Source organism: Rhinolophus ferrumequinum, chromosome 19, assembly GCF_004115265.2.
Source record: "Rhinolophus ferrumequinum isolate MPI-CBG mRhiFer1 chromosome 19, mRhiFer1_v1.p, whole genome shotgun sequence".
Taxonomy (NCBI): Eukaryota; Metazoa; Chordata; class Mammalia; order Chiroptera; family Rhinolophidae; genus Rhinolophus; species Rhinolophus ferrumequinum.
In genome coordinates, this window is record NC_046302.1 from 49,381,141 (window position 1) to 49,525,319 (window position 144,179).

Consider the following 144,179-nt stretch of genomic DNA (forward strand, 5'->3'; position numbering starts at 1 on the left):
GACTACTCCATCATGTGCTCTCAGAATGGATGGTTTGGGCTCATGTGGAAGTTATACGAGCTATATTTAAAGGGGCAACTCTTTTCCCACTAGGGGAAAGAAGAGAACAAATTTCCGTGAGAAAGCAATGGGCAGAAAGGACAGCTTTGGAATAAATGCTTTGGAGAAGCTAGATCCTCAGGGGCGGGTGTCTGCAAATAATTGGTTTAGTACCTTGGTAATTAGCCACTACAGAAAAACTGCTACAGAGAATGGCATTGCACAGCCCACGAGCGGTATAGTTCTTAGCTGACAGTTCTATTTCCCGTGAAGCCTATAAACCCACTGTATTTCTTGACAGCCAGGGTCCCAGCAGCGAGGAGACGAAGCATCTCCTCGCAGGAGTCTTTGGAGTTCTCAGAAATCAGCCTGGACTTGTTTTTCATTTTCTTTGAGATTTGTCTGTCTGTGTGTTTTTCCTGATGCAGCCAAGGTTGGTCCTGGAGTGGATTCATGACTATAGGCAAAAATTCACAGCAGGCCCACCCCATCTGCTGTAACCCTGATTCAAACCCCAGCCAGGGTATCAGGCACGGTTATGGCGTGCCACCCCTGCCACCTGGTGAGGCAATTTCCTCAAAGAGAAATTGTCAAAGAGCAAATTCACTGTCTGAGGCCATAGTTCTGGAGCATGGACCACTAATTCAACGCCTCTTTGCTTTGCTGATCTAGTGGCTAATTTTACTTGTGAAATCTTATCGTGTGCATTTCCTTCCTAAGGCTCGCTCATTGACTGTCCGTGTAAAACAATTGTCCTTATGCAGTCATTATTACCGTGGGGCAGGGGCAGGGAGCCTTGCCACAGCTGTAGTAATATAGCTCGGGCTGGTAAACAGGTCAGAAGAGCAAAGAATGGGAACATATCTCTATGGAGCATTGGAATGTGCCAGGCTGTCACTTTATGAGCATGATGTCATTGAGTCCTCAGCACCTCCCTCTGCGCCCCCTCCAACCCAGGCACAAGTTCAAGGACACTCAGGAACAAGGATTCAGGATACAGAGTCCCCTTTCTATATCCCTGCCAAATAAAAAAGATGCACCTTTACCAAATTTACTATAAAAGCAATTATCAGTCCCTCCATTCTCAGAAAGGTTATAATGGAGCAAAAGGCACTTAGGAGGAAGAACAAATATTTTGCAGACATTCACAAAAAGAATTTCCTTCAGCAGTGTTTTGCACATGTGGAAATCGGGGGCTGCGGATCAAACCACAGTTTGTTATGCTGCCAATGATGCCTTCTCCCGCTACTTGCCGATAGCAGCTTTAAAAGCAGGAAGAGATGGCAAATACTTGTAAAGCATGAACTGAAATAAACCCAAGTCACCTTAAGTGCGTACAATGTGGTCCTCACAACTCTACACACTTCACGTTCTTAACTCATTTAACCTTCACAAAAACCCTGTAAGTAATATTAGCAGTCCCATTTCATGGATGAGGAAACTAAGGCACAGAGGATCAGCCAGCTGCCAAAGGTCATAAGGCCAGTCAGTGAGCAGCATAGCCAGCATTCGAACCCAGTCTGGCTGCAGGGTCCACGCTCTTAATAACTATACTATTTTGCCCTCTACATAACTGACTAAGCAATTACACCATAAAGAAATACAAAGCTCTCAACAGTCCAAACTGAACAAAATAGGGCAGCTTCTGCCTGGTTCACTTCCCGTGTCATGGCCAAGAAAACCCAGAGGAACTGCTGCCAGCACCAGGCGACAGTGAGACAAATGTCTAATTACTAGAACAAAATGTATTGTTTAAACCCAGCACACAATTCTCTGTGCAGGTTCTGTTAACTTAATAGGAAGCCATCAGGGCGTGATGGCCCTAACGCTTTGTATCTCCATAAGCAAACTGGAAACTAAGCCTGTAAATATAGCTAACCCACACTATATTAGGTTAAGGAATTGAAGCCTGAGGATACCCAATCACAGCCAAAGAGGCTTGAAGCTACAGCCAATCACAGAATTACCTTTCTTTGTTTCTGCACCTTCTCTCTATGTCTCCCCTGGCTCCTGGAAGTGGGCAGCTCCTTACTCAGTTTGGTGCTACCCGAGTCCAATAGATTTTTGCTCAAATAAATTGTTAAAAGTTTTCATATGCCTCAGTTTACCTTTTCACTGTTCTAAATATAGCTGGGTAAAGGTTCACATTTTAGTTGGAAATGACCAGAGGCAAAGCAACTATTAAAAATAACTTGAATGGGACCACTGTTGAAACTCTTTAAATTTCATTGGATTTCCTTTTTTAGAGGAATACAGGAGCTACTGCTGAGGTCAAGTAGTTGAATAAATGTTGACGTTTGCTCACCCGCCCTATGAAGGGGACGATGCCTGAGTGAAATGCAGAGCATTCTTAGTTGTACTCCAAGCACCCAGCAACAGCCAGTGGCATCCCGTCGAGACTTGTTCCAGAAATGGAGTCTTGCTCTCCCGCCACCACACTGACTGGGAGTCTGGACATGCGTGTGAAGAGGTGATGGGCAACCAGATACACACAGGGACTTGCAAAATGTGCCAAGGGCACTGCTAATGCATCCCCACTCCCATACCCCTGTAATATGGAATGATCTCCCCACTTTCCTTCTTGAGCAGGGAAGTGGATTTGAGGGACCAGTGACAGACCCTGGGCAGGATATACTCAGAGCAGGTAGGTGGGACTGTTGGAATGTTTCATTCCTTCCTTGTTGTAATAGACTAAATGTTTGTACCCCTGCCAGAATTCAAATGTTGAAACCTAATCCCCAATGTGATGCTATCTGGAGGTGGGGCCTTTGGGGGTTGATGAGGTCATGAAGATGGAGCCCTCATGAATGGAATTTGTGCCCTTGTCATGGAGACCCCAGCGAGCTCCCTCACCCTTCTGCCCTGCGAGGACACAGCGAGCAGCCTGCTGTCCATGCACCAGGAGCTGGGCTCTCATCAGACACCGAATCTGCTGGCCTTTGACCTTGGACTTCTAGGCTTCAGCACTGCGAGAAATGAATGTTTGTTGTTTTAGCCACCCAGTATTTGTGTTATAGTAGCCCACTGGGGGATATTATTCAACCCACAATGTCTGGATAACTAGGAAAGGGGTGTGGAGTGATTTTTGCATGCAGACTCAGCAACTTGCTGCCCTGTCATTTAACCTCCCTGGACTGCAGCTTTCTTACTTATAAAGGAAGGAGTTAAATTAGACAGTGTCTTCCAGGCCTAAAGGTTTGGAATCTGTTTTCTCCTCTGATGTGTCCTCTGCTTTTTCCTTTGATTCAAGACCCGGGGCTGCTGCCCACAACTGCCCGCCTTCCCTTTCAGTCTGCTTGCGAGTCTTATAGTTGGCAAGGATTTTTGTTTGGTATTCCAGGTCCTTCCCTCAATTTCTGGTGTAACGACAGAACAAACAGCCTCCGTGTGCACGCAGAACCCCACAGCTCTGTCCTGGCCTGGCAGCCACGTACCAGGTAACTCATCCCATGCCTTTCATCAGGTTTCTGCCCTGACCAGCCTGTCTTCCTGCTCCTTTGATTTATTTCTTGTCCCTTTCTCTGGTCTCCCCTACACACCTGGCTTCCAGTCTCTCTTTCCATCCATTGTTTAGCTGCCAGTCGGCTTAAGCTCTCTATTTTCTGCCTGTCTTCCCACAAAACCTGTTTACATAACACACACAGAGTTTGGCATCTTGTCTACAAACAGTCTGCAGGCCGCAGGTGTGGTGGCGTGGGCTCCAGGCTGAAACACGAGGACAACGTTTTTACCACGCGGTGCTGCTGCTGGTGTGACGGCCACTGCCCTCGTGCCTCAGTTTCTCCTGTAGACAATGAAGGACCGGGACGCGATGGCAGTAACAGGCACCAAATAAGCAAACAAGGGTGAGGAAGGGATGTTTGACATACCCTCCGCCGACCTCATGTTGACCCACTCACTCCAAACTAACAGGCACAGCTGCACATTTGTGGTTCCTGGGACGGGGCGAGGGGGAGGGCTGGACTGACTTCTGATTATCCAACACATTCCCCAAGCATCCAAATAAAAGCTACTCAGTATGCCCGCCTCCTCCCCACCCCCCACCGCCCCCAATCAGGTTTTTCAGAATCCTAGGGATCAAACCCTGAAGCTGCAGACCCCTGACTCATCAATGCAGACCCCTGCATTGAAACAGAACTCAGGCCACCTATTCTGACTCTCCATTGTCGGAGGACTTCTGTGAGCTGCTGTGTAAACTGCACGAGATAATGCTGCGTCATGTAAAGCGGTGCAGGCAAGATCTCTAGGCAGAGGCAGTGTTTACCCTTGTTACATGGGCAGAAGGTCAACAAAAATGGAAGTCCCTGCAGAGCCTGACAAGCAAGGTGAGAATAAGGGAGGAGAGGCAGGGGGTTCTGACCACTTTCCCAGCAAATTTGTCCGGGAAAGGAGGGAACCGTAGTTACCTCGGTGCCCAGGTCTTACGCTGGGCCCTCACGCGCATGATGTCAGTTCAGCCTCATAACTCTTGCCGGCATTCTTATCACTGTTTTTGTTTCTGTCGTTGCTGAGAGAAGAGAGTGAATCACAGTGAAAGAGACCGCGAAGATTTGAACGGGACTTCAGCTCCTGCTTTTCCTGACATGCTTCGCTCTCTGTGCAGTACGAGGGGAAGGACAGCAGTGTGCTCATATCCAAGGAGCTACACGATGCATGAAACGATTCTGTTTTTATGTCAGGAGAGAAGGTGTTTGCTGGGGAGGAAAAGGAGCTAGAGGAAGACGAAGAAGAGAAGGGAGAGGAAGAAGAAGTGCCTTGCACTTGGACCTTGCCACCGCCTCAGACTGGCCAGTGAGATTTCTCTGGCTTCCTTGCTGAGTCATGGCCAAGTTTGCCTAGAAAAGCTCAGATACATATTACTGACTCAATGTTCATGCTTTTCTCCCTCACCACCCGCCTTTGCTACCCCAGGTGAAGTGTCCGTAAGAAAACAGGGAGATCAATGACATACAAACAGAAAGAGGGCATAACCTGGACCAATTTTAGTATGAAAAAGTTGGGAAGATATTGCACTTTTGGTTTTGATTTCTCTGCCATCAGTGGTTCTTGGTCATCTGTCCTGCAGGGTGTCATGCAGGTTCTCAGCTCCCGCTCCCCACATAAGAACGCAGGACATGGTGAGGCCAAAAAGGAACACCCATACAGCCATAGATAGGGGAGTCACACCACTATAGTCTCGCTGGCAGCTGGGTTGGAGACACAGGAAGCAGGAGCCACATGATCTGCAACCTGCCGTCCACTTCTCTCTGCCAACCAACCTCACTTGCTAGCTGCAATCCGCCTCTCTGCAATCCGCAATCTGCAATCCACACTCCACAATCCGCACTTGCTAGCTCAGCCACGGCAGTTATATCAGTGGCTAATGGCTAACCAGTAACAGCTGATGGCCACCTAGTCACAGCTGACGGCCGTCTACTACCCGAGCCAGCACCTTTCCACTAGAGGCCGAGAGCCTGGAAACTGCTCTCTTGACTCTGTCCCTACATCATCCTTACAGAACGTTAAAGCCCCAAAATGACACCTTTTATTACTAAGTCTCCTACACACAATGCTAGACATTATTAGTTCCACTTCAGAGGTAAGGAAACTGAGTCAGGGAGAGCAAGCACCAGACCTGTCTGAGCTCAGTGGAGACAAACAGGCAGAGTTGAATAAAAGCCTCAGAGAAAGGCTGAAGTTCAGTTTTCCAGCAATGGGCTAAGGTATATTATTTTGTCTAGGGTAATAAAAATCAGGATTTTAAAGTGTATTCCCTTACTTACCCTGGAGGGTTCAAGAATTCTTTCTTCTTGCTTTTTATGACTCTGGTTTTGCCTATAGAAGTAAGTGGCACAATAAATCCCAAATAGCTTCCTACCTGTGGTTCCTCCCCACTGAGATTTGAAGTGATTACTAGATATGGTTTCAGGCTCTGTAGAATGACAGGAAACTTTAGAGAGCTTTTTTTCTGCTCAGGTTTACCAGGGAGAGAGAGTAATTTAAATGGCATTTTATTATCTCAAAAGTGGTGGCAGTAAATACATTGTTACCAAGAACAGATACTTAACTAATTTCAACATTACTGGAGATCTTTCTATTGGTATTAGGGTAAAACTCCCAAGTTCAAACCATTTGCCTTTCCTGATTACACAATCGTGTACTACATTGTCACTCTTGAAGACCAGCAGCAGTTGGAAATCATCAATCATTTGAACAATGGGTGGAGGCAGAGAAGAAAGGAGTTCAGCACCTTATTGCCCTAATTCCTATACTGCCCGACTTATGCTGGACTAAGGAGGGCCGCCTACGCCTTCCAGATGAGAAAGAATTGGTTGACAGTCTGCAAGTTGTCTTTGTTGGGAGGAGGAGGGTTAATATTGCTTTATCACGTCATATAAGTTTCAGGTACACAACACGTTAACTCAGTATCTGTATACAGCCTAGTGTGCTCACCACCAAAAGTCTAGTTTTCACCTGTCACCTTGACACCCTCTACCCTTTCATCCTCCCTCTACCACACTTTCCCTCTGGTAACCTCCAATCTGCCACCTGTATTTATTAGTTTGTTTTTGTTTTATTTTGTTCTGTTTTGTTTCTTTGTTTTATATTCCACATATGAGTAAAATCATACAATTTTTGTCCTTTTCCACCTAACTTCTTTCATTTAGCGTAATACCCTCAAAGTCCATCCATGTTGTCGCAAGTGGCAATTTAATCTTTTTAATGGCCAAGTAGTATCCCTTTCTATATATAAATACATTACACATGTATATACATATATCTAATGTTACTACCTCCCTACATTGTTGTGAGGAATATATATATATATATGTTTGTGTGTGTGTGTGTGTGTGTGTGTATATATATATATATATATATATGAAATGGAATATATGTTACACCTTCTTTGTCCATTCACCTAGCAATGGACATGCTTAGGTTGTTCCCATATCCTGGCTATTGTAATAATTCCACAACTAACACAGAGGTGCTGTGGGGACAGAGCCAGGAGTGCAGTTTCCAGGCTCTCGGCCTCACATAGAAAGGTGCTGGCTCAGGTAGTAAATGGCCATCAACTGTGATTAGATGGCCATCAACTGTGGCTAGTTGGCCATCAGCTGTAGCCAGTGAGCCATTGGCCACTAATATACCTGCTGTGGCTACACTAGCGGTAAAAATGGGGGCTAGCAAGAAGATGGTGGCTGAGCTAGCAGGAGCAGATTGCAGAGAGCAAGAATATAGTTGTATGACTCCCCTACCTATGGCTCCGTGGGTGTTCCTTTTTGGCCTCACCATGTCCTGCGTTCTTATGTGGGGAGTGGGACAAGAGACCCCGTGTGACTCCCTGCATGACAGGTGCATATATGTATCTTTTCAAATTAGTGCTTTCATATTCTCCAGATAAATATCCAGAGCGGAAAAGCTGGATCATATGGTCGTACTATTCTTAACATTTTGAGGAAGCTCCACACTGTTTTCCGTAGTGGCTGCACCACTTTACAAACCCACAAGCAGTGTACAAGGCTTCCCTTTGCTCCCACATCCTCTCCAACATTCACGGCATCTTTTCAAGAGAACACCACCTGCTCCAGGCCCCAAGTTATTGAGAAGTACACATTAAGCCAGAATCTCGTTATAGATGTCCGACTTACAATGACTGACAGCTGGAAAGTCTCATTATGCACTTCTGCAGGATGGCAGCAAAGCTTTGATTAGTATTTAGGCATTCGCATTTGGAGACACAGCATTTTTCTTTCTCTTAAAGAATATTTGGTAACGCTGAGGCCCAGCGTTGGAACTCGATAACGTGTTGAGGACGAGGCCAGTAGTATACAATACTAAGGTATGTTTTGGTTTGTTTCTTCTTAATTTCATCCTGTCTAGGTCAACTCTGGTTTTCCTTCTCTTGGACAAAGAAGGGACTGAACAGAAGTTATTCAGCCTGCAATTCATGCCAGGATATCATAGATTTGGTCTTGACCTCTGAAAAACCTTTCCAAATTCTTACATGTAATAGGAATGAATGATGAAGCAGGCAGTTTTAAGATAAATAAATCAAAGTGCCATCTTTATTTGCACCCAAGAAAGCTCATATATATATATATCTGGTTAAATAAAATTCCATAGTTGCAAGAAAATTAGCATGTAGTCAGTAAGGGGATTTTCACAGAATCTTGACTTGATGTTTAAAGTCATTGGTGACTAATGGTGACAAATGAGATTTTTTCCCCAAAAAACTATTACTATAGCAGAACATATGGTGCGATTGTATTATAAGGCCATGAGTTCCACTCATTAGAATAGTTTTTGGAAATAGTGATTGTGCTGGTTATTAAGCTGTTGCTTTTCCGCTCCAAACCCATTATTCTATATTCTCCTTGGTGGTTCTAGGGCTGGGATGCTGCACACCCCATTTCTACTTTGTTCTACTCTCTTAAAATAGCCTTTAACTAATACAGCATTTTCTTTTACTAATATCTGTTTCAAATTTTAAAATATTTTTGAAATCTATTATCGGGAGTGTTCATTCCCATCAAAATTCTTCCAAATGGGGCATTTGATGGAAATGAAATGTGTACGGAAGCCTCTAGGATCCAGGATCGCACTCTGGGTCAGGCTCCATCAGTGATACAGAGCATGAAGTAGATGAAAAGGCAGCAGTTCCATCGGAGAAAGTCCTGCTCTTTCTACCAGTATCTCGTGGAAGATAGATCAGTACAGAAAATTATCGCAAACCTCCACGATGACATGAAACTACCTATCCCCGGCAATACCCACCTGCTATGGTCTGAATACCTGTGTCCCCCCCAAATTCAGATGTTGAACTCCAAACCCCCAAAGATAACGGTGTTAGGTGATAGGGCCTTTGGGAGGTGCCTAGCTCATGAAACAAGGATGGAGCCTTCATAAATGGGATTCATGTCCTTTATCAGAGAAGCTCCAAGAGAGCTGTGGACCCTCCACCACGTGAGGACACAGGAGAAGGTGCCAGCTCTGAACCAGAAGGGAGACTCTCACCAAAATGAAATCACCAGAACGTGGTCACGATGACACCTTGATCTTGGACTCCCAGCTCCCAGAACTGTGAGAAATATGTTTCTGTTGTTTATAAGCTACCCAGTCTGTAGCATTTTTGTTATAGCTGCCTCAATGAACTCAGACACTACTCCAGCTAACCATTCTGAGTTAGGAAGAAGTAACCACTGGGAAATGTAGAAGCCTGCAGGGCCCTGACGAATCTTTTTGAAAGTTTTGCACAATGGAGCAAGTTCCCAGGTCACTTTTGTGACCCAAACCAGAGCCCTCTGCATATTCCTAAACAGGAGAGAGGGCAGTCCAAGAAGCTCTGGTGAGTCAAATGGCCGAGAAGATGTGAACGACCAGGAGATCAAATTCCATCTTCAAATCCTCCAACTGAAGTTCTTCATTCCCATGTTAGCAACTTCTGATACATTGACATTTATGACAGACACTTTCTAAGACTTTCTCTTGAAGTTCCAATACTCATAAATACTACTGATAATTGGCAGGCCACTGAAGCATAGTCCCTATAAAACACATAAGAGAAAACACAAAGAAACGGAGCCACACTGAGACTCAGATGCTTGGTAAGCCACTCTGAATGTGGAGACGGGTCCCACTCCCAGCCTCCTAGGTAAGAGATTCAGATCCTGTGTCAGCAATTTAAATCCCTGAGTCATGGCTCTTCCAGGGCACTTGTTAATGGTGCCCAAGAATAGTCTAGCATAGTCAAAGCCAAGTTAAATCCTCAAATGCCAAGGGTCTAGGTTGTATATTGACCTTAGCTAGTCTCTTTTGATTAAAATCTAGTAACTAAAGTTCCTACAAAGTGAGAATACAGCATAATGTATTAGAAACAGAATGAAATTTGGAGGGTAGGTTTTCCATATAAGTCCTCGGGCACAGAATTTGACCTCCCTGAGCCTCAGTTTCTTCATCAGTAAAATGGAGCTGATAATAATATCTACTTCCCTATATTGTTGTGAGGATAATTGCAACATTTCATGCCAAAACACTCTAACACAAGGACAACTTCTGATCCCAGAAACCACTTTAGAGCTCTTGATAACCCCCATGGCAAACACAGTATTTGGCATGTAATGGGTGTTCAACAAATGTTTGTTGACTGACTGAATGAACGACTGCATTCCATAGTTTATTGAAATGTCCTGATAGTACCTCTGTGCTATGAAGAAGTTTATATAGCTCTTAAAGGAGCCCATGTCAGGGGAGAAGCAACCCTGAAATTGAAAGGATCTGGACCATTTACAGTCTTAGATTGCGTTGTAATTCATTTCAATGTGATCCTTCTTCTGAGAAGCTTTAAGAACTTTCTAAAAATTATATCATTAATCACAAATCCTCCTGATAAGAAAGAATGCAAGAAAAAAGCATATGCCAGCTACAACATCTGTATGACAGCTGAAGAACTGACACACAACCAATTTACCCTGATCAGCTATCCTGGGCCCTGTGACTTCTGGTACTCAGAGATTGACTCTGCAGAAATCAAGGATAAAAAAGAGCAAAAACCTGTCTTTTGGTTATAAGTAACCTACGTACATTCCTGCTGACAGGCCGCATTCTAATTTCTTCTCTCCTCTTCTGGAAATGAGAAAAGAAACTGATGTTCTCCACTGACTACTGGTATGACTAAACTGGCAGTAGAATTTGCTCAGTAAATACAGATGCACGTTCCAGCTTTTCTGTATAACATCCTCAATACTTAGATAAAATAGGGCATGGAAATCATCTGACCACTTAATTCTCTGATTAACATCCGTGGCCTCAGTGCCATGCTTCTAATGAAAACAAGACCCCACCACTTAGAACCTGCAGCGCAAAGGGAAAGTGTCTGTTTGGTGCTGACTCCCGCCCCGGCCCCACCCCAGCTCTCTTTTACTACCACTCACGAATCCCTTACAGGCCAGATGGATTTCCCAAGTGCTGTCAGTGAAAATGTCCAGGAATCCAAAGATTCTTTTTATGTTGCTGAACGCACTGGGTATTACACTTAAACGTTAGGCAAAGTGATACACAAAACTCAAGCTTATTTATATGTGGCATTATTCCTTCTGAATCTTCTTCCTAAAACACCAAACACCACCAAGCCTCTCACAGCACCAGGAAAGGATGGTCCAAGTCCCACCAGCACCAGAGGCTACTCAGGAGCATGAAATGACATATCAAGGCGATTTGTTGTTGGAAATAGAAGGTAGTAAGTAATCTGTGATAAAAGAATTGCAAAAAAGATGAGTGTTTTCTCTGACCAGCCAGAATGCAATCAAGGATGCTAAAAATAATAGTTTGGGGTTCTGTCCTATAGTCAAGAGAGATTCTACTGGTTCCTAATAATAGAGATTCGGCGGTTCCTAATAATACACGAGTACTAAATCTGTGACTGAACGTACCATCGTAAGTAAATTACAGTGAATTGCGCAGGTGCCTGTCACTTTCACTTGACCATGAGCTTCTTGAGGGCCTAACGTAGAGTAGATGCAGGGAGAATAAAAGGAAAATTTAAGTAACTAGTGTAAAGGGTCAGGGTAGGGAAGACCCTGGAAGTCTCTATAGGAAACCCTCTGCTGAGGGTACAAAGGACCGTCTAACAAACGGAGGAGAGGACTCTGGGAGGGGCAGAGAGAAGCAACAGTCGGGGTACGTTATCAAAGGTGACCAGCCCCTTTGGAAAAAGAGCTCAGAAGTCTGCTTGGCACAGGGCAATAAATGACAGAAAATTATGTTTATGTTCAACGAATATTTATCACTTACACCACCATTGTCTTAGTTCGTTCGGGCTGCTATAACAAAAATACCACCAACTGGGTGGCTGAAATCCAAGATCAAAGCACTAGCAAACACATTGGGTGTCTGGTGAGAGCGCGCTTCCTGGTCTGCAGATGGCCTTCTTCTCGCTGTGTCCTCTTGTGGCAGAAGGAGTGAGAGAGCTCTCTGGAGACTCTCATATACGGGCATTCATTGCATACGTGAGGGCTCCACCTTCACGATCTAACCACCTCCCAAAGGCCCCACCACCTAATACCAGCACACTGCAGGTTAGAATTTCAACATACACATTTTTGGGGGGACACAATCGTTTGGCCCATAATAACCATCTGTTCCCTTGGCCCTTCTAGACCTGGATGCTTTCTTTCATGTCTTCTTAAGCTGAGCAGTGACCAGAATCTGGGGAGTACCAGGGAATCCCAGATCTGCCATTTGCTAAGTGTGGGAATGTAAAGAAGTTATCTCATCTCCTTGAACTTTATTTTGTCACCTGAAAATAAGGATAATAACAACTACCTAGGAATTCTATGAACCTTAAGTGTCCAAGGAATTCACTATCATAGTTTGTGGCACTCAGGAACTCAATTAAAAAAAAACACACACAACAAAAAACTATTGTTCCTGTGCTATATTCTAGCAACCTCCTACAGCTATGGGGCTGACAGCTGTCAGATTCTGGAACATGAAGTGTGGCCAAGAAGAGTTGAAAAATAGGGATCACTGAAGTAGAGTATATATATCATCTAAATATCCACACCCACCATACTTATCACTCAGCGAGTATTAGATTTTCCTTCCTCAAATATAATAAATGATTATAGCCCACTATGACTTTTTAGGGTCACAGAGTGGTGATTTAATGGAGCAAAAGACCCACGAGTACACAAAAGCCCTGTTTCTCCTGTGAAAATTCAGACCAAAATCTGACCGTTTCATGTAGAATAGACAAATAAAGATGCAAAAGAAGCTTCTCTAATCTATATGCTCATCACTTAATCAAATGATCGCAATGGTCTGTTTAGAAGCACTGGGGAAGCACTGCAAGGGTCTGACGAGAATCCTTCTGTGGGAAACACCAAGCAACAGTGTGGACGGGAGACCAGAGGCACAGGTTCCCAATCTAGCCCTGCTTTTACTGGCCATTGAACTGTAGGCAGCCTGCCCAACCTTGCCTCAGTTTCTATCTCTGTAGAATGGGGTCATTCATGTATACTTTGCAAGGCTGTAAGGAGATTTCAATGAGATGAGGCCCATCAAGCCTCCTCTTGAATCCTTCTTATTATAATAGCATAACACGGGTTTATGCCATATCATCAATGATTAGCTTATTCCATCCATTCTTATATAAGCTGATCACGTGCCTTTTACTTAGGGGCAATGCATATCATTAGACAGCACGCAATTTGTCCAAGAGAATTAAAGAGATCTAGCAATGGTCTCAACAGACCTTCTATGAGATAAGCTACTAGAGCACAAGGAAAATGTGTTACGCATCTTTACATCCCGCAGAGTGTCAAACACAGTGCTGGTCATGAGGCAGGGCTCAAGAAGTATTTGTGGGAACTGGTCAGTTTGTCTCAAAACATTCAGATCTTCCAGTTCATTAGTTCTACATGGCATCCCCAAAATAAATCAGAGCGTCTCAGTATTTATAAGACGCAACTTGTTCAGTGGTACCCACCTTGAGCTTTTCAGCTCTTGGATTTCCAAAGGAATCTATAGAGGCGAGAAATTTGGGAACCGTGATGTCATCTGTTTGTTCCTTTTACTTGTTGTTTCCCCCGCGTTGGGCAAGGCAGTGAGTAGAATCACCAGATTGTGTCACAGGATCCCAGGTCTGCCATTTTCTCTCTGGGGAACTGTGCACATGCATCGTCATCTCTTCCAATTCAGATTATTATTCTGATCTTATCCAAACTTATTGAATTGAAACAAAAGGGCTGGATCTATCATTCCAGGGATAAATGTAGTAGTTTCTGCTTCTGGCTGTACTCAGCCTGGCAGAACCATTTTTAAGTGTAGATTAAAAAGGTCAGTGCATATAGGTCTTTGAAGTGTTCCCTCCAGCCCAACTCACAGAGGAATAATTCCTTATTCTCACTAGCTTGTCCAGGCTTCCAAAATTCCCGGTACTAGAGAGAGATTCATTCTGCAAGGTTAAAGCATTGTCCATCTACCATCCTTTCATTCGATGTCAACAGTCAGTCTCTTGTCTTACAAATTTCCAGCACCAAGTAACAGATACATCTTCCTTCAAGGTTTTGGAGGCACTGGGCACTTTTAGATCTACCAGACTTTGAATTTCTTTCTCCCTACCTGGAAAACTGTTTCCTACCCATCATAACTGCTGTTGTCACCCCCGCTCCACTTTGCCCAATCACTCCTACTTCTTACCCTACAGGTCCGCTTTGCCCCAGAAAGCCCTCCCTGCCTTCTTCTGTGTTCTCATAGCACCTGTTTGTTTCCCTATCATAGTCAATTACTAGCCAATGAAACAGGAGCTATTCACGACTATGCAGGTCCCATTACACTATCATCCTCAAGTGACCAAGGACACATCTGTCTTATCAGTTATTGTTTCTCCAGAGCCTGCCACTGCCCCATTTACCATTTATAGCACCCACACCCATCAATGTCCATTTTAAAAGTATCTCCATACCAAATTGCATATACTAAATAAAAACTTATTTTGGTCTTTGCATTAATCAGTGACATGAAATAAATGTATATCAACCTCTGATCAGCACAAATCAGTCTCCTTTGGTTATAAGCAGTAGATACTACGATTACAACAGTGGATTGGTGGGATACCTGATGGCACAGTTACTGGAGATCCAGACCTAGAAACTTGGATCTATGGCAGGGGTGGTGGTCAGAGAGTTTAGATCGCTATTTACAATCTTATCAGGGTGCTGCCTCCGGAAACTGTGGGTGCCAAGTATTTTCAGACTTTTTCTCATTCCCCTCAAAATGTAAACTCCAGGATAGCTTGGTCCATGATCCCAGCTAGGGGAAGACAGGATATGTTGAGTAACAGCCTCACCAAAGTCCATTAAATGGGGAGGAAATAATTCCCCCAAGCGAACTGAAGTACTATTACTAAAATAGGTACTGGATGCTCGATAGCAAAAAGTATTCTGACTTTCCTAAAACATGCAGGGTTATCACACCCAGTCAAGTAAGTTAGAATCAGAAGCAAATATATTTAACAGTTTTTTTTTTAACCTGAGTAAACTTATGATGGATAATAGTCTTGAAACAAAAACTTATTTTAATGTACTTTAAATTAAGTCTTGAAAAAGAGTAACTGGAAAAGAAAAGAAAAAAGAGTAACTCAATAGGATACTAGCAGAAAACAACTCTATTCTTTCCATTTGAGCTGTTTCTATCCCATGCCCTCTTGGATGAACCCTTAGGGACTTGTTCCCACATCTGTATCAGGAACCCTTAGATAAGAAAAAGTTCTCCAATCACTTTTAGGACCAAGGACAGACAGCCTCCATTCAGTAGCTAGAATTCCTCTCCGATGTAGTAAATAAAACTGAGCTCCATTGAAAGTCCTCACCTCCACAAATTCACTCTGCTCCTGGCTGAAAGCCTGAGGGGGACAGGAGTTGCAGGGCTGACTTCTTCCCAGTTCCCCTGTGTTTCCCTTCCTCTCCCATAGCTGGGCAGCCTAGATATATGAATCCTTCAGGGTTGAAGCTTGAAGGTAGAACTTGGGGGCCAGCCACTGGGGAAAAAGAGAAGCCCCGGAAAAGCATACTTGGCTGCTACCGTCAAGAGCTGCTCAGGTGTTCTGTGACTATGGATGATTCCTTGCTGACTTCCTCTCATGGGGCACCTAGTACAAAGACCCACCTGCAGCTCTCTTGACTGAAAAGGCAAAGGCTCCCTGAGCTGTCTTCCTGTGACAGGCCTATCAGCTTCTGCATCCAAAAGAGCACCTCCAGCTTCTTCCTGGCAGGATGCCATCTTGGGTGAGCTCTCCTCTCAGTGGCCTATGTTTAGTCTGCAGGGTACCTCTGCCTTGCCATCAGCAGAAACCCAGCTTTCTCACAACAGTATTACTTCAGCGCACGGAAAACGCCATAGCATGCCAACAAACTTATCCAAAGAAATTCTCCCAACATCTTCAACCCCAATCCTTTTATACACTTCAGGGAACAAGATAGGCTTATAGAGACCTCACTTCCAAGTCCTGCAAAGGTGGTCTAGCACCCCACTTTGAAACACGAGGGTACTTCCTATCTATTATTTTGTTCCGAGTCTTTGAGAGAGTCCCATTTTTAAAATGTTGATGTACAAAGACCTATTACCTTTTGTGAATGTTGATCACGCACCAGGCACTGCTAGTTTAATGGGAATCCAAGATAAATGAAGCTTCCTGCTCTCTAGCAGGTCTTAAGATACACTTTAAGGTGTATGTAAAAAATATACTTATGGTCATCAAACCTTCTTAGTAAATATGATCTTGACAAAACAATCGGTCTTTTCCAATCCTTTAAAATCCTTTAAAAATGAGGCGTGGGTTCCTCGCAAGTTTAAACATAGAATCACCATCCGATGCAGCAATTACACTCCTAAGTACATACCCAAAAAAACTGAAAGCAGAGACTCTAACATATCTGTACACCAATTATTCACAAGAGCCAAAGAGTAGAAACAATCTAAGTGCCCGTCAACGGATGAATGGATAAACAAAATGTGGTATATATGTACAATGGATTATTATTCATCCATAAAAAGGAATAAAATTTTGACACATATGACCACATGGATGAACCTTGAAAACATTGTGCTAATTGAAATATTCCAGACACAGAAGGACAGATATTATATGATTCCACTTATGTGAGGTACCTAGAATAGTCAAATTCATAGAGACAGAAAAATAGAATGGTGATTACCAGGGACTAATAGGAGAGAGTAGTGGAGAATTATTGCTTACTGGGTATAGAGTTTCTGTTTGGAATGAAGAAAAGGTTCTGGAAATAGATACTGGTGATGGTTGCAAAACACTATAAATGTACATAATGCCACAGAATTATATGCTTAGAAATAACTGAAGTAATTAAATTTTTAAATTTAAATTATTAAAATAATTTTTAAAAATTGAAAAAAATTATGTTACGTATATTTTATCACACACAAAAAATGAAGGTCTGGAAATGAGAAACCCCCCACATTTCAGTTGGATTGTAACTTTAAATTCTCTAGGTATGGAAATTGCTACTATGAGGAAATTATTTTTGGTTGATTACATATAAAGATAAATGTTCAAATTCTAATAGGAAAAAAGGAAACTATCTATCCATCAAATTCACCTCAACCTTAAAATGAAGAGGTGGGAAATGGAGTCAGATGATGAGGCAACATAATTCTTATTCTCAGAAACCACAGCTGTCAGGGAGCTGTTTAATTTATTCATTTATTGACTGTGAAAACCTCGGCTAAATGTCTGAGGTGCAACTTCTCATCCAGAAAGTTCAATTACATGGTGTGAAGAATAGAGTGAAGCAATGTTTTCTGCTGGAGGATCATGGCAAGGGAACCAAGTTTTAAATGGATTTTTGGAAGGCAGCAGAACTTGGAGAATGAGACTTATAAGCTGAAAAACTGAGAATGTCACTGAGCTGCCACCTCGGGTCTGGAGGATTAATTGGCTATTTTATTTTCAAGGAAATTTCAGGAGACAGTAGATGTGAGAGCCCAGGAATTCGGCTAACCATAATAAAGCCTGAGGTTTTACCACCGGGAATAACGTCCACGACTGGCTGCTTGGCAGACTTAACTAACACTGAATACTTCACAAGTCTCATTTCAAAACATGCATGTGTTTGGGCCACAGTTTTGTGAAATGTCACACCTCCAACTCCTCAGCGGCAGAGTCAGTTTAAAAGAGACGGTGATTGGAAGCAAAATGGGCCACAGAGAGAAAGGAAAGTGGAAAATGCAGACTTCTGACAATACAGAATAGGCCTGCCCAAAGAAAAAAGCATTTGCCAAGTTTCTAGCAAAGCATGCCACATCAGAAATCTCTGCTTCTTGCTGAATTCTTATGCCCTAAATCACCTCTGCTAAATTGTTTTTATCCCAGCTCACTATAGAGAGATTAAATTCTGAAGACAGGTTTTCTTCTAAATGAGTAATGTTAATTATCCTTGTCTGAGAGTTGGGGGACGGGGGAACGCCTGCATTGATGAACAGCCTTATCTGGGGAGAGCAGCCTTTCAGGACAGCAAGCAGGATTTGTAGTCTGTCCCTTTGCAGTGTCAGCTGGGTTTTGCTGGGGACTGGCTCTGCCACCTCATACCACGTTAACAGCATTACTCACCAATGTCACTCAGCTTGGAAATCTTGCATGACCCTTTTGTTGTATGTCCACTTCCTCACTCACAGACCATGCTCTATTCTATTCGTTTGGGCCACAGGTTCTCCTCTTGTTGAGGCTGCACATGTCTTTTTGGACTGAAAGTGGCCTCCATTTTCCTTAACCCTGTTTTCTCTCCCTTGGTAATGTGCCCTGTGCAGTGGCTGCAGTGACAGTGTCTATACATGCTGGTGGAAAAGAGGTCTCTGCCTGAAGGACAACTGTATTTCAATTTTCTCCACCTGAGTTAGCCTTTAACACAATTTTGGAACACAAGTGTGAAACAAGAGAGTTGGGTTTGAATTCTCATTCCATCATTTGCTACTTAACTTGATCAAGTTACTTAACCTCTCTAGGATTTAATATTCATGTTCTAGAAAATACAGTAATAAGACATATCTCAAAGGATCACTGAAAGAATTTAATAAAATGATGTATGTGTCAAATGCCAACAACAGATTAATACATAAATGGTACATCAATCTCCTTATCAGTCAAGGCTTTTCAATATATTGCTAGCCTTGGCAATTATTTGAAAGATGTTATTTTTGTTTGCTTGGCTTTTTTTTTATTTTTATTTTTTAGGATCATGGCTAACTTTTATTTTCTTTTCAACACTTTCTGTATTTTTCCAATATTCAAGAGTCAGCATGTATGATTCTGTTATGAGAGATAAATTTTAACATAACAATGGTTAACCTTTAGATTTAGTATACGGATGTAGGACAAATTATCAATATAGAAGTTAGGAGATTCACCATACTCTAATGCTTTAGTCTGCTTTGCTTTTTTAAATAAACGTTGGTACCATCTTATACTCCCACCAGCAATTCTAGTTGCCCCACATTTTTGTCAACATTGCTATTGTCATTTTTTTTTTATTTTAGCCATTTTAATGGATATGCAGTGGGATCTCATTTTGGTTTTAATTTGCATTTCATTGATGACTGATGTAGGCAGCCTCTAAGATGGCCTTCAATGTCCCCCACCTCCTGGTAGTCACACCCTTGTGGAAGGGACTGGACTTAATGACTTGCTTCTAATGAATCCACTACTGCAAAATTGATAGGATATCACTTTTGCAACTAGGTTACAAAAAAACTGTGGCTTCCATCGTGGGCTGCTCCTCTCCTAAAAGCAATCTGCCATGGAATATTCTCAGGCATTATCGTTTTATATATTTCCTCTGTTCTCACCCCCTCCAATTTTTTTCACCTCCATTTCTGGAATTTGGAGGAAATATTAGAACTTCTCACTTTAGCTTCCATGTATCTCAACTTCTTTTAAATATTTTCAATCTCTTTGTTTCTCTCTGCTGTATTCTAGATCATTTCTTTGAATCTTTCTTCCAGTTCATAATTCCCTCTTCAGTTGTAATTACTCTGCTTTGAAACATGAATTTCTCGATTACAAAGACTTTCATTTCTAAAGTTCTATGGGTTCTTTTTTATTTTAAATTTCTTGCTGTTTGTGCATGTTTTCAGTCCACTCTTTTATGTCTTTAAACATTCAGTCAATTTATTTTCTGTATCTGATCATTCTAACATCTGAAGTAGTTTTATACCTGCTTCTACTATCTGTTATTTCTGCTAGCTTGCATTTACTGGGCTTTGTTTCCTTGTCATTTTGTAATTTTTGACCATTTACTCATATTCCTTAGAACTGTGGCTTAACCAACAGAAATTTACTTCTCTAAGTTCAGGAGGCTGGGAAGTCCAAGAGCAAAGTACCAGCAGACCTTGTGTCTGGTGAAGGCCCTCTACCTGGTGTGCAGATGGCTATCTTCTCGCTGTGTCCTCATGAGGCAGAGAGCAGAGAATGCTCACCTCTCTCAAGTCTCTTCTCATAAGGGCACTAATCCATTCATGAGGGCACCACCCTCATGACCCTGTCACCTCCCAAAGGTCCCACCTCCTAATATCACCACCTTGGGTACTGGGCTTCAGTGTATGACTTTTGGAGGAACACAAATATCAGTCCATAGATGGCTTATGGTTTTCCAGTGACATTTATGTGGTTTGATCTTAAGCAGTTGTACACGTAGCTCTAAATCAAGAAGATGCAAAAGATAAAGGGGAGGTAGTTGTGCTTCCTTGCTCATCTTAAGTAAACCTTTCAGGAAGATATTACTTATACTCCTCAACTTCTTTCCATATCCATTCCCACACAAATAGACTATTAGAATATTCCCAGACATCCCTAATCTGGATAGAATGACCTTTGATCCCTTTGCTTTGCTAAATATGAATCTACCTAGGAAAATTTAAAAGGTATTAGTCTAAACATCTTTAGACAGCTTTACAAGAAACCTGGCTACACAAATCCTCAAAAGCTCTTTTAGATCATGGAATCAGAGAGGTTTAGAGCTGGAGGTCATTACTCCAACATCTCATTCATTAGCTAAAGGAGTTGAGGTCTCAAGACCTCAGCTGGGAGTAAACCTGCACATTGTACATTATCTAACTCACAGGAAGCAACTGGGTTTGATCAAATGGCCTGAATCCCAGTCCTTTTCTCTTCCCATCTAGCCCTACTGCTAATAGCACTATTCACACAAACTGAGACTGACTCTCTGGAATAACCTTAGGAATTTTGTAATGGAAACATTCCCTCAGAGAAACTTCTATTTGTAGCCTAATAACACACATAGAAATATTGTTAATTTATGATTTAAAATGAATTTCTGCCTCTATTTTATGTCACATCTTTGATTTGGCCATTTATAATTTTTATGTGCTATTTGTGCATTTTATAGCCCATTGGAAGCCTGTTGTATAAAATGCACAGTGCATTTATGTCCAATATATAGGCATTACTATTTTAATTAATTGAAGAGGTTAAGAGTTTTGTATATTTGATTTTATAGTACATATTTCGCATATCCATTATTTACTTGATCTTACATTCTGGATCAGAAATGTAATCCCCGATTATAATATGGTTCCCATGGGAAAATATAGCTTGCTTTATGACAGTCACTTTATGACAACAATTTCTAGAAATGAATTATTGTCTACCTATAATTTGTAGCATCAAGTTTATGGGTAAAAAAAATCAGAACATGTGGCTATAATTTGAGGGGCAGTGTCATCAACAGCAGAATTTTGACACTTTACCATGGGAAACCAAGATTTTATAGTATTTTGGTGGAGAAGGGATTGGAAATAAAGCATTCAAAGAAAGATTACACATTATTAACTAATGCAAGATAAAATTATTTCATCCCTCTAATAAAGAATGCTGACTTTGTTACCTTATAGCAGGGAGTCTTTTTCCTAGGGAATAGCAGTATTGGTAGTTTTTTTTCATGGGAGGGGGACTGGAAAACTTCGCTTAATTATACAATTTACAAAGCAACTTTAGAAAAGGAATAATAATGACTCAGATGTGTATCTGTTTTAAAGTAGAGAAGGTTCATTCAATATTTAGGATGTTGGAAAATGTCAAACGTGAGTTATGGAAAAGGACGCAATATAAAAATAAGCAGAATCATAATTCAAAGGAATTACGTCAAATGCTGACATAGCATTAAATACTTCCAGAAGTTTGTATTTGATTTTGCTTCTTTTCTTGTATCCATAATTCTAACAAAGACTTCTATCACCATTTAATATTAACAAATCATTGAGCAAACATAATGACCTGTTATGGTCGCCCATGTTTGCTTAGTCAGCTGCGAAATTCTTAACACGCAGCATCTGTAAGAGGAGGTGGTGATAGATGAGCTCTATGTTCCTTGAGCAGCAATTTGGCCTCAAACAGTGGTAAGCTTAACCTGGGAATATTGGCAACTGGTCATCATCACATGAATAATTAAAACCCATTCTGACCATCTAGTTATCTCTTAATCTGACAAGTATTGCTCACCACATTCCTAAAATAAGTCCCGTGAGATTTTCTGTTAAGTCTAGTTCATAACTAACGTAACATTATTAATATGGTGGCCGAGCAGGTTTATCTGCTTCTTTGGGATCATGAGCAGCCCAGTGATGGACGTGTCCAAGAAGAAGATGGAGGATCTCTAGGGTCCCTTTCAATACTACACTTCTCATTCTCTGAAGGAAGGTGTACATGACAATAAGCTAGAGCTGGAGAGGCTCAGATGGCTGGAGAATATAGGACACAAAGAGCAATCAAAGTTGTGGATTGCCACTTTACGTTGAAGCAAATTCAGCCTGAAATTGCTGGTATCGCCAGCAAAACATTCATCCATCGGGTATAAGGAGAAAAACATTGGCCCAAAAGTCAAGAGTTCTAGGTTACAGTCCCAGCTCTGCCACTAAATAATTGTATGCTCTTAAGCAAGTTTCTTCACCTTTCTGGCCTGAGTTAGGACTCAATAATCCTTGCCAGCCTCAACACTTGCCTGGTACTTGCCTGTTTAGAGTAAACCAACCTATTTCACATTATTCAAGGAGACATTTGTCCACATCAAGGCTCACCATCTGTCTCAGTAGAGAATTCAGGGAAAGTATTAAGAGTTATACAACCTGCCTGCAAAGACTTTATAATCGAACCCATAGCTCAGATGCTTCTCACCCACAGGGAAGTCAGAACTAACCTGTTCACTGCTAAGTATAAAGAGTCCAAGGCTCCCTTCTTCTAAAATTCAATGCATGTGTTTCAGTCCTTACCTGGATGGACCACCAGGCAGCAGTTCATCCCACTGATATCCTCCTCCTCCTTTAAATTGTTTCTGTTTCAACACACTCCCGATTTGTCTGCTACCTCTCGGTCTCACTCCTTGCTCCCCACTTTAGGCTCCTTCACGGCTACTCTTCCTGTGTGCATAAGTGCTCCCCACCCCTTCCATCCTGGCTTCTCTTTTGTTCTCACTCTGCACACTTTCTGAGTGACTGCATACACGCTTTTGGCCTCAGTTACCACCATATGCTGACAATGCCCAAGTCAACATCTACAGTTAGAGATCTCAGTCCAGAACTTTACACTCATATCACTAGCCTTCTGGACATCTCCACTTGAATGTCCCACAAACATTGCAAACCCAGCATGTTCAAACTCAAGTCCAGAGACTTCACCTATAAACACTTCTGCTGCTCTCATGTTTGCCGCAAACACTTCCACCATATAACTAATTGGCATGAAGGCCATTTTGCCATAAAAGATAAAATAATGGCCCAACACGTTGGCTTACATTTGGCAGACTTACTGTATTTTGTCAGTCTGGTTTCCTTTCCCCACTGACACAGTTCTTGCAGTACTCCCCTCTTCATGTTATGTAAATCTTAGCCGTCATAATGGTCTATACAGCGACGAGTAGACATGGTGGCCTTAAAATAGTGGATGATCATCACTACGTACAAAGCCAGATCGCACACGGTACTAGGAAATGACCACACAGCAGCTTGCAAGTCCATCATGAGCACCGTCATCCCTCCCACCCACCAAACCCCCAAGTTAACGAAGCTACGGCAAATAGAAGAGGCGGCTACTGATCACGAGTCTTCAAGAGCATTGATTACAAGGTTTTTCAGTTGGAAATTGATACCTCTCTTAATGAAGGAGGAAATTTTAGGTGGAAAAAAAGTGCAATGCCAAACAAACGAGGAGACAAACCAACAAGCAAAAAAAAAAAAAGTGTAATACTATGAAAAACTGCTAAGATGATGTGTTTTCATTTTTGGAATAGTCTTTTTATTAATCTTTTCATATTCTGTTATGTCCTCTTTAATGTCCCTCTTTTGTTTTCCATTCTTTTATCTTTTACAGCCAATTAGTTATGCAGCTAAAATGCCGGAAGCACATTTGCTTGTGGCAAAAATGTTTAGTGTGAAACTAGCTAGAAACTATGGTCCAAGCTTGAACTCATTTTGGCCCCTCCCACACACACACACACACACACACACACACACACACTAACTCCTCCTCCAATATGCTATTTGTTGAAATGACAGAATTACTATTAAATACCAAACCAAATAATTCACATTATCTTTTACTTCTCCCTCCCTCTCATGCCTATTTCCCATCAGTTATGATCATGTCGATTTACTTAGACCTAAAGGGAAATTGGAAAATCCCCAGGTTAGGCCGGTGCTCCTGAGAAGAAACTTTATGATGCTCTGCTCATTCAAGGGGCCATTGATAAGCTTACCAGTGCGTCAAAGGAAATGTTTTATCGGTAGTATGATCTGTGAATTGGGAAAAAGAATTTGAATATTCAGATGATTGACAATCACTGGTAATAAGTGTTTGGGAATGATGTAGTAACCTGGTGTCGAGTAGGTTCTTTAAAGTCTGCTTTTGAAACACTTGGATTGTATTTCTTGCAAAAGTGTGTATTTAATATTGGCAAATGTGACCAGTTACTTCTAAAAGCCTCAGGAACAACATCTGTTGTTAGTGGTAAGGCATCAGTTGCCATGCCCCAGAGCCCTGATAAGTAGCAAGGAGGCAGTCAGCTGGAGTTTGCCGGGAAGGGCTGGTTGAGACAGTCTCTATCTCCTTTTCCAAACCCTGTTGGAGGCTGACTCAGATTTTCAGAGCCCCTTGAAGCTCAAACCCATGGCTCACTCACTTCAAGCAGGAAGTTGCCTCATCCTACTCTCCAAGCTCCTGCTTCCCAGACTACTTGGAGCAATGAAGCCATAGAGGGGGTGGTGGCAATAAAATTCATGAAACACTGTTGGCTAGTGAATCATCTTTGCTGTGACTGAAACCTCTTACAGGGTGGTATAGATTGAACTGTGTCCCCAAAAGATATGTTCGAGTCCTAACCCTTGGTACCTATGAATGTGACCTTATTTGGAAAAGGGGGTTCACAGATGTAATCAAGTTCAGGTGATGTCATACTGGAGTAGAGTGTGTCCTAGTCAATGACTGGTGTCCTTGTAAGAAGACAGAAATTTGGATATAGAGACACAGGGAAGAATGCCAAGTGAAGACAGAGGCAGAGATTCGAGTGATGTGTCTACAAGTTAAGGACCACCAAGGTTTGCCAGAAACTACCAGAAGCTAAGAGGGAAACATGGAACAGATTCTTCCTTAAAACCTCAGAGGAAGCCTTCGTTTTAGACTTCTGGCCTCTAGAACTGTGAGAAAATACGTTTCTGTTGTTTTAAGCCACCCAGTTTGTGGCGCTTTGTTATAGCAGCCCTAGGAAACAAAAACAATGGAAAATCCCGGGATGGGACAGAAACAGGAGCCAAACGGGAGGCAGGCCTCCAAAACCTCCACCACAGATTTAAATGGCAGCCTAACCAATACACTGTATCTTAAATGGCTCTCAGGTTCAACCAGTTCTCCCGACTAGGCTTTCATGCCATCTCGGCTGGATTTCCTAAGTCTCCTAACTGGTCTACCTACTCCAGTCTTACACCAAGGGTTAGGGGAAACCCTCACAGGAATAGTCAAATTTAATGAGAACTACGTCCCGGACACTGTCTGAAGCAGCTCACATAGTATGTAAAAGTACAGGCAGAATCCCAATGCAGACCCTACTCCTCCTCTAACTTCATTTCCACACCAGTCCTCTGTGATGAGTAATACTGTAACTACTTGGAGCCAGGTGGGGCATAAAGAGACTGCAGCCCAGGGCAGTGCAGTAATCAGGCGAAGGTCTCCCAGCTAGAATTTCAGCTCGGGCTGGGCTAACTGTTACTCTTTATTGTGATACTACTGGATTGCAGAGCGGGCTGGGGGACCACAGTCCAGGGCTTGAAGGAGCAAGCAGAGGCCCAAAAAGAGATGGAGCACCCATCTTGAACAGTTTTTTCAAACCGGGAAGAGGCATCATTCTTATTTCTCAATGGAGACGCTGAAATCTGAGATTTGCCTCACGTCCTTGTGTGAGTCAGAACTTGGACCAGAAACTCCACTTTCTACATGGTCTCTCCATCTACCAACCACTGCTGGTTCCTTCTTCGGGCCCCCTCCAGCCTGGGTTGTGAGTAGAGCCTGAAGGATCCCAGGGCCCCAGCCAGCTGCTGATGAGCCTCCAGGGGTGAACCTAGCTCTCTCACTCAGCCAGCGTGTTATCAGTAACTTTCCCAAGAGTGCAGTGAGAGTTAATGTTTATAAAGTGCTCTGAAAGCCTCTGATAAAAGGCATAAAATGGCATTAATAGAACCCATTCTGCAGGCCCCATGTCTCACTCAGGGTTGATGGATACGCATCCCTCTTGCACAAGGAGGTGGACTCTTTTCTTCAGATGAATTGAGCTCATTAATTAGGATACTGCCTGCAGTTTATTGTGAAAGACGCAGTTGTTACGGTAATTAGGACCCGGAGCCAACCCTCGGACTATCTCACTGTAAACATATGGGGGGAGGGGGACGTCTCCTTGAAGGCATTGTGCTCCTAGTGGCTAAATTCAAGCCCATTATCTTGCACAGACAGGCAGCCGAGGCTCTAGGAAAATAAGGAGATCGCTGATTTCGACAGTGCTTTCTCAGTCAATTGGCATTGGAAGCACAATAGTGATGAATGCGTTGCTTAATAGTGCTTCCCTGTTTCCAGACATGAGCTCAATTCTGGACCTGTAACACCCCTATACATCATTTCCACTCAACATCTAATAGACATTTTAAAGTGAAACCAAGCTTTACCCACTTGCCATCAAGGCGCTAGTTCCATTAGCCGGAAAAGCTGCAGTACCTTTAAGGCAATCCTTCACAAAACTAGCTACACACTAGAGGCCTCTAGGGAACTTCTAAAAATACAGATGCCCAGGCCTCAGCCTCGGGAATTCTGATTTATTTGGTCTGGGGACCAGGCATCAGTATTTGTGTGTGTGTGTGTGTGTGTGTGTGTGTGTGTGTGTGTGTGCCGGCACCTATCTTTCTTCCTTCCTTCCTTTCCCTTTTCTTTCTTCCTTCCTTTTTTCCTTCCTTCCTTCCTTCCTTCCTTCCTTCCTTCCTTCCTTCCTTCCTTCCTTCCTTCCTTCCTTCCTTTTTAATTAACAGACTTTATTTTATTAGAGCAGTTTTAGGCTTCCAGAAAAACTGAACAGAGTTCGGAGAGTCTCCACATACCCATATACCACATAGAATATATGTCTTTTAAATACCCAGAGTGATTCAACTGTGCGAGCTGGGCTAAGAATTCAGCTTTAGTGCAATCATTACCTACACAGGTGGAATCCAACAGTCTTTTAACAAATAATTCCTGGTCAAACCACAGACCAAACTCTTTCAGATTTTCTCAATACTTTTCCCTAATGTGACGTCCCAAGTTTGAGGATGTGACTGGCGTCCATTCAGATGAAGATGACTCTGTTCACCATCATGGTTTGTGCCTTCAGACTGTATAACAAATGGCCTCAGCGGCTATTACAAGTCTTGGAGGGCTCTCTTCCTTGTTAACAGGAATCTACATAGATATAGTACAGGCAATGGCAATCTAGAACTCTTTAGAATGGTTTATGATTTGTACAACTTAAGCAAAATTAACATATTCCTTCTAAAAAGGAGTTATTTGCATATTTTTTAACAATGGTAGTCATGCTGGAAAGATAATTAAGTAGAGTGAAGGCAGTGATTCGTTTGATAAAAAATAGAAAATATGAAGACATGTTTTACAGTACCCAAAAGGGAGCTACACAATTAACCAAGTCTTTTCATTCATTCATTCACCAAGTATCTATTGAACACTCACTATGTTTCTAGGTGCTATGGATAAACAATGAATCGAACAGGCAATAAAACTGCTCTTACAGAGTTTACATTCTGGTGGCATGTGTAAACAATAGTATAAATGGAGTCACTTCAAAATGGAGCCAGAGCTGCCGGGCCACAGGAACTGCCTTGCACGTCTTCTACTTCAAAACTTGGAACATGAAACACAGGGCAAAATAACCACTGGAATGGGCATAAGCCACCTTATTTCCCAAAGAACTGTTTGCAAAGATAACAAGAAAGTAGTTATGATGACTATTGGAATGAAAATGAAGAACATAGTTTAGAATTAACATCACTGTTATATTCTCTGTACCAACAGAAATGCCTTCCTTCTACTGATGTAATTGTTCTTCCTTTCTCATAAATGCCCATTGCTTTTGTCTCCTATTTCGAACATCATGTGGGCTTCTGCCTGAATTAATGATTCCTGAATAGCCATTCTTATTGATCTCAATAAGCGCTTGTTTGCCTCTCACTTTGAAAGGCCTTTTTATTTTAGGTTAGCACATATTAGAATGTATACGCTTCCATTTATCCAAATACTGTTGAAATTGTCTAAATAACAGCAGTTGGATAGTTTTGGAAATGTGAAACATTATGCAAATTCTACACGTTAGTAATATTGGCATCAGTATGGCCTTTCATTGTATTGACATCAAGATACAAACAACTCTAAAATTAACTATGAAATACTCTTAATTGTTGAATTTTGACTTTATAGAAAGTCAATATGCTTTGATATTTGGTGTCTTGTAACAACTGAATTGCTGAAGTATAGATCATAAATCATATAAAGTATAGAAAAGCAACAAATTCAAGTCATTCATAAGGTTAATAGCTTATGGGTATGTTGGGTCTATTTAAGTTGATAGACATATTTTAGAATCCTGTTAGGAGGAAATAGTACCTTTGTTTATTGAAGGGTACTGGTATCTATCAGTTAGCTTAGGCTGCATAACAAACTTCCCTGGAATGAAGTACCTTCAAACAATTACCATTTTATTTAGCTCACAATTCTGTCAATCAGCTGGGAGTTCCTTCTAGGTAGGCCCAGCTGATCTCTGTTGGGCACTCTCATGTGCTATGGTCCACTGCTGAGGAGACCTCACTCCCACCCATGACGAGTGGCTGGCAGACTGGTTGGTTTCGGGCCCTCCAGCTGGGATGGCTCCTCTCTTCTCCATGTGGACTCGTACCCTCTCTAGCAGGCTAGCCCAGATTCCTTCACATGGTGGTCTCAGGGTTTCAAAAAAAAAGAAAAATGGGAGAGCAACTCCCAACGCTCAACTCATCTGAGATTGTGTATCATTGACCAAAGCAACTCATGTGGCTAAGCCCAGAGTCCATGTGGGAGGGGACTACTGAAGGGCAGAGAAGGGAATCATTGTGGCCATTTATGCAAATAATCGACTCCAATGTCCCATTGCTAAGATACAGGCTTTTACGTGAAAATCTCCAAGAAATTGCTATTTCATAAAAGAAGTTCCCCCTTTGGTCCCAGGCCCCATATCCACTCAGGTCTAGTTGTTCCCAGTGAATGCAGCCCAGGGAAGAAGGCACCTTGCTGCATCACTACCCTTTATGCAGTTCTGGGCTCTGGAGGTGCACACTACTTTCACCCCCTGGACTGTACTAAGTTCCACCTCTGGGACTGTGCTTGCCTATCGCAAAGTGGCTTCATAAATTTCATGTATACCCTTAATCTCCATGAGGACCAAATTCCCAACTCTTTAAGAGAAGAGAAATATGTTTGTGATACTGTTGTGAATATGTCTCTCTCAGGACTCAAACCCAAACTATCTTCCTCTTCCTTAGGCCAAAACTCTGATCGAATTACGTTAGAACCACTTATGGGATTCTAGAGAGTCAGACTTCCTAGGGACCAGGTCAAGAAAGAGGCTCGGGAAAGAGAGAAGAATATACTACGTCCTGAGCAGGCTCAGCCCAGAGCTCTTCCCTCAGAGACGAGAGAACGTGGAATTAGGAGGAGAAAGCCAGAGAGTTTCTTCTATCATCTGCACCTCCTCATTTAGAATTTGATAACATTTATTAAAAATTTTCTTCTGTCTGGGCAAGTGCCACACTTGTGTGTGGCAAGTGTTAATACACGAGCGTCTCCCTATACTTGTGCAGGAGGTTGTGTGTCACGCGGTTAGAAGAGCAGACTTAGCGGTTAGAAGAGCAGACTTTCCTCAAGTCTACTTCCACCACTTACTACCTATTACCTGTGTAACCTTGAACAAGTTAGCCTATGTAAGCCTCAGTTTTTCCAGAGAAACAGACCAATAGGTATAAATATGGCTATGGATATAGATATTTTATATGTGTACGTGTGTGTGTGTGTATATATACATATATATGTATATATATGGCCAACCCTCTCTCTCTCTCTCTCTCTCTTTTTATATATATATATATATATATATATATATATATATATATATACACACATATATGTGTATGTATGTGTGTGTGTATATATATATATATATATATATATATATATATATAGAGAGAGAGAGAGAGAGAGAGAGAGAGAGAGAGAGAGAATGCAGTGCAGATTTTAAGGAACTGGCTCCTGCAATTGTGGGAACTCACAAATCTGAAATCTATAGCACAGGCTGCAGGTGAGAGTTCTCATAAAAATGGACGTTGCAGTCTTGAGTCAGACCTCCACAGGGCAGCAGACTGGTCACTCAGGTAGGCTTTTTATGTTGTGCTCTTGAGGACAATTCCTTTTTCTTTGGGGGGGTTCAGGGCTCAGTCTTTGCTCTTAAGGCTTCAACTCACTGGGTGAGGTCCAAATTATGGATAATAAGCTACTCTACTCAAAGTGTGTTGATTTAAATGTTAATCACATCTAACCAAATACCTTCGCAGCAACACCTAGGCTAGTGTTTGAGCAAACAACTGGGCACCATAGCTCTACCAAGCTGACACATAAAAGTAACTATCACACTGTCCGTTAAAGGGAAGAAAAATAGTACATACACCATAGAATTGCGATTCAACGAAGCAGACAAAGCAGTGAGAGCGGATCCTAGCATTAATCTCAGTGGTCATCATTCTTATCCATACCCCACAGATACAATAAAGATTGGTCATCCATGTACATTAGGGCTGTCTAGTTTGGGGAGCAGAAGGTTTGGTGGATTGTTTTATTCCTTATAAAACCAGGGCATAGCATCGGGGGTTAGTTTTAAATTGATGTTTGTTTTCAAAAGAAAAGGAATTTAAAAAACAGCTTTGAGCCTTTAAGACTGAACTGTTGCTTTAGAGACCCATCACCTAGCAACAGGAAGATAATACCTTCTCTCCTCCAACAGGTAAACCTCTGGCTTATCTAATTGAAATTTCAGGCTTCCTGCCACACTCCTGAAAAACTATCACTTTAAAGGGATCAAACCGTACAAGCTAAACAAAGTCAGATTTGACTGTGCTACTTTTCAAATGGCAGACTAATGAGATTTTCATTGGGAGAAGAGATTTGAAGCTTTACATCTCATAATTTAAGTAGCTTTGTTCCACTGGCATTCAGTGAATATCACAAAAAGTGTCTGCACCAAAATTCCTTTGTTGATTCCTGTCTGGGGAATCAAAGGTAAGTGTTAGAAGCAGAAACAAAGTATAAATTGTAAGAAAATAAAGAATTATCTAGACGTTTCACTAGGTTGAATTATCTCTTATTCTTTTTTCCCTATCCCCTGACCCTCCCCTCTCATAGTCATTACAAATTCTACTCCTACAATGACTGCTCATTTTGTGCATTTTTCATTCCACTAACACTGCCCTTTTCAGGGCTCCTAATTGATCTCCCTGACCAGACAAACTCTCCCCAATCTAATCTACTCTTCACACTGTTGGTCAGTTTACTCATTTTAACACAGAGCCTTTCCTCCTTTTACTTTTCTGCTCTAAAGTTTCATTAGCTACTATTGCTTTTTTTTCAACAAAGTTCAAACTCCTTGGCCTGGCATTTAAGACTCTCTGTGATCTGACCTCAAATTTTCTTAGTTAACTTATTTCCATTCTTTATACCCAGCAATTCTTGCCAAACACAAATTTCTTGTCCTCCTTTTGCATGTCCTATGTCTTTTTGACTCCATACCTGTTTACATTAAAATCTCAAATGTCCTCCCCTTGAAGTCTAGTAATTCAGGTAGGCCCAGATCAAATGCCGTTTCTTCCAAGAAGCCTTCCTTGATTTTCCACCTCCTAAGTTCTACACTCTCACCTTTCAGTTACATCTCTGTTGTGATATTTATCATACTTAGAGATGTCAACAGGGCACAGTAGTTAAGAGCACAACTTTGGAGACAGAAATCTGGGCCACATGCCCAGTCTAGATGGGCAGCCACTACCCACCTGCTACGTAGGAGAGTGGGACCTGTGTTCCTGGAAAAGTTACAACTCCAGATATTTATAAGAGCCAGATTTTTTAAATATTGGCAACTAAGATAAACAAGGTTGCAGGTCAAATAAAACAGTTTCTGTCCGAACTGGACTGGTACTTTGCAACTCTGACCCAGGTCAGCACAGTGGGGAGCTTGAGAAAAGTTCTTTCTTTTCCTTTCTTGGGAGTCTTTGCATTTTAAACAACTCTAGTTTTATTGTACGCAGAATGTATTTAACCCTGACTAAATTGATAAGATATAGTGCATTTACTTTGCATAATTCTTTAATTTTGAAGAGGAAATTTAAGATATTCCTCCCCGGCTCATAATTTTGCTCTGTCAACAATAATTGTCCTGAGCTGCTGCCTCACTGGTAAGAGCTGTTGAAGAGGGGTTGGCCATGATTAATTAAACTCTCTTTGCTGAGAGCAAATGGCAGAGCCCTCAATCACGCTTCACGTGTCTGGCCGCCTGAGGAGGAAGCTGTTGTCCTGGATTATAAAACTGCATTCCTCCCCATTTATTTTATTTTTGTTTTAAACTGTGGTAAAACATACACAATATTTACCATTTTAACTATTTTATGGCATTAAGTACATTCACAGTGTTGTGCAACCGTCACTACTATCCATTTCCAAATCTTTTTCATCATCCCTAACAGAAACCAGGCACCCATTAAACACTAACCCCCCATTCCTCCCTGCCCCCCCAGCCCCTGGTGACCTCTATTCTACACATCCTGTCTCTATGAACTTGCCTAGTCTAGATACCTGTTATAAGTGGAATGATACAATATTTGTCTGTCTATGTCTGGCCTATGTCACTAAGCAGAAGGTTTTCAAGGTCCATCCATGTTGGAGTGAACAACCCATTTTTATTTTGTTCCACCCCCCATGTTTCCTTCACCCCTTTCTCTATTTTAGTGGTTTATATATACAAACATGATCACGCTCTTCGCATAAAACCACCTCTATACACATCATTCAGAGCTTTAATTCTCTTTGTCCAAATCTATGGTTTTCAGATGACCTGGACCTGAATCCCAGCACCACCATCAACTACGTGTACGGTTCTAGGAATGTTATTTAACCTTTCCGTGCCTTAGACTCATCTGAAAAACCAGGATAGGAATAATTCATCTGTGTGCTAATATCCAATGTTATATGTAACACGTGTATACATGAACACAGTGGCACCCGTTTATTCAAAAAACTTTTAGTAATTATATTTTCTTGAAACAATATAATTACCGAAAGTTCATTATATCTATACACACACACACACACACACACACACACATACATACATATGTATATGTATATATTTAAGTAATTTATTAAAAGAAGTCCTTGTTAGTAAATACAGACTATTCGCTAACCAAGCACTGATCAGGGACCTTGGACTATTAGTGGTAAGAGATGCTGCTGCCACAGCCCATGCACGTCTCCCTGTGAGACACAGGGAGGCCCCATCCCCAGTCTTGACAATGAAGTTTGGGAGCAGAGGACACAGTACACAGCAGGATCACAGCGACATCTCTCATAGGGAACATGACAGAAGTATGTAGAAGGAAAAGAGGAAAGAAGGAACCGTGGGAGGAAGGGTAGTAAAAGGAGGAATCCAATCCATTGAATGGGGCCAGTCAATGTCGGGGCAGAAATCCTGACATACCTTTTATTAGCCCTGGAGAGCATCCATTAATCAGGAGAGGGGCAGACTCAGGGGTCTGCAGTTTTTGAAAGAGCACAGTCGCATTAGTGAAGAGGATAAAAAACGGGTGGTGGAGATAGACCAGAAGGCAGGAACATTAGCCAAGAGTCGACTGGAATCTCCTGGTGAGCATCTAAACTGGGCCATGAGGATGTAGAATAAAAATAAACAGATGCAGTTCTTCTTTTATTATCCCTCACAGTCTTTAAAGTCTTTCTATTTAACAGGTATTTAATGAACATTCAAGGTTCAGTGAAGCATTTCTTTAACACATGATGTATTTTTAAGCTTTTTGAAGCATTTTCACAAGCTTTATTATCTTGCTTCATCCTCAGAGTAACTATGTGAGGTAGTAAGTTCTATCACCCCCATTTTACAGATGAACAAACTGAGGTTCGGAGAGATGACCTCATTTTCCCCAAGGTTACACAGATAACAAGCTGCAAAGCCTAAGCTTAGACCCAAACCTTCTTACTCTGGCCCAGGTGACATCATAGCTCGAAACAATTTTCCTATTTATGCATCTGCAGGAAATGAAATCTGCTTGGCAATGGGTTATTATGAGTCAGGGAAATGGAAAATTTCAAAGAAAGCCGGAACGTTTACCAGACTGTAGAGTTCTCGGAGTCATTGATCTCGACACAAATGGCCCAGCCAATGGGAAGGCATGCAGGACTGTTTCCAGTTTGTTGTTTAAATAAGCAGTGAGCCGGCTTATTCATGCAACTCTGGCACAGTTAATAAGGAGGATTTACCGGGTGCCTGACAGGATGCCTTTGCCTCCTTCCTGCTGCCAGGATGAAGTCTGTAAAACCTCTTCGTTAGGGGGAAAGGCTAATCGACACAAGGATCCGTCTTGATCACCGAGGAAAACCAAAGAGCATCGGGTGGCCCATTTAGGCTTAATTGCTTCTAGTTTCCTCTGCCATCTGTGGGAGCTGGGAGGTGAGCTTTGTTCTGTCCATTCATACACACTAATTTTGTCCGGTGTCTCCATTCGCCTGCGTCCGAAACACAAGGGCCTTCAAACACGCAAAGTCACATCGTCCACCACTTGCTCAGTTGTCATTTGTGGCTCCCAGACCTCCAACGTCTTCCACACTTCCTTAAGAGTTAAACCTGGCTGATTCGGCTACTGTATGTGTGGGACTGGGTGTGCGTTTGATCTCTGTACAAAGGGATTAGTCCTGCTGTAATAGAAACAACATCCACTCAGAGAGCATGCTGGGCTGAGAGGCCTATTCAACCATAGGGATCTGATGCTGCTTTTCTAAAATCAGCCCCTGGTCCCATCGAACTTTGTGAAAATGACAAATGGCCTCCAAGTGCAACCCCCACAATAACCTGGTAGGTCGAACAGCCTTGAAGAAGACGATGTTGGCAATTTGTTTCCCGAACCCCCATGGGAGACGCTGCCCAAACCTCGAGTTTAGACCCACATGAGAGACCACCGGATTAGCGGGGAAAGATTGGCTGGAGAAAAAGTAGAGTAGAACTGAAAAGCACCTTAGAAATCACCAAGAGTGTTTTTCAAGTTTATTGCTGCCAGTAGAACTCCTTTGACCAGATCAAGTATCTGCTGGCCTGCTGCTGTGGCCTCAGTCTTCACCGACCCACCCCCTCTGCTGGTGGTCCCTGGCCTTCCCAAGGGACATTCTTTGAAAAACTCTCCTGCAGACCAACTTTCTCATCTTCTCAGATAAGAAAATAGAGGTCTAGGGAAATCTATACGTTTGGAAAAAATGAAGATATATGTATTTTTTAAAAAAGAAACGAAAGAAAATGGAGGTCTGGAGAGGCGAAGTGACCTCCTCAAAGGCTAAGATCAAGAGACAGGGACAGTGTGGTGTCCTAACAGGTCTCCTCAGCGAAGATGGGGCTTCAAAGGAGGAAGAGAGATGGCATTCTGGTTCCTCTTTTATTCTTTCGATGTTAGTTCTTTCCTCCTGCGTGGGAACCGTCAGAAGATAGGTAGCTTGGGTGTCTCTCCAGTTTGTTCCTTCCTGACCCCCTGGTAGTGGGGATTAGCATCTTCTTTTCTTTTTCTTTTTTTCCTTTTTTTTTTAAAAAAAAGATTTTATTGGAGAAGGGGAATAGGACTTTATTGGGGAACAGTGTGTACTTCCAGGACTTCTCCCAAGTCAACTTGTCCTTTCAATCTTAGTTGTGGAGGGCACAGCTCAGCTCCAGGTCCAGTTGCCGTTGCTAGTTGCAGGGGGCGCTGCCCACCATCCCTTGCAGGACTCGAGGAGTTGAACCGGCCACCTTGTGGTTGAGCCCACTGGTCCATGTGGGAACCAAACCGGCAGCCCTCGGAGTTCGGAGCATGGAGCTCTAACCGCCTGAGCCACCGGGCCGGCCCTTCTTTTTCTTTTTTGTCCTTGAATACTGGTTAGAACTACTAGAGACCTTCCAAGGACACACAGAATCATCCACTCCAGAGCCTTCTCCTTTGTAAATCACAAAATCAACAGACATCCGGGGGACAGAGCCAGGCCTCTGGGTGCCCCCTCACTGAGCACAGGGCTCCTCTCTGACTGTCCCATCCTCCATCAGGGATTTCTGCTTTTGCCGTGTGTCAAATAAATAGGCAAGCAGTGTGAACCTAAAATGTCAGCATCCAAGAAAACTGTAAGACCAACCTGCTTAACCAAGCATTTCTGGAAGGGAAGAGTCCTTTTGATGAATGTTTTCAGACTGTTTGCTCGCTATCCATCTATCACCACTCCTTGTTTGCCAACCCCTAGCAGATCATTTATATGTGCCCAGAATCCCAGGGTAATGGGCATGCTGTAAAAATAAATGGAATAAATAAATTAGGGCTGGAGCTTCTCAAATAAATCCAGTTGAATTAGATGTACCTCAAGTCACTCAGTCTTGAAGAGCAAAGTGGAGACTGGACTGGAATAAGAAATGGACTTTTTGTTCCGGGAAAAGCAAAAAGAGGGGGAAACCTCACTCAACAGGCATGAAAAAATTCAGAAATAAAGGGAGTCCTATATGCACAGTTAGTCATTGTTATATTTGAGGTGTTGCCTCCCAAATGCCTTTTTCCATAGCCTCAATTCACCTTATAATTTCTAGAACCTTCCATTGAGATTTGCATTCAGGTCTTTTCCAAAGTAGAATCAGTGACAGTTACTTGACAATTAATGTAGATGCCCAAAGAGAAGGTAAGGTTGTTTCACCTCAATTACCCCTCAGAAAGGAGGAAGTAGCTCAAATTTTCACATCTTTATTGTCTTTCCTAATAGGGGATTTATATACTTGGTTCTTCTTGGGTTAGATACATGAGATAGAAACACACACACACACAGACACACACACGCTCGCATGCGCACACTTAGCCTCCCTTTCTTCTCCCAGAGCTGGGACTGGGGTGAGGTGGCTGAGGCCTCCCTGAGAGAGAGCACCTCCCAGAGGCCGCACTTGCCTCACCCTCATCCAGGCCCTGCCCCCTCCCTCCTAAACACACAGCACATACCACAACTAACTAGAACAAAATAGAGCGTGATCGTGTATTCAATTGAACAGACTATTGGGAACGCACAACATCTGGAGGTGGTCAAAGTGAAAGGGCTGGTGTAGACTTGACATCAGTGAATTCTGATTAACAAGCAAAGTTGCCAAGCCAGTGAGCTTGAGAATGAACATTTTGAGGAAGAGGAAATGACTTTATCGCAGGAAGACAGCTGAACAGGAACAGCTCATTAAAACGGGTTTGATGGGCAGGCAGGAGAAAGCAAACCATTCCCCATAGCAACCGCAAGAATCCAAGGGCAGAAAGGGATGAGATCTGCAAAGAAGGGAGCCCCAACCACCCAGGTATTCCAAAACCGCCAGTGCCTCCAAAGCCGGCGCTCCTGAGTTATCGCAGCGGACAAGACGACTCACACACTCATTCATCCAGCACATTTTTCCGGAGTGTCAGTCACTCCCCTGGGTGCTGGGGAAGGCTACGGTGAGTGCAAAGCATGGCTGGGTCCCAGCCTCTCAGGAACAGACCCCAGGCAGGATCCACAGGATCTCCTGTCAGTGGCCCCCAGTTCAAAACCTCTTGTAAGAGGTCTTTCCCCATTGAACCCCACATTCACTCATTCTGCTTCTCTTCAAAATTTACATATTCAGTCAATCCTTTTTTTTTTTTTAAAAGCAAAACCCCATTTGCCAGAATTATATAAATTGAAGTCATGCTGAAATTAATAGTGGTATTCATGAAAATAAAAACCACCAAATATCCTCCTTACAAAAGACTAGGGGAGCTGGGCTGAAATTTTAGGAGGTGCAACCATTTTATTTTGGAACTAATGTTACCTTTCCGATGGTTGGCGGATGGGGTAGATGAGCGTGGGATCAAATCGGGACCATTTCTTGGTTGCCCAACATGTAGCTAGGAAGGAGATTTGATTTGTCCTAAGTGGTGGGGGCGGGGGAAGGTAATTTAACAGGGAACTGAACTGTGCAGTGGGGACCATATAATAGAAATTCATAGGAGAGCCTGCAGTCCTTACGTAGCCTATATATTGAGCATATTTGAAAGTAAATATTACAACTATTGATTTCATGCCATGAAATTTATATTTCTATTAAAGTAATGTTCTATGAAATGAAGAAATAATTTATTTATGTTTTGCATATGTTTATAAATTCCTTCATTTGCCTAATCCCCTAGCAGTGGTTCTCAAAGTACTGCTTGGGGGTGGGGGTGGGGTGGGGGGTGGCAACAGGTCTTCCTCACTCACGGTTGTACCCACCAACCCAAAATGTTTTCTTAACTGCCTGAATGAGATTAACTCATTAATAACTGCCTACCTATGTTTTGCTAAATTTGGTGTTTTTAAACTAAAATGAATGCTTTTTAGAGTTTAAGCATGGCTCCAAGTCAGTACTTTACTAATTCAGTATTTTACTAATTCAGTATTTTACTACTAACACTGCAAGGCTCCTACTGCACATGGGCATATAGTACGAGTATGCAAATTGTTGAACTCCTACAATTTGGGGGAAAGATCCGGATTCATTATCAGTACTGCCTGGAATGATCATGTTTTTTAATTGTTGCTCTTCTTGCTTCTTAATGGCAAATTACTGTTAGTTCTGCTCATCATTATCAATTTACTTTGTTGTGTGTTGTTTGTAACGTACTAATGAATATTTATGAATTTTTAGGCTATAATTTTCCAAAACTACTCTGGTATATATGCACTGTGCTCAAGTATGAATCATCCATACCCTTATTACTAAAGCAGATGTTACATATATCCCCCTATAATTTGCTAATGTGAGAACATTTCACTAGTAATGTGTGCAGTGCATGGAATTTCAGCATGCAAATTACAATCCGCCATCAAGGTAAATCTAACACAAGTACTGGGTTATTTTACATTTGCATGATACAGTTTTAAAATAAAGAAGCAAACATATGAGCTAATGATTTAATCTCATGACATAAATAATAAGAACTTAATGCATTTTTTTTGCCAGATTTTATCTGGAGAAAGTCAAAACTATGAATTATTCAGAATTAATATTCCCCAAACTGTGTTCTACCAAATGTTAATAGGTGTTCTGCAAATAATGGATTCTTTACTCAGAAAAATTGGGGGAAAGTGATATGTAATATGCTCCCCTTTTAGAGATTTGCAATAGTTAGTATATTGTAATAGTTAATTTTATGTGTCAACTGGGAGAGGTCACAATACCCAGATATTTGGTCAACATCCACTAGTCTGGATGTTGCTGTCAAGGTATTTATTAGATGAGATTAACAATTAAACCAGCAGACTTTGAGAAAAGTAGATTGTTCTCCATAAGGAGGGTGGGCCCATTCAATCAACTGACAATGTTAAGAGAAGATTGACCCTCCCACCCCACCCCTGGAAGAGGAATTCTGCCCACACGCTGCCTTTGACTGAAGCTGCAACACTAACTCTTCTCTGGGTCTACAGCCTACTGGCCTCCTCTGAAGATTTTGGACTTGCCAGCCTCTACAATTAATTATGTGAGCCAATTCCTTAACATAAATCTCTCTATAGATGATTATAGACAGATAGATGATAGATAGATAGATACATAGATACATAGATAGACAGATAGATGATAGATACATAGATTGACAGATACATAGACATAGACAGATAGATATGTATATGCTTGTATACTATGTATGATATACTCATATGTATATACGATAGAAATGTATACATGTGTATATATATGTATATATGTGTGTATATATATGCACACACTATGTACACATATACACATACGTAGGTCTCATGTATATATACATACATACATAGGGGGGCAGAGAATACACCTACACATACACACACACACACACACACACACACACACACACACACAACACACACACCCTATTGGTTCTGTTTCTCTAGGGAACTAATACACATGATAAAGCGCTGAAAAGTTCTACAATTTAAAACACTACCTGTTTAACTCAGTGCTTTCCCAGTTTATTTAACCACAAAATTTTTTCATGTGAAACCCCTACTGATATCTCAAAATATAGCTTGGGAAATGCTTTCCTCAAGACCGCCTTACGGTGTCTCCCCGAAATCAAGACCTAGCCGGACCATCAGCTCTAATGTATCTTTTGGAGCAAAAATTAACATAAGACCCAGTATTATATTATATTATATTATATTATATTATATTATATTATATTATAGACCCAGTCTTATATTATATTAAAATAAGACCGGGTCTTACATTAATTTTTTTCTCCAAAAGACGGATTAGAACTGGAGGTCCGGCTAGGTCTTATTTTTGGGGAAAAGGTAGACAGAGGCTGCTCTGTAGCCTATGTCAGCGAGATCAGACTCTAAAGTCTGTTTGATTCAGAAACTAAGCATAAGTATTGAAACTAAAGATTCCACGTGTCCTTTTCTCTGCACATGACGTATGCAGAGGAAAATAGCCGCGTGTTATGCAAGCACAGTGAGCTGAAATGCCCACTGTGGGGCTCATCTCACACAGTGATGTCTGATGAAAATATGTTCCGGTGAAATGGAGCCATACTGTGCTTTTGTAAAACGCTCCTTTGTGGATATTCTTGGGGACTGGAGAGTCATACTGAAATATCATCCATTGCAGTGTCACATGGCACAAGGCAATGCCCGAATGACAGGGAGCCGAACAAGGAAAGCCAATTCTGTCTCCTAAAAGCCCTCATGCCTCCTTTGTCTTTTATTGTCCCTTCTTGAATGTTGAATGTCTTTCTACAAATGGTCCTCACTGGCCCCAATTTGTCCTCCAGATCTTATGCTAGAAGCCACTTCCTCCAGAAAGCCTTCTCTGACTACGTCCCTACCCTGACGCCACCAGGTCACCTTGCCCTCTTCCCTGTTAAATGCATTCGAACACCATGTATCTCTCTCTGCATTGGACACGAACATCATTTAGTTATTAATGCCTGTCACCCCTACAAGACGGTGAGGCCCATGGGGACAGGGGACATTTTTGTCTTGCTGGTCTCAGCAGCTCTAGTACCTGGTGGTCAGTGGGAATGCTGAGTGATTGAAGGGGAACTTCTTTGTCTCTAATTGTCCTCATAATTCGAGAGAGATACTCTGATCTCTCTCTAAAGATCTTCACTTTTTCAACCTTAAAAAAAAAAAATCTGTGCCAAGAATCCATGAAATGTTCATGTGTATGTACACACACACACACACACACACACACACGCTTATACACATGCACACACACGTACTTCTATACATTCACTTACTCTTGCAAATAATAATAGTAAAAGCACTCATTTATCAAGCACAATAGTGTGAAGAAAGATGGGGAATGCAGGGAGCAGTAGGGATGTGGAATGAGAGACTGATTTCAATGACAGCTCTATCATTTTTTTGGATCAAGTAAAATTGTGCAAAAATTTTCCCACCTGTAAAAAGCAGAAGCTCCGTCTAATTCTAGGACCAGTTCCTCTTCCCTCAGTTTATCAGCCTTCGTGCTACATTGTGTACACCGAAAATGGGCCTCTCTTCCAAGAATTATCACTGGAAACAAAAGCATTCAGAAAAATGAAGGCTTGGCAGATAGGCAGACTTTCATTTCAAGAAATTTGGCTGAGTATTTAGAAGGGGTGTTGTATACGTAAGGACTAAATGTAAAGGTGACATGCAATGGATGCTGGGATTGGCTCCATTCACACACCCTTTGCCACCCCACTCTGGACTTTCAGCTACTCACACTCAGTCCTCCTTTGCAGGGAGGGGCCAAAATGGCAATGATCTTGGAGCTGACATAAGCTCACCCTCTCCTTTCAGCCCTACCCCCAGAGGCAGAAAACCTGTGCCATCCAAATAGAATGTCATCTGAAGAAGTGGCCAAAGTTGGTTATCCCCAGATAAGACACACATGTAGGGCTCTCCCATGATGCTCTTTCCTTTGCCCTGGCTCCCATTACGTCTACAGAGACGCCTCCTCCAATCTAGCCCTGGAATGGAGCAGCTAAGGAATCTCTAACAGAAAAGCTCAAGCATGAGCAAGCAGCTCTCTAATAAAAGAATCGCTACCCAACCCCTACCACTTCACTTGAGACCAGGGAAATCCATACCAGAATTTCTAAAATATGCTAAATAAATTTTCACTTTCAAAAATCTGGACTCCCTAATACAAAGCTTGCTTTTTGGTACAAGAAATGCATATTGAATACAGTAACCTCTCACTTTTTAAACCATGGGGAATATTTATTTCTGAGTCAGAGCGTGCCTATACTAGCACCCGTGCACATTTGATTATTAACCCCTTCGTTATAATCAGGCCACCTGCTAAACTGAATTGAAATTCCTTGAGGTGAGTTAGAGTTATTGAAAGACAGGATCCTTTTATTTAAAAAAGCCTCTCCATACAGCATTAGGAATAAAGACAGTGGAAATGTAATGGCTGTGTGCGATGTCAGAGGGATAGTGGACGGGGGGAAGGGGGTTTGCACAGTGTGAGGGATATAAATGATAAACATCTAATTATTACTTTGTCTTGTGCACCTGAAACTAATAAAAAAATAATAAATACAAAAGGCTCTCCAAACCCCCCTGTCCCACAGATGAAAACCATTTATTGAAGGATAGCTTCTCAGACTCAGAGCCGAAGCAGGTCACACTGCCTCTCACAACACATGCATAAAGTTGTTCTATACTCAGTACGAGATGGTCCACCTGGGGCCTGACACACATGGAGTTGTTTCTAAACAGTGGAGGATAAAGGTAGGGCCACCAGAAGCCACAAAAACATGCTCGGGCTTCCTCGTTACAAATGAGTTCTTTGGCTTCTCAGAGAAGCCACTTGAAGGTCACCTCCACTTAAAATCCTTGGCTCAGGAACTCCTTGTTGCTTTATTATCCTAGTCTATTAAAATTCTAAGAGTAGCTGACGATGGAAAATTCCAGTCAATTTTTTTTTTTATCTCCCTGGGGTGGGGGAAATGGAAAACCAACACGTGAGTCTATTTGAAATCATTTTATGAATTTTAATCATAGCAAATGTGTTTTAACAGTAGTCATAAAATCAACATTACCACATATACAAAGGACAAGACACCAGTTTGGCATACAAAAATACCATATATTAAAATTGGGTTCATTGGAAAAACTCAGGACTTACTAAGACACCATCTACAACAGAGAGAGCAAGCAAGAATGCTTTTAAGACATTCAGATTTATAAACAGCGGCTGGATATCCCCTTTATGAAGTCAATATTTGGCAACATTTGGACAATATTTTCTACACAGCCCAGCAGCTCACTTATCTGTAGGGCAGTTTGGCCCTTTAAAAGAAAAGTTCCTAAAATAAATAATCCACATAATTGTAAATGAAACACGTCAAGGACTTGAGTTAACAGCCTCTGAGCAGCATAAATCTAGCCATTTGACTGGAGCATCAGTTATCAACAGGGCCAGGGAACCCACCAATGGAACCGTAAGAATGGCAGGAACCCCATGTAGCAGCTGCATGGCTTATGTTGGGAGTTTGTAACATCCCAAGCTGAAACCAGCCTCCCCACCTGCAACTATCAAGTGAGGCAAACAGAAACAAATGGTGGAAGAAAAAAATGTAATAAATGACAACAGCAAGGATAGAAACCGAATAATCTTGAAAGAGTCTTCCCAATAGTATTAACCTACTCAAATCAAGATACATCCATAGGCATAGGCGTGCATTCAATGGTTAAGAGGATGTTATTGGAGTTTGTAATGATTCAGCAACCAACTCTAGAGCAGGCTCTGAAATTGCCTAGTGTGCTGACAACACAGTGGGGCCTCATGGGACCCTTTCATCAGCCGAGCACATTCCCTGTATGTCTTCAATTTAAACATCTTGAATTGAATTTGGTAGGCCATACTGGAATGACAAATTATGCTTGGCCAAGTTATTCCCAGTTGTCCTATGCTTCTTTCTCCAGCTCCTATACAATTTGTTCTGGAGCTATAATCCCATTACAGATTTCCTTCCCTTTTATGCAAATATCTTCTCACTCTCTGGGCAGATCCACCCATCTGTTGCTATGGACCCAAAGCCACATCTCCACCTCTTCCTACACAGGATCTACTTAATAGATGGGTTGTCCCTCAGCCAGGAATTTTATGAAACACAGTGTAAGATACCAGCTACTCCATCCTCCCATTATTTGAATAGAGATGACACAGATGTCAACTTGTTCCCCTTTCAGGGTCATTTGCCTCATCTATTCCCTTCTTCTTGTATCCCATGCTCCTTCACCACCATCCTATCCAACCTTCTACTTCTGGATTCTCAAAAAGCAAATGTCAAATTAAAAACTGAGCATGCCTTTGGAAAACTCTTGCTAGAACAGCCCAATAACTCACACCCCCGGGAGACCACAGAAGACTTTCACATGGGCTCCTAGCCCTACACTCTGAGGTGATGAATTTAGAGCAGTTCTAGAAGAATAGGAACAGCTATAAGAGAACATCCCCAGGGAACAAACAAAGAAAACACATGCTGTTGCACACTTCAAGAGACCCCTCAGTACATTGCCACAAATATTAGTGATTGTCCCTAAAAAGGTCACTATGAATAGTATCAAAAACTTTACACTAGAATAATAAAGTCTAGCTAACGAAATGAGTGTTTTCAAGCACCACTACATCATAAGTGAAATATACATAGTGGGATACCCCAGGCAGTGAATTCTGAAAAAAAAAAAAAAAAAAAAAAAAATCATTGGCCTGACTGTGCAAGGAAACTTGAGCAGAAAAATCAGAGCCATATTGTAAGAGTTCAGGAATGACGGTGATCTACCATGACCACTTAAGCAGAGTCAAACAATAAGCCATTTCAAAGACAAAAATTAAATGCCCCACCCGCCTATGTTCTTCAACCATCAATGGCTTTCCAATAAAATGCATGCCAAACCCACCTCTTCATATATTTGAAAAGTCTCAAGAGTTTCGTTATATGGATATTCCCCAAAATGGTTGGTTGGACACAATGTAAGCAGCCTATAGAATTTGTTAAGATCCTAACATCTAAATTCAACATTATATAACCCACAAATTGGAAAACGTGTAACATTTTTACTTGATTTTTAACCCCTATTACTGCTAAATTATATATATATACATATACACATATATATGTGTATATATATACATATATACATGTATATGTATATATATTCAGAAAAATGAATGTCTTGAATTTCCACTTATTTTTAAGTGTTTCATGTTTAACAAAATTCAGCAACTCACCATCACTTTTGAAATAGACTATTTTCAAAACAGTTATTGAATTATCTTGACTATCACATTCTTTTTTGGAGTTTGTTTTGGTAAGGATTATTTTGCGAATGATATTTTACTGAGAATGATGGAAATGATTAGGAACAGCCTCTTTCTTCTAGGTCACGGATGACAGATCAACTGACTGATGACATATCTTGTGTGGAAACAAAAAGCTGACTGGTTAGCAGCATCATTTTTCTCAGAGAAGATAGAAATTCAAGCCTTTTGCATATCACTCCTCTCATACTGATAAACTTTGGACTTCTAACTTCCTTGTAAGTCCAAAGAAAAACTCCTATTTTGGCAATTTTTTTTTTTTTAATTTTTAAAGACAAGCTGAAAAGAACAGTCAGTACCCATCCATGAGTTCTAGGAGGGGAAAAAATAAACTCAATTCTGCTAAATTGAAGCAAATGTATTTGGCTCACATTACATTTAGAAACAATGGAAAGCAGACTAACCAATTTTGACACAGTATGGGTTTTCAAATAAAGCTATGGCAACTCTTTAAACCAAAATCTAGACTGGAATAAATACTGTACTATCAGGAAGAGTCTGACCTTTCCATGAATATATATATATATATATATATATATATATATATATATATATATGTAAAATCAAACTGAATTTTCAGCTACTCTTTACTCACTTACAGAGCAATTTTAGTAAATTTAATAACCCTCAAGTCTTTGAATTCCATGGGCAATGTTTTTTAATGTTAAAAAAAAAAGTGCCTTTGTGCCAGTCTGCAAATCTCAATTCTTTCAGTGATAATGAAAAATTTTAAAAACCGAACAAGACTAAAACAATGTCAAATTTCACCCTAAAAATAGTACCTATGTTTTAGTCTGGCAAATGAAAAATGATGCCTACACCAAACACAATGACAAGCTGGCAGACTTCAAGGGCAAACAAAAGCACTCTCTAAGAACATTGCAAAACACGCTGCTCTTATACTTCACACCTTCCTAATGCAGCAATGAAGTCTGGGTAAGATGTTGGAAGTGAAGAGGAATTTCATTAGGCTTTTTTTTTTCTTGCCTAAGACTGCAAGACAGACCCTAAACACATTTTCACAGTACAGGTCATGCATAGTTTGCAAGTCAAACGTTTTACAGCTACTGTCTATTATTTTTGGACAACACATTCACATGCAGCTAATGATCCCAGAAAAGGGGCTTCATAAAGCACTCCTAAAGCTTCACTGATCATTCCTTGGCCCAAAGTATGTAAGCAATAATCCCAAAGGGCAATAAATAAATTTTTACTGACATACTTGAGATCACATACTTTTTAAGCCCAGAAACGATTATTTTTTTGTTTTCTGGGTTTTTTTTTTTTTTTTTTTTTTTTAGCCAACTGCATGTTACTAAACCACAAACTGTCTTCTTACAGTTTGATGTTACATCCCATTGAACAACACTTTGATGCTACATCCCATTGAACAACCATCCAGAACTGTGTGGTCCAATATGGTAGCCACTAGCCATGTGAGTGACTAAATTTAAATAACTTTAAATAATAAAATACAAAATCCAATTCCTCAGTCGAACTAGCCCCATTTCAATGGCCCCATAGCCAAGGTGGCCAGTGGCTAGTGTATTGGACCACATAGGTTATAGAACATTTCCATCATCACAGAAAGTTCCGTTGAACAGTGGCCAAGCTAGAAGATCCCAAGGGCTGCATCAGCACACGGTTTAACCTTCATGGGACCCACTCTTCAGTCATGTACAAGATTAAACTTAATTATATTCTTAAACAAAATACCTTAAAGCTTTCTGATCATAAAGTGCAACTGGAACGGAGAACTGATTTGCCTTTTCATTACCACTTGTGCCCCAGGTCATTATACAAAAATTTTCCAAAGACAATGCTTTCTGACAGCATACTTGGCTCTACTTAACATATTATGCATTCTCTTGCTTATGTCAAGATCATTAATAAAGATGAAAATTCATGCTTATAGTTTACTATTTACACAACACTCATTGTCTTTTACATAAGGGGGGCGGGAGGAGTGGGGGAAACCAATGGTTTGCAATTTCAAAAATTCAAATTGCATGGTCTTCTTTAAAAGTCTATATTCATCCTTAAATCAACCCTCCTTTCATTTCCCAGAGGTAGACGCTAACTAAAATGAATACGTAAATCTACTAAAGAAAAAAACCCCAAAAGTTTAAAGCAAGAGCTGAGTTAGTAAAGGGTATTCACCTACCCTGAAAAAGACCACAGCCCAATGGAGGTGTCTACAGGCCTAGGAGGGAGCAGGAGGAAACTGCAGTGCAAAGGCCGTGCCTCCCTTTTGCTGAATTACAAGCTGCCATGCACCTCTGTGGGCCTCAGGGGACTCGTCTACAAAATGAAACTATCAGAGGTTGCTTTCAGCTCTAACTTTCTGTGCTTTCAGTTGGAATTTTTTCATTGATGTGCAACTGTGAATTCTGGCCAATTGTTATCACTGGACTTTTGTCACATGGGGTAGCTGAGTTGCTAGTGTTATGGGTTAATGCCAGCAGAGACCAGACAATGGGATGCCAAATAACATTAAAACATCATTAAGTCTATACAAATTCTATTAGGCAGGATGAGACCCCCCTCTCTCTCTCTCACACACACACACACACACAGAATGCACACTAACAAACAGGTACACAAGGAACTGCAGGCAGAATTCACATAAACAATGTTTCTTATGTCAGTAAGACTCACACAAAGAATTCTGATTTTCATTATTGTTACCTTACATTGTAAAGTCAAGAGTCTAGCATAGAGCTGATTAATTTTGCACTGCTTAATTGCAGCTCCAGCATGGGATTGTTTTCAAGTACAAGTTACGTGGACATTTTTACACTATGGTTTTGCACGAAGGAAAACAGGGCACTGTGCTGTCACACACATTAGTGTCTGTGTATAACCTACTTAACAAAGAATTCTATCACCTACTATACTACATGGCCAGTCATTTCATACTGTTCATGAACAATATAGGTATCAGTTACAAAATTAATTTGAACATGGCATGTACGTGAGATGTATTCTTAATGCTATATTTCTGTCAGTTTTTTTTTTTTTCCTTCCAAGAGAAATAGAAATTAGGTCAGACATGTGTTACGGCAGCCTGGTTGAGTCTGAGAAATTGACACTAACCCAACAGTATATTATGTTATGTAACAGAGGATAAAATTCAGCTAATATGATACCTAAATTATTAATACCAAATAAATCCTAGATTTGTTGTATAATGCCCAATAGCTTACACAATAAAATGGCATTTTAACCTAATTTCTAGTTTGAGCTTTCAAATACATTTCCTAAAGGTCTTACGAAAAAATTTAAAAACCCAAATTAACATTTTTATATTGAATCCTCACACCAATGAACAGTGTTAGCTTTGGATTCTAGTCATTATATTGTCATTTTATCTCATATAATTTCCATCACTTTAATGTGCATATTTTGTGTGCTTGAAGGTAATAGTTAGCATATAAGTAAATTAAATTATCTCCATCTTACAGGGTTATTTCGAGCCTTGCTTTTTGCAACCAGTCACTGCCTACCTTTCTCTCCCCTATTTTCGTGGATTCAATGGAACATAAATAGATATATTTATGAGTGGAGTCCTTGTCACATACCACTTGTTTCGTGACATAAATTAGAAAATAACTGTAAAGCTCGCAGCTATTTCTGAATGCACACACATCCAGGCATAGGAATTTATCATTGAATACTAGCAGATCTTTCTTCATGCATATCTACAATTGTGCATTTAAGAATATTTGATAATTTAGGAGGGACTGGTCCACTGAAACTGGGAATGTGAGCCAATGGTTTACCTTGCCACTTTCCTCAATAAAAGCATGTTTCAAAATACAAGAAATATTCTTACTTATACAACGAGAGGAAACTGGATTTATGAATGATTTAACTCTCATGGAACAATATGTTTCAAAAAATAATCATAGACCGTCTATTAAAATGCCAGCCCGGGTTTGTCATCAGTGAAAAATACTCATGGTGATGACAATACCCCAAAATCGGGAGAAAAGACAGAATCTTCTGTTATTCTCCGTTTGTGCCTCACAGAATACAGGACTTGAATACACAGTAAAAGAGCAAGTATTGGAAGTGATGAATATGTGACATCCTAGTGGGTGGGTCCTGATGCCCAGGAGGTCACCACCATTTCAGACCCTGGACTCATTCATGTCCTCAAAGTCTTACCCCCAGGATTCTTCTAAAAAATTCAAAACCTGAGGTAAATCAAATTACACACGCACACATGTGCGCGCCCGCACACACACAAATACACAATATTTACATTTAAAATTCTTATTTTGAGATGGCTTGAAAATTGGCATATAGTTTTCCTGTGGGATTAGGCGCTTCTCATTGTCACTCTGTTCATTGCCCCCCTGTTGGGCTTTCATTTAATAAACACATATCGAGCTCTAATTACAAGGGAAGAAAAATGAAGGTACATGACAAAAACACAACACATTGGAAACATTCAAATGTTTTCTTCAAAAATGACTGTCTGCTTAACTTACTTTAATTTGGGTGCCATCCCAAAAGTGTAAAAAGCCTTAGCAACTAAATGAAGACGGGTTTCATTTTTAAAAAAGGAAAGAAACCAGCACTGCATGTCATCGCTGAATTTTTACATGGATTTCTCAGGTTTAATTCTACTTGTATACATAGCATCTTTGTTTTAATCTACCACATTTAGAGAAGATCACATTGTATGCACTTGCACAGTTTAACGTCTAAGTACTTTAATGTCTATCTCCTAACATGATTCTGAAAAATCATAAATTACAGTCCATTGAATAAACAACTATGAGGATGCATGCAATCGTCTTCGAAGCTGCTGCCATCAGTACTCAGAGCGATCCGCCTGGTACCTTGTTGAGACCTCCCATTCCGCCCTTCATGTTTGTCTTGGGTCCATCAAGGGGCAGCCCAGAGGCCAGCGCTCAGCACCAAACGATCAGCATCAGCGTCGCCCCCCTCTTCTCACCTCCATCCCATCACCAACACTTGCTCGGCCCCTACGTGGCACCCACAAGAGCCTTCCCCGCCGCCCTCTTCAGCCACAGGATATCACAGTGAAGCGCTTCGAAATGCAAGACATGTTGTGGAGCACGATGCCCAGAAGGAAGACCAGGACACAGGCCACCAGGATCACAGTGCACACGCCCGACCAGGTGGAGCTTTTCACCACGCCCCGCCTGTCTGGCTCCTCCTCCACCGCCTCCTGGGGAGCCCCGCCCTGCAAGGGTTGCTGCTCGGCGGGGATGGTCACCACGGTGACAGGCTTCTGCTGGCTCCCGGGCAGCAGGCGGCAGCCCATGTCTCCTGGCAGCAGTGCTCGCTCCTTGGAGATGGGCAGGGGCAGCATGTAGCACCCATTGCTGGGAAGTTTGATGAAGACGGGGGTGTGCTCAGAGGCGTGCGGGATGGCAATGACAGCGAGGACCTCGGGGTCGTCGGGGAGCTGTGACACGGAGAAGCCTGGGGGCAGCTTGGTGATGCCCCGGCACCAAGGGCACCTCACGTCCTTCTGGCTCGTCCTCATCTGCTGAAGGCACACCGAGCAGCAGGTGTGTTTGCAATCCAGCAACTTGGGCCTTCGCCGGGGGCTGTAATAATTGAAACAGATCTGACATTCCATCAAAGAATCTTGGGAGAGCGTCTCCATCGCGGTCTGGGAGCAGGGACGTAAAGGCTCAGGGAAAGAAGCTGGTTCTTAGAGTCCACTACTCCGGCACCTTCCTTCTTTGAGTCTTTCCAAAGCCGGGAGGTGATCGGAGAGCTCACAGGCGTCTAGCACACTCAGGTGTATTCATTTCTGAAGGAGACAAAAAAATGCACACAAAATTAGTTACTTCAAACAAGCTGAGATGTCAACATAGCCGATGGATTTATGCCACAGCTCAGAAGTCTTGACACTGGGTCAAAAGCGTAAAAATTTCCCACTCGTGAGACTGTAGAACTCCCGTAATGTCCAATGGCAGGTGAATGACTTGTCTCAAATAGCTTGTCATGGCGAATACTTTGCTCTTTTCTAAAGAAACGAATATCTCTGTGAGGAAACACAGTGCCCCCATATTTTGTAAAGGGGAGGTCTGTTTTTTCTGTTTTGTGCATTTCAGTGGACCTGGATTATTCTTCTTCTAAATACACCGTAGAAATGATCTAAATACACTGGAGAGATTATCTTGCTTCCAATAAGTCTGTAGCATTTTTAAAAGTAAATGTCTTTCCTTCAATCTTCCGACCTTCTTTTCCCGACTCTACTTACCCTCCTATAAGCATTCATTGCCAGATGCCCGTGGCTTTATGATCTAGGTACTTCATGTAACTAGTTCGCTCATTTTATATGGGTCAAGACTGTTCCTCTCCTATAGGTCATGAGAATGATGCCACCAAAGAAGCACACACAGGCATCCATTATCTTTTCCACCTAATCATGTGAGCCGAGGTAATTCTTGTCAATTGGTTTTAAGAGACAAAAATGAAACAAGAACAACAAAACCACCAGCAGCAATGAACCTTCAGACAGGATCACAGGATCGTGAATATTCTTCAGGCAGTTCTTTTAATTTCATTACTATTTAGGCTTGCACCAAGTAACATCACCACAAGCAAAGACTATGAATTAACTGATCCTAATCAACTCCTATACAGTGAAAGGTTGTGAGAGAAGACTGGCAGGCAGCCTTCACCACAAAACAAACAAACAAACAACAAACAAACAACCGAAAAACAGGAATAGTGTTAGCCTCCTGGTATTGACAGGAGGCAGAGAAACTTAATTCAACTTAATTGGGAACCTCCTAGAGCTCCAGTCGTGTTTCAATAAAAGCTGCCCAACTTTGTTTCCTATCGAAAGCATCCAAAGTATGTGTACTTGGATGAAGCCATGATAACGCTGAGAAGAACTGTTCAGCCACTATTGTAGAAATAATTGCTAGTCCTAGAAACTCACCTATACCCAGAGGCAGGAGCTAACAACATAGAAAAGCTCCTTCACATTTTTCTTAAAAGGCGAACCCTCTTTTTCTTTCTAACTTCTTTTGTGAAACTAAAAATGCACCCCTCCCCAATGATATGTGATTTGTTAAAGTCAAAATTAAGAATACAGAAAAAGTTTAAAATAAAAAATAATAATCAGTGATAAAAATTAATAATGACGATCAAAAGAGCAACATATTTTTAAAATATTTTAGCCGTAGTAAGAGCCCCTAAATTCAATTATTGAAAGTAAAATATAGTAATACAGCATTCAGAAAGCTCATAGCATAATCAACTATTTATCTATCCACTTGTTCAAGAAATATTTATTGAATAATCAAAATTTGCTAAGAGTAGAACTTAAATGTTCTCATAAAAAAGATAAATAAGCGAGGTAATGGATGTGTTCGTCAGAGAGGTGGTAGGGAATCATTTCACAATTTACAGATCAATCAAATCACCACGACATACACTTTAAACAATCTTACAATTTTATTTGTCAATTATACCTCAACAGAACTGAAAAAAATGAAAACAATAAAAGGAATATCTATTGAGTATCTATCATGCACGATGCTAGCTCATGCAGGATATAAAGATGAATCAGATCCAAATCCTACTCATAAGCAATTTAAAGTTAGGTAAGAATGAGTAAATATATTTTCTCTTCCATTCGTTTGTTCATTCAAATTTTCATTGAAGAGCTATCATGTGTCAAGCCTTGTGGTATGTGTTTTTATCCCTCGTAACAAAGACCTTGTCACTGCCCATAAGAAACTCCCAGCTGAAGTAAATAGTGGAGGGACTTAAACAGCTATTATATAAATACGAAGCCATACAGGAGCTGGAGGAATCAGGACAGCTCAGTGACAAGCCTGGATTACGGGGGAGGATTTAGACATGTAAAATCAGAGGGCAGGTTATTTTCAGGTCAGAAATCAGCATGAGCAAAGGTAAGGAAGTGAGCAATTACAGAATTATTTCTATGGTCTAGCTGTGACACTGGCTACAGGATTTTTTCTAATCCAAGAGTAATTTAGAGATGCCTTCTCTAAAGTTTTATAGCTTTAGCTCTTACATTTAGGTCTTGGATACAGATGCCGTCTACAGAGTTCTCACAGAACCTGCCAGCACCCTCCCACAGGCCCAGCCAGGGGTGGGGGGAGAGGTCCTCCTACAGGAAGTGGGGAAATGAGCATAGCCAGACACAGGCTGTGGGCCAGAGACCACAGACCACAGACAGCCTTGAGTGCCAGGCCACAGATGTGGGACGTTCTACTGGGCAATGGTGCCAGTCTCTACTCCTGAGAGTACGAGAGTGATTCATCAGGTAGCTCTATTCAGGAGAGATTCCAAAGGCCTGCTGAGAAGCTATTATAATATTAGACAAGAGTGATGAGTAGCTGAAGTAAATAGTGGCAATTAGCTTGAAGAGATACAAACTACGGAAAGGTCTTCCAGAAGTCCAGTGGGATCTGGCTGTGTGCTCTAATGAGGCTGTGAGAGGGAAGAAGAGAAAGACAATGAGTTCTATTTTGGCTCTCTTGTATTTGAGGTGCTTGGAGATAGAAGAAATACGTTATTCAGGAAGAAATTAAAGAGTCAAAAAGAAGCGGAAAACGTGGGGTTGCTATTGCAGAGAAAAGACAGGACTGGACCCAAGAGATCTAGGGACCATCCACAGTGAAGAGATATCAGCCAGAAACAGTCAAAACAGAAAAGAGAGACGCTTAGGGAGCACTCATATTTAAGCCCCGTGGAAAGGAAGAAGAGGGCAGAGTGGGAGGAAACCATCGACATGTCCCAGGCAAGCGACTTCTGAGCAGCATAAGGCTGTGGGGGTGAACGCCGAGGGAAGACCTCAGGGTTAGGGGACCAGGAGGTGGTTCGTATTGTTGAGTGGTTTCAGCAGGTGTGATGGAGACTGGAGGGGGGCTAGAATGTAAGAGCCCCGTCACGATGAGAGTCCCTGTGAGGCACTGTGACTAGAGGAGGACAACGGGAGCTCAGAGGGAGGCGAATCAAGAAAGCTTTTAATGCTTTTCATTTTCAGATTAGAGAAATCTGAGTGACAAGGGGCAGAGGAGGCAGGCTAGGGAGCTCAGAGACAGGTGGTCTGGCCTATGCTGTCCAGCACGGTGACCACCAGCCACAGGTACAAGCGAAGGTCATGTGTGGAGCTTAGAAGTGGGAAAGAGCGTGGACCGCTGCGATGGTAAACATGGAATGGAAGAGAAATCCCAAAGGTGCTGGCGACAAGGGTAGAATTCTTCTAATAGTATAATCAAGGTACTGACTTTATTTTTGCATGTTGGTTTATTTCGTAAAAGAAAACACAGGGTTTGCTGTGGAATATTGGCAAATTCTCTTATCTATCCTTATGTTCAAGCTCCTTGACAGAGGCTGGGCCATGATCTTAGAGACTGTAGCAAGATGGGAATGTGCCTGGGCGGGAAGGATTGATCACTTTGAGCTCCAATGGCAGAAACAACAAAATTGGGGAGGGGTACCCCAAAAAGCATAGATTTCCTCCAGTTTCGTGAATTGGGAGAGAACTTTCCTCAACAACAGCACTCAAGATAACAACCTTCCAACTAAATGCAGCTGAGAAACAAAAACTGTGACCGTGACCACCGATTTATTTCTTAACCTTTCTTCTTTCCATATTATTTACCTTCTTTCCAAAAAAAAAAAAAAAAGGAGCTTTGCAAAATGAGAAGAATGAAGGTTTTGGCCTCAAAGACTCTTGAGTCACATCCTTGCTCTCTCACTGGTGGCTGTGACACTGGTACAAGTCATACCTCCTTGGAGCCTGCTCCCTCCCTGGCCACGCCTGCTTTCTTTTTACATTTAATGATGGAGTTGTGGTTGAAGGTCACGTGAGTTCCGGGTTCACATACTGTCAGGTAGTAAAGGACTCGGTGCCAGTTCTCTGCTCCTCCCCTCTCCCCACACTGCTGCGTGTGCTCTGCCCGCAGGCACTTCCAGGCTCTCAAAGAACCGCCACTTTGAACAGCTTGGGAGGAGTGCACGTGTTCTCCTGAGCCCTGCCCCCTGACATGCCAACACCATCATTTCTCAAGAAAAACAACATGCAATTTTATTCACGAATTTATGTTCCAAGCAATGTTCATTTAATTGCTGCTGAGCTCCCTTTTAAACATTAGATTATACTACTCGGTTTCCAGCTCCATCCAAGTAAGCTCTAGGCCTTACAATCCAGTGGAACACAAAATGAACAGCAGAACGGTAAAACAGTTCCTATTTTCCGAGCTCAGCCACTCAAGCTATTGTGACAGCAGCCTCTCCGACTTACACGCCAATTTGTTCTCTATTAAGCCAGCTTGTACTGCATTCCAGTTTACTTTCTGGAGCATAGCTAGTAATGATGATGACTAGTTAAGTAAAGAGAAGAAAATTTATGCGGCTATAGACCAAAGCTAATGATGAATCATTCTTTCTCCCTTTCGTCATCAACTCAAAAGATGTTCGTCAATGATAGAAGAAAGGGACTGGAAACAAGGCCCACATTAGGTAGAAAAGAAAGTCAGAATCCCTGGTCAAATACATCCACAAGCACACACTGGCAACTGCTTTAGGCACCTGTGTGTTGGCAAGACATGATGCTCAAATGAAATACTTATTAAATTTCAAAGGAAAGAGTACCTTGCTGGAATGCATAAGAACAAGCATATACTGAAGTACATTGGAACAATTTTTAACTGTCACTACAATTTATTTTGAAAGAACCTAAAGCAAAGATTAAAGAGAAAGACCACAGAAAAGAGGCACAATGGCTAAGGGAGGTCATTCTCAAAATAATTATGGCTTACAGGATAAAATTTATACATTCAAACACATCTTCCTAAAATGGTACTTAGTTTCATATATAACGTCAATTACACAATCTGCAGATAAAAGGCCTTGAATAATCATTGAAAGTGATACTAACACATGCCTTGGTTTTAAAATACTTTAATAAACGGACTGAGATTCATGTATATGGGGGAAGCGTGATTTGGGGGGAAAACTGTCAAAGCCCAAAGGGGTGTGGGGTGTGTGTGTGTTGCTGCTGTTGTTTGGGAGCAGCGAATATTTGGTGCTTTATAACATTGATATATCTTCACAAAATAAAATTTATTTTTTTAAACTATATCATTTTAAGCATCTTTATAAAAGGTGCGGGTATGATAAAGTACTCTCCTGACTTTAGTGAGTGGTAAAATCAGAAAGGGTGCCAACACTGAATTTTTATAACCCCAGTTGCTTTTAAAAGTCCAGGCATGAGGATAAAAAAGCCAACGAAATAAATAATCCAGATTGTTTTACTCTTAAGACTCTTCAAACTCGTCATATATCCTCATTTAGATTTGCGACAGTGGCATTCGTTATGGAGCTTCCCCTCAGAACTGCTGCAAGAACTGATATTGATTACATCTATAATTATATCTGGTTGACCTTGAATTGGTCCATTTGACGGTCTACGTGAGGACCTTAAATTTAATGGTTGTGTTGAGAAAAATCTCAAAGTCAGAGAGTAAACTAGACACTGTACTGCATTTCTTATTCTACTGAAATAGCACGTCTTTCTGATGTAGGCCATTTACTTAATTCTTCGAGAAAATGTAAATATCGGAAATGGGATTCAACAGCATAAGTACAATTCCATTTAATTTGGTATTTCGGCTGGCAAGACCACTTAGTTATATTGGATCTTACCAAACACTTCAATTAGTGGCAAGAATGGGAACGGCCTGGAGGTGACAGATGTCACAGACTTGGTCCCCTGGTACAAAGCGCAATCCTTTCAGGACATACCTGCCTAATACACGTAGAGTTCAATTGGTGTAGCTACTGCCTTTCTTTTAATGGAAAAGGCAGTGGATTCCAGGACTCTGACGAATGTCAAATGAGAATTTCATCGGCCCAACCTCTACCATTGGCACTAATTCCTCCAATGAGCACCCTGGTTCGCTGTGTTTGATGGTGCAAAGAATCTGGAAAGTGAAAATGGTCACTTAAAAGTCTTGCGTGACCAAAGGGGATGGAGCAGAGGGTGGTGACAGTGCTGGAGGCAGACTGGCCCTGGTAGCTGAGGCAGGTCGGGTGGGACAGAAAGATCAATGGGTTAAACAGGCAGAGCAGCAGATCAGGCAGGATGCCACGGTCAGCCCAGGGCCTTGCCACACTACCAAAGGTCTGGCCCTGCCAGCACTGCCCGCTGGGCCAACCGTGGGCCCCAGGGACCTGATCACAGTGTAGGGGCCATCCCTGTCTGCACAGGCCCATCCGGGGGCTGCAAAAACACAACTCGGCAAACAGCTGAAACTGAACCACGATCTCCAGGAGCATTTCATTTATACAAAAGCATTTAAGTTAAGAAAAAAGATATGTGGAATCTAAAGAAAAAAATAAATGAATGAACTAATCAGAAACAGTCTCAGAGACATAGAGGAAAAACTGAGGGTTGCTAGATAGGAGAGGGGATAAGGGGGAAGGTGAGGGGATTAGAAAGCACAGTCGGTAACCACAGGATTACCACGGGATACAAAAGTTAATCTGGGGAATGTAATCAATAATGTCGTAAAGATTTTGTAGGGTATCCGATGGACACTTGTCTCATTAGGGAGACCACCTCAGGGATGATGTAGATGCCGGATCACTGCACTGTACACCTGAAGCTGAAGCTGAACAATAATGAATGTCAACTGCAATTTTATATACATATATATAGTTAAAAGCAGCAGAGTACAGCATCAGGAACAGAGACAGTGGAAATGCAATGGCTGTGTGCGATGTCAGAGGGGTGGTGGATGGGGTAGGGGGGTTGTCACTGTGTGAGGGATGTAAATGATAAATGTCTAACTATTACATTGTTTTGTGCACCTGAAACTAATAACAAAAATGTTTTAAAAAAAGATAAAGAAATTTGACCCACCCACAGTATAGTGATACATATTTAAAATCAAAGTATATTGGAATCAAGACATTTTAAGGAATTAAAGGCAAATTTCAGTATTGCCATGTGTGATAATAACTACTGGTTTTTGTTGGTTGGTTTGTTTTAATATCTATCGGATAATTATTTATATTAGGAATCAGGAGGTAAGGATTTTAGATTTAATTCTGCCCTTAAGTAGATGGGTTACCTTAAGCAAATCACCGCTCCACAAATTTCAGTGTCCTCACCTGCGAAGACACTGGACTAAATGATCCCCTAGAGTATCTTCTGGTAAAAATAATTCTACGACCTAAGTAATTGCTAGACACACTCCTGGGTTTTTGACAGCAAGACAGAGCTGTCAAGCTGTTTGTTCTATGCTTATTACACCTGACAGGCAATTTGTAAATATTATCTGCTAACGATCTCATAAGAGCGCACATTCACATGAGATAGTAAGCATCTAAATAAATGGGAGGCTGCTTACGTTACAAGTTTCTTCCTTATGCCTTTGGTTTAATGAATGAGTCTAACTAGAGCTAACACCGTAACAAATGCCACAACATTGTAGTAACATCAAAAGAATAACTATTTGATGTCTAATCAGTAACCTTCTCAGATCAAGTAGGATATCCCTATTACCTAAACGTGCTACCAGGTGAAGGTGGTTCCAACTCTTCTTTGAAAAGAAGCTGGCATGGCTGTCCCGCTCATACAGAGGCCACGGTTAACACAAGCATTAATCACACACACTGCCTCTCCTTGTCTTGCTCTGATCACCTAGCGATGGTGAAGAAAAAGTTGCGGAGAGTCACAAAAGCAGTGAAGGGATAAATATAAAAGACTGTCAGGGGATCCCCAGGCTCCCTGGAGAGAAGGGGTGATAAAAGATGCCATCAGACAGACAGGTAGGCAGAGCAAAATGATCAGTTACCCCAACTCCTAGAATTCTGAGTAGAGCTGAAGGAACTGACAAGTCAGGCACAGAAGTAAAGCCAAAGAAATGGAAAACAAACAAAAATCCGAAGTCTTCCCAATGGTTGGACATCTACTAATGCAAAATATGTAGTGAGAGGACTACACAAATTACTGGGAACCCACCGTGTGCCGAGCAAGGGCCAAGGCACTGGGGACACCGTGCCAAACAAGTCTCTGACCTCACGGGGCTTGGATGTGCAACCTGCAGGAAGAGCCGTGTAAAGAGCCACTGGAAGGAGGAAGGGGAGACAGGGCACCAAAAGGAGACTCTTCGTCTAGTGATCATATATTTTCAATTGATCACGCACAGGGCTTAGAACCACTAAGCAAAGCACTATCATTATTTGTTTGAGCTGGAAAGGGTATTGGAACCCAAGGAGCCCGCAAGCTGGTCCCAGAGACACTGGAGCGCAAGAAAAGTCAGAGGGAAGGACACCGAAATTTCCTTTATTTGATTAAGCATCACATCTGACCAATGTCCGCACCATCCTAGGCAGCAAAATGGTCTCTGACCCTCTGTCATGGGGGGGTGTCATGCGGGGTCTCTGGTCCCGCTCTCCACATAAGAACGCAGGATATGGCGAGGCCAAAAAGGAACACCCACAAAGCCACAGATAGGGGAGTCATACCATTATATTCTCGCTGGCGGCTGGGTTGGAGACACAGGGAGCAAACATCTGCCAGTACCCCAACAAGGGGTCTTCCTGCCCAGTCTCGCTGGCGGCTGGGTGAGACACAGGAAGTAGGATCCACACGATCCGCAATCCGCCGTCCACTTTTCTGCCTGCCAAGCAACCCCCTGCTAACTGCAATCCCCCATTGTAACTGCAGTCGTGGCTATGCTAGCAACGGCAGTTACATTAGTGGTTAATGGCTAACGGGTTACAGCTGATGGCCAACTAGTCACAGCTGATGGCCATCTACTACCCGAGCCAGCACCTTTCCACGAGAAGCCGAGAGCCTGGAAACTGCTCTCTGGGACTCTGTATCCACACCCTCAAAAGATACAGAAGTTTAAGGTAGTATCTCAAGGCCATCTAAAGACAGCCCAATGCCAGGAATGCACAGTAAGTCATTGTTGTGGAGAAGGGTTTGGGGATTTGAGTTGTGCATTAAGGACTGAGATCCCCGGTCGGTGAGCTTCCTGGACAGGAAACGCCTCTCTACTGCGGCCCCCACTGCCCTGCTTGTCATGTACAGGGCACAGAGGACTACTGAAAGCCCCAGACAAACTTCCAAGGTAAATATTTGCATTTTCATAACAAGAACCATGCATGTGCAGTCCCCACTCCTATTTTTTTACCCAACCACAAATTCTAGCACAAAGTGAAAACCTTAAGGCGATTTGTTTTTAAATGTTTTCTCGCTACATTTTATCTACATCAAGGACCCCACAACCTTTTTCCGTAAAGGGGCAGGTAAGAAGTATTTTAGGCTTCACGGGTCACATAGGTTCTTTCACAAATATTCAACAACTCTGCCATCAAAATGTGAAAGCAGTCACAGACAACAGACAATGTGTCACTGCGTTTACAAAAACAGGCCCCAGCTGGATTTGGCCAATAGGCCACCATTTGCTGACCCCAGATCTATTCTCATTGGCCCTGCCCTTAATCCCCTAAATTCAGTATATTACTCTGGAGACACTGATCTTCAAATTAGCATATTGCTCTAACATTAGTCATCTTACCTGAGTTTCCTGTCAAGCTACAGAATGCAAAATATTCTGGTAGTGATTTGGGGGAGACAAGGGAATACCAGCTTTTACAGATGCAGCATCTTTTTAAATGACTGTTTCCAGGCAACTGGAGGAAAGAGAGTTGAGCAAAAAAACATTAAAAATCACCACCATTTGCCTGTCCTGCCAACACAAGTACTAAGACCATTAGTAAGGACATACAGATAGACTTCCAAACTTTCTTCACACTTAAAAATGTGGATCTGTTACTTCAACAACACGATCGATGACTCCAGAATTCATTATGACAGCTCCGAATCACAGGCTACCCTCCACTTGATGGAACTACAGAGACGTGATGAGAATGCCTCCTGATAGTCTGAACTCTGGATACAATTCCTGTGTTCATTTGACTAGTTATGGCAAGCCTCGAAGGAGCTGAACAAATTTACCTTTGGCCAGGAGAACCTCAGCTTTACCCAGAATAGACATTGGGTCAATACCCCACACGGAGCATTCGTTCAAAAGTGCCTTAGAATATGTATTTTTTTTCCCCTCAAGATTCTTCAAATTAACTGGAGAACACTCTATATTAAGCACTTGAAAAGAATGGTACATTAAAAACCTGGTGGGTTTTACAGATCTTTCTCTGACGAAGTCTATTCAAAAGTCATTCATAAGATTATTCTCTCTGAGCAGAGAGTTTATTGCTGCAGTCTCCCCACCTCCCCTCTCCGAATCCATGATTCATCGCAGGAGTTCAGCCTCAAACTGAAGTTGCAAAGATTTCCTAAAGGCGTCCATACTAAAATTAAGCGCCGAGGGGAGTCAGCTGTCACTCTGCTCATTACTTCTCCTTTCTCTTCCTTCCAGCTGCAGTAAGTCAATGAGGGTTGATTTTCCATTTAGACAAGGTAGGAAGAAAAAAAGTACAACCGCCCAAACTCCATACTGAACAGTGGTGCAACCAAATGCCATCAGTCATTTATCCATCTTTCCTAACCAAACAATAAGTCCCAAAGGTTTCTCCTCTTGCTTTCTTATATTTAAGTCACCTTTAATGTAAAGCTTATCAACAATAAAATGCACATATTTTAAACATAGAGTTCGACAAGTTTCGATAAATGTACACCATGGTGTAACCACTACGCCAATCAAACTATTTCCGTCACCCCAAAATGTTCCTTTATCCATCATTCCTATCCCCAGCCCGGCCCCCGCGGGTAGCCTCTGTTCTGCTTTCTAGCTTTGAGTGTTTAAAACCTTACGGATGGGTTTTGGTTTAGGGGGAAGTGGCAATATTCTGAGTGTACTGTCAGATGACCTAGGACTGTGTTTTTGGAAATAAGGCGTTCGTTCACCTTCGCCTTCATATTTCCCAGAGAAAACGCTCGAGTAACAACTACTACTACGAATGCATTCATACAAATATGTATTGAGTACAAGATGCCGTTCTAGGTTTGGAGGAATCTAAAGAAAGAAAGCTGGGGCCCTCCCCTGCAAAGATAGCCATGCCAATTACTGCAGCACAATATGATTTGGGCTTAAGATGGGGATCAGGTAGGAGTGGGAGAGAGAGCGCCTGGGTCTGTCTGGAGATGCCAGGAAAGATTCTCCAGGAAAAGGCGGCATTTTCACTTCAAGAGTGAGGACGCAGCATTTGCAAAGACAGAGAGACCTGGGTGAGGCAGAGCGAGTATGGTTAGGGGCAGGGGCCAGAGCTGTAGCCTCCAGCAAGTGACACAAACAGCTCTGTGACAGGGAACAGTAAGAGCACCCGCCTCACAGGTTGTTCAGAATAAAATGCATTAACACGGGGTAAGCACTTAGAACTGTACCTGGCACCCAGTTGGCTCCTCCTGGTACAATCACCATCCGATGAGATGGAAAGAGAAGGCCGGTCTGCCAAGCAGGGCGGTGGGGTTGGAGGGTATTAACTAATCAGCCAGTGACGCACAGCCCTTCCCTCCATGCTCCGAGCCCAATGGAGAGGCAGGTGAAGAAACACGTGGAGGTTAAACATGGCCTGGGCTACGCTGTTCTCAAGCAACACTGGAGGAAACAGCTGGGTCCCAAAGCTGAACTGGCACTTCCTCCTCCTTCACATTCCAGTTCTAATGAAGAGAACAGCTGTCCCCGCAGGCTGGGAAAGGCCAGGTCACTAGGTGGCAGCAGGGGCAGACAGCAAAACCTGACCCCCGAGGAGAGCAAATAGGCTCTGGGAGCAGGGAGGGAAAGAGAAGAGGGAGAAAGAGGAAGGTGAGGAGGAGGGAGGAGAGACGAGGGGAAGAATGAAGCCAAAGCAGGGTCCTTTGCCTCCTCCTTCCAATTCTCAGTGGGAGGTACTAAGGCCAAGGGGTACTGAGCAAGGCCGAGGCCCCCAGGAAATGGCAGACGCAGTTCTTCTGTTGTGGGAAAATGTGGGAAAGAATGGAAGAGCGGCCTCTTCCCTTCCTATTGGGCAGTTGAGATTTTCTCCTGTGAACAGTAGGACCTGTCAATCATAACTACATTATCATCACTTTTTTTCCAACCATTTAAACCATTTGAAAGTGCATGATTCAGTGGCATTAAGTGCATTCATAATATTGTAACTATCACCACAGTTCCCAGAACTGGGTGGGGGGCAGGGGGGTTGAGCAAAGGATCAGTGAATGAGGGAAGGTCCCAGGTTTCTGGTTCAGGCCACTGGAGGAGCATAGCTCTGATGAAGCGTATTATAGCGAGTGGTCTGAAGGTTAGAGAGTTGGCCAAAACACTTCTGAACCTCGAAATTTCCTATCTATTGATGTCCTGTCTTCTATGTGAAATTTAGATAAATACTGGGAAACCAGCTTTACCACATAATTTTATTTATATGAAGTTATAGTTCACTAATTATTAGACAACAAAGAGAGAGATTATTTTCAGTAATAGGACTTCTAGAAAAAAACAAGCCGAGGGGAAGAGACTGAATCACAAATGTTTACGTTTATAGCTATTAAACCTTAACAGTGTTCACATTCTCACCTCTGAAAAGCTACAGAAAAATACTTGTCAGACGTTCTGTGGTGCCAGAGCTATTAGGTCATCACATTGTCAAATAGCCACTATCTCTAGGCCGACAGCCATTTCTTGCCTTGTAAATTCCTTTCTCTCTAATCACTGGGCTGTGATTACAGAATCAACAAGGGGAAAAGCTAGATTCACCATCTTTCCCTTTGTTACGGATTCAGTGTGAGCTCCTTCCTCATCCTCAATCAATCATATCCTTACAGATTAATGAAGTTTGCTGACCGTGGTAGGTGGTACATAGCGGGCACTCACTTATTCAGTAACACCTGGATAAAAGTGCATGCCTGCCACTCACTGTTATTATCTTGAAAATAAGAATATTCAGCTTTCCAAGAATCCCCAAACTGAAAGGTGAGGCTATGGATTATCCCAAATGTTTCTCCCCAAGGCTATGCACAAGTATTTAAGCTGCAAGAGGAAAAAAATTAAGCACTTTCGGACACAATGCTTATCCCCTATTCTCATCAAGTTCTCTAGAAACAAAAACACTGTAAAAATACAATTTTTCACATCAAATAGAAAGCAATAATTCATTGTATTAAAGATCTTCACATGTCAATGACCGCTATAAAAAATGTTTTCTTGTAAAATATTAAAGCTTAAAGGTCTCATCATCAAATAAAAAATGATTTACTTCCAAAACATTGTATTTAAATATGTAACCCTTTAGAATACAAATACATATTCTAAATATAGTAGTGTGGGAATATAGTATATGTGTCATGATCTGTAAGTATATACATATAGACCACATAAAATCTAACTTTTTTTTTTTTGGAAACTAAGAGATAGACAATTCCTAAGGTCTAAAACTGATTTTGTTATGGAGTTATTGCAAATATTCTTTGTAACATCAAATATATTCAATTTTAGGGGAAGTAAAATATCTGTCATATTTTTAAACAATTGAGAGTCTCTTAACCATCAGAATTAATCAGTAATGATCAACACTTAAATAGTAATTTCCACCAATGCAAAAGGTTATTTTATTTTTATTTATTTACTTATTTTTGGTTGGGTCAAAGTCTTTCTAAAACATTTTGGATTTGGACCAGAAGGAAAATCTGTATTGTTTTTAAAATACATGGATATTTAATTTTTGTATGGATACTTAATTTGTGTGTTAAATACACACCTTAATTAAAACTACTTACAACATAAAAGTATCCGTCTTTATAGTACAGAATGTTTATTTGTTCTAAGCTAGTATTTTCAGTTAAATAATTGATGTCTTATTTGTTGAAAACTGGTACCCCAATTCGGTAGGGCAAAAATGTTTTCCCAAATAGCCATATAGTACACCCTATTAAAGCACTACACCTTGTTTAGTCTACCAATCACTTGTTGAATTTCAACTTTCATTTCACTTGCAAAAAATTCTCAATAACTTACCTTCTTAGAATAGGCACAAAACGTGTCCACTAATACTAAGTTCATATTTTCTACATTACCCAAACCCTACCTTTGAATTTAAAACAGTCTGATTGAACGAAGCATGCATTTTGTAAGTAGAATGTAAATGAAAACAGTCCTTCAAGCCAGTAGATAAAATTGATAGGATTTTAGAAACCATCCCAATCTAGAGCTCGCCTGCCTGATAGGAAAAATGTGTTTTCAACCGCCAAATAGAAATTTGCTATCGCTGCCATTGCTGAGTCTTTGTCAGTGAGCTCTCATTTTGTGAGTTCCTCTAATAACACAGTAAATCTATGCATATCTGCTGAATTCAAAATTTTTATCAAGGCAGAAGAAATGGTGAAGCACATCTCAAGTCCGTGTGTCACTTATTCGATGGCACTGAGCTTCCTCCTATTCCTGACTCAATGTTGCTACTAAAATTCACTGACGTTTACCAACAGACAAAAGGGCCGTTTCCTTGCTTTATGTATATGCTAGCACTTGTCATAGCGACATAGCAATAAGAGGAGTAAAACAACAAATACAGATTGAAATGAAAATAGATTTCTCACAAAGCATTAACTGAGGAAGGTCTCGGGAATCGGATTAAATTGGTTTATTGAGACAGCCAGTCTATTTCAGAAAATAGTTCTCTGATGTTCTTGGTTATTGAGTAACTTAAAAGAAGGTCAAATTGTACCTACTTTAAAAGGGGAGAAGAGGCAGCAAAGCCTCCAAGAAATTCAGATCTAAGGTGATTCAAGGGGCCCCACTGCTACAGCTGCAAATCCAATCCCAGCTTCCACCAGGAACTCCCGTCCTTCAAATGATCGCTTTAATTGTTGAAATTCTGTTCCCGTCTAATGGAATGTCAATGAGACCACAGACACTCTCACACACGATTTCCTGAGGAAGTGATTCTAGAGCTAACATCTGTCTGTTATCTTGTCAGTTTGTTTTTCTTTAGCTAAAGGGAAGGACTCCTCAGGCTCTAAGGCCAAAGGGGCTATGCATTTTTAAAATTCCATCTATCCCTGAAACTGGATTATAATAAGCAGATAAAGAGACAGAAACATCGTGACAACAATTTGAAGAGGTTTTTCTTTCTGTCCATCTATCCAGAATAGGGCGATACACCAGGCAGGTGACCGTCCTCAATTATGGCTACTTTTGTAATCAGATTGTCATTTGCATAAAAAAATTTCAGTTTTATCTACCAGATAAAATATCAAATACATTGGGAACACCAACTCCTTCTATTGTGAGTGTGGTTAGAAAGCCACCACTGCAAAACTGCTCTATTCCACAAATCAGCAAGTTGTCATTCATGCAATCAACAATCCAATGCAATCCAATGATTTATTGAGCACCTACTATGCACCAGGCACTGGAACCAATAATGTGGCCTCTAGTTACTTGTCCAATCATCTTTTTGTCATACGCTGGCTTGAATCCCATGCTCCAGCCACTCTGAGCCATTTGAATGTCTCTAAAAGCAACACAACATGCCTCTCTCACCTCTAAACCTTGGTACATACATCATTCTCTTACCTTAGAAGTGCTATCCCTCCCTTTTTTGGCCTGGAAAAATTCAGCCCCAATGTCCATCATCAACTCTTAGAAGTCTGCCCTTACCACTCTAGCTGGGTTAGACAACACTCGTGTGATCTCTGCGGACCCCTTTCTATAATGATCATATTCTGATTACTTGTGTCTCCCCCACTGGAAAAGGAGTCAAGGGCAGAAACCTACACACACACCCGTGTTTAGCCATCTGAGGTGTTTAATGGACTCCTGTTTACTTGCATCTCCCCAACTACAATGAAGACGCTAAGGTCAAGGACCGATCTGTCTTGTATTTTTTCCCTCGGTACCTAAGCAATGACTGGCATTCAGTCAGTGCTCAAAAAAGCCTCATCGAATGAAAACTAATTGATATCAGGCCATTTTTAAGAAGTTAAGGATATCCGGTCACCATTATTTGTAGGTAATTCATAAGCATGATAAGGTTCATACATTAACAGTATGCTTTTATTTACCTCCTCCTGGAATGGTAAGTTTGTTAAAGAAAAGAGTTACTGTGTAGGTAACTAAATATAGATGTTAAACTAGTACTTCTACAAAATATTTGAATCCATGACTCATCATGTCCACTGAAGACCAAATAAATCAGTGCCTGGGGCTGAAGTCCCAACATACCTATCTGCAGAAAGCTCCCTGAGCAATTGTGATGTCAGTGGAGGGTTGAGAGCCGCTGATAATTCCTTACTCTAACTAAACGGGCTCTACAATCTACCCCCAAACAGACACTCTCAAATGTTGCTCTTGGGGGAAACAAAATGGTAGGAGGAAAATGGGTCATTATCTCATAAAGCTATAGATAACTTTGCCTGTTGACCCAGCAGTCCTAAGTATTCATTCTGGAAATACATCTCCATAGATACAAAATAACATATCCACAAGGTAATTCATTTCGCTATTACTTGCAATCACAATTATGCTAGAGTAAAAAGGAAAAAACCTAAATTCCCATTCACAGAAACTAAGTGACACCTGTCCACGTGATAGAGTAGTTAGACTGTGGCGGCACAAAAGAATAAAGATGTGTATGAACTGCTTTGGAATGACAGCTTGGTTATATTGTTAACTGAAAACAAGCAAGGTGAAAGAAAGAAGGGGAGTGAGAATATATATGTACTTATTTTTACAAAAATAAACGGGGACAAAGCAATTAATGTAAACAGTCACCAGTAAGGGGGTGGGTGGGAACAGTGAGGAAGGGCATGGGAGAGGCCTCTGTCTGTACACGTTTTGTACATTTGTGGCTTTTGAGTCATATAAACAATTTAAATAGCCAACAAAAGTTAACTAAATCAAAAAGGATGAACAAAATCAACCAGAAACAGAAACAACTAAACTCAACTCAAGCTGACAACATAAACACGTTCCTGTAACTTTTGAACACAAGCAGTCTGCACACCCGAAGTAGGATACATTCTTTAATAGGAATAATAACAAAAACTTCCCAGCAATCTCGAACTGCACTTAGTTGCTCTGTTGTTGGTATTGGTGCGGGTGCAGTAGTAATTCTGAAACTGTTTTGTGTATACTACATACTACAACAAATAAGCAATTATGGGATGTTGTTGGGAAACAGGATTTTCTCACTGTGGGAGAAGGAAAATAAAAATACTGGGATGAAAGAAAGTGAGAAGAAACTTATGTTGAATTTAAATTGGAACCATAATATAATCATGACTTACATGTAGATATTTCTAAGCTTTGCCCACTGAAAAGGCCTAGAAACAATGACAGTCCAGCAAAAATGAGCATGCTTAGTTCCTAGATCTTGGTTTCTAAATACCGTGTCTCACTAAAAGGAACCCGAAATCCTTTGGAAATGGTTGGTTCCAGGTCTGGGGCAGGGAAGATACAAAGTGAGCCTGAATTGTTCTATAGCACCATCAAGTAAGGAAGATGGGGACATGCCAAATGGCCATAGGAGATAGGCATTAGCTTGAAGGTACTTGAACCGTACGGGTCAACTTTGGCAACATTTGAACATAGAAAAGAATGATGGTGCTATAGACTAAATGTTTGTGTCTCCCTACTCCACTAACTCACATGTGGAAGCCCTACCCCCCAGTGTGATTGAGGGTACTTGGAGGTGGGAGCTCTGGGAGGTAATTAGGTTTAGATGAGGTCATGATGGTGAAACCCCCAGCATGGGATCAGTCTCTTATAAGAAAAGGAAGAGACCAAAGCCCTCTCTCCCTTCTTTCTCTGCCATCTGAAGACACAGTGAGAAGGCAGCCATCTGCAAGCCAGGAAGAGGCTTCTACCAGGAACTGAATCTGCCTGCACCTCATCTTGGACTTCCCAGCCTCCAGGACTGGGAGAAATAAACGTTTGTTGTTTAAGCCACCTGGTCTGTGGCATTTTGTTATAGCATCCTGAGCTGAATAAGAGAGACGTGATGTTTTATAAGACATTATATCAAAAAAAAAAAAAAAACACAAAAAACTATCCCCTGGCTCCACAGTGATATTGAAAGGGAAAAAAACATAGAAAGAGAAGGGGAAAGAGAGGGAGGGAGGATTTTTCTTTTTCAATTGACGACTGCTAGCTTAGGTATGAAAAACAACTGATTAAATTTTTAAAACCACCATTTTGCCATCTCCAAATGAAGTGACTGGTTTAAGTAAAGATCATCCATAGATGCTTAAATCACTGGGTGAAAAGTTGTTAAAAGACAGGACATTTACTTACTTCGAAATATCAGCTCACAGATTGCTTATGAACTGGTAAAGAGAAAAGTCAGCTGTACAGTGGAGACCTGGCAGATACCACCTTAACCAAAGAACAGACTTCGCGCTGCCCACTAATGGAGCAGACCGACGATGCCAGGTACCTCCAGCGGTCCCACGTGGGGAGCACATAGCATCTCTTATGATGTTCATTTTGAATTTAATCATGAGGGCACGAGACATGTAGGGCTGGAATGGGCTCCTCAAAACTGCCAATGTCAGGGAAAGAAAAACAAAGAGCAAGGAGACTGTTCTAGATGATACGAGACAGAGGATATGGGTGACCAAATGTGATGCATAAACCACAGTGGGATCCAGGATGGGGTTGGGGGATCTGTATGGTAATAAGAGATTTTTGAACATGGACTGTATATTAAATGATATTATTGAATTAAGGGTTAATTTCTTGGGTGTCATTGATGATGTGATTTTGTAGGAGAATATTCTCAGATTCATGCTGGAGGTGTTCTGGGGTGAAGTGTCATGACACCTGCAAATGGGGCAAAATGTTAAAACCCATCTGCATTCCACCTGTTTACTTATTCCTTCTATTTCTAAGGTTACAGGTGCGAGAAAGCCTCAATGCGGCTAAAGTAAGTCTCTCACACATCTAGAAAAGCTGCCAATCACACTTTAAAAACTTGGGGAAGGCTCTACAAAAACAAAATGTTCTGTTATGGGCTGAATTGTGCCTCCCCAAAATCCATAGGTTGAAGTCCTACCCTCTCGTACCTCAGACTGTGACTGTTTTTGAAGACAGGGCCCGTAAAGAAGTGATTAAGTTAAAATGAGATCATTAGGGTGAGCCCAAATCTAACATGACCGTCCTTCTAAGAAAGGGAAATTTGGACAAAGACTAGTACAGCGGGAAGACCACATGACGACACAGAGGGAGGATGGCCACCTGCAAGCTGGGAGGTGTCAAAGGAAACCAGCCTACCAACGTCTTGATCTCGGACTGCCAGCCTCCAGAACTGTGAGGAAATGCACTTCTGTTGTTTAGGCCACCGGTCTGAGCTACTTTGTCACAGCAGCCCGAGCAAACTATTAACTGACTTTGTGCTTTTCTTGATTAATTTTCTGTTTTGCCAGGCAGAGTGTCTGACTCATGGCGCCCAAATGCAGGCGTCCCTCCAGACTTTACGGGGGAGGGGACAGGGGGGCACGCAGGTCCTTCCACCCCATTCATCGGCCAGGCCCCTCTCCCATCCCCACACCCTCCCCTTGGCACCAGGACACCGTCCATCTCCTGGTTCCTGGCCGCTGTGCTCCCCCTCATGTACCTGAAGGCTGCCCTCCCCAACCCTTACGAAGCTGGAGGCTCCCTCCCCCTCAGTCCTCAGCCCTTTTCAGCCCCTGTTAAACCACTTCCCATGCTGGGTTCTAACTGCTTCTTCACTCACAGTCCTCTCCCCAGACTTCGGTTTCTCTAGAGCAGGAAACACATGTTCCTTATCTTTTTTTTTATGTTCCTTATCTTTGTAAACCGCAGCACTTACGCACATGCTAGGAATTCATATTTTCGGTGAATTAAATTAATATGAAACACAAACAATCCTATACACTCGATTTCAGACTCCCCTACTGCTTTTTCATCTACTCTGGCATGTTCAAGGGACCAGAACAGCAATCACAAAAACGACTCTAAAGATCAGCCCTATAACCAAAGGCACAGGAGTAATACTTAAATCATTATATTTCGGCCTGTACTTCGAGCCAGCATGATTTTCTAATGAATCTCAGAGAACCAAAATAAAATGAAATGCACCTCAGTGTAAGCTTAAACCAAACTGTCTTTCTAGAATAAACTGTTATCCTCCTTCTGAAGTCCCTGGCACCTCCCTCTCCCCCCGCCAACTTGGTCCCAAAGCATCCCCTGACAGCACTAACAATCAAGGCTAGGAAGAGATAGTAGAGATGCCACGTACCAGGAAGGCATTGGGGGACCCAGCGAAGGACAACACAGATGGATGCTCGTCTGCTGTTCAAATCCCACTCAAGACCCCTGCTTTCACGTCTACATCCAGATCCATCAAAGTCTTGACCCCACCCTTTCTCATGACTCAACTCCCTGCCTCCCATTTACTGCCTCCTAGGGAACCTTTGGCCTCTTTGTAGCTTATGTTCCTTTATCCTAAACTGATACTTCCCATCTGTTCGTTGGTCCTTCTTATCCCCATTGGAATCTGCTTCTCTGCTGAAGACAAGATAGGCTGCCAACTCATCCTCAGCCTTCTTCACTTGACTGCTATTTGAGCTGACCTTTGCCACTGTCATCTACAACTTCAATAAACAGAATGATTACCTATAGGACCCCACCTTGTTGCAAACAACAAATACCTTTCTCCCGTCCCCAAACTACTTAATAGTAAGTTGCAGACCTGAGGTCCCATTATTCCTCTACGCTCAAAGTATTTCCTACATAACCGCAGAACCATTCCAATCAGGATATTAACACTGGTACACTACCACCGACTCCACAGTTCAAACTTCACCAAATGTCTTAAGAATGCAAAGGGACAGAATCCAGGGTCACACGTTGCTTTCACTTGTCACGTTTCTTTATTTTTCTTCCACCTGAAACAGTTCCTCAGTCTTCTCTTGACTCGTAATCTTGACAGTTTGGAAGCTTACTGGAAGTACTTTTGTAGAATGCCTCGCAATTTGAGTTTGTCTGATATTTTCTCATGAACAAATTCAAGTTATGTATTTCTTTTTCTTTTTCTTTTTTTGGGTGGGGAGAAGGTAGACATAGAAGTGATGCTGTAATTTTCTCATTCCTTCCTAGTAAGTGGTTGTGTTATATTAACTTGATCACTTGTGTCTCCTGGGTTTCTTTAATCCCCTCCCTTTTATATTTAAAAACTATTTTGTAGAGAGATACTCTGAGGCTATGTAAATATCTTGTTCCTTATCAAACTATTTGGCCCACTAATTTTAGCATGCTTGGAAATTTGTTGTCTGAATTAATTATAACATGATGGTTGCGAAATCATGATTTTTAACTGTACCCTTTCTTCCACATTTATTAGTTGACATTCTGTGGAAGGTAGAATGTCCTCTTTTCCTTATTTATTTTATTCATATTAGTACAGACTCAGGTATTTTATGTTATTCAATGAATTATAATCCATTACTGCTATATTTATTTTGATGCTGAAAATGCACCCCGTTTGGCGATTGGGAGCTCTTTCGAGGTGGCTCCTGCATGCTTCTGACCTGTGCTCATCACTCTGTCAGCACTTCCTTGTGGCAAAAAAAAAAAAAAAAAAAAGACTTAAACTCATCTTATACTTACCCTGCCCCAGGTCCAGAATCAGTTATTATCTCCAAGGAATTCATTCTTTTTAGTGCAGAATGGCATTTAAAAACGAAGACCTGGGTAATAGGTGTGCTCGTGGCCATTAGGTATCACAGCTCCCAGGCCCTGTCAAAGAACCCAGCTAGGAAATATATGTACCCTCTGAGCTCCACTGGAGACGTGCAAAGTCTTGTTCCCATGAAGCAGATAAGACTCAACATCAGTAGAATCTCCTGGGATCCTGAGACCTGGACTAGTCTGTCTTTCCTTCTTAACCCACAACCCAAGGAGCTGTGCCTTCAAAGAGGGGGTCTTGTCCAGTCTCTCAGAGCTCCTCCCCCTCTTCCAAAGCCTCCCACAGTGCTCTGGGGGCTCCTACTTCCATCTGTTGTGTCAGCATTGATCTCGCTCCTCACCATATTACTCTCTCTGTGTGCTTCTAACTTCTTGGCTTCATAGGTGGACTTTCAAAGTCCCTGGGTCCTAGGCAGCCCGAGAGCCAGTCCTGCCCTGCACACAACTCCACCCCAGCTCCCAGAACCCAGGACCCTGGGGACCTGTTTGTCCCAGAGGAGAACTCCCTCTTTGAAAAACAGAACCAAAAAAGGTTTTACATTCTTAACAGTGTAGTCCAGCTTACTCTACATTAATGTCTAATGGATAAAGGAAGCTTTTGGTGGTGCAGCAAAGTGACATGTACCTTTTTAGGTTTGTGGGGGTGATTTTTGGTCTCAAGGTCGAAAATCCTCAGCTAGTTTTGCTTTTCTGAGCTTCTTTCCTTTCTCTACATCGGACACCCATTTTCTACAGGCATCAGTGTTATTCCTCCCTACTGATCTGCCCAGCTTCCATTCCCAGAAGCAGGTATGCATGTAGGTAACCTAGAAAAAACACATACGTCTTCTGGTTCCTACTACCTACTGTAGGAGCCTGATATGGGGTGAAGAAGTCCCACAGTGTCATGAAACAGCCATTTATGGGAAACACGATCAGAAGTCAGCCTCAGACCATTGTAGAGTCCATCTTCCGCTTTTTAGAAATTCCTACAGAGGTTCCGTAAGTGATGGATGTTTAGTAACGTTGTCAGTCAAATGAGCAGTGATTTCTAGTGGGTCCTCATAAAAAAATGGACCTTAGAGCTTTCGTTTTTCCACGGTGGGAGAGGCACATAATAAATACCTCCAGAACCACAATGTGATACGACACTAGCTATTACAGCTCAAGGAACCAATATCCATGAAATAGTCTTATCCACTAATAGTAGTTACAAATGGCATATCCCATAGCCGTGCTGTGCAACAAATCTCATACTCTCTATTTAAGAATAAATAAATACATGAGTACAAGAGGGCCTAACATTTTTTTGATGCAGGGTAGTGAGACCTTTGTAACCATTCCTTTTCTAGCCGAATGATTCTTAAGTTTTGGGGGTTACCAACCATTCTGAGACAGTGATAGGGTACCCTCTCTGAGAGGGTAGAGGTGCAAAAAACTACAAACAGAATTGTGCCCGTGACTTCAGGGAGTTCCATCACTGAAGCCCCAGAGGAAGAACCTCTACGCGCGGTCACTGCTTCTCTAATGTTAACGTACCAGTGAATCACCCGTGCCGCTTTGAGCGGCATTGTTCCAGAACAGAGATGAACACACTTTTTCTGTACAGGGACCGATGGTAAATAATTTAGGCATTGCCAGCCATACAGTATCAGTTACAACTACTCAACTCTGCCCTTGCAGCAGAAAGCAGCCACGTACAATACGCAAACGAATGAATGTGCGCGTGTTCCAATAAAATTTTATTGACACAAACAAAAGGCAGGGTGGATTTGGCCTGGGGGCGAGACTAGCAGGCATTACTTTGATGCCAGCACAGGGAATGTAACAGCAAATCACAGCACTAAACTCCATTCTCATTTTTCTTACAGGTTCACATTTGTTTTCACCACAAGTGTATCATATTCACTTTGTTATATACTTAACCAGAAATTCCCATTACTACATTTTTTTTTCCTACTGAACAGTTTGTTTTGAACAAGCCATTGTTCCATTTTCCAGCCGACACAACGAGGGTCAGAATAATCCCACATTATAAACATTTCCTGAAAGACCCTTTGCGGCCTAGTTTTCTAACTCACAGCACAGTTCCATTAACTGACAGCTGACCACACGCCAGACATAAAAGCAGAGCGCATTCTCTTGTGTTCCAAGCAGCCCGTTTCACTTCTGGAGGCCGTCGTCATTTTTTAACAAGCTTGGCAGCTGTCAGACTCAGGCCAACAGTCACATGGGCTTTGTTTTCCTGGAGACTTGTTTTCTCAAAAATTAGGACCTGCACCAGGCTCTCCTCTGGTCTAGCCCTTCCTTCCTGGCAAGAGGCCAAGTGCTTGCCTTTCGCGCACCTTCCTGGGTGAGCTTTACTGAGCTGCTGTTTCCTGACTGGTTCTGGCAACTCACTTCAATCACAACCATGTGACTCCACAGAATGGAAGTGGTTTAGGTGGGTTTCCTCCCAGGCGTCCTGCATTTTAAAGTTCAGACCTGGCGAGGTGTCTGCTGACCTGCTCTATGGGAAGGACTGTAGAATGGCCCACGCGGTCCCAGGGGCACCTCGACAATCATTTCTGAGCGATGGAGGAAAACTATTTTCTTTGCAACTCATGCACACCCTAACAGGAAAGCCACCTCCGGCTTAGGTCAACGGTGTGTTTTTTTCAAGTCAAGCCTCACTAAATTAGATAGTTACTTTCTTCAGGATTGTCAGCTGTTGTTCAGAAACCTGTGGTACCTAGGTGTCCAAAAAGCACAAGTGTAAAAACTCTACAAAGCACAAATGATGCTGACCACTTTGCTTGAAAGCCTAAGTCAAATTCATGAGCGAGCTCCTTTTATAAAACCTCATACGACTAATCTGAAGCGTTATGAGTAATAGGACTTTGGACATCATAAAAACATACCCACTGCCGACCTTCACTATGGCAGAGAACACTCAACATATGGATCTGGAAGAAGTCACATGGGCCCTTGTGGTTTTTGTGTATTTGTTATTGTTGTGTGTGCATGAGAAACACGTTCGGGACTGCAGGATAGTCACAGCACCATTTTTTACCTCGTAGGTAAGCTTCTTTTTCTAAATCACTAGCACAAACAGTCCAACAAATTATTCATCTTTCGTCTACCCAGTAACTTTGGGGGTTATGAGAGAATAAAAGTACTGATAAACGGGTCTGCAGGTCACATGTGCTTGAAACTTGTATCTCCAGTGAGGTCAATAAGATGCAATGAAACTTGATTTCTCAAAGGAACGTGCAAAATGCATTTTATCCTAGTTTTTAAAGGCTCTGATGACCTTTAGAAATTCATGGTGGCCTTGAAAAAAGGCATTTATTCACCTACTCAGCCGAGTGATGAACGATTTATGTAGGGCAAATAACAAAGAACTTATTTCATTCATTTTATTCCCTGTTCCTCCTGGGGGCCATAAGTGGATATGAGGGCAGAAAAATGTTGGTGACCCTGCAGGGTTTTTATACTAGTAGGCAGGCTGGGTGAAGATGATTTTATTATTCACTTATAGAGGTGACAGTTTTGGCTGTGCTGTAGGAGCAGGGGAACGCTAGGGATCTCAGATAAAACCTGGTTAGACAATGAAGCCGCTCTGAGTGCCAGACCTCGCGCCAAGCCCACATGCCAGCTCATGCCAGGTGGGTACACAATGCATACCATGCAGGCTGCCACTCAAGCCAACTGGGCCACCCGGGAGCTTCTGTGCTAGAAAGCATCAGCCTGTCATCTATGAAGGCGCTGGAGTTTGACGTTTATCGTCAAAAAGGTTTCTTCCCTTACAACATGTTTGGAGAATTTTTCTAGCATTTCATCTTCAATGGGTGGGCACATTCATACTTGAAGACACTGCCCAGTGTATGTGATTAACCCTCAAATACATGCGCACTCTCCACCCTTCGAGAAACTGGCTTCCCACAGCAGAGGCAGCCCAGCTGACAGTCCTCCCAATGAAAACACTCCTCCCAGTAATCACTTCCATGTGATGAACCCCACACCCTCTCAGACTTTTAGCCAGTTCTCAATCCAACCATGCATGCTTGCTCTTGTTCTTGGCTTTTTCCTAACCTTAAAAAATTAATAATAATTAAAAAAAAAAAGTCACCCCAAAACCATCTTGGAGAGTGGCTATGGTATGGTGAAATAAAAAGTCAAAAGTACGACAGTCTCTCAGTCCCAAACAGTGGACCACTCTATGCACCCGAGACCCACCCACGTCCCTCCCCCCTCCCCAGTGCCCAGTGCAACCTCATCTGCTCCAATCTCAGCCTGACCTCCTGTCGTTGTTCAAGCTCTTCCTGCTGCCAAGAGCCTTCCTCCTTCCGTCCTTGGCTGGACAACTGTTTGGCTTGGAGGTTAAGGTCGGATGGTGGGGGCCCCAAACAGACTGATGCACTCCCCTCCTGTCCTCACACTTTGTTTCCATGTAATTCCTTATTGAGTGTTTGCTAGAGCCTAAGCCCCCGGAGGATTTACTGCCGCCTACCAACACTGAGCACACAGCAGGCGTGCACCATACATTCCAGTAAATTTGTACCGTGTTTCCCCCAAAATAAGACTAGGTCTTATACTGTATTTCCCCAAAAATAAGACCGGGTCTTATATTAATTTTTGTACCAAAAGATGCATTAAGACGTATTTTCAGGGGATGTCTTATTTTTTCATGTACAACAATCCACATTTATTCAAATACAGTCATGTCATCTTCTTCTGGAACATCATCAAAACGTACTAAGTGTGTCCATCTGGCTGACGATCTTAACTGGGGCTTATTTTCGGGGTAGGCCTTATTTTCAGGGAAACACAGTAGAGACATTTATGAAAGAAGCTGGAAGCAGAAGCTTCCTCTTCTTCAACAGTAGGAAAGTCAGACAAAGCAACACACCAACAGCTAGAAGCACTAAACTGCCTGAAAAGAGAACTTTGCTTGGGCAGAGCCGAGGGCCTAGACCTTGGAAATTCACTAATCCTCACTAATCCATACTAGAAGTTCAACTATTGTCACTCACTAGCTACTTGACCTTTTGCAACTCACTTAACCTCCCTGGGTTTCAGTTTTCTCATCTGTTAAGCAAGAACAATCACACCTTCCTCCAAATATTGTTTTGAGGATTAAATGGGTAACTAGTAAGGAATCTAGCCCAGTAGCCAGCACATAATAACTGCTCAATAAACACTGGTGATCTTTCCCCATACTTATAGTCTAACTTCACTGTGGGAGCAACTGTGGCACTGCCAGTAAGAAAACAGAACACACAGACACACACACACACGAGAGAGAAAAGCACAAGAAAGAGGTACCAGAATAATATTTAATAGAAAAAAATCTATCTAAACGGGCAGCAGAGCTTTGACACACAAGCAAATTGGGACTTTGCTAAATGTGCTATTTCCATTTGCATGAGGTCTGCTTTTGTGGCTGACTTGAAACCCTCATTGCATAATGCCATAACACGCAGCTCTGCTCTAAAAAAGGTTTGGTGCAGCTATAGTCAGAGTTGGTAAAACAGTGCCAACAGTCTCTTGGCTCAGAATAAATTCCCACAAGTGTCCTTGAATCTGTTAACTATGCAAAGATGGTTTTTGCATCAATGGAAAATATAGGCATTGTATATTCTGCCTTGAGGCTTACTCTCAAAATCACTACAGCCATGGTGTAAACATTTCTTTTTCTTAAAACACATCTCAGAGAAAGCCAGCCACCAAGCATGATACAATTTGAAACTCAAAACTGTCATTCAAACATTGACAAGTAACACATTTGAGATCACCGCTGGGGTTTCTTGTAGACTTAGCAAAGTTACCATGTCCAGAATGGAATTCTTGGTCTCCTTCCAGCCCACCCCAAAGCCTGCTCTTCCCACAGTCCTCCCCGCTCAGTTACTGGCAACTTCCAACAGCTCAGCATCACTCATGACTCCTATCGCTGTCAAACCTCATAGTCTTCCTACCCCCTCAGCTTCACCTTTTCAAAAATATCTCAAATCCAATCACCTTTCCTTTCTCCTCTGCCTCCGCCCTGGGCCAGGCCACCACCCTTCTCACCAGTATTGGCGATATTCTCATCGGGCTCCACGTCCCCTCCTTTGTCCCCCTGAAGTCTGCCCTTGGTACTGCATCTAGAGTGTTGTGACAACAGAAGTCAAAGCAAGCTATCACTTCCTCAAACCTACAATAGCCACTCATTTCTTAAGAAGTAAAACCAAAGTTCTCAGCTCTCAGATGTCGATGTGCCTTTCCTCTTCACCTCCTACAAGTCTGTGCTCAAACACCACCTTTTAAAGAGCCCTTCCTTGACTGCCTTTTTACAAACTGCAATACCTCCCAGCATCCCCTCTCCCTTGTCTTTGGTTATTTTTTCTCCAGACACAGTCATCTTCTAACAACTTATGTAAGTCATCTACTTTATTTTGCTTGGAGTCGACCCGTAAGTCTCCAGAACATGAGCTCTGCGTGTCGTATTTGGTGTCGCTTCTCCAGCCTCTAAACCTACCTGGTACATACCGTGTTTCCCCAAAAATAAGACTGGGTCTTATATTAAGGTTTGCTCCACAAGACGCATTAAGGTTTATGTTCAGGGGATGTCATCCTGAAAAATCATCCTAGGCCTTATTTTCCGGTTAGGTCTTATTTTCGGGGAGACAGGGTAGTAGACACTCGATTAGGGAACCACTTCTGGTCTTGCATCACATTCGCCAACGAAAGCCCTACGAGGTAGCAGGATAAACAGGCTTTTACTGACCCTATCGCTCTCCACCTCCCACCACACCAGTTACACGTTTCTAGGTTTCTCTGTATTTTTGCATCCGATAGTGCTTCCGCAATTTTTCTGACCATTTATAATTACACCACATTTGACCAATTCCATATCCTAAAAGAGAAGCTTATATGTCAGATAGAGTCAAAGAGAAAACATTACTACCACTCCTGTGCCATCAGCCTCCCCCACTAAACCTGGCAGTCAGTAACGGAATAGCAACACCCGTGCGCTCAGCTCTCTTACACACAGCGATCCAGGAGGGGCATGGCCGCAGCTGGACTCAGCTCTGTTTTCCTAAGGAGAATTTGAAGAGAGGCTGAGGAAGGGACTGTGTGCAGGTCCGTACAGGGTTGAGGGTCCTGTCAAGGCCCCAAGCATTAGCAACAGCAGAAGGCCCCTCCCAACCCCAGGGCTAGAGGGCGAGAGAAAGAGCTGTCACTGGAATCAGTAAAAGCTCACAACCTTGGATGGAACACAGCAGAGGGCCTGCCCAGCAGGAGCTAAGAGAGGGGAAGGGAACCAACTGGCGCTCAGGCAGGGAGGGAGCAGAGATGTGGGAGAGGAGAGGAGCGCTCTGACCTCTCCCAACATCTCCTGCTAATGGCCAAACCCAACCTGAAGCCAGAGGGCAAGCGAGCCAGGGTGATGCAGCCCAAGAAGACATAGGAAGGTGGGAGAATGATCTGGAGGGATGAGTGGGGAGTGTCCAGCATGCCCTTGTTAGCCAACGGAGGCTCTGGACTCTTGACCAGGGAAGAGCTTGAGTAGCGGTCTTGAACAGGGCCCGTGTGAGCTTTCCTTACTTCCTCACTGTGATCTGTTGATCTACTAGGATTTAGAAGAGAAGTCTGTGCCAGGAATTCCTGCGGGGGTGGGGGAAGGGGGGGTTAACAGATCAAAACCTAAGTGCTAACTCCCTTGTCCAAAGCAAATGGTCTCCAGTACCCAACACACAATAACTGAGATGGGATTGCTCCATGGTCTGACCAGAGAGTTTCCTTTTTAGAAAAATCTCCATTTCTGCTACCTTGAAGTTGACCCTGAGGAATTTCCCTAGACCCCTGATCACAGTTTTGAGAACTATGCTCTCTTCCAAAGTTATTAAAAATGCATTTTAAGTGGCCAATCACTGAGCAATTTATAGCAAATATCTACAGAACTCCAGGTGCCATTAGCACCCACTCTTCCCACCAGGCACTCAGAGGAAGGACACATCACCAAGTTGAAGTAACCTGCCCTGAGCAACCACTGACCTCACACCAAAGCCTGTGCAGTTTTCCAAAATATGAAAAAAGAAGTTTTCGAATCTGATGCGAATTCTTAAACCTTTGGTTTCAGATTGCCCAAAACAAAATGGATCTCTCCTTCATTCATTCATTTGAGTTGATGTGGATTCTGCAATTGCGTAGACTGAGTCTTTGTAGAAGGAGTTTGAGGAGAACCTGGCTTCTGGATCAAATTCCATTGATGATTTCCTTTGTGATCTGAAGCGGTTCTCGATTTCTCAGCAGCTCAGTGAACCGATCTCTAAGATAAATACTCATCCAAACCTGTCAGGGACATATTGGGGTGAATTAGCTAATAGATCCTTCCTGTCTCTTTTAGTGGCTCTTCTCTCCCGACCTCCTGCCAGTGGATTTTGCCCAAGGCAGTCATACAGATGTGTGGAAAGCACGTCTGGGTCAGACCCATCTGGAATCACATGGTAGACCTCCCACTGATGAGCCTTTTCAACTTAGACAGTTTATCCAAACTCGTGCCTTAATGCCCCTCATCTGTAAAATGTGAACACTAAGGAAGCACGGCCCCAGGTGGTTGCTGGGTGATAAAGTGACAATATGTGTGCAAAGCCCTCAGGAGACTGTCTGACATGGAACAACCACTGGGAACAGCACATAATCATCGCCATCATCATAACCCTCATCATCATTTTTCACATGCAGTTCTAAGTGGAATTGTGGAAAGGGCCGAATTGCTTTGAGCATTCTCTAGAATTATTCTAGGTCCTTAAAACAATTCTCTTTTTCAGTCTTGACAAGAGTTGAAAATACCATAATTGGCTATTACGATCACCCTCAAACTTGATTAATAGCTCTAATCACTAATAAAATCCAACTTATTGAAAAGCAGGGCCAAGCTCCATAGACTTGATTAGAATACAAGAAATTTGTACCGAGGGAAATCTTCAGAAAAGGGGATTTCATTTTGGACCATTTTCTATGAAAAAGGTATAAATTCATGAAAGCAAAGTAAACCTCTTTGTGAAAGGTACCCCCAAAATAGGCTAAAAAATAAACAATTTCATGAACCATAAAATACCCAAAGTGATTCTTTGAGCTCAGGGATCTAGTCCAAGTTTCCTGAAGCTTCTACTCAACATTCGCACCATTAAGTACCCCACACTTCCACTGTGAGGCCTCCAGATTCTCGGGAAACTCCATCTGGGCAGGGACCATGCACCCCCGACAGCTGGCATAGCAGCAGGCATCTGGAAACGCCCAATCACCACATGTGCTTTGACAGATGATTAGTTATGTGGCCAATCAAATCAGAACCACGTCTACCCCCCAGGGGACCACTTGGTACCTCAGCAACATGCCAACAACCGTCCTCTGGCTGGTCCCTAAGACCATCTGCTGATATCTACATGCAGAACCATCTTATGACCTTCCTCTGGCTGGTGCAGATACACCATGGAGGGTCTCACATTTCTGACCTATCAGAAACAGACAGGCTTGATTCACCCAATCCCTTCCCATCACCATTAATATTTTAAATCAAACTTTTAAACAATTAAAGTTCCAGACAAGAGTGTTTACTTTGCATAAAAATTATATCCATAGTGTAGTTTCCAGAGGTAGTAGGTGTCCAATAAATATTTAGTGAAGGGAGGGAAGGAAGAAAGGAGGAAAAGAGGAGAAAAGACTTATCCGGTCCTGGTCTGCCCCAGATACAAGGGTGAGGAAGTAGAAGAGCAGGGCTATGGCAACACACCCAGGATCGGTGCCTTTGCTATTCCTTACAACAGCCCTATGAGACAGTATTTTATTCGCCCATTTTACAGATGCAGGAAACTGAGGTACAGAGAGGTGAAATAGCTTCCTGAGTATCCCCCAGAGAGTAAGTTTCCAAGACAAGATTGAAACTGAGACAAATATAATCCAGAGCTATCCTCAAATACTGCCCTACTATCTCTATCTGGACACCCAAATTTACCCAGGGCACCCTTAAGAAAGCCAAGCATTATTAATGTTTCCATTAGTAGATGAGAAAATTAAACCCAGCTGCTTAAATGACCAGTTAAGAAATCTCATGCCATCTAAGGGTACCTGAGCCAGTGCCTCTGCTTGGTCACTAAGAACCCTAGAAAATAAGGACCCCATCTGTGTGCATACATGATTATAATAAGCTTATTAAAAGCTCGGGGTTTCTATCATCTTTCTAACCTCAACCCAGAATTCCGACTGAAAACACAACAGCAACACCTACACAGCATTTTGTGATTTACAGAAACACTTTTATCTATAATACCCTCCCTGTGACATATATAAGGCAGATAATGTCACCCGCCGTCAAAGGCCAGGCGCTCTTAGTGACAGGTGGCCCAGAGATGCCCTTGGCAGCACACTGCAGCTCCAAGCCCCCAGGGACACAGCAAGGCAGTGAGGGTGATTTTCAAAACCCACAGCTTCTGGCGACAGCAGTTCCAAAGGAAGAAATTTCAAAATGATCATTTTCTCCTCTAGATTGGAGACAGGACATACAACATATGTAAAAGCAATACTTATTAAGTCTTAAGAGGCTCCACCATTTGAAGAGAAAGTCTCAACGTCTTCGTCCCCTCCTGTGCCCCACCGACGACGGCTTTTAAAAACCTTTGGGCAATACGAGAAGAGTGTTTGCTTATTGAAACTGTGTGTGCCACCAGGGTACCCCAATCGCTGCTAAACATCTGAGGCATATTGCCTAGTACTTTTTATTTCTTGCCAGAAATAGACCACAGCTCAGAAGCTGATATGTTAATACTGAAAGATATGACAGAGTCCTGGGCAGAGCATTTTGCCCCCGCTACCCCAAACTCCAAAGAAAATCTAGTTCATCAGACTTCAAAGAGAATTGACTTAAAATCTTACTTAGCAGACACAACACACTGCAATCACCTGGCGAGCTTTAACAAAATACTGATGTTCCGGTTCCACCTGCAGAGATTCCAACATCATTGTCCTGGGGTGTGGCCTGAACATTGGACTTTGAAAAGCTCTCCTGGCGAGTCTAAAGAGCATCCAAGGTTGAGACCCACAAGTACAGAAAGTAAGGCACACACCTGCCTGCTCACATACAAAGTGACTCACAGGCGCCAATGACCATAAGCAAGTTCACAAATAATTATTTGATAACGTGGGTTTAAATTTTCAGACACAGTCTGTTCGCTATATAATGGAAATGGACTGAGGATTGTTCTTCTGGTTGGTCTTCCTGACGTGTCTTGACCACCTTAACCTGGAAACGCAGATGAATATTAAAATTCATTTTAAAAGTACTAATATCTATGTACCACTTTGAGGTTTATAAATACAAAGTCACATTTAACCACTACAAGAACTAGGAGGTAGGTAAGTGTATTCGTTTCCTATTGCCGCTGTAACAAATTATCACGTGCTTAATAGTTTAAAACAACAGGAATCGTATTCTTACAGCTCTGGAGGCTAGATGTTCGAAATTATTCTTCTTGGGCTAACATCAAGGTGGGGACATGGCTGCGTCCTCCTGGAGGCTCTGAGGGGAAAATCTGTTCCTCACCTTTTTCAGCTTCTAGAAGCCACCTGCATTCCTCGACTCATTGCGCCTCCCTCAGATTCCTCTGCTCCCTCCCTCTTATAAAGACACTTGTGACTATAGTGGACCCATCCAGATAATTCCAGGATCATCTCTCCATTTCCAGGTCCTTAATCCCTTCTGCAAAGTCCCTTTTGCCAAGTCAGGTAACATTCACAGGTCCCAGGGATGGGGACAGAGACATCTCCCGGAGCCGTTATTCAGCCTCCCACACAGGAAGGCAAACACCACCACCAGCATCGCCATGATGCCCATGCCCCTTGCCCACACCCTCCTTTTTCAATTGAAAGTGAAGCTCAGGGTTGCATGACTTACCCAGGTCCCACATCTGGGACAGGGCTGAATTTAAACCTGACCTCGTAACTCCCTACTTTCTTCCCGGCACTCCTGTGGCCTCCCCATGATAAGGTGGTATTTGCAATATGATTATCTTTTCCAAGTTGTCACCACATTTAACAAGAAGTGTTTTCACTTTGCCCCAATCATTATCTTTGTACCTCAGCCAACACATGCCAAGTGGAAACTTCTAGTTCCATGCCCCACCACTGGTTAACCTGTCTCAGACCAGACCCCTTCCCTGTGGCCCAGAAGAGCCAGCAAGCCCACTGAAGCAGTAATTCATTATACAGATTACAATGCCACAACTATCTGAGAGATCAGTCACACAGGAAAGTACATGGGGGGAAAAGCAAGCTTTCAATTTTAAGAGAGCAAAACCATCTTCACTTACTAAAGCTTATACACACACACACACAGTGACTGTCTCCAGGAAAATCTGTAATAGGTGCTGTCCGTATCCTCCATGTTTGAAACAACCGATGAAACATTAGATAGGAAACTGTCCTCTCGGTGATTGTCCATGGTTCCTTTCTCTCTTCCTCTCAACGGAGGGAACTCAAGAGGGCCAAGAGGTGGTAATTAGAGTCTCAGTCAGTGATCTTCTGGAATGTGGTAGATTTTAGCTGGGGTGATTGGGAAGTGGTGGGTAAGGCTTTCTATGTGAAGGGTATTCTAATACGATGGTCAAACTTCCATGGGTGTCTTGGGGTTTCACATCTCCTCTGCTCGAAAAGAACCTGGTGCTGAATCACAGCCACTTAAACAACAGGAGAATTTAAACAAGCCAAGCAAACCTCACTGCCAAGCTTGTACCATGCCTGAGTCTGTGTTCAGTCTGATGTGAAAATGGTGAGGAAGAAAAAAAAAAAATCAATGGCTCATCAGAATGCAGCTGGTACAATACGAGCAACTCGTCGACTCTGTCCACAAAACTATAAAATAACAGCAAACAGCGCTTTTAAAGGTCATACAGAAGAATTCAGACAACTAGAATATTATACTATAAATATTAAAAATAAGCTCATGTGATGGGGAGAAGGGGCGGTGCCAGAATATATTTTGTGGCTTGTGTCCATGCCAAATCCATGCTCTGAAGCTGTAATTTTTTATAATTATAACCAATATTTGGAATGATTCTAAGGGGCAGCAAGATTCCCTGACATTGAAGAGTCAGTTTGGGTCATTAATTCAGAAAAGCAAACCAATGCATTTGGTGAAGCTTTTCAACAGGGTAGCATCATAAGGGAATTCTGGTTTACCAGGATTCAACCAAAACCATGGAATAAAATTAGGATATTCTAATCCATGTGATTCAATATTTTGGCAATACCATATCCTCAAACATAACCTAGCTAGACGAAAAGAGAGACTCCCTCTAAGCACTCCTTACTCCATACTTAAATGTGACCACTCGATGTTTCCCTGCCTCCAGGTGGTGGAAGAGCCCTGAGTTCTTGTCCTGGCTCTGCCATTAACTCGCTGGATAACCTGGACCAGTCATTCAACTTCTCAGAGTTCCCATCAGCAAAGTGAGAGGGCTGGACAAGGGGACCCCAAGGGCTCCTCTAGGTCTGACTCTTGATGCTCCTAAAAGATCCATCACTGGCTGACTTGTGTCTGAAATTAGATTCCAACTGAGCTGGTGAGTAAAGTGAAGACAATGAAGCTGATGTTTGAGATGCTTAACAACTAAAAGCTGGAGAACACACACGCTGGAGAACACACACATGCTGGAGAACACACACTCTGGAGAACACAGAACACATATGCTGGAGAACACACACATGCTGGAGAATACATACGTGCTGGAGAACACACATGCTGGAGAACACACGCATGCTGGAGAACACACGGTAAAATACACAGTGGGTCCCTCGAGTTTGTTTCAAAGACCCCTGAGGGTCTTACACTAATCAGCAGAAGGGTCCTGCACTGTCACGCAGCCTCCAGCACTCAGGGCCCCCCAAGTACAGGCACCGAAGGGATGTGTGGCGTGGGGGTTATCCTTGGTGTGCAGACTCCCCAGGGAGCATTATCACTAGGGCCCTTCTCGCCACCAAGGGTTCATCACACCGTTTGAGGTCCCTCTGATCCAGGGATGGCTACTCACTGGAGCTGGAAACTGACTATCTAAGGGATGTGCTGCCAGGGGTGGGGAAGGGGGACAATAGAGCAATCTTTGTCCTCTTCAGGGTCCGCAAAATTAGCCACAGAAAATGGAAAGTGGACTCACAGAGCTGTTGAGCTGTGTCGGGACTCAGATCAATGAATAGCTAGTTCCGTGAAACAAATGGGCTGGCTAAGTAGGAGCCCAGAAAAAAAGTGACAGGAAAATTGAGAACTCTCTATAAAACTCATCTTCAAAAAGCCATAATTATCACAATAGTGTCACCTAAGCATTATTTACAAACATCCTTCTGCACAATTCCTCCTCTTCAAACAGCCCTCATCTAGATTATAGTGCTGGTACTCAGGATAACATTTTAAATTAATTAAGTAGTAAAACAAGGAAAACCCAACATTTTTCCATCAAAATTCTGGAGTGAATATAATTAAAATAGATGCAGGGGACTAGGCATAAAAGAGAGAGAATCTGACTTTTTACCTTTGTGCCAATAGTTCCTATATACCAGTTGTATAATATGTCAGTTTTCAAATACTGTTGTGTATATCACTCACTGGATAACCCCCAACACTATAAGAGAGAAACTGTAGGAAATTCTTCCATTTTGTAGATGAGAAACTGAGACTTTAAGGAAAGTAAATGAATCATAAACCCAAGTCACCAAATTCCTTATTTCAATGCCTCAAACACGGGGTCCATGTGTTTTTTGTTTTCATGGTGAAACTGAAATAATCTGTACATCAAAAGCGGTCATGTATTTTGGTGGGGCTTGGTTTTGAACCCTCAGAGCCTCAGAAGACTCTGGGTTGAATCCTGGCAAAATGAAGCGAATTTTCGACAGTCACGTAAATGGAGTTTTCTCCACGAGCAGAGACAGAGAAGAGAGTGCTTCTCTCAGTCTGGTGTTAGGACTGCAGCTCCCCTCCCCTCCTCACCTGCTGTTACTTCTTTTATATGACCACACCATACGGGTCACGGCCATGTTCTGATCATCCAGGGGACACAAAAGTAGGAAAGAATCCCACACTCCACTTCCACGTCTTCCAGGTTCTGGCCAGCAGTCAAAACCATGACTGCAGACCTTTGTTCATTCTATATTTGGATAGTACCATATCACCAAAAACCTCTCAGCCTCAGCCCTGTTAATCAATAGTCATTTAAAGTAAATTTGCCGCGGAAATGTATAAACACCTACATTCAGCAGTATTTTCCAAAATAATGCATTTGCCCTGTGATTATAGATAATCAGATAACTAAAACAATAGCAGCAGCAGCAGCAAAAATAACTCTCTAGTCTGTGCTGAAGAGGTGGGTATGAGTTTAGCTTTATTTTGGGATCTTCTCTGAATGTATTGAAATAAATGCGGCAGGGCTAAAACCCTGAGAGACCCTGAGAGGGGCTGGGCAGGACAATGGCTCCGTCCCCAGCATGGTCTGTCCCAACCTGGAGTCAGGCTGCCCAGCCCTCATTTCTTCCACCTGGAATCCCTTCCCCCACCCCAGTTTCTAGGACCAGCCCTAACCTTAATGAAGGCATCTAGGTAATTTGGGTGCAACCCTCCAGGACCCCACCCAAGTCCCTTGACTGCCAGCTCGGCTGTGACTTCCTGTCCCAGGCACCTCTACCTTCATTTGAGTCCTTTCTGGGTTCCTTAGCCCTCCAGTTCTGAAGCTCCTGGCTGCCCCTGCTTCCCCCAAGCCACCTGAACCTGCCCTCCCTCCAATCCTGTACCCTAGGATCAGGTGCCTATGCCTGAGATATCACCACCTCTGCAGATATTCACCAATTCTGTCCCCTTCAACATCCTACTGCAACTTGTCACGCCAAGGGGATGCTTCAGCCACCACCACCCCCAGCCCTCCTGCAGTTCCTCCACTTAATCTGCAGGTGGGCGTCCACCCAGGGCTCCCACCAAGCAAGTTGACAGCATGCCTTCTGGGCCTGGCCAGGCCCTGGAAACAAGACCAGCAGCTCCTTCAGCGACCGTCCGCATCTCTGCATTTCAGACCTTGTTCTTACTGAACTACCTCGGTTCAAGCCTCTAAGATGCTACTGTTTATTCGTGGACAGAGCTAGCAAGTGGCTGTCCTCATTCTCACCCTCACTGTTTACTTGAGGTCTGCCAATGGCTGGCAAACAGCAACCTATTAATTGCCTTGCAGACATCATGATGCAGCAAATTTCACTATTCTCACACAGAGATGAGAAACCCAGGTTCCCTCTTATGAAATGGGCTTAAGATCAGTCGGTGAGACTGGGGCAAAACCAGGACTAAACTCGGGGTCTCCTGGCTTCTTTCTTACTGAACCTTATTTGGGGAAAGTCATGTTTCTTATGCACCAGGTAAAGTCAATTACCGAGTTTGTGAGGCCAGAGGAGGAACTTTCTAACCCCCGTGGGCCGATCTGATGTCCCTCAGCCACGACCCCGGATCACCACGCAGTGTGAGGGCTCCTGGCGTCCCCGTCACCTGCCTGCACCATTGAGAAGCCACCGAGTGCTCGCACCACATCACAGAATGGGACAGCATGCATTTGCTCCAATTCCCACCTCAGTACTTCTGATAAAAGCAATTGTTTCCAATAAACCTGGAAGGACTTTTGTACTTCCCAGCGGTACCATCCAAGCTTCTTGGTTTCAGGCTTAGTTGACTTAAGTGAAATGGGCAGCAGAGCGTGAGAGGGCCATTTTGGTGCTAATTCAAACTCCGAGTTGCTTCTGGAATGCTCCTGACTCTCACAGACCACGTTCCCAGGGGCTCCATGACAGTCATCAGAGGCTAATGTCACCGCTACCAGTTCCAGAAAGAGCCAGGGGGCTGCATCGCTGCCCAGGGTGGCATATGCTGCCCTTTGAAAATGGGCTTGAAGCTGCAGTGTGAATATCAAGCCACCTGAGAGAGGGGGGCGGAGGGGCAGAGGAGGATGGTGGTGACCGGTTGAATGGTGTCTCCAAAAAACGTATGTTAAATCCTAACCTCCGGTACCTCAGAATGGGGCCTCGCAGGGACATAGGGTTGCTGCACGTGTAATTAGTTAGGGTGAGGTCATACTGGACAGGGCAGGGGGGCTTAATCCAACACGAGTTGTGTCCTTAAGAGGAGGAGAAGTGACACGTGAGGACAGAAGGCCGTATGACGACAGGCAGAGGGCAGAGCTTTGCATCTACGAGCCACGGATGGCCGGCAACACCGGAAGCTGGAAGAGGCCAGGAAGGGTTTTCCCCTACAGATTTCAGAGGGAATGTGACCCTGCTGACATGTGGAATTCAGATTTCCCGCCTCCAGAACTGGGGAAGAATGCATTTCTGTTGTTGTAAGCCACCCAATGTGTGGTACTTTGTTAGGGAAGCCCTAGGAAATGACTACAAGGGGGAAACGAACAGCTGAGGTATCATAAAAACCTCCTGATGCACGGACTAGGAAAGAGAAAATACATGTCTACTCTCAGAACGTCTTTCCCAGCATGGCCACCTGCCTGGTTCGACCGGAAGAAGAAAGACAAGGCCCTAAGTCCCTCTCGGACACGGCACGGCCCTCCCACACCAGTCACCCTGCACTTTCAGAGAGTGAGAGGCTGGAGCACCCACGGACTCATGTCCAACCACCTCTGATGACTGAATGAACCCCTTCCACATTTGATAAGGGGGAAGAGGGCAGGGACAAAGTGGGGTGGCAGGTGTCCCGGGAAAGAATAAGACTGAAAGCCTTACGCTGGAAAGCCCTGAGGACAAGAAACGTGGGGGAAGGGTTCTCACTCTAACCAGCTGCCTTGTCCATACTTTTTAATCTTTTCCATCTAGAAAATACCCAGTCCCCGCTCACCGACAAAACTTGATTTTTCATGCCCCAACACCTGCAGCCAAGATGCTGGGCACATATACCGCGCAATACCGACCACTGAGCACTCTGGGAAATTACACCTACCAAATGATGTTCCACATTTTGTCAGCTTGAAAATATTAAACACCACTGAAAAAAAATTGAAGGTTTCTTTTTCAGATTTCCATGTCTACTTATTTCAAAATGAATTAGTAGTTCTCTGGGCTTCATAATGTTTAATTCATTAATGATAACTACAGCTCGAAAATCTGAAAGGAAATTGCTTCCAGGATAAAATTAAATGCGAAACGCAAAGCAGTGATTCATGTCTGTTCCTATCTGAAGTACTAATCCATGTGACAAACCAGGTTGGCAGCACACAAAAAAGCAATACCATTTCCCCCACTGCCTTTTATACTTTGCTGAATTGTTTTGCAAACTGCCTAAACCCAAGTCCCAGCTAATCCCCCGGGAGCAGCCTCCATTGCATTGTGGGATTTAGTACTTAGAACCTCTCTTTCCTCAGAAAGGTTCATAATGGACTAATACTTCGGTGCCTCAGAAAAGAGTTTCCTCCACATTAGAGTTCAGGCATAGAGTCGAATAGATTGTCAAGGAAACGCATTTTAAATGGAAGGCAACATCCCCATGGTATCTGTCCACACCTCCCCGAGGAAACCTGCAGGAAACTCTAAAAATGGCCCTTTTCTTTCACTTTGCAAGGAAAGCTAGTCAGCTGAGATTGAATTTCCTGTCTCCCTGTTAGCACCAGAGTAACATGTCATCGGAAAGACAAGATCATATAATGCTTCTGACGTTTCATCAAGCCCTGGTTATTCTGCCTCGTACAATGTCTCGTAGGTCTGTTCCTATAAGCACCCTACACTCGTGGAGAAGCAGGTAGGGATGTCCTGACCATGTACCCCCAACTCCAAAGCTCAGAGGATAGTGTCCCACAGGGCACACCTCGCTGCAAACTGGAGCCAGACCACACAAAGCCTGCACACCAGGTCCCTCGTCACCAGTCTCTCCCTCACTCCAACCACCAGGGAACTGCTCCGAAGTGGTAAATCCTATTCCCACCGTTCCTCCGGAGTGCTGCTCCAAGCTGGGGCTTTACCTATGGTGACTCCTTGATCCTTGGGATAACTCAGGGAAGGCGCCCTCATCGTCCCCAATTGCAGATCAAGAGATGGCAGCGAAGATGTTCAAAAACTTGCTCAAGTTACAGAGCAACGGATTCTCATGCACACTCCCTGCCTAATTTCCCAGGCCTTGAACCATTGGATGATGCCACAACACAGCTTTGAATATTCTGCCCACTTCTCATTACCAACGGAGTGCGGTTCACACACCCACCAGGGTCTGTGGGTCCTCTGGTGATTGGCTTACGTTTCCATCTGACCCACACCCCACTCCAGCTTTTCCAAACCCGGGGCACATTCCATTCCCTCTGCCTCTTCTCGCAGAGAGTTTTGCAACACCCTCAGGCGTCTCCTCTCCCCCCAAAGCTCCTTCAGTGCCACGTTCATCTCTTTGGTCCACCATTCCCTCCTTTCTACTGAGACCAGGGGTGCTCGTGTGTCTTCCCCTCAAGACTGTGACCTTCTCCAAGGCAATAGCTCTGGCTTTTCTACCACTTGCCCCTGTGTCCCCACAGCCTAGCAGGGCCTTGGTGAGATGATCCGTAATGTTTGGAACTAATGAATGTGCTCTAGCAAAGCAGCAGTGACACTTTGAAAAACAAGAATAAAACCAAACGACAGACTTGAGGAACTGGTCCCGACTCAGCTGGGTCCCTTATGAGTGGGGACCAGAAGATAGAAAGGGTTTATGTGCACTTTTTAAGAGCCCTGGCTGTCAGGGAATTTTTCTTCCACCAAGCATTCATATGTCCCCACCACGGGAGGGGACAGCACCTAGATATCTGCTCACTCGCTAATGGGTTTATGAAGCAAGGCTGTTTTGGATTTAAAATTGGCCAGAGATGATCCTCAGAGTGGGAACTCAAGAGTGACCCATGCAGTACAAAAGCAAGTGATGACAAACTGAGTCCACCAGTCACACTGGTTTTTATTGGTGTTTCCTGGAAGCAGGAGGGGTAGCAAAGAGATATTTGAAAGAAATTCTTTTTTTTGTTTTTTAATTTTAAGGAGGGTGCGTACTCACTCCCTGTAGCTCTTCTGTGGCCCCCACCACGAAGCGATCAGGCCGGACTCCCCACAGCACCATCCGGGCATCCATTCCTGACTGGGAGTCAGCGTCAATAAACCCTGACACCAACAGCAGTGCAGCACGAAAAGAAAACAACTGTAACTCATGGTAAAAATTTAAAATGTAAAATAATGCTCCTAAATTCCATAAAATGGTTATAAATGTCCAGTGCATGCACATTCTCTGAGGAACCCTGCGGTACTATAAAAATACACAATGCACCAAAAAATACAGCTCTACTCTTATGCAAATTTAACCTTAAACTAATACGCTGCCTAAAACAAACCATATATTAAACCAATTTTGCTCACCTTCTTAGAACTTAACGAGCCCCCAGGGGGCAGTTTGGATGCCCGGGCCTCTTTCTCCAAACTTTCCAAGGCAAGTCACGGTGAGAAGTGGGGCCGGGCCCCCATGTCTCCCCCATCCTTCTCACAGCAGCAGCGGCATTCAGAACAGCTGCTGGCTACAGAGACTGACCTTCAAGTGTTGTTGAAGGCTTATAATACATAACTGTTATGTTCTGGGTGTTTCTCCCAGGAAAAAAGCATTTAAAAAATGTTTTCCAATATTTCTTTTTTCCTCCCAGTTTATTCAACGTCTCCGAGCAGCCACGCCTGCTCAGTGTCAGCTCAGAGACCCCAGGAAGGAGGTACGTCCAGCCGGTCTCCTGTAGCTGACCCTGTAGGGCACTCACTGCACTGGGCACCCAGAAAGGCCACTTCAGGTCATGAGGATCGGGACAAACTTTAGAAGCAACCTCGAAGTCTTCCACTAAACAAATGAAAAGCATAAATCAGTAGGTTGCCCTGTAGTTATGTAGAGGAAAAATGCAGAGCAGAAAAGTGTAGAAATGTAGGAGCAGGCATTACTAAGGCCAGTTCATGAAAGGGCCAGCAACGTACAGGATTCTTCACAGGGGCCTGAACATCGGATTGATAAAGAATTGCCCAGACTGGAAGCTCGAAGGGTTCCCACCACGTTAATGATTACATAGAAGAATTGAAATGGATTCATCATTTGTAAGGACACAGGTCTTTCACAAGCATTTGAAGTTCTTCGAAAAGATTTTTAGAACGTTATAACATTTTGCAAGTAATCTTGTTTGTTCTGTGTCCTAAGTTCTCCATTTCTTTGTTAGTAGGACTAGGTAAAACCAACCACAGCTGTAACCATTTCAATTCTAATTCTAATTCGCGAAACCACAAAATTCTAATTCGTGAAATACATACAAATGGGAAATTTCTATCGGCAAATTTCAACTGCTAACTCTACGAGCAACAATGATATAAAGACAAAAAAATATATGAGCAAGTTTATATAAGCAGATGTTTTGGACAGGAAACCATGAGCATATTAGTGTAATTAGGATTCACTATGAACATTTGTATTTTCGTATATAGATTTCAATGGCGAGCTTGTTCACCCTGAATTCAATCCAGGAAAAAAAAAAGCTGAGCAACTCCACTGACTCAAGTTAAGGATCACCATATTATCTTGTCAAATCTTATCTTTCCATTTCTCCCAAACCTCCCCTCTTGATAAGAAATAACTTGAAAATATGGAAATATTATTTTTCGGGACCCACATTTAACACTAATCCCCTGCTGTTGGGATTATAAAGAGACCAGAATGGGTGGGGGTGTAGAAAGCATGCAGGAAAGCTTTGGTGGCCAAATTTCCTTGCAGGCATGATGTGGCCTATGCACTCCCAAGAGAAACAGGCGTTACTGGTCAGAGTGTCTGAAGATGGGATTTGTTACTGCAAATATACACAAGCACGGCACTTTAAAAACAATCTGCAGTCATACATTTCATCTCCTTGTCTCCCACATGGCTTTTTGATACTAAACACTCTTGGGTGCTCTGGTTTCCTTCCACCCACGGACAAAAGGGTGGCGAGCACAGCTTCCTTTCAGGTTCCCACCACCTGTCCCCTCACTCTTTGGTCCGTCCCAGCTGACTTGACCCCCTTGAGAAATCCCTGCCAATCCCATCGCTCCCACATCCAGTCCAGTGTTTGTGTCTTGGCCAAGTACGACCCCCAATCCCACTGCCTTTAGGTCTTGCATCACTGTTCGCGCGCGCATTTTATAAGGAGGTGGAAAGAAGAAGAATTCTTTTAAGACAAACCAAGAAAGAAAAATGATCAAAGTCCTATTTTCCTACCAGTGTGTTTGTAGACCTCGCTTCTTCAGATCCAAGAAAAAGAGAAGTGAAGGCAGGGTAAGGGCCGACTCCAGCGCAGGGAAAAGGTGCAGTTTACAGGGAGCACCCCATCTTCCTGTGTTCGTGCCTTTTGCCCCATTTCTAATGCTCACCCTACTCCTCCCACCACCCGGGGGAGGGGCCCTGCCACCGCCCAACCCACCTAGAAAATGTTACCCCCTGTGCTCTTCTTTTTCACGTTCCCTCTGTAGACCCGCCCCCATCTGCACCTGCTCCCCTGAGGGAATGGTTAGATACGGGATTCAAATGATTAGCCTTAGGGATGTAAATGTGTTACCCTTCACAGGGGCACTCGCATTTTAGCAAAGGACTCATGGACAGAAAACCCTAAAGGAAAAGAGAAAGGAACTGATTTATGCTGAATTGTCTGTCTACCAGCTTCCGGCCTCAGCCTCATCATTTAATTTCTCTGGGGCTGCCTCCGGTTCCTACCTCAGATTATGGTTTGAGAATTGAATGAACTAACATATACACAATCCTTAAAACAGCAGCTGGCACCTTGCAAGGGCTCCACGCACAACAGTCACCATTATTAACCTTCACTGTGACCTCCCGAGACAGGTACTGCTGGTCTCATCTTAAATGAAGTCATTTGCTCGGGAGTCACTTGCTCAGGATCACAAGGCTAAAAACTAAGTAGCAGAGTAGGGACACAACCCTCAGTCTACCAAGTGACCACAATTCCTGCTGTTTTCATAGCACAAAGCATGAATGTCTAACGGTAAAACCATGGACACGGCCACCCGCGGGGTGGATGACATTGAAGGGGTTCAGTGGCACCCCAGAGGCGTACTCCCATAAGGAAAGGCTGGAGGGGGGCACAGAGCGATTGCTGGGGCACGACCCAGCTGAAAAGCTGGCATGTTCTACCCACCTCTGAACTGCAGAGATCATGGACTATCAATTCACCTCATCTCGTCTCAGGTGTTCTGACTATAAAACGGGAACAGTCTCCTCAGGACGTTGTAAGCTCCTGACACCTAGAAATATTCATGACAAAAGCTAAGACTTCTTGCAAGGGAGATTCCAGAAAGGGATCCTGCAGTAGGGAGGGCAGTAAACCTGGGGAGGTAAGTTACTTCCAACTAGACATGGAGACTTCACAGGACCTGCTAGAGATGAACAACGCTTATTAAAAACAAAAACCAACAACAACAAAAAAAACTTAGTACCAGAGCCAATAATAGTGCTAGTACCCTTGTCAGGTTAAAAACTCTGAATTAAATCTGGGCAGTCTAATTTTTAATCTCCAAAGTATTCCTGAAAACTCACCTGCTTCCGTTATATATATATTACAGCTCCATAACTGGGCCTCCTTCCTTTTGGCTTGTCCTACATTGGAAAAGTATTCACTATTCTACTGAAGCTGACTTTCCTCAAAATAACCTCAGTATTCTATACTTACACAATTATGTCATGGATATAATCACTACCATCATGATTTCAGCAGCTATTTGTTGCACTATAATTTCCAGATGAATTTCTGGTATGGAAACAACATAGCCACAATAAGATAATTAATTACAACTCTATTATGACTAGAGCACCGAGTGAGTGAAATTAAAACTAACATTTTTAGTATTTCATTTTTAATATCATGTTCATCTTTGTAGCCAGAAATTAATTACTACGCAGACGCTTATTGTGAGTATATTTTGTTTCTGATAAAAGCTTCTTCTCCTTCTCCTTCTTCCTCTTTTGTGCTTTTCAACAACTACTTCTGCAAAGTTTGAAAGCCCACTGGAATGAGCTGATAGCTCCGTGCCACAAGGGATCAGATTTTGGGGTTTCCATGCACAAAATCACTTGGTTTTGCCACTTGGCACCATAACCTTGAGCAAGCTCCTAAGCATCTCTGTGCCTCAGTTTGGTCATCCAAACAATGGTGATAAAAACAGAACCTACTCCTAAATTATTCTGAGAATTAATTGGATAACTTACACAGAGCTGCACAAATGCTTTGGACTTACTGCCAAGTACACATTAGCAATGATCTGATTTATAAACTCAGTTCAAAGATATTCAACATTTAAATTTTTACTCAAAATTTTACAATCTCATACTTAAAAATGGGTAGGCCTCATATCTTACAGTGGTGGGGCTCCCATCACCATTTGCTTCTTTTTCTGCCAATGTACTAAACTCTGATTATTCAAAAGTCAGGTATGAATATCAATCCACCTAACACATTCTCTGAAGGAGTCCTTTTGCCATAATCCATAAAGAAAGTGGACTTATTCTCTGAGATAATGGAATGGGCCAGAGAGGATGACAGCCGATTCTAACTAATCAGTACTAATTACTAGGGGTCTTTGAGGCTGGCAGAACTGAGATTATATGAATAAACAAGTCTCATGGAAGGAAGAGGAAAGCCACTGCACTCCCTCAGTATTTTCCTAATCTGTTTTAACAGGCATAGTTTCATTCTGTTTATTCATGACCATTCCTCACACCATACTAAGTGAATTTTGTCTGATTAATATAATTTCAGACATATAAAACCCAATTTTAGGCTTCCACTACTGTTTTACCCATTTGGGCTCTGAGTGTATTTGGGTTCCTGAAAACCTACCTCCAACATCTCCATGAAACCAAATGCAAAACTCAGAGCAATTTGCCCCAAAATGATCTCCTTGCTGCCAGTCTCACAGCGCGTTAACTGACCAAAGAGAAGAATCCAGCACAATAGTCAATATGTCTTTTGAATAAAAGACAAATACAAATTAAGCCGATGGTGGTAACCAACATACTATACTTCTGACTACAGATACAAGATTCAGTTACAGAGACGCTGTGCTCCAAGAGAAGAAAACTTCCTAATGATATGTTCTTAACAATCAGTAGCATGAAAGTACCATAATCAAAATAGGGCAGGAGATTAAAAAAAAAAAAAAAAAAAAAGCATCAGGTCACTGCAGTCTTTAAGAAGATTAAGAACCAGTTAGAGTCATAAGAGAACTATCATGACAACATTTAGTGGTGACAAGTCTAATAAGCAGGGTACCTGGGATGCAAAGTCGCGTAAGGCAGGCACAGCCCTCAGGGAACCCACATCTATCACGGCTCAGCAGTTGGCCATCCCCAGGGTCTACAGTAAGATCTGCGAGGTGTGGGAGGCAGCAAAAGTCATTTTCAGCTGCAATCATCCATAATTCAGAGATGGGATTTAAGTAGGGTATTAAAGGAAGAATCAGGATTCAAACAGAGGGACAGAGGAAGAGAATGCAGGCATCGTCAAGGAGCCAACAAGGGGCAGGCAGGCCAGTCCCCAGCATGTCCTGGGGCTGATGCGTTAACAGCCAGTTCAGATGAGCAGAGGGTCTTCCAACCAGATGCCCAATGTTCCAGGCAGGGTCCCCTATGGAACATTCCTCACGCACAGTCTGTAAAACAATTTGGATATTTTAAATCTAGGAAAAATCATAACCAATTGGGGGGATGATAAATACAAATTAAGCGATACAAAACATGACGTCACATTATCACTTGTACTTTTCCATACATGCAAGTGACCTCTGCTCTAAAAAACAGATTTTTTCCTTTATTCCTACCACCCTTTTGGCCTATGTCCTTTCAGCAGCCAGCTCTCTAGAGAGCTCTCTCCCCCACTTGGCAACGTGGTTCCACCTCAGACTCATAATGACCGTCTGGATGTGGATTACTCTCAAGGCACAGCTTTGACCTCTCTGCTAAATGCCATTTCCAAAGTGAACTCTAGATTTCTCCCAAATCTGGTCTTTTCCATGCAATTTTATATTTACCATTATTCACCCAGGACCTCAGACCTGAAAATCTGTTTACCTTCCACCTCGCATTCAATCAGTCTCCAAAATTCTACTAATTTTGTCTCTGAAATGTCTCTTGCGCCCATGTATCCTTTCCATTCCTGTCACCTTCCCCTGGGGTTCAGATCTTCTCTGGACCTCAGCTGGTCTCCCCACCTTCGTCCTTTCCTGCTCCCATCCATATTGAGGGCTGCCAGATTAAGTTTCTGAAAGCGCAGCTTCTTGCTCACATCCTTCCCAGCCCCCAAACCATCACTGGCTTCCTGCCAAGTAAGTCCCAAAGTCCCCATTCCCACCAACCTTTCTGATCCCTTTCCTGCTGGTCTGGCTCACAGCTCCAGCCATAGTGCATTATTTGTTGTCCAGAAGACAAGGTCCACCCTCCCTGACCACCTTGCTGCTTCTGGAATGCCACTCCACCTGCCCACGTGTCCAAGGGCAACCGTCAAATGCTACTTCTTCAATGAGGCCATTCTACAACCTCTGGCAAGAAGTCGCCTTTCCCCTCTGAACTCCAATAGCACATCATCCAATACCACCTGGCATCTGAGTTCCTTGTGTACATGTGTTCCTACCTCTACAGGGATAACGGCCTCAAGGAGCATCTCTGTATGAAATAATCAAGCCCACGTTGTAAGTTAGGACTTTATTACAAGAAAGCATTGTGCAAGAGTTATGGAGAGCATAAGAGTATCAGCTAGCAGCTAAATTGGGGAATTATGTTCAAACCATGCAAAAATCAACAATATCAATAACTTTTTATTCATTGTATACAATGAAGTCATTAAAATACAGGACATCTCAGAGAAAGTGCATCTCCTTAACAGAATGAAAAATCTCAGGTAGCATACCACAGTGGCTTATAGCATAAACTCCGGAGCCATTTGGGGCTGGATTCTAACCCCAGCTCTGACTTTTACCTATTTGTGACCTTGGGCAAGTCAGTTAGGCTCTTTGTGCCTAAATTTCTTGTAAATAAATTAAAATAGATACTAATAGGACCTTCCCCATAAGACTGTGTGAGAATTATATACAAACTGTATGTAAAACACTTAGACCTTGGCACATAATTAGTGCCATTGTTAACTAGTCTTATTATCATTATGAAACTCTTTTATATGGGTAAAAAACAAACTCCACAAGAATCAGATATTTGGTACTTAGGATGCCTATCAGGATTTTACTAGAGAGACTTCACCATCTTAAAATTGTCATTCAGATTTGCTCTATTTCCTGACAGGGATCCTTTGACTGACAGACAGGTAGGGTGAAATTCACTGGGGGTTGCTCTTTGTACAATGGATTGAATGCTATGCAAACGGGGCAGGCTCCAAGATCACTGAATCAAACACAAAGCTTTCAGACATCAAAGGGCACACCCACAAACAGCTATTGTTTCCCACAAACAACGCCATTGTTGTCATCCAGATGGATGACAAATGTAGCTGTTTGACTTACGCATTTTGGTCAGTGGCTCTGCGTGGACACAACCACAAATACAATAATTGCGGCAAAAGAAAACTAGAACTATGCACTGAATTTAGTCAGATAAGCAAGGTTTTGAGGTCAGCTGTTTAAAGGACACTAATCCACAGCATTTGGCTGTACTAAGAATATATGAGTCCGTTTCAAGCCCATCACATCATACAGTGATTTATTTATTAGTGGTGTGGGGTACAGCTGTGGCTATAGGGTATCAACATCTGCCATTTTCCCCAAAAACTGTTTAAATGCATTAAACATAAATTGCTACAAATATCTCAACTTGAACTTGAGTTGCAGACACATATCCATACACAGTAAAACAAAAACTGCTTGGACACTTGATGTTTTATTACATTTTACTAAAATTATTTATAGCTCAAAGCTACTCGTTATGTCAGAATGATCTGAGTGATAGGATAACAAATTCACATTTATCACCATCTTATTTTCTGATAAGATATAGAAATGATAAGAATTATGACAATAAGACTGATGCTACATAAGAACAAACCAAAAAAAATCTGTCCCTTTTTCCAAGGTTGGAATCTGTTTTTACTCACTACTTAGAATATAGGCATGGCTGCTTCAACAAGTTCTCTTCATCCCAAGTGTGAGAGAAGATTAGGCTAGGTAGACTGACTATCAAAATAAACACCCCAAATTTCATTGGCCTAATGCAATAATGGCTTAATCTCCTGTTCACACTGTGTTCCAGTGCAGCTTGGTAAAGGGGGTTATGCTCCACAGGGTCATTCAGGACCCAGGCTCCTTCCATCTTGTGGCTCCATCATACCCTAGGGCTTCAGAGTTCTCCGCTGCCACACCTACAGCTGGCATGCAGACCAGAAAGAGAGTGCAGAAATGGCACCCAACTTTTAACTGCCTCTCATCTCCACACACATCCCATTGGTGAGAACCAGTCCCATGGTCCCACCTAGAAAGTAGTCTAGAACAGTGGCAGACTCTTAGGGACATTCAGCAATGTCTAGAAACATCTTTGATTGTCACAACTGGGCAACTGGCATCTATCTAGTGGGCAAAGTCTAGGACTGCTACCAAATATCCCACCATGCACAAGACAGTCTCCCCAAAAACAAAAAATTATCCAGCCCCAACCATATCACATGTCAATGCTCAGGTCTACTACTGTTCTCCACTAACATACACTCTAATTAATCCCAACAAATCCATGATAACAATAGTTGTTCATTCATTTGTTCCTCCATTCTTTGTTCCTCCATTCATTCATTCATCCAACTCCTAAATAAGAAAAGGTCCCTACAGTCAAAGAATTCACAATGGAGCAGGGGATCAACAATCACAGTATTATCATACACAGAAGTAAGTAGAATTTAAAAAAAAACAAATGGGAGGAAAATTAATTCTTCCTAAGAGTTGGAGGAGGATCCATAGGGCAGGTTCAATGGGAAGAAAGTCTTGAAGGAAGCATATAGTATTCACAGCTTTCCATCAAGATGTTGTGGGGGATGTTTTCCTCTTTTTTTGGGGGGGGGTGTGGGCAGGGTGGAGAAAAGGCGTTCCAGGAAATGGGAACTGCATGAACAAAGGAAGGTAATATAAAAGGATATGATTTATTCCACTTCTGGTATGGGGAAAAACAGTAACTAGGGGAGGGGAGGTTATAAAAATGCATTTTTGCTCAAACATAATTTTTAGTGGCATCGTCAGCTCTCAGCATCTGATCGAATGTCTCGCACACCTACGAGCTCGTACACTGGCTTTCTGTCAAAGTGGTCCTTCAAGAAACATTTCACACCACCAGACTTCACAGAAACTTGTTAGCATTGGGCAAAGCTGAGGTAATAGCAGGAAATCTCACTGCAAATTTCCCAACAAAACTATCACCAACTCTCAAACAACACTGCCTCAAAGTCAACCTCAAATGTTTCAGGCAGGTGGTTGACTAAAATCATCCATCTTTGTTCCTGAAGACAGGACCATGTAGAAGTCAGATCTCTTCTTAACTTACGTTACACTGAACCCGTTTTGTTTTTATTTTTAAAGAGTTTTCACCCCTTTCGATTCTTAATTCCCATTGTCAGTGCAGCTCCCAGGCTGCAGTTAAGAGCCCAGATAGCCCTGGTCTGGCATATCCAAGCTCTGGCATAAACTCACCACGTGACCTTGGATAAGTCACCTAACTTTCTAGGCTCAACTGCCTCCAGATAACATGCTTAAAGCACTTAGCACTGCGCCTGAAGCATATAATAAACACTATTATCTTTGTACAATAGTTATCTCTCCCAAAATTGTCGTGAACTGTGGATTCTGACATAGTTTGGGAAAGAAAATACCTGGAATAATTTCCATGTCATTTTTGTAGAATAATATTAAGAACAATTTCAACTTGCTTTGGCAAGACGTTTTTAATCACAAACCCAACACCAGCTTGTAAACAAATCAAAAAACCACAGTTGTTCTTGATTTTGAAGCTAAAATTGAATTTTAAAAAATACCATATACCTACATAATAATTTACCCCATTATTCTCTTTCCTCACTTGTCCTCATACTGTTGTCTCTCTCTCTCTCTACTTTTCTTAACTGTGATCAGCTTTGGGAAAACAAAGTACATTTAGCTGTTAAGCACAATAGATTGTATCAAACGACACCATCACCTAGCACTGAAAAAAACCTCATAAAGGAAGAAATTTGTTTCTTTACAAGTCAGAATCTCAAAGGAGAAGTTAAATGAGGGAAGCGGACTCCAGAACCCAGAGGAGATTACGGCACGCTCGGAAACCACTTCCTCCTATGGTGGGGCGAGAATTCCAAAGTGCAGGAGATCAAGTCCTTTATTTCTAGGGTTTTAGTCTAAATGAAACCCCATTCGCCTTTACTACAAGTGGAAACAGAATCTAATGGTGCTGGCCTTTGCAATAAGTCAAAGGTAAAGAATAAAACGAAAGCTGAGGCAACTAGAGGAACTAGGCTGAATCACATTTAGACTTCAAATCAGAGTGCCCTCCGAATTTACACAGAATTCTAAATTGTCTGGACAGCGCCTTTTTTTCAATTCCCATTGCAAACTGGTCTTGAGCCCAACAGAAAGTTCTTCTAAGCAGCACGTTCAAGAAAGGGTTTGACAGATAGATCCCACGGATCAGGTGAAGTAAGTCTGGGGTAAAATCTGACATCTTCTTTTAACTTCTTAGTGAAGACATTTTTTGTTGTAAATCAACAAATTTCTCGTAAGGAAATACAACTGCCAAGGGGATGCAATTCTCAAATACTTTATTATTTGTCATAAAACCAAAGTGTATGCATGATTAATTTTTGATAGACTTGACTCCAATGTTGGAAAAAATAAGTAAACTATGGACTCTGCAAAGAAACACCAATTCTTTGAATTAATATTTAGCATTTTGTATACAGAAATAAAAGTAATTTATTAAATGAATTCTGTTTGCCTAAGATTCTCCTTCCAGAAACAAGGTATTCACCTTTTCTTAGATGAAGTAATAGACCACGAAGAAATTGGCTTATCAGGAACATAAATGAATATATCTTGGTATACATAATGATTACAGGGAAATCTGACTGAAAGGAAGATGTAGATGTCTAGCAATTACCTTCAGCTGCTATGTGCATGGGGTTTACAAAACTGGCAACCAGCAAGCTAATTACTCTTCTGGTGATTTGCTGCAGGTCCAGCTGGCACCAACCTAACATCCCCAGATAACAGAAACAGAACACAACGGGTTATTATTTGAGGCACCAGCTAACGAATAGAAAAATCCGTGACTTATCTAAGGGCCTTATCAGTTGCCATTGTGGAAGAGAACAAACTTTCCTCCACCATCATGGTTCTTCTGGCTGGTCTAATAATCAAATAGACATGAGACAGATTAGCCAGAGAAAATAATCAAATTTAATATTTACGTACGCATGAGAACTCCACATACATGAGAGAGTCAGAGATCCCACATGCACGAGAGCTTCAGAGATGGAAAAGAGGATGTAGGTATGTAAGACATTCTGAGCTAGGGATGAGGAAATGCACCTTGGGGGCCTTCAATGGATCATTGCAGGATGATAAGAGCAGATGTTTAATAAATAAAAGTTTGCTCTACCATACAGATGGGTCAAAAAGAGATTATCACTGATAACCTTACCATGGCCAAAGCCCCTAGCTCAAGTTCTTCTAGGCGGTTAAGGGAGAGACAGAAGTTTCAGGAACTTGAAGCTAACATTGCCCTTAGCTCAAAACAATCCACATACCACAGAAGCACCTCTTGGGTGGACTGGCTCGGAACCCCCACACCATCAAGTCCACCAGTTAACGATTCAGAGAGAAATCTGACAAATTGGAGCCAGGGCTTCACATTATTTCCACTCAGGAGTAAGGAACCAGGCCTGGTTCCTTTCCCAAGCCCTACTCGGCATTAACAGACTCATTAGGAAATCCCTTCCATGTCTTTGGGAGGAAAGCACTGGGCACCATGTACACACGCGCCCCATCACACTCCATACTGTGCTCACGTTGCAACATGGTCCAGAAGCAGCCGAGCTGCCAAAAGATAAGGCAACTCATCTGCTAGCATCATGTGGTTCCACCAAGAAGGGGAAAAACAGTCAAGAAGAGCATAAGCTCATACATCAACACACTCCGGATATCAGTGCGACAAGGAACCCAGAGCAGCTCTAGGTTCATGCATTTTCACATTAGCTATCAAAGGGCCCAGACGGAAATCCTACAAAAATCAGCAACCCAGCCTGAACTGGACCACAGCTCTCAAAGTCATTTCTGAAGAATACATTGATTCCACTATTCCTTCAACAAGTATTTATTGAGTGCCTACTGTGTACCAAGCCCTATGCAACAATCCTGCCGGGCACAGCAAACACCACTGATTAAGTGGAATTTTTTAAAGATCTCATTAACTCTACATTTAAAGCGTGTAGCCTAGTTTTCTTGCCTTTATTAAAGAGCTCTCTTCCTTAAAATAGTCATCATCATAATAACGCCATCCCAAAAAGCAGATTCATAAATACAGGGACTAACAAAGCCACACTGCCTCCCCCGTTCTCTCCTGCCTCTTCTCTTAGGGTGGCTGTATGTCTCACCATGTGAGATGCCCACAAAACCTGTTTCAGGATTCCGAACAACAATCGCAGAACAAGGACAGAGCTCCTAAGTAGGGTGACCAACTTGCCCCAGCTGTCCTGGGATTGTTCTGGTTGGAAACAGGAAACTCTGTCAATCCGGGTATCCTTTAGTCCTAGACAAACTGAGTCGGTGGCTCATCATACCCTGAGAAACCAGACCCGAGGAAAGGGAGGTCCATTACCGGAGGTCCTTCACTTGCTCGGGAGGAGCGAGGCCACAGGAGGAAAAAAAACTGCTGTTCTTTAAGGCAGGCCCTGGTGGCCTGAGGCTGTCTCAGAACTTCCCAGCTTTCTCTGGCTTCCTCCGGAGAAGGCCTGTCATCTTCAACTCTGGGCCATTAAGCAAGCTTTCCAAAGACTCTCCAATGACAAAACTCTAAGGACAGTGACATACAAAAAAATCCTCATAGAAAACGCCAAAGGGTGTAGTTATTTGGATGTGATTATTTCTGTGGCTAGTTTCAGAGCTGCTTCTATTTAGACCATGACTGTTCACTCTGAGATTTCCAGAATCCAGCACAATGTCTGGTGGATGGTCGACACTGAATAAAATGGACATTAATCACAGCTGCCATTTATGCAGTGCTTATGACGGATGAAGCAACACTTCATGTAACGATCTCACTCTCACAATAACTCAGGGGTATTGATTGTCCCCCATTGTCCAGATGCGGAAACCAGGATCAGTCAGACCTTATTTACTCAATATTCTTATGGCAGAGCTCACATTTGAACCCAAACCCATTTCCCTTCAAATGTTTTTAACGACTCAACTGAATTAGAGTTGAGTAACGTGTGGATATACATGTATGGTACAAGATCAAGAAATGAGAGAGAAAAGCATCAGATACATTTCTTTTATTCTCTGCCCTTTTAGCTTTGCCATTGTCTAAAAAGCAGAAGACCAAATTAATTATGAGTTAAGTTCACACATTAAGCTATGGCAAGGCAGGAGTTTTTGTCAGAATTTTGTAGAAGTATGCCGGGCAAACAATATTTGCACTCAATATTTGAATAAATTTAATAAACACAATTGTATACCTAATATAGGGTTAAGTCATCAATGTTCAGTGTTTCAAAGGCTCTTTTACCCACCACCATTGGTGAAAAGACGGATTTCTCTCATAGATTTCTGAAATGTTAGTGTGATGCAGTAAGAGTGGATGGACAGGTACTTAGCCCAGTCCGAAATGGCTCTCTACCTGCATGGCTGACTTAGCTGTTACTTAATTAAAATGACAGTAATCCTTATGTCTCACGCAACAAAGGGGCAAACACTCTAACAAAATACAGACATCTAGCCATGGGCTCTCCAAGCACTTTTAATTTCATATCAACCTGCAAGGAAACAATTTGCAAACCTACCCCAGAGCCATACAACTGCAAAAGAATATCACACTAAATGCTTTATTTCTGAGACATTTGTCTTAGCTCCATTCACTATTCATCAAGCTGAGAACATCATTTTAATGTATTCTAGGCCATTTTCTCCAAGCAGCTGAACACATTTCCTCTTTCTTAATAACACTATCCATAATGACCAAGCGTTCTGAGTGTGAAAGAAGAGTTTCGATCATGTGGATGAGTATCCAAAATCAAGAGGTGATGTAAACCAGATGTCTATCACAAAGACACTTAGAGCCACCAGTTAATTATTCAGGGAGACGTGGTAGCTGGTTGTGGGCACTGTCACCCACATGTGTCAAAGCCAAACAGCAAAGTCTGCTCCATGAGATCGTGGGGTGGTCTGGTGGGGTGTAAAGTTCTCATGCTGCTTGCCGTACGTCACCAAGGAGAGAGTTTTTTGTTTTGTGTTGTTGTTGTTTTGGGAAGAAGCAAATCGGAGTTGAAAAACAGACTGTCGATAGTAATTCATTTTGTTAGAATGATAATCCTAGGTGAGAACGTTCACCTCCCAACCATTGGTATGCACACCGCGACCTGGCCACTGTAATTTGATTCAATTCTTAATCACTATTAATGCAAGCAGGCAAAGCTGTTAAAAGTTTCTCTTAACTTCATTTAAAATCTATAGGCCCAAAGCATATAAAATTCCTTTAATGCAGTAGGTCAAAAGCATTTCTGTGTCGTCAATGATTGAGTCTTTACTGAGCCCTGACTTTGTACAAACATGGGGGTGAATACGAAATTGGGTTAAACTTCATCCAGTCTTTATCTTCAAGGAACTTCAAGGGACCTGAGATCCTGCTTGTCCCCATCTCTACATGTGACAGTTCACAGGCCCACTTGGGGGAACTGTACCCTTCTCCCCCAGCTGAGCAATGACTCTTCTGCTCACTAGGAATCTTATGACATGTGGCTTGATGACAAAAGATGTCCTGGAACATCTTTTCAATACACCTCCCTTTAGCTTGAGTGGGTTTCTGTTCTTTTGCAATTAAACAGAAAGAAAAGACATGTCAATCTTAGGTGGTAATTAATATAAGGCAATCTATGATGAGTGCCCTTTGAATGAATGAATGTTGAATGAAATGAAAGATGGATTTTGCCAAAGAACTTTGGAGGAGTGAAGGATTGCTAAGGACTCAAGTGATGAAGTTAATTTTTTAGAAGAGTTAAGAGCTGAGTCCCACCTTTAAATATGGGCTATAAGGAGAGGATATTTTAGGTTACAGAATATTCCAAAATTAAGAATAATACTATGGAAACCATTTTTGAGGAATAGTGAGTAAGTTAACTATCCCAGCTAACAGGGTATTTTAAAGTCAGGCAGAGAAAAGCAGGGTTGGAAACCAAGTCTTTCTAGAGTTAAGCTGGGGGAAACTTTAAAGACGAAGCAATATTAGCTTTAACACAATCCCCTCCACCCTCAAAAAACAGAAGCCACTGAAGGTTATTAAGCAAAGGAATGAACAATTACAACAGCCTGGTCCTAAAGGTGAGGGTGTTTTGTAATACGGATTTGGGGTGGGAAGCCAGGAGGTGAGGGTCCCCACTCTAAAAGCCCAGAGAGAAATAAGGTTCTCAGCTAGGATGTGGCATTGGGAATGCAATTAAGGGAATGTGGGAACTGTCACTAAGGAGGGACAGTTAATCTGCTTGTAAACAGAACGCCCATAGCAATAATGCTCCCTATTTCCACAGTAACTGTCAAAGCTTTTATCAAAAAACTCATCAATTCTTGGAGATCCTCAGTGAGGAGGAATGCATCTCGGTAATTATCTGATTGATAAATGGGACCTATTCCAGGAAAGTTACAGTTCCTTGGTAGGTAAGAGTAAGATGGGATAGAAAGGAGTAGAAAGAAAACGGAAGCACAGAACACAGATTTGTAGTTTGCGCTTACTGGGACCTTGCCCCTACCAGTGGCACGTCCGCATTTCATCAATCCCCTTTTTCCATTGAAGGTCTGATATCCAGGAAGCCCACGTGATGTTAGAATAAGTTTCATCATGTAGGATGTTTGCTGTGAGTTAATTGATACAGGAATTAACAATCGAGTGGCGATTTCCTTCTTATCCCCTCCACTCCCGGCAGAGCACAGGCTGTCCCCCACAACTGTACAAAGAATGTACTCCAGGTCTCAGCAGACATCCAGCGTCTAGGCCAGGAAATCACAGTTCTCAAGAACCGCCCAGAGGAAGTGTAAGTCACTCATACACGACTCGAGGCCTTCCTCTTAATCTTACAATGACAGGAGGTCGACCCAGAAGTCAAAAATCCTTAAACATAAAATAAGTACTTATTTTCTCCAGATTGTGATGTCAGTCTTTGAAGCAGGCTCCTGAAACACACAGGTGACGCTCAAAAACACTGTGAAGGAAGGAGCAGGAAAAGCAACGCCTTCCTCCCCTTCCGGCGTCTGCGACACTGCCTGCCAGCGCCAGGAACCACGCTGATGCCACAAAGGTCCTCTACCTGGACGGCTGGCTTCATTATGAAATTAAGCCGTGGGGAGTCAGAGGTCAAACAAAATATGGACATATATTTTGGAGCTTCCCACATGTATTTCAAGACTAGTCCCCCATGGCTTCATTTTCCCTCTCGGTCTGGGCCTCGCTCTCTGCCCAACCGAGGCACCTGGCACTGGCTCCTACAGGCCAAGGAGGGGCTATTATCTCGTTCTCCCTGCTGGTTTCTCCCTGCTGGTTCTTTGCACTGCAGAACTTTCTGGGTGCAATACTTTGTCACTTGAGAGGAAGGACCCAGGGTGGCCTCTGTGTGCTTGGGCCAATACTCATGTCCTCTAGTCCCTGTGACACTGGGGCTAACAGTTTACCATGTCACCTGTCTATGGAAAGCTGTCTTTATAAAGATGACTTCAGTAAGGTGATTATCGAGTCAGAGCAATACTATTTAGTTAAATTCCATGCTTAAGCTAAAAGTACTCATCAAATCCTAAAATTCTAATCCACGCATGCACGTATCACAACATGAACAAACATATTTGAGGGACCAGCACTTCCCAGAGCAAAATCTCTGTACAGCCACCAACTGCTTCATCCACAGCCCATTGCAATGCCTGTTCCATAGCACTCAACTATTTTTAGGGCGAGTGTGGCCAGGAAGGCTTGGAAACCGACCACCATTCGCGTTACCATGGTTGCTGATGGAAGCGTGAGTGCCCCAGACTCTCTGAGTATTCTATCAGTCTTGTGACCAGAAAAAACTTCTCACTCAAATCGCTTTTACCAAACCTCAAAGTACCAAGAAAGAAAGCCAAGGCTATTCTACACACATCCCTGCCTTCTCCAGGTCCTATCTGTTGCCCTGCAGTCCTTGCTGGGCAAGGCCACCTCCTGGGTGAGGCCAGGCCCATTGCCACTCTTTTCCTACCCTGGACTGTTCCAAACAAACTCAGAAAGTCTTAGACAAGAGGCAGATGGTGAGGGAGAGAAAGTCTGTAACACCTCTCTATTACATAATGCTAGCACCGAACCTCCTAGAACCAGTCTGGGAAATATCTCCTGGCTTAACATTTCAGAATAAACAACTACTCAAACAGGTAAAAGAGAGAAAATTACCATTGTTTATTTGATGACCAGTGTACAGTCATATTAGTGAATATAACACCAATAGATCAGTAAGGAACGGGTTGGGGTGGGACCAGAGTCTTTAAGATATTTATCATTCATTCATTCAGTCAGTACTCGTGTAATACTGAGCACCTACAAAGCACTGAGCTAGGCCTGGTGGGAACACACTTCCTTGCGGTGGGAACACACTTTACAACCCTGCCTGGGCCACATCACTTGTGGATGTCATCAGTGCTGCTCACCTACATCCAGTTCTCCCTTTTCAGTACAAGAAATACTGAATTGCAGCTAAATGGAAGCACAGGACTGGTTCTGGCTGATACAGCATTAGTCACTTCTGGGTCTGTTCTGATTACTAGAGCCAGACCATCTAGCTTCCTTCCCAATGCTGCAGTGATCTTGCAGGTACATGGAAGAGCACACCTCCATCAGTCTGGGTCCTTGAGTGACTTGAATGAGCAGGACCCACCTGCTGACCACGCTGGACACACAGCATGGGAAAGAAAGACACTGTCTTTAGCCACTAAGATGCGGGGTTTATTTGTTACTGAGGAATAATCCAACCTATCTTGCTGATACATCACCGACTTAAAAAACAAGAGGAACCTGCAAAAGCGCCTGCCCACATCTGTTTTCTAAATCAGATTATACAGAAAAGCAGAATTTGTTTCAAAATTCAAATGCAGCAGGGACTGAATAATACCTTGAAATGTAGAGGGTGCCAACATGATAGACAGGTTCAAACAACACCGAGGGAGGAAGGAATGAAAACAGAATAACCTTTCAGTAATGGTGAAATCTAACCATTTATGTGGAATTCCGCTGAAGAGTTTCAATACTATGAAGAAAAGGTCACCTTGTAACAACAGGTCCACTCATTTACAAAGTAGTGAGCTCCGCAATGAAAGAGGCATTCAAGTAAAGGCCAAATGATAGTATGCTCCCTCCTCAGAAGTCTAATACCACTCTTTGTTACTCTCTCGAGCTTCCATTGAACTTAATTAGAATCAGATCATTATTTCTCCATCGCCCCTCTAAGCTCCCTGAAGGTGGTTCATTTCTGTGCCTCCACACGCCCCCACCTCTTGGCCCTTATAAAAAAGCCCAATATATGTCAGGTGTCTGATAAATATCTGCTGAATGAAGTAAATGAACGTTGTAAAACCAGCTCTGGTAGCAAAGGTTTGTTTAATACCTCTAGGGCTCCCCCAACCTAAAGTTAAACACTACTGCAGACATCTGGGGGTGGGGAGCTTTCACCTAAAAACAAAACAAAACAAAACACACACACACACACACACACACACACACACACACGCCATAAAACAATTGACCATCAATACAACACTTGATTATAATTCCTGACTGTACACAATTTAAAACCACAGTGAAACCTAACATTGTACTATGGCCATCTTTGTTCCTGGACGTGCGTTTACATGTGCAGGCAGCTGTTTTCCCATGTGGAATTTTGTGTGTGAGGTATTTATTTTTTTCTATTTTAAAAAAAACATACAACCACACCCTTTGTTTCTATTGCATTATTACACTCCTTATAAGCCCATCCCATGGTTTTTCTTCTTGCAGGAACACAGCACACACCCTGCATTATTGCTGACAGAAAAATTACTTGTCAAGATACCTCTATCTTAACAGCATTACAAATCTAATCTTTCCAAAGCCTTGGCCTTTGTTTCAGCTGGGACTAGATAATTCACCTACTTCTAGTGATTCCTGCATGCTTTGAGAGTAGAAGGGGAAACGCGAGTGTCACTTGTTTTGTTTTGTTTTTTAAGTCACCTTTCAAAACAAAAACTACCTTAGACGTGAATGACAAATCTCTCAAGTTTTTTCATTTTATTTTTTAAGGGATTTGGGGATGGGGGGAGTGGTGAAGAGAGTATCTCCCACAGGCACTGCTGCTGCTACTGCTGCAGTGTAAGAGAGCACCAGCATAGCCTAGGTCCTCAGCAATCCCTCCTCCAACGAGACAACCCTGGTGCATTTCCATAACCATTCTTATCCTGCTACCTTGTGTAGGACGCCAGGACTCAGCCCTCTAGGAGAGAACACCAACGCCAAGGTGTCCTGATACGTCTGAAGGTTACGTTTTCATTGAGCTCTATCACGATTAACCCCAGATCTGGTTGGGCTGACATCAAAACAGAACTATCCTTGGAAAGAAAAGAACAGGCCGGAGTTTTTGGAAAAGAACCAAAAACCTAAAGATAAAATGCAGACTGAGAACCTAATGGTTCACAGCTATATAAATGGAAACTTAACGAAAGCTGCTTTCTGCTCCCCCAACAGCCCTCCCTTCTACCTCCCAGTAACTTACAGCTGGCATGTCCCTCTTGATATTGCAAACACTATTACAAGGAAGGGATAGGGAGAGAGACATTATTTCATAAGAAAGTCACTACATTTGACCAGTGCCCTAATTGAGCACTGGTCAAATTTATAATCAGCCTTACAATGATAGCTTTTCAAACAAACAAACAACAACAAAATATACACTATCCCACTTACAGACTGAAGCCAAAATATATTACTACAGTTAAGAAGCAGGCATATTTCCAAACCCCAGAATTCAGATACAACTGCCTACGTATTGACTATATCAAAATTATTATCAAAGGAAACCAGGTGGAATTTATACAACCCGAACGCACCCTGCTCTCAATGACTTCTTCAAAAAGAAGGTTTTAAAGTCACAGGCAATTTCTTTCTTAGAACCGGGAGTTTCAGCAGGCCCCCACTGCGCCTCCACACAAATAGGGATGGAATGGTGATGCAGAAACCACCCAAACCGCCCCGTGCAAGCACTGTTGGCCCAAATGACCCAAAGACACCGGGCGGCTACTCAGATTATTGGGGTTACCTGAATGTGTCACCAAGTCCCTTTCACCCCCTTCTGCGTGATGACATCAAGTGGAAATGGCACGCGTTTGGGAAGCAAGAGGCTGACAAGCAGGAAGCACAATTGAGCCTCAGCTTTGTTCAGCCTGCAGTGAAATACATGCAGTAAGGGTTAGGTACGCGCAGCAGAGAGGAATCCAAGCACCCTCCTGGCCAGCAGCGGCGGGTGGGTGTACTGGGAAGGTGGGAGAAGGCGGCGGAGGTGTGGAGGGCTGGCGGGCCGCGGAGGGGGCGGAACGCTTCCTAATTGTCTCTACAGGATAAATAACCACCTCCCCCCACTCCTCTGCAGTCTCCCCCGCCCCCAAGTTCTCCTCTGGTGGTAGCGCGTCTGCTAGCGACTGTAATTCCTCGGAAAGAAATATGAGAAGGCGGAGAATAACATCTTGGGTCAAATACACACTAGCAATATTTACTAGGTAAACCCGGTTATAGCGGAATGCGGGGCGCCTAGCCACCAGCCCGGACACACACACCAGAGCTGCATTCGCAAGCATCCTTCCTTCTTTCACCCCGTCGGCCACCTCATCAAGTCACTGTCACTCTATTTTGCCGATTACTCTACTCTGTGCAAAACCATGTCATGCTCCCCTGACCCACCCACACCCTAGGCGGGATCAGGGGACGCCGCTTCCCGAGCAGCGTCCCAGGAGTCCAGCCTGCTTTGTCCTGCTTTGTCCTGCCGCTGCCCTTCCAGGAACCAAGAGCCCAAAGCGCGTGGGTCCGCACAAAAGACCCCCACCATCTGGCCCGCCACTGCGCCTTCTCCTCCTGGGAGGGGCCCCCTGGGCCGCCGAGGGGCAAGCAAGGTAACTTCTGCCGCTGGGGAAGGCGCCCGACGAGGGGCTTTCGACAGGACCGACACGGATGTGTGCGGGGTGGGGGCGCAGCTTGGGCGCGCGCGCCCACGAGGCGCGGGCACGAGACGAGCAGCGTCTTAGGACCACAGCTCCAGGGGGCATCCGAGGACTCAGCAGAGCCACTGACAGCGCCATCCCCCACCCCCGTCCCCAGCCGCCAGCCCAACTCCACCAGCGCTCTGGGGAAATGCAACTACCTCCCTCGCGCTCCTGGGCCGCCCGCCGCACCCCCCGGTCCCCAGGACCCCGGCGGCCCCGCCACCCCCATCCACCCGCCAAAGGGTACCCCTTTTACACCAGGCAGTGGCTCCCCTTTCCCGCTTCTCTGCTCTACATGCGGCCGCTCACATCCTTTTGCACCCCTCTCGCCGCCCGGGACCCAGAAGGGGCAGAGCAGAGAAACAAACCGAAACTCACCGACCTCTCTGGGCAGCGGGCTCGGGTGCTTCCTGCAGAAGCGGCAGCATCACAAGGGTGGTCCCGCCGCGCCCGCCACCAGCTCCGCCAGCCGCGCGGCGCGGTTGCCTGGCGGGCGCGGGGAGCGCGGCGTCAGCGCCTGCAGCCCCAGCTCCCTGCTCCGCCCTTCGGGAGGCGCCCCACCTGCCCCGCCGCCCTCCACGCTCTGGGCCGGACGACGCCGCCAAGCAGCAAGCGGGAGCTTTTGGTGTCACCGCCCAGACTAAGGCACCGAAGGGGGTGGGGACGGGAGGACAGGCTCCGCTCTCCGCGGCACCGCCCCTCCCCCGCGGCTCCACCTCCTCCAGTCCCCCCACCTCCATTTGTCCCAGACATCGATCTGTCTGTCTGGAATCTCAGAACCCCCCGGGGGTGAGGAGCTGCCCGCCTTCTCGCGCTCCCTCGGCCTTACCCTCAAGTGCCCAACCTCGGCAGGGACCTCGATGTTCTTTTCCACGCGAGCAAGTGGGAAGGGAGCTGGAATCAGGTGTGAAAGGAGGCGGAGCTCGGCCAGCAGGAGGGCGTGCCGGAGGTGGAGGCCAAGGCCGGCGGGAACCAGTCGGCTCTCAACTTGGGAACCGATCGAGGGAGGAGTTGAGGTCGTCAGGTTTCCAGACACTGTCCTGGCTCAGTGTCACCGCCGAGACTTTGTAGCTGACCCTTAAAGTTCACACAGTCCAGCCAGGACAGGTCCTGCTTTCGTGGACCGGACGCCCGGATGGATTGCCCCACTACTTGGCTCCCTCGGATGGGTGCTGGGGGAGACGAGCAGGGAGGTGCAAGTCCTGAGGGTTCTAGAGCAGCGCGAACCCCCTGATCTCTGGCCCACCGGATTCTCCACCTTAAAACCTAACTCAGACCGCAGGGACGTGCTTAGAATGTCTAGTTCTCCCAAGAAATCGAAGGACATGGTCTCTTGTTAACTGCAAACCAGGAGACTAGAAGAGGGAGGTGGCTGGTAGAGAATGGTTGCCAGGCTCTCCACGGTAGAGGAGGGTTTCTATGCAGACTGAAGATGGAACCCTCTAGTCTATGACTCTGGTAAAGTTAAGCCTGCCAACTTAACTGGAGCCAGCACTAGGTTCACGAGTGTTCCCTCAGTCATCCAACAGAGGAGTGTGCAGCCTTTCCCAGATATCCGCATGGAACTCTCTTTATGTCCTCCAGTCTTGTCCAAAAGGAGAGAACTGCCATTCTAATCTCTCCCAGCAGCTCACTGAAGTGCTTCTGCCACGATGATGAAAAGGAAACCTGATGAACCAAAGGGGCTCTGTGTGACCTACCAAAATTCACAATGTACTCAACTGACGATCCTTGTCCCACAAATGAAGCCGGTTAGTAGTGTCTCCAAATGTGGTGTCACTCAGCACATACAGAAATTGGCCACGAAGAGACAGATAAAGCCTGACGAGGGTCACACCTCTCCAGGATTTCAATTACAGCATTCACCTGACTAATCCATGTGCTTTTGTTCCCTGAAGTTATAACCTGTACTGTACACTTACTTGGCAGGAGTGAAAGCTACATGTGTTTTAAAAGCCTAAGGTATTCTTGGAGGAGAAGACTTCAAGAGTCTTTATTTTCGGCCTCAACCTTATGGCAGAAAAAAAACTCTTTTTTTTTTTTTTTTTTCCAATGAGAAGCAATGAGAGTATTGAAAACTCTGATGTTGGCTGGGAACTTGGAATAGGATGGTGAGTTATAACAACCCAAGATTTTACTAGGTAAATTTAGCCCAGAAATATTATGATTATACAGGAGGGACTTTAAAGACTGCTTTTAAGAAGCTAATTTCAGGGATCAGTAATTATTTCAAAATGTTTAAACTCTTTTTTTTCCAGCTGCTTTCAAAGCAGTTCTTTGGGAGGATTCAAGCGTTCAGCATGGTGTGGGGTAAACGTTTCCATCGTTAGTCATTCATTCCCACTGGCTGGTATTTTAATTCACATAGCATCATGGGTGTTCTGCCTTCTGTCCAGTCTTGTAAGGCTATCACACAGAGGAGGTTAATTAACTGGGGCATACTGGGATAAGCCAATTCTTAAGACTAGTTGGGGACCAGTGTGGGGCAGGCAACAACAGGCAACAACACGTAGAAACAGATTCTTCAGGGCGGCAATTCCAGGAGCAAGCCAACTAAAACCAGGCAGTGTTCTGAGCTGCTAGCTTGTGGGCCGTGGGATCTAAGCTTCTAGAATCACACTCTAGACTAAGGCACTGCCCATGCTCGGGGTTGAGATGGGATCCAGAAGCATCCCCAGTCTTGAAAAAGTAGATTGTCAGGATGGGGTCCCAACACTGGGGAACAAGATAAGGATCAGGCATTCATGAATTCATTCAACAAATATTCCTTGAGTTTGGACCATGTACTGGGAAGCAGACCCTAGGGTTAGGCCAGAGAAGAAAACAGACCCAAATCCCCACCCTTGCAGAACTTCTATTCTAATGGAGAAAACAGAGACTACATCACATAATAAATAAGTAAAATAAATTGTGTGTTAGAGAGTAGAGAAAGGAAGGGGAGAAAATCAAGCAGAGAAGGGGGTTATGAAGTCTCTGTGTTGGAAGAGGGCTGAAATTTTAGCTCAGTGAGGAAGAAGGTGGTTTTGGAGCAGAGAGCTGAAGGAAGTGAGGGAGTAAGTCATGCCTGTCAATAAAGGAAGACTCCCCGTTATTAGACGGGGTACAAGACGAGATCTGTACAGGCACACCTCAGAGATACTCTGGGTTTGGTTCCAGACCAGCACAATACAGCGACTCGTAATCTTTCTGTGGAAGAGGGTCTTGCCTTCAGTTTGTGAAAAAAAAAACAACAACAAAAAAAAAACGCAACATCTGTGAAGCACAATAAAGTGCAGCACAATAAAACGGGGTAAACATGTATTTCCCTGAGGGCAAAGGTCAAGAGACTAGAACTGGGTCACAAGGTCAGTCAGACCAGTAACACCAATTGATACTTAGTCACCTGAAGTTAATTAAAGGTGCTTAAATCGGCACAATGATGAATTCTTATTTGTGCATCCACAGCAAGGGGCACAGGCACCCAATAAATGTTTATTGAGCTGAACCCTTACATTTCCCAGGACCTGGGTGGACTGAGGTCAATGTGACCCCTTAATACTCGAGACAGCCCTTCTGTCGGGGATGATACTTCCACAAAAGTATGTCTTGATGTCTTTCATCGCTTTTCGTGACTATCTTCCTGATCAGGGCAGGAATTATCTTTCCACTTGTACCTAGTACACTAAGTGGGAGGGAGAGAAGGAGGGATGAAGAGAGGAAGACGAATCTGGACAGGGAAACAAACAAACCCTACCCTGCTCCGTGTGTAAGACCCTAAAGATGGTAATCCAGCCCAGTAATGAGGGTTAATGATGGTGAGCTTTCTGCTTAACGTATTTGAGGTTTACATGTTAAAACTGCATCTTGAAACTGAATTATGGTGACAGTTGTACCCTTAAAACAAGTGGATTTTATGGTACATAAATGATAGCTCAATTAAGTTGTTTAAAAACATTGAAGCAGGCGCCTATGGTTAGACAGCTTTCACGTGCCATCAATGACAAGCCAAAGAGGCATATTTAACCAAACACATTATCGTCCTTCCTAATAGATGTTTAACCAAATTGATTCGTGTGGAATAAAAGCATTTATTGGTCTCTTCCCCTGGTTCCTGGCGCAGAGCTCCTAAAACCTTTGTAATTTCCTAAGTGATAAGAGCGCTAGGAGCTTCTTTTGTTCTAATATTTGGTCTTTGATCCTGCTTCCTGACACTGAGCTCCTGAATCCCTTGGGATTTCCTGGGTGACAGGCGCGTCTTCTTGTTCTAAGGAGATGACTCCGGGTGGGCTCCTCGATCGGCGCTGGTCACCAGAAAGACCAAGGCATGATTAGTAGCCTGGGATTCTCAGCCTCCCTTTACCCCCACACCCCCCCCCCCCGCCATTCTCCAGAGAAGGAAGAGGGGCTGGAAATGGATTTAACGACCCATCATGCCTACGTGATGAAACCTCCATAAAAATCCCAAAAGTATGGGGTTCAGAGAGCTTCCGCGTTGGTGAGCAGTGGAGGTGAGGGGAGAGCCCTGCGCTTGGAGAGCATGGAAGCTCCGCCCCTTCCCTCACACCTGGCCTGCACAGCTCTTCTACGTGGATGCTCATCCCTATCCTTTATCGTGTCCTTTTACAATAAACTAGTAAGCAGCAAGTAACAGTGAGCTCTGTGACCTGCTCTAGTAAATGAAGCAAACCTGAGGAGGGGTCCAGGGAACTTTCCATTTATAGCTGATTGGTCAGAAGCACAGGTGACAACCTGGACTTGCGATTGGCGTCTGGGAGTGGGGAGCAATCTTGTAGAACTGAACCCTTAACCTGTGGCATCTGATGCTATCTCCAGGTAAATGAGTTCAATTATAGGACACCCAACTGGTGTTATACAGAATTACTTGTTGTGGGGGGAAAAACCCACACATTTGGTGACCAGAAGTGAAGTGTTCTGTGTGAAAGTAAAGGAGAAAGAAATATGCAGGAGGAAGAGCGACTTTTCTTACTCGATTTGAAAATTTATTTTTCCTTTATGTAGTATTTGCCGCCTTAAAGTATATATAGTCTTTTTAAAAGTCTACAAGAAAGTCTTCAAGCATGTATAGTCTAAGATAGTTTACAAATAATGATTGCTAAAGGCAGCAATTTCGAAACTGGTTTTTATTTTAGGGCGCTACTGAAACCAATCCCAACAGGCCACTTACTCTGATAAAGTGTTCTAAATGAAGGACTTACTACAAGTATACATGACACAGTGTCTAATATCTTACCTATTCAGAACCAAGTACTATCTAAAGACAATGAAGCCTCATCTGGAACAAAATACTGAAACATTTTGGAAATCCCAAAGGATTTTCCCACGAGCTATATTCAGATTGCTTTTCTAAAAGTGGTGACGGGCTGAACAAAGCCTTCTTTTTCTTTAATCTTCTCTTTGATATGAACAATGCACATTGCAAAACAGCTGGCTAGTTTTGCTGGCTAGAATTCTGGGACCAGAGTCAGGTGTGATGGTCAACATGTCTAACAGGCTGTGGGCAGAGGCATCCACCAATCCTTGGGATGATGACCCTGAACAATATGGCCATTTTGGTGTGTCCTGGCTGATGTCAGCTTAGCCTATGCTGCCACAGTCCTCGGGACACCTCCTCAACGACAGGGGTCTGCTGTTTTCTCATCGTATTTGTGCCGTGGGGGGCTAGGGTCCCCACATCCACCGTAAGTTGCTAGTGTCTTTGCTATAAGTATGGTAGAGGGAAGTCATTCTAAACTCAACTCCATTCCTGTACAATCAACGTGAGACACTATTCTTACTGCCTAATGGCTTGGAGTGACCCCCCCGCCCCTATCAGCCTGGGAAGGAGTGGAAGGTGTAGCCCCTCTCGTACCCCTCTGTTCCTCACCTCCATCGTCTGTCCTATTCGCCTTCCTTCCAGGTCTACCTCACCTTCTATTCATCCATGCTATTCCTACTGTCCTTTCCATCAGCTGTCAGGATCCTGCATCCACTTAGCTCCTCACCTTCTTTGGCCACTAAATCTGCTGCTGCTCCAGCTGTCAGAAAGTGAAATGGTGCATCTTTGAAACAGAGAAAAAGAACAACAGAATGAGGAGGTTCCACTACTATTTTTTAAGACTCAAGTCTGAATGTAATGCCATTCCTCACCGGTCCCGAGCAGCCGGCTCCAGTTCCTCCAGAATCCATTCCTACCTAGCCTGCGTCTCACCCAAGTTGACCTGGCACCCCTGTACCTGCTTCAGGTGCAGACCTGGCTTTACCCAGCTGCTTCTCCCCACCGGCTCTGCCCTCAGCTACTAGTAGCCACAATCATTCCAACAAAAGGGAACAAACATCTGTTTCTGTCCCTTCTGGACCCAGAGGATCAAGTTAGGGCACCCTCTAGTGGTCAGGAGGAGAGATGGCAACCTCTGGCATCACCCGGAGGTCAGACCCTTGCAGAGGTCAAGGAAGGGCAAAACCTAATAGGCCGTTCTCCGCATACCTTCTCCCTCTTCTTGGTTCAATGTCTGAGGTCTGCTATTAGTTCCCTTCCCTTCCCAGTGGGTGGAGTGTGCTGGAAGGGGGGGATGGAGTAAAGCACCCCCATTTGATTCTCAACCTTGTTCCTTCAATGTCTTCATATTTCCCCCTTCACAATGTCCACAGCAGTTTGGCACGTTTACATATTAGACTGTTTTAAAGCACACAAATTATTCTGCTACAGGGCAAGGGGACTTCAGAATGTCAACCAAGCCCCAAACCGGTAAATAACGATAATTTCTTTCCTGTTAGTGGATGGTGTTGAGCCTGTGCAGCAGATAGTGTTTCTCACCATCACCTGCAGTATTTCCACACATCCTCGCAAGAACCTTAGAAGTAGTATGACCATCCCCATTTTATAGATGAGGAGACTGATGCCTAGAAAATGTAAGTACCTTGCCCAAAGTGCCATGAGCAGTAAATGGCACAGAAGCGTGACCCAGGTCTGCTGAACCCAAAGCCCTTCCCCTGTCACTGTACCGGGACACCTCCCAGAGACCTCAGCTGTCAAGGCAATGCTGCTTGGTTTGGCTCCAAGTCATCTCAGTCTCTCCCAAGACTCTCCTGTTGTAGCTCAGGGTCAGCAAGCGGCTTCGAAGTCTGGCATGTGGCTCCCAGTACTCCCCTGCCCCAAAGTTACTCGGAAGTTCAAGATCGGGACAACAGAGCATGAAAGTACGTGTGGGACCCTTCAGAGTGCAGGGCCTGAGTGACGGCACAGGTCACACATCCATGAAGCCAGCCCTGCCAATTCTTGTTATCCTCAAAAACATGAGAACCAGTCATTTTACCATTTAGTAATAATGACTTTATAGTCATCTCTTAAAGTTTGTTCAAGAACCACTTAAGGTTGACTTTGCTTTGTGTACCTCTTTGCCTTGGAGAATACAGAGGCAAAGAGATGGAAAAATTAAAGGTGTCATTGGAGATTATAGTTAACTAAAACTCACGAGCTTCTATGAGCTTCTAGATGGTCAGCTCCTTGATTCCACATGCCTCTGGCTCATCTTTGCATTTTCTCCCAGCACTAAGATGGTGCTGCCATCTGATCAGAACTCAAACGTCCGCTGGCTGGCTGGCTGTACTTAGGAAATAGAAAATAAGTGAGAAAAGTAATTTGGGGTTTCAACTTGAAGATGTCTAGAGTGGGTAGTCTTTGTTTGGAAATGAAAAACAGGATAGTTTTTGAGAAAACGTGTGAGTTAGAAAAGCTACTTTGGCCCTGGCGTGGAGGAACACTTGAAGACAGAGATCCTGGAAACAAGGGGCACAGCTGGAAAGCCATTACACTAGTGCCCAAGAAGTGATCAGGACGACAACAGAACAGCCGGGTGGCAGTTAGGGTATGGTCGTCATAACAACAGCACCTAGTTCTTGACAGGTATTATGCCTTTTCATACCACTGTTTCATTTGCTCCTTCAATAATCGGGCGAGGAAGGTTTTATCACATTCTGTAGCATTGCAAATTGAATCTCACAAAATGTGAATGATTTGTACAAGTCATAGTAATTAATGGCCAAGTCAACACCAGATGCCAAGGCCATGCCCACCTGTGGACACCACTGGCTAGCAATACCTTAGAGTCACAGGGTGACCTTCTAAACAATAAGATGTCTAGCCACGCCCCTACCTTGAGATTGTGATTTCACTGGGCTTGAGGAAGGCCCAGGCAGGGAGTTTTCAAAAGCTCCCAGGGAATCTCATCAGCAGCCCTGTAAAGAACCTCTGCTCAGCAGCACCAACCAGACCACGTTGGGTGGTTGGGGGAGATTTGACTGAAAATGGGAGACCATGGGAGGCAGGACTGATGAGACTTGACAACTAATTGCAGAAAGATACCATAGTGATAAATCCTTGAGCCTGCAGGACTAACCTCAACAACCTCATCTCAGAAGTCTCCAATGGATGCCTTACACCCGGGACAGCTAGAATCTAGGTTAAAATAAAAAGAAAATTGCTCCTTGTGATCGAAAACAGTCAACACAGATAGTAACAAGTGCGTGTATGACAAATATATGTGTGTGTGGGGGGGGGGTGGCTAACTATAAAGGTAGAGACATGGCCAATGCTTCCTCTGAATTATGCCCTGAACTTAGATTTAGTGGCACTAAATTTTTCTTGGAAATATTCCACAAGAGAGTTTCCTTTTGGATTCCCACAACTATCCCCAGATAAATGGCCCATGGGAAAACAACCTGGGTGGTGAGGATTCTAATATCATCATTTTGTGACTGAATATCCAGACCCTTCTGCAATTTGGGCTCTGACCCTGCTCGAGTGACTGTGCCACACTGCAGTTTAAATTCTGGCTCCGTCTCCCTGATGAACTGCATTCTCTGTATCGTCTGTTTCACCACAAAACTTGTTTTACTGATTTATTTTGCAGACTCCAAGAGAAACTGAGGCATTGGCCACTGCCTGTGACCACCCTGCTCCCCTGCTGACCATGTCTTATGACTCCAACTGTTGGCCATGAGTCAACCGAAACTATCCATTGTTCTCATCTCACAACCTCACTTGCTGACCACTGAGTCACAGACCCTTGAAAGCCCAACTGCCCCCACCAATCAGAAAATGAGTGATGCAAGTTGATGGTCTTGCTTCCCTAACAACTCTTCTCTTAGACTCTGGCTTTTAAAACCCTGCCTCATTCTTTCCCACCTCAGATCGTGTCTTCAGTTCATGCCGAAGGCTACGTTCTGATTTGCAAATCATATCAGAATAAAACTCTTTAATTCCTCCATAGAGTCCTGTGAAACTTTTGTTTACAATGGTGACGATAGTAGCAGTGCTATCCTTGAGATTTGAGGCAGTCAGTGAAGGAGGATGACTGGAGGGAAAGACGCATTTAGGAGCCAGAAGTGTTTGAGGGCAGCCGGTTGACTCAGTTGGTTAGAGTGGTGCTCATAACACCAAGGTCACCAGTTCGATTCCCACATGGGCCAGTAAGCTGCTCCTTCCACAACTAGATTGTAAACAATGACTTGACTTGGAGCTGATGGGTCCAGGAAAAACACACTTTTCCCCAATATTCCCCAATTAAAAAAAAAAGAAGAAGAAGAAAAGTATTTGTGATGCTGGTAGCATATCCAGGTGGAGAAGATCAGCAAGCAATTGGGGATGTTAGATTGAATCCCTGGAGTTAGATCTGGGTTATACTTTAAAGCAATATTGGTAGAAATTTGTTAAAACCACAGATGTGAATGAGATCACCAAGGAACTCCACGAAGAAAGAGAAGAGGTCCAAGAACCAAACTGTGGTCCACAAATTTGAGGGAAAACAAGCAAATTATACCACGTCTGAAAAATTAAATGAAATAAAAACCAAAAATAACACAAATTTAGAAATGGTAAAGTATGCAACAGCAAATACAGAGGGGGATTTAAATAGATTAGCATTATAAAAACTCTTAGCAAAGTGGGAATAGAGGGATTATATCTCAGCATAATAAAGTTCACATATGATAAACCCACAGCTAACATCATATTCAATGGGGGAAAGCTAAAAGTGTTCCCCTTAAGATCAGGAACAAGACAAGGTTGCCTACTTTCAACACTTTTATTCAACATAGTTCTGGAAGTTCTAGCCACAGCATTCAGACAAGAAAAAGAAATAAAAGGCATCCAAATTGGAAAGGAGGAAGTAAAATTGTCATTATATGCAGACGACATGATACTATATATAGAACCCCGAAGACTCCACCAAAAAAACTATTAGAATTGTTAAATTAATTTAGTAAAGTAGCAGGATACAAAATTAATGTTCAGAAATCAGTTGCATTTGTATACACCAATAATAAACTATCAGAGGGAGAAATTAGGAAAACAATCCCATTTACAATTGCTTCAAAAACAATAAAATACTTAGAAATAAATTTAACCAAAGAAGTAAAAGACCTCTACTCAGAAAATTATAAGGCATTGAAAAGAAAAATTAAAGAAGATATGATTAAATGGAAACATATACCATGCTCCTGAATAGAAAGAATATAGTTAAAATGTCCATACTACCTTAGGCAATATATAGATTCAACACAATCCCTATCAAACTACCAATGACATTTTTCACAAAACTACAATATATAATCCTAAAATTTATATGGAACCATAAAAGATCCTGAATAGCCCTGGCAATCTTGAGAAATAAGAACAAAGTGGGAGGTATAACGATACCTGACATCAAATTATACTACCAGTCTATAGTAATCAAAACAGCATGGTATTGGCATAAAAACAGACACATAGATCAATGGAACAGAATAGAGAGCCCAGAAATAAATCCATGCCTACCTATATGGTCATTTAATCTACGACAATGGAAGCAAGAATTTACATTGGAGTAAAGACAGTCTATTTAATAAGTGATGCTGGGAAAACTGGACTGACACATGCAAAAATATGAAGCTGGACCACCTTCTTAGCCATATACAAGAATAAACTCAAAATGGATTAAAGATTTAAAAGTAAGACCTGAAACCATAAAACTCCTAGAAGAAAATATAGGAAGTAAATTTTCAGACATTACCCTAAGTAATATTTTTACTGATATATCCCCTCAGACAAGGGAAGTAAAAGAAAAAATAAACATGGAATTATATCAAACTAAAAAGTTTTTTTCACAGCAAAAGAAATCCATCAATAAAACAGAAAAACATTCTACTGAATGGGAGAAGATATTTGCCAATGACACATCTGATAAGGGGTTAATATCCAAAATTTATAAAAAACATATACAACTCAACACCAAAAAAGCAAACAATCCAATTAAAAAATGAACAAAGGACATGAAGAGGCATTTCTCTAAAGAAGACATACAGATGGCAAACAGACATATGAAAAAATGCTCAATGTCACTAATCATCAGAGAAATACAAATAAAAACCATAATGAAATTCTACCTCACTCCAGTCAGAATGGCTATCATCAACAAATCAACAAACAAGTGCTGACGAGGATGTGAAGAAAAGGGAACCCTTGTCCACTGCTGGTGGGATTGCAGATTGGTGCAGCCACTATGGAAAACAGTATGGAGGTACCTCAAAAACTTGAAAATGTAAATACCTTATGACCCAGCAATTCTACTCCTGGGGATCTACCCAAAGAAATCCAAAACACTAATTCAAAAAGATATATGTACTCCTATGTTTATTGCAGCGCTATTCACAGTAGCCAAGATATAGAAACTAGCAAAATGCCCATAGATAGACAACTGGATAAAGAAACTGTCGTAAATTTATACAATGGAGTGTTAGCCACAAAGAAGAATGAAATATTAACCATTTGCAACAACATCGATGGACCTAGAGAATATTAGTCAGAGGGAGAGAGATAATTACCATATGATCTCACTTATATGTAGAATCTAAAGAACAGAATAAACGAACAAACAAAATGGAAATAGACTCAGATATAGGGGGAAAAAACTGATGGTTGCTAGATGGGAGGGGGTGGGGATGGGGGAGAAGGTGAAGGGATTAGAAAGTACAAATTCATACTCACAATACAGCCACGGGGATATGAACTACAGTTTGGGGAATATGATCAATAATGTTGTAAAGATTATGTAGGATGCCAGATGGGCACTGGACTTATTAGGGAGATCATTTCATAGACTGCGTAGACACTGACCATTGCATTATACACCTGAAACTGAAATTGAATAATATGGAATGTCAACTATAACTATAACTATATATACACACACACACACACACACATATAGTGTATTTTTTTAATATATATATATGTATATATATATATATATAATCATTATCCACACACACACAGTCATGGGATGTGGTGTACAGCATAGGGAATATAGTCAATGGAATTGTAACGTAACACGTAATTGTAACGACAACGTAATACGATGTCAGGGGGTAATAGATTGGGGGGGTTATCACTTTGCAAGGAGTGTAAATGTATAACTATTACATTGTTTTTTACACCTGAAACTAATAATTAATAAATAAATAAATAAATAAATAAATAGATTAGCATTGACTTGGATGTGTGATTTTCATACCATGTTCAACTTTATGCTAATATATTTCAAAATCTGGCAGTTTTCTGAAAAATGTAAATTTCCAAAATTGAAGCCATATATTAAAAATGTACTACAGCAGAAACAATAAGCTGAAAAAACTATCAAAGAACTACTCTCCCAAAAAGAGGCTCCAGAACCAGGTTATTTCATTAATAAAGTCTTTCAAATTCCCAAGGAATAAAAGTTCACATCCTCCATAATTTGTTCCAGAGCATGTACAAAATGGAAATCACTCCGTTAATTTTGAAATCCTTCCCTTCCACTTTGTTTTCCTGCTATCTCTCACCATTTATTTCTTTTATTGGTCTTTTACATTCAGCTAACCTCATATGCTATCAAACTTGCTGGCTCACAAAAATGGTTTAGAAAGTGTTTTTGATTCTAAGGAGTTCGAATAGGCTGCGAAACATGTTTATAGACAAGAAGTAAACAGGAAGATGTTTTTCTCATCCTGTTCAGAATCCAAAATTACAATAATAAATATCTACAATGTGGGTCTATCTATCCTGCTTATTCAACAAAGGCAAATGGTGATCATTATCCTGTGGTTTTGTATTTTCACTTGAATTAATTTAATTAAATTATCAACATTTTTTTTGGTTTAGTTTAGTTTAATGTTCTTTCCTTTTAAAATGTCTGCTAATATTCAAAAGTCAAGGCCAAAATCTTGACTTTCCAATACTTCCATTTGCAATGATTTCGTAATCATGGTTTGGGCTCTCACTCATTTTCTTTTATTTCCTGTATAAAAATTTCCTGTATAAACCAACGGTTTAATGTTCAGGATTGGGTCCTCAGTACACAAGTCACAGTGATGAGCACGTGACAAAAACTGCTTGACTGCAAGAAGAAGATGGTGTGGGGGCTGGAAGTGAGTGTCCCCAGAATGTGCCACCCAGGTATGCAGATTATTTTGGACTGAAATCAATTAAATGCAACAAACTCAGGAAGAATTTTTACTTCCTCTTTTTCTTAAAAAGATTCACGTAGAAAAACGTGCTTCAGGAAGGGAGACTTGGCATAACCACTTCAAGCATTTTCACCCAAGCATCAGTCAGGGAGACTCCAAGCAAGGTGGCTAGATTACCCCGTGTCCCATTGTTTCTGAATTGCCTAGCAAGAATATGTGTGGCGGCCCGCCCGGTGCCTCAGGCGGTTAGAGCTCCATGCTCCTGACTCCAAAGGCTGCCGGTTCGATTCCCACATGGGCCAGTGGGCTCTCAACCACAAGGTTGCCGGTTCAACTCCTGCAAGGGATGGTGGGCTGCGCCCCCTGCAACTAGCAACGGCAACTGGACCTGGAGCTGAGCTGCACCCTCCACAACTAAGACTGAAAGGACAACAACTTGACTTGGGAAAAAGGCCTGGAAGTACACACTGTTCCCCAATAAAGTCCTGTTCCCCTTCCCCAATAAAATCTTTAAAAAAAAAAAAAAAGTGTGTCACGTGTGCCCCACTCTTCCTCAGTTACTTGTAAATCACCCATCTTCACTTCTGAAATCTAATACGCCATCCGTCAACTTTTTGTCCTTTGTCCAAAATGTCTTATGTACCCAACATTGCCTCACTGTCTGGAATATTCATGCTTCTGTGAATTCCCTGCGCTGACATATTAAAAATTGGATTTTCTCCTGTAACTTGCTGTATGTTGTTTAAATTCTTTGACCAGCCAGAGGAATGAAAGAGGTAATGGGAAATGTTTCCCTGCCCCAACAGTTGCCACCATGCTTGGCACACTTGCTGGAAACTTGAACAACTTGGAAACCTCAGAAATAGTTCCAATTTGCAGAGCTGCGTTCACCAAGTTCAAGGGCAAAACTAGTGAAAGAAAAATTGTGCTCCCATAGTTCCCTGTTGTGCCTCTTCCATGGGGGTGGCGGGAGGACCTTCTCCACCCATTCACAAAGATTTGAAACCTTCCAAAAGGGAAGGGGCACAGTGCTGCTGAAAGTTTTTATAGTTAATTCAAGGCACCGAAAATCATATATTAATACTCAATCTGACAAGCACACGGCAGGGGGCTGCATAACAGGCATACAAACCCGGAGACCAAAGTAACCAGGCCGGGTGGTCTGAACGTAAACATCCTAACCAGAAGGTTATGGTGGGTACTGACATCCCACGCCTGTAACTTCCTTGACAAAGGTCAATCTAACTTCAAAACTGTCTACTGTCTTTGTGCATCTTGTTGCCTGCATACCATCTCTATATGCTGTAAATGTTAGCTGCCCTGTACCTGCCAACGTAAAAGAAGCATGTGTCTCTGTGATTTTCTTTTTACCCACTCTCAGAGATTTCTCCCACTTCCCTAATCTACCACCAGTGGATTTTCTGTAACCCTCCTTACCTCTCTTGAATTCTAATGTATAAAATAAGCTGTAAAACTGCCATTCTCTGGAGAATTTTCTCAATCCACTGAGATTTTGCTTCCAAGCAATTGTCATCAGTTTGGCTCAAATAAACTCTTATAAGACTTTTTCTTAGGCTGGACATTCTTTCGTGGACACATTAAAGTTTACACACACACACACACACACACACACACACACACACACACACACACTCTAGATCTCTAGATGTCTGAAGGGAGGTACAACTCAACTTTTCATCCCCCAGAGCCTACCACAATAACTAGCACATAGTTTGCACTTAATAAATGTTATTTGAAACTAAATCAAATCAAATTGAATTGAATCTAGATCAAATAGAGGTATAAAGAAAAAGCTATGGGAGGAACAGAGGAAAGCAGTTTCTAATTCTGCCTGGGGGAAATTAGGAAAAGTCAAAACAAAAATAACACAAAATGTGTTTTGAGAAGTTACACAAACCATTTTGACATGAAATTTAATTGCATGGAGCAAACATTTATTTAATTTTAATAATAAATGCTTACACATTTTTTACGCAGCATTGTAATCTTTGAAAGCCTTCCAGGCGTGGAATAATTGAATTTTCTAGATTATATTCTTCAAACATCTTCCACATTGATTCCCAACAGAGTAAATGAAAATGTAAACAAATTAGAGATAGCACAAAGCTCAGAAATAAGCGCCTGACCATATTATTCAGACCATACACTACCCTGGAGGTCGTACCAAGAAGAGACAGGTGGCCCTGATTCTGTCTATGACAAATGAGAACCACCCATGTCAATGTAGACACTGATGTCACCTTATCACGTACAAATGGAGACAATCTAAGAAGTCACTCACATCCTCTAGGCCTCACAGCGTAAAATAACAGCACCTGAAGCTCAATAGTGACTATTCTCTCAACACTCTCTAGTAAACAACAGAATTTCTAGGAATTGTGTTGATCTCTGCTCATGTGAAGTTGCTACATGGGAATCTATCTGTCTATGACATAGGTATCTGTAGAAAGACGTGTAGTGGGGCTTTTCTTGTTGTCACCTATTGTGACTACAGCCCCAGTGCTGAGAACAATAGGAGAAAAACCCCTGTAGTCCACCTCCAGCAGCTTTTAGAAATAGGGAAGAGTCATTGGAGAAAGTTATCAAGTGGCAGAATAACAGCTTCCTCCCACTCCAGGCCTGCAGTGGGAAGCCACCAAGCTCGTGCCTGGGGGCGGCAAGGTCTTCAACAAGACGATGGGTAGGCAGGAAGAAGGGTGCGGGAACTGGCCTTGTCCTGCTGGGTGAGGCCCAGGTGGGAAAGAAAGAAGCTCTGGATGGAAGAGGAGACTCAACTTTTGATTTAAGTTAGAGGGGACCTCTTAACATTTGAAAATGAGTCACGGCCACCAAAGTGAGATTGTTCTTAGAACCAAAGCAATGAGACCTGCCCACAGCGCTGTCACAGGTCAGGGAACAGAGATCCGACAAAGCTGTGAAGGGAAAAAGAAATAACGTCACGTCCTGTTTGTATTCACTGAGATCATCTCATTTAATAAACTGGTTACATAACCTTAAAACATGACCTCATTGGTCCTAACATGGCCAAAATAAATATGCTATTCCATAGTCGATTCTGTTAGCTGTTGTAATGACCCAGTCGGCTTAACTATGTGGTATTCCAAATAATTGTGCAAAAAGCAAATGAAATAAACAGCCACATAGAAAGAAGGTTAACTGAGTGGCCATATACAGCTACAGCGTTAGACTTGTCTTCCTTTTTTCTCATAATACAACCCCCAATAAAATGGAATAATAACATTTAGATCAAGCTGTCATTAACATGACATTATGACTTGTCTGGACAATCAAACCCTGGCAGACATTCAGTGTAATTGTTGTTTTAAACAAACACTTCTGGTTTTCCACTGGGAAACAGGCCAAGGGGCTAACTTCCATGATTAATAAGGACAAAGATTAGCTGGAGAAACAAATTTCAGCCAAGCCTTCCATGTCCTACGCTTAAACTACTTTTTGTAAAGACAAGATGCTTAAGTGACATAATCCAATCCTTGCCAGGTTATTGTGGAAACGGCCTCTTGATTTCGAATCACTGAGATGCTCAGGTCTCATTCATCACCTGTAAGAACCTGAAAACATTTTCCTTCACTATGAACTGCTTTCATTTTCACCTGTTGGGTCACTAATCCTGACCAAATGAAATTAAAATAAAATACTGATCAGGAGATGGCTAAATAGATTAACTAATAAAATTTAGAATGCTTTGTAATTGCATGATAATGATAGAATCTATAACAATAAAACGGCCCACAATTTAAATTTACAATCCCTACGTACTCCACAAAGCCCTAGTATTTTAGAGGTGAGAGTATCTATCCACAAGGTTTCTGCCTAACTCATGTAAGAGGATTCTATTATGGGTAAGCTGGACATAAAATGAGAGTTTTAATATTATTATAGGTCAATGATTTTTGAATTGTTAATGTATAAAAGACCCAGGAGGCCTGTGCTGAATATGCTGTCTGTGAAAGACAAAAAATTAAATAAAGAAAATACAATTTACAACCTGGAAAACATTTTTTAGCTCTCATGGAGCGTTATAACACATGTCCTATAGCATCCAACTTAACGGGGCTGAGCTGACACCGCAGAAAGGAGGCAAGTACATTCATTTTGCTTCATAGGCCCAGAACTGGAAGAAAATGGTTTGTGGCAAAGCTTTTAAAAATTGAAACTATGAACCACGGGAGTAAACACATGATTTCTGAGGGCATGGAAGCTGCTCAGAATGCGATTCATCCTAGTGATAAGATAATGAAGATGAGACATATTTATTTGTATTTGCTGTTCCCTGCCCACTTCGAGAAAGGATTTGCAGTCAAAATCCTGAGGAACACAGGGATATTTTCCGTCTGGATCAAGCAGTGTTTTGAACATATCTGCAAGGCTATCACAGTATGGTACCTGTGAGAGGTCGAACATGCAGCTTCCCCTTTTGTCCTACAAGGATGACCTTGGCCATGATAACTAACCTCTATTTTGTTGACGATTGGCCCTGTAGTTGCTCATTTAGGCCATCGATTTCTCACTCTAAGATGCCTATCTATTAACAGCAGTCAAGAGGAGAGAGGTGACCCTCCCCATTACGGTCACTGCACTTTCATTGTGGAATTGCTGGGAAGAAACACGCAGAACTCTGAGAAACTTTGTTCCAGCTACCCCCTGGTTAATGGTTTAGAAGCAGGAGACACGACTGAGTTGGGTTACGAAACTTATCAGAAATGGTCATTATAGGCTCTCAGATTCTCTGATTCTCTGCCACCTTCTGGGTGTCCAACAATTCAATTCAATTCTGACACTGGACTACCCAGAGTTAGCATCCGATCCCGTGGGCGTAAGGGCTCAGGCCCCCAACACTGCTCTCCCTTGAAACGCCAGTCTCAGATGGGATGCCCAGACTGCTCGTGCTTCTCTCCAACTGGGCTACACATTCCAGGGTTCCCACACCTTCTTTCAGGTTCAATAACTTGCTAGAACAACTCATAGAACTCAGGAAAATGTTTACTTATGATTAAAGTTTATTATAAAGGACGTAAGTGAACAGCCAGATGACGGAGCACGTCTGGAAGGGTCCCAACTGCAGGAGCATTTGTCCTTGTGGAGTTGGGTGCATCACTCTCCTGGTACATAAATGTGTTCACCAACTTGGAAGATCCCTGAACTTCCTCTTTGGGGTTTTTTATGGAGGTTTCTTTAGGTGAGCATGATGGACTGAATCACTGGCCACTGGTGATTGAACTCAAACTCCTCAGCGGTCAGGGAGTGAGACTGAAAGTTCCAACCTTCTGATCAGGGCTTGTTTGGTCCTTCTGGCCTCTACCCCCCACATCCTGAAGTTATCTAGGGGCCCCTGCAAAGCGTCACCTCATTAATAAAAACTCAGATATAGTTGAAAGGAGCTTGTTATGAAGAACCAAAAATTGTCCTACCACCTCATCACTGAGGAAATTCCAAGGGTTTTAGGATCTCTGTGCCAGGAACCCGGGACAAAGACTAAATACATATTTCTTACTATACCATGTAGGCTCATCTCGCATTAAACCTAAAAGGCCTCTGTGAGAGCCTCTAATCCAAACCAACTGTCCCATAGTGAGATCAAATGAGGCCCAATTCTTTTTCACCTCCAGGAGCACAGAGAGTGGTGCTTTCAATTTTGTTGCATAACCATTTCGTCTAAGGCTATGACGAATGTCAGACGCTGCCGAGAATAGGAGAGGGCGAGCTGGAGAAGTTCCGACTACTGGCTGGCATTTATACGGTGCAGCAGAGAGCCCCCTCTCTGCTTTGTCCCGTTCAATTCTGTAACTAGCCTGTGAAGTAGGACCCGTTTTATCGATGTGGAACCTGAAATGCAGGGACGTTAAGGGCACATGCTAGTGAGTTACAGAAATGTCATTTGAATTCAGGTCTGTCTGACTCCAGGGTCCTTGCCTTGCACGACGCTGCCTCCCAGCCATCATGAGAGAGCGGACTGCTGTCTCAGGATTACAATAAACGGCACTAATCACAAGTAGCACAAGTCAGACAGGTCTTCAAACATGAGGCCCTGCTAGTATGGTCCTCAAGGTGACAGCTTTGGCTCCCATGAGCGGGCACTTTCAGTTATCACAGATATCATGGACACAAGCACAAAAAGAATGCTATGGAACTGAAGCAAAGTTTTTTTAACAGTAAAGTTTCACTCAAAATGAAATCTTGTTAATTCAGACGCCACTAATTCATAACTAATGTGACATTAAGAGGAACCAGGCTGAATTATACCTTGCCAATCCTTTCCTAATAAATCAAGAAATTAATGGTATGGTTATGTGAGATTTATATTCATTATTGGGTTCCAGAGTACTTTATTATTTTCAATTAAAATTCTGCAATCCTATTTTGACTATTATCATCATTATTATTCTGCAGCCATACTTGCAAAACCCACTAGAAAGGCAAAATATAGTTCCTAGTATATGTAATATAGAGTATAGATATTAGAAATATTTATACAGCAAATGTTTGCTTATTTTTCCAAACTTTACATAATCAGTTTAGCAAGTTTATGTTATTTAAGGCATGCATACAGAAAAATCTTTTTTGTGGTATATTCAATATAATCCTTACAAAGAATGTAGTTATTTCCTAATGATATCATTCATAATAAAAACCAGAACTTCTAAGATTTGGTAGCATTGAGATTTAAAAGTTATTTAACAACAAAACTCTACGGATACCCTAAGGATCCTTCCAGGCTATAAAATATGTTCAATTACTTCACTAAAATAATTTTTCCCCTTATTTTAGGTTCACATGAGATGTGAGTTTCTAGGTCCATTTTTAGCCCATAAACCACCTGTACATCAGTGGTCCCCCTGGAAGATTTGGGCCTCTAAAGACCTGAGATGAATACAAACACATTTGAAGTCAGTTCCCTGTGTGAATTTTCCTGTTAAAACAAAGCAAAACAAAAAAACAAACAAAAAAAACCTCTGTGTTAAAAAGTTGCCAACCGTAGCGATGGAAATAAAGTTGGATCCCATAATAATCTACTAAAATGGAGGCAGGTTTTATAAAACTGAAAATAAATTTTAATATCAGTGGTTTAGGAATGAAAGAAGAAAATAGAGAACACATTTTGGTGGGAAAGGGGGCCCCTTTTGAAGGTTTGATGGCTGCTATCAGGAACCCCCGGGATGATCCCATGGGAACCCCCTGTGAGGGCTGATGCTGTCCTTCCTTTAGTCAGACCCCCATTACAGAAATTCAGGTTCAGCGAATCTGGAATTCGAGAGATTTCATGAATCCATAGTGTTAATGCTGAGGGATCTGAGCAAGCACCTTATCTAATCTCATTTCACAGATGGTACAGATGAGAAGCTGAGGGCAACAGATGTTGAATGACTTGTCCAAGGCAACACAGCAGGTTCCTGGAGAGAACCTTCTCCTGCCTGCCACCACCTCACACTAGGTTCACAGTCACTGTTGGGGGTGGAATTATGTCTCCAAAACAATATGTTCAAGTCCTAAGCCTGGGTATCTACAAGTATGACCTTATTTGGAAAGAGGGTCTTGACTGCAGATGCAAGTTAAGATGAGGTACTCCTGGGTTAGGGGGGGACTTATCCAGTAACTGATGTCCCTGTAAGAGGAAGAAAATGTGGACACAGAGACACAGAAGGAAGACCTTGTGGTGACAGAAGCAGAGAATGGAGTTATGTAGCCAGGAACGCCGAGGACAGCAGGCCACCAGCAGCAGCAGCAGGAGCAGGCGAGGAAGGACACTGCACTGGCGACGCAGAGGGTGTGTGGCACCGACACCTTGAGTGTTGACTTCCAGCCTGCAGAACGTGAGCTAATAAGGTCCTGCTGTTTAAGCCTCCCAGTGAGTGGTACTTTGTTATGGCTGCCCTAGGAAACCAATAAAGTCAGATTCATGATAAAAGCACCCAGACCCATTCTTGTGCTCAGATACTGCACAGGGACATTAGCCCCCAGCAAAGAGTCACAACTAACCACAGTTACGTGCCACAGAGAGCATGTGCATTATACAGTTGCCATTTTCTTCAGGGTCACACCTTACTAACCTCATTAAATCCTCCTAACAACACAGTGACGTCTAATTCTCCCCATTTGAAAGATGAGGAAATAGAAGTTTAGAGAACTTCAAGGAACTTGTGCAGAACCAATAAACGAGTACATGCTGAAGCTGGGAGTCAGATCTGGGAACCTGTACCTAGAAAGCCGCGCCTGTCGCTCTCCCTGGGGCTGGCTGCATGCGGCGGGTCAGCCTGTACACTGGATGCACACAGGCTGTGCAGCTTGGCAGCCCTGCCACGGTCACGGGAATGCACCCACTGCAAGCAAGTTTTCTCAGAGAACGTGCCAAGCATGTCAGAGTCATTTAATAAGCCCCTGAAATGTCAGAAATCGGGTCTAATAGGTGCTTTCCTACCAAGCACGCCTGTCATGCAGGGTCTCAGCTCCCGCTCCCCGCACAAGAACGTGGGATATGGTGAGGCCAAAAAGGAACACCCATGGAGCCATAGATAGGGGAGTCATACCACTACATTCTCAATGGCAGCTGGGTTGGAGATATGGGAAGCAGGAGCTGCAATCCGCCATCCACTTGTCTGCCAACCAACCAACCAACCCCCTTGCCAGCGTAGCCGCGGCAGTTATATCAGTGGCTACTGGCTAACTGGTTACAGCTGACGGCCATCCAATAACTGGACCAGCACCTTTCCACGTGAGGCTGAGAGCCTGGAAACTGCTCCCTGGGACTCTGTCCCCACAACTCCTCTGTAGCCATGCTTCCGCTTCCTCTTCCTCTTCCTCTTCCTCTCTCCCTCCCTTCCTAATAAGAAGCATGTACCACATGACCTCACACACCAGCCACTGCCGTGAGGCCTTCAGGAGCCGCCCAAAGAACACAACACTAGCTTGGACCTGACAGAGTTTATCGGGAAGTTGTGGTTGAATTTCAAAAGACTTTAGTTCGAGCCTGAAAAAGAGTCAGAAAACTTCCCTGTGGTTTGCAGGCTCCAGCCTTTCGTGAATTTAGAATTTTCCTCTAAGTATTAAAAAATGTAGCTCAGGAGAGGCAGGGCAGCAGACCACTAATGAATTTCTCCTCACTTGCACAAAGGCCTGGGGATGAAAGCCAGATCCGCAAGACTGAGACAGGAGCACATTTCCTCTAAGAGCAAGCATGCTCTAAGGAAGACAAGATGAATTTGGTTTCATGCTCTGTACAGCTAGATTTTGGGGAAAGTGAGTAGATTTCAACAGGCACAAGAGGCGTAGTGGAAACAGCAAAATGCAAAGACAGGAGGCAGGAAAGTTCATGGAGTGTGTAGACAGCTATGAGGTTAAGGGAGGCGGGGAGAGACTGTCTGTGCTCGTCTGCCCCAGATACATTTACAGACGAGCACTCACTCGCGGTCACAGAGGCAGTGCTGGCTGCTGATGCTGGAGGGGTCAATAGGAGCAGCTGAGCTCAGGTGTTTACCGAAAAGGCACACAGAACAGGTAATTTGGAAAAGAGCAGCTTAGAAGAGTGGACTGGGAGGAAGCCCTCATCCATAAACATTCAAACCTGCATTTGAAAGAGACCCAGCCATGGGGGCTAAGACTAAGCGTTTTCTATCTTCACTACAGTGTAACTAAAGAGGCTACAGGGTTTCCTATGAAGATGATGCCTGATGCCAATTGCCATCACAGCCTAGATTTTAAACCAATCACTCCCCTCTCCTGCACGCATAAAATGAACAGACTGACCCAAATATAGAGAGCTTCACAACTTTCACAGCCCTCCCCCACATTTTCTTTAGTTAAAAAAAATTCTCCTACTATAAAATGAAAATTCCTTTTATTGTGATTTTTTAATAGAAAAAGGATTTTTCCCCTATACGTATCCATGTTACAAACTTCCACAGAGACTAATTTTGTCCAGCTGGAAGATTACCTCTAGACTAGAGGGTGGCAGACATTTTTCTCTAAAGGGCCAGATAATAAATATTTTAAGCTTTGCAGGCCATACGGTCACTGTCACACCAACTTTGCAGTTGTCATGTGAAAGCGGCCCTAGACAATATGTAAATAATAACACACTTATAAAGTCTTTGGAGTTTATGAAAGTCTTTGCACAAAGTATGGACAGGCATCCAAAATGATGGCCCCCTGAGGGAACAAGTCTACAGAGAGAGAGATAACAGAGGGTCTCTTGTATTTTAAGATTTTCATGAAAAGCGTGACTGGGAATTTTCTCTGCCCTTTTGAGCGAGAGGGACACATCTCTCATTACTCAACTCTACAAAATATGCCTAATCAGATAAATAAAGAATATGGTTACCATTCAGCTCGCAGAAGCAGAAGAATTAATGACTCAGAATCTCAGAATTTAAAAAGTACTTCAGACTTTATAATTGGGAGATCCCAATTATATGTGGGTCTCTTGAAATAAAAGAACCTGAGGGGCACATTAAAAATGCAAAATTAGGGGCAAAAGTGAATTTTATTTCAAATGAGAAATCTTCACAGATATAAACTTTAAAAGCTGAGAAATACTACAACCATTTTGTTGCAGAAAAACGGCAAGGACCGAGAAACTCAAGCGGCACGCAGAGATCAGGGAGAAAACAGCTTTATTATGCCGGTGGGCTCAGCAGGATCTTTCCCAAAAGACTGAGCCCCTAGCAAGGTTTTGAGCAGGTTTTTATGGGTTGGGGACTGCCTTGAGTCGGGGAAGGGGTAGGTGTCGTCTGGTGAGTGGCTCCAGGTGTGGCTTGGAGGGGGCTACGTGGAAGTGGGCTGGGGCTCAGGCTGGGGACCTCTCTCTCCCCTGGGGCCACCATTTTAGGTCAGTTCCACGTGGCAGGGGAACCATTTTAAGGTCAGTTTCCCCAACAATTTTACATCAGATTACCTTTGGGTTTCCACTATGATCCTTTCTTCCTGCATATTTTAAATTTTGGCTGTGAAAATTGTGCAAAAATACTACAAATTAACCTAAAATTAAAGAACACACAAAAGCAACTTAACGCTTTTATAATTGCTGCTACATTGAAAGAGTGACATATAGTGTTATCAAATTACTCTTAGTATAAGAGTTTTGTCCCTGGAACTTCTTTTTTTGCCATTGTCACTTGTTTTTTCAAGCTATTCTGCTGCATTGGTAGCAATTTTGAATGCTATTCCATCTGGAACCACCATACTTTGTCAAGACAAGATGTGTCAGATAGTCTAAAATTCAATCCAATATGTTGAGATGCATAAAAACCTGTAACTCCACACAGAACTGTGCTAATTTACAGCTCTGATACATGTATGTGTTATCTACAAACCCTGGAATTCTGATAAATTCTGTTTCAAGAAATTTCCAGAAAGAAAATGAAGTTGCGGTGGAAACAGTGGTCTTAGTCAATTGCGACACAAAGATCTACACATTTACGGCCATGTATAGCCATGCAAGCACATAGCTGGGCTTTGAAAGGGGCCTATGCAAGAGATGGACCTGAAAGTGTCACCCACATTAGCTTGATGGTACACCCACTCCCGACCTTCAAAGTCACTTAGGTGAGGCCTCACATCAACCACATATCCCTGGTGGTTAACCAGCCTCCATGTAACTACTGAGTTTATTACCTCCCAAGGCAACCCACTCCATTTCTAGGCATTGTATTAGTCAGGGTTCTCCAGAGAAACAGAACTAATACAGATGTGAATTGGCTCACACAATTATGGAGTCAAGAAGTTCCACGACTTGCTGATCTGCTGTCTGCAAGCTGAGAACCAGGAGCACCCATGTCTGAGGGCAGGAGAATGTGTATGTCCCAGCTCAGAGGGTGACGTCGCCATCCATCTGCCTTTTTGTTCTATTCAGGCCCTCAATGGATTGGAGGATGCCTGCCCACATCAGTGAGTTATCTTCTTCACTCAGTCTAGGATTCAAATGCTAATCTTTTGTGGAGACCCCTCACAGACACACCCAGAAATAATTGCTTTATCAGCTACCTGGGCATCCCTTAGCCCAGCCAACACATAAAATTAATCGTCATAAGCATTTCCACAATTCCTCCTTATGCTAAACTAAACTAGAATCCGCATCCTGATAAGCATTATTGAGTGGTTCTAGGTCTCCCCTTTGAGTAATAATCTAGTCACTCTGCCACATGCCGGTGATCCGAACACTGGACGACAGTGGTCACGCCATCCACCATCTTAATTTGAATTCCCTAAGGATCTGTTCAAAGGCAAGTACTAGTTTATCGGGGAGGTGGTTCTAGGGAACACTAGTATGGGAATGGGGAATTGAGAGGAAGGGAAGTCACCCGTTAAGTGTGTGTTATTATCAAGCCAGCTGCCACCATAGACACCCTGAGCTCAATCCTTGGGCAACTCTGGAAGCCAGTGTAGAACACGAGCCTCAGAGCTATCCCACATTAGGGTGAGGGAGCTGGGGGTTTATACACCAACCCCCATCCGTTACTGACTGAGGGCTGCTCATGAGAGATCAGGCTCCAGCTGCCAGAAAAGCCCTCAAGCAAAGAGACACACAGGCTGGCAGCTGGCATTCAGCCAGCCTGCATTACCACGGTAAAGCCCAAGGATCTATGGACAGTGCATTCTTCAGGTTAAACTGCCCTGGGGTCTTCACACAGCACAGCTAGGGGTCTCGTCCATCCTGTCCCATCAGATGGTCTTGCCTTAACTGAACATGACACGCCATGTGTGCCCTTCTCGTTCCCCAAATTTCTGGTCCCAGAAAGAACATGCACAACGCAGAACAGGCACCATCCTTGATTGAGGGCAGAAGAAAACATAATCGGGGTCAGCCACGAAAGCCAGCTGCTAGCAGTAAGCATTTAAGCAAGTTTGACCACCAGGGTGTGGCCTTGGTGTGGCTCGGATGCAGCTTATCTACTGGGATTCTAAATGGCTTTTGCCAGAACCATCTCAAGGTAAGCCAACTGGGAAATTCTATTTTCTTTACAAATCCCAGACAGATTCATTATTTCCCAGTCTCCATCATCAAAAGTGTGTTCTTTAAGGCTCTGTTATGTTAACAAGATCAACCTAAGGTTAAATGATGGAGAATGCATGAAACAGCTTATGTTAGATAATGAAAAAAAGTAAGCTGTGTGGCCCAAAGTGACAGAATTCTTTCCTGGCATTCATGACTGTGGCAGCTTTAAAATATGTTCACAATTCTTTGCTCCTCCTATCTCAGAAGGTGGATCCCAATTTCCCTCCCGTTGGGTGTGGGTTGTACGTTGGTTCTGACAAAGAGAATATGACAGAAGTGACCACGTGAGAACTGAGTGACTCAAGGCTTCCTCCTTGAGTGATGGTGGCTTCCTCCTCATGCTCTCAGGTCACTCTACGAGGAAGCCAGCTGCCATGCTGTGGAGAAACTCCAACAGCCTTACGGAGAAGACCACAGGGCAAGAATGGGCGGCCTGCAACCAAGAAGAGCAGTAGTCATGAGTCATCCTGGAAACAGGCCCTCCAGCCCCAGCCCAGCCTTCAGACGACTGCAGCTCTGCTTGACTTCCTGATGGTGAACCCATGAGACCCTGAGCCAACACCACCAGCAAAGCCACTCCTGGATTCCTGACCCTCAGAAACAGTGTGAGAGAATACGTATCTGGGTTTGCTGTGTTTTGTGGTCAATTTGTCTCGTAATAATCGATAGCTAATATACGGAGAATGCCTGCACAACTAATTGGCCTTGTTAGATAATCAAGAATTGTCCCCATTTTTACCTGAAAGTGGCAGGATTCTTTCTTGTGATTCATTGTCATGAAATCTCAGTTTTCCTCTAGTTCATAATAAATTTCTAAATCATCTATCAATAGCTTTCCATTACCATTTCTTGAATTGCACATGTTTTTACCTATCTCACCTTCCACCCCAATCTCAGCAACGTAAATACTCTAAGACTGCCTATAGCTGTACCACCAGGACTTAAATCCAATGATGGGTACCCTTGCCACCTCGCCCTAAGAGCTGCAGAATACATTTCGTAACTAGAATAGGGCAGAGGCAGGGGATAGCAGGGCAAGGCTTTACTTTGATATGTTTCATTAATCATCTTTCTTTTCCTAGCTCCTTTCCCAAACGATTTTATAATACTGTGTTTCCCCGAAAATAAGACCAGGTCTTAAAAGGTTTGCTCCAAAAGACGCATTAGGGCTTATGTTCAGGGGACGTCCTTCTGAAAAATCACGCTAGGACTTATTTTCTGGTTAGATCTTATTTTCAGGAAAGCATGGTAACAATGCATGAAACCCACTTGATTTGGCTCTGGACCATAAAGAATGCCTTCCTGTCTTTGGTGCCTTGGGAGCAAAACAGTAAAAAACAGCCCAGCCAACCCCACTGACTGGCCAATGAGTGGTTCCGCTGAGAAGTACCTTCTAGACTACGGTGGGGAAGTAACAAAACAGTGAATTAGGGCTCGGGGGAGAGTTAGCCTTTGGTCCTTGCTACCACTTCTCTGGCAACAGCCATTAGGCTTCTCTTTGCAGTGGACTGAATTTGCCTTGTGTTCTTTTACCTCCCAAACAGCTGCAGTGGCAAGTTATTGCTTGGCAGAACTTGTTTTTCTCATATCTGTTCAAACATCTATGAGGGAGGAAAAGCTGATGGGAGGGAACGGATGCTTCACTATTGTCAAATTATAAGTGACTAAAGAATTGAATTCATACTGACACCAAGATAGAACCAAGGATATGTTTTCCTACAGTTATGGCAGAACTAGAGAGTGAAACAAAATGCTGGTTGTGGGTATAAATATATATGAGATGCTCGTGTTCTTAAAAAATACTGTTTGTGTGATTTGGAACTTCCAAGTCAATTAGAATATGGCTCATCACTGTTATTGTATTGTAATCATCCTTCGAAAGAAACACACGTTTTAGCTGGTAATACAAGGGTGAGTCAGTGAGTTTAGGAGCGTCTCAGGTGGTGAATTTGCTCCTCTGATCCTGGACTCTCAGCTGCACGAAGGACCAGATGCTACTATACTCGTGCTCAGTTTGAGCCTCTTCCATTTAGTTGGTCTTTCTTGCCTTCCCAATTTACACTTGAAATGGAGATTCCATAAGCCAAGCTCAATGGGTGCATTTCAAGGGTTTATTCCAATCTCTTCCATTGTTCTGTACTTAGGAGTCAGGTCCAAGAGGATTCAGAATCTCGTGCCAATCCTGCAGTTATTCCAAATTGCTTTTGGGGGAGATGAGTATTAGAAAGTCTGGCACACAGTAGGCACTCAATGTTTATGGAGTCCTGGTCTGTATACATGGTATTTTTGTTTGTTTATTTTACGGAGATAATTTCTATTTTCAATAGACAGTAGAAGCACGATGTTCCTGGCACGTGATAGATACACTGACTCGAAGTCTCTTTGACAACAGGGAACACTTAGTTCCTAGAAAGGGTGAGTTTTCCCAGCTTCTTTATTATCATATCATTCCCCACACTTAATTGATTTCCTCAAAGAGCCACAGATATTAGAATAAATATGCTGGGATGTATAATATATTAGAATAAATATACAGTTCCGTGAGGATACAGAAATCAGTAGTCTATCCGAGACTTGTCACTGTCTGAGTGGTAAGGTCCCTTGTAATACAACTCCTTGTATGGACTCAGGTACTGGCATGAGAGCTTGGCACTAGGGGTTTTCTTTTAATAAAATGAAGGAAAAAGAGGGGGAAGGAGAGAA

At 42.9% G+C, this 144,179-nt stretch overlaps 1 protein-coding gene across 7 annotated transcripts; it reads right to left on the bottom strand.

Moving 5' to 3' along the window:
- Positions 1-30,204: 30,204 nt before the first annotated feature.
- On the bottom strand, positions 30,205-115,935 carry RNF152 (ring finger protein 152). Of its 7 annotated transcripts, XM_033087210.1 has the most exons (6): positions 115,370-115,630; positions 114,055-114,178; positions 98,782-99,160; positions 96,652-96,757; positions 48,314-51,570; positions 30,205-30,235 (listed from the first exon to the last, which is right to left on the bottom strand). In XM_033087210.1, exon 5 carries the CDS (start codon positions 51,418-51,420, stop codon positions 50,809-50,811), a length of 612 nt encoding a protein of 203 aa, XP_032943101.1. In that variant the 5' UTR covers positions 51,421-51,570; positions 96,652-96,757; positions 98,782-99,160; positions 114,055-114,178; positions 115,370-115,630; the 3' UTR covers positions 30,205-30,235; positions 48,314-50,808. The 7 variants fall into 7 exon arrangements, with proteins under 7 accessions (XP_032943101.1, XP_032943103.1, XP_032943100.1 ...); XM_033087212.1 differs by lacking the exons at positions 96,652-96,757; positions 98,782-99,160 and having other exon boundaries at positions 115,374-115,630; XM_033087209.1 differs by lacking the exons at positions 96,652-96,757; positions 98,782-99,160.
- Between the last annotated feature and the right edge of the window lie 28,244 nt (positions 115,936-144,179).

Bases quoted from the DNA above. Each gene is read 5' to 3' on its own strand.
- RNF152 (XM_033087213.1), bottom strand. From the start codon at position 51,420: ATGGAGACGCTCTCCCAAGATTCTTTGATGGAATGTCAGATCTGTTTC.